This window comes from Chaetodon trifascialis, chromosome 5 (genome assembly GCF_039877785.1).
Source record: "Chaetodon trifascialis isolate fChaTrf1 chromosome 5, fChaTrf1.hap1, whole genome shotgun sequence".
Lineage (NCBI taxonomy): Eukaryota > Metazoa > Chordata > Actinopteri > Chaetodontiformes > Chaetodontidae > Chaetodon > Chaetodon trifascialis.
The window spans coordinates 11,652,297-11,796,475 of NC_092060.1; the positions used below are offsets into that span (position 1 = coordinate 11,652,297).

The 144,179-nt window shown below is 42.0% G+C and overlaps 1 protein-coding gene across 1 annotated transcript; it reads right to left on the bottom strand.

Moving 5' to 3' along the window:
* Nucleotides 1-14,161: 14,161 nt before the first annotated feature.
* Nucleotides 14,162-83,649, bottom strand: gria1a (glutamate receptor, ionotropic, AMPA 1a). The gene is given in 19 exon segments (XM_070963476.1): nt 14,162-18,119; nt 18,121-18,188; nt 18,191-18,227; nt 18,229-18,282; nt 20,271-20,405; nt 26,312-26,426; nt 30,273-30,520; nt 31,081-31,279; nt 47,709-48,154; nt 48,349-48,555; nt 52,712-52,822; nt 53,623-53,727; nt 54,717-54,884; nt 55,426-55,584; nt 58,397-58,450; nt 63,275-63,459; nt 67,386-67,625; nt 83,052-83,186; nt 83,339-83,649. Coding segments are annotated over 19 exon segments (2,904 nt in total). The 5' UTR covers nt 83,427-83,649; the 3' UTR covers nt 14,162-17,969.
* Between the last annotated feature and the right edge of the window lie 60,530 nt (nt 83,650-144,179).

The window sequence follows — 144,179 nt, forward strand, 5'->3', positions numbered from 1 at the left end:
GGAAATAGGTAGTTGAAGAAAGGGGAGCCGGTGCAGATGAAGTGCAGAGAAGGGATTCAGGGAGGAAAACGAGATAAGAGGACAGAGTGATGCAGGGGCCAGTTCAATTTGACAAATGTGCACATTTCAGTAAATACAGTGATATCAGTCTATTTCATCTCATCACCAAGTGGTCATGATTTTCCCAGCGGCAAGTCATCATAGCGTGCTCACAGGAGAGCGTGCCTCACCTCGGGTGAGTTTGGGATTTAAGTTTGTCGCGAAGCAAAGGTGTGTCTGGAAGATAAGGCCAAGACTGAATAGAAACAGCAGAAGCCAAAGCTGTGGATGGGATCATATTTACCGTTCAGCCTGCGGGTCTTACCATTACAGTAAGTCCTGTAACAAAGGAACAGTGTACGGCAACAGGGAGGAGTGAAGAGTCAGATGTGATGTGGATGAAAGAAAGAAAGAAAGAAAGAAAGAAAGAAAGAAAGAAAGAAAGAAAGAAAGAAAGAAAGAAAGAAAGAAAGAAAGACTGTATGGACGCCATCAGCACCATGACTTACTGCTTTGCACAGGGACTCTCAGATGTTGATGTTTGGTTGTCATGGAGGCGATGATATGCTCACTGGGCATTTCTTAATTAGATCACTGCAGACATCCTGTATACTAGGGGACAATATTCAAAGTTGTGCATGAAAATATATGAATGTCTGTCTCGATTCTATGAGGGTGCGTTTCAGGGCATGTGAGTGTGTGTGCAGCCTGAGCCTCCATGAGGCTGCTGTACAAACACCTGATGTTCATTGAAACAAACGGTTCTCCCCTTTCATAAACAGGCACTTAGGGATCACAATGAGACTCATTTATAAAAATTCTGACTTTAAAAGGCTGCAAATGCTCCAGTGTGACGCCAAAGCTACTTTATTTAATTCATGAGTTCATGTTAACTTTTTAAGACTCCACATAAAAATAAAAAAATGTGGTCATCCAGGATAGATGAGACACAATCCATCCTAATGCTGAGTGACAGCGGCCTGGATCACCATGACGCACGGTCACATCTGTCTCAGTTTGAGCTGTTCGGTCCCACTCAAAACACAGCCAGCCCCCAGTGAGAGGGCTCGATATGCTTCATTAGACCAGCACGTGCCGGCAGGTGACCGCAGTGCACTCAGTGTGAATATTCATTTGAGGAAGTTTATCTTTTTTTTTTAAATATTAAGAGTTTTATCATGTGGTGGAGGGAACTTTAGGGCGCTATTTAAGGAAGAGCTTTAATAATACATGCTTTCCAACATCTGAGGAATATCTGTCTTTTATAGTCCCCCACAAAGAGAAGTGGAACTGCAGCAAAGCTACTTCTCACTGGGATGAGACAGAAAGAGGAAGCGCTCTGTCCGCCTTTCTTTGTGTGACTTTCAGTGAGCGTCTGTGTGGTTGTCAGCATGGTGTGTGCGTGTTTGCCAATTTGTGTCTGAATATTCATATGCCACTGTGTGTTTGCTATCTGATTTGCATGAGGGAACACTTATAGAGACATATGACAGCACTCGTAAGGGCTTAAAAGCACAAAACAAAGATGCAAAATGGCTCTAAAATGAGTGAAAAAAAGTCAAGAGGAGACATTCAAGCACGATGCAGTCATGTATATCATTAGTGTATAGGAGTGGGAGTATGCACTCTGGCACACACACTCACATACCAAAGCATGTGCTGGAGCTTTGTGAGTTTGGTGCGCGTCTCCCGTGAGGGATTTGCAGAAGATAGCAGTGAACACAGCGCAGGATTTCTGTCGTCACTGAACACATGGGGAGAGGAGTCTGCCTAGACAGCAGCATTGACAGATTGCATGAATAATTTAGGAACAAAGTGAGAGGCCTCATAGACCTCTGAATCACTACCAATGACAGCTGCCTGCTCTGACTTTGGCTCCACTCTCATCTTTTTTAATGCATATTATTTCCATAAATTCCTCTCCTTACATCTTCAAGCTGTGTCCGGACGCACAGAGCATAGTGCTGAATCTCTGACATACAAGCCGGGGCTGTGGCTCCGCTGAGGGACCAGGTGAAATGACTTTTAGAAAATAACAGAAGCAACAGCACTGCTGAAGGTTTCACTCGTAGCCTTACTTGAGGCAATTAGAGTCAAAGTGTGCTCACCTCTTTGGTTAAATTTATTTATTGGGCAGACATGTAGAGGAGCTCGACTGGAGATTAATATCTTTCCAAAGCTACTGTGGATGATAAATGGGACATTACGAAATGATTTCTAAGAGATTCACACTTAGATCATCGGCTTTCTGTAAAGGGTAGCAGACAGTTGTTATTGATTAGCAGTTTTCTGTCAGATATAATTGGGGGGTGGTGATTAGTGGACTTGTTGATTTCAGACGGAGGAGAGGGCTGGAGGAGAGAAGGAACAAAATGGAAGTGAAAGCTGGTGGAAAATGCTTAAAAACTGGTTGGTGCATTGCAGAGGTCCAGCAGCAGCCCAAAACAAGCTACACATCAGCGGTTTGTTGAATCTTTTAAAACAGCAGCCATCTCCACTCCAGATGTTTTACTAATTTACCATCTCGGCGCTCCCCATCACTGTCACCAATGGCGAGAAAAAAAGCTTGGTACTGTCGTTAAGCAGAATCATTATTCACATTTGCATAATCATCACAACCCGGGAACAATAGCTTTGTTTGTCATGTCATGTTTTTTTTGTTTTTTTTTTGGCCGGCAGAAGAACTTCACAGTGTGATGCAACTGAGCAGAACTTTCTCTGCGCCTCATTCTTCTGTCTTTATTACAATGCTGCATGTAGCTGCACCAGTAATGCAAATGTTTATATTTCTGGACTTTGGTCTGACTGGCTGAGCGTCCAGGGAGATATCATTAGCTGAGCTATTCTCCGATTGATTAAAAGGGCTGCAGACTAAATATTTATTGGAAACTGTTATGAGAGTAAATTTCGATCTGTTAGAGATCCATAGTGCCAGTAAGTTTGCTTTATTGCCCAGTCCTCGAACACACACACATAACATAAACTCAAATGTTGAAGTTGTTAGGCGGGTGACAAACTGGCCCACTTCACTGCACCATGTCTGAATTTAAACCAAGCTGCAGGGGTTGATATATTCACTTGAGCTCATGATTAAAGAGGGTTTAAAACCCTGTCTGGAATGTGTGTTTGTGTGTGTGTGTGTGTGTGTGTGTGTGTGTGTGTGTGTGTGTGTGTGTGTGTGTGTCTGTGCGTGTGTGTGTCACAGCAAGAGAGGGTGCAATATGGTAGTCTAAAGGGATTGCAGGCTGCAGCATCAATGCCTGCCAGGGTTCGGCTTGATGTTAACTTTGGACAACTTGCCCCAAGAGCAGTGACTTCAGAAGTCACTTCTCCAAGGCAACCAAAAACAATCAAGGTACGTACAGCCTAAATCCCACTCGGCACTCTCTAATCCCTGTAGCCTTTATTAAAGAGTGACCTTTTCAACGTGGATTTAAAAAAATCACCAAATCCAATGATTTTTAAATGGCTTTTTTGCACTAGAAGTGATTAGAACCAGCATTCCTGTTCCCTGTGTCACGTACAGAGGGACCAGCAGACAAACCTACTGTAATCTGTATTTGCACTCCCTCCCCCGCCCTCTTTCAAAGAGGAAGTTGAAGGTTTATTAGAGTTGGTGGCCTGTGATTGTGTTTTAATGAGAGAAAGACTGCAGAGGGGAGATAAGGCACCCAGTTCGGGCTGAGAGGTCCTTGGTGGGATTAGAATAATCATCAAAAAAACGCCATGTCTTTAAAAAAGACACAATGGAACAGAAGCACTCCTGTCATCTTCCACTCCTCCGTCCATTCATCCCTCCATCTCTCCATCCCTCCACCCCGACACCAGTTGGCCAATTGACATTCCAGTGTGATGGTCGGCTGCTTGCAGTGGAATGTGACATTTCCTCTCATCACTCTCTGTACAGAACCAAATGTGCGCTTTTACAGATTAGAGAGGGACAGTGAGAAAACGTGAAGATGGGGGTAGTGTGGAGAGAAGATGAGATGGATGTGTGAGAGTGACGGGGCACAGACGGAGAGGGAGGGCGATGGAGGGCGATAAAAAAGCATTCACGTACCACATTAATGCAAACCCATGATAATGAGGCATTCAGATACAAGCGACATCATTAGCCATCATGATTTCAGTATTCCTGTCCTCCTGTGTTTCCTATTTAATGTCAGCAATCAACTGCTGGCTTTGAGTTGCATTATGGAAATCAGCAGTGTGAGCGGGGTAAATATCACTGTGCTTTTCATTTAGCTTTCCTATAAAAGTCACATGTTAATGCGACATTAAGACTCGTGATATAACGCCTTTTTTGATGAAGCATTGTTTATATACTTGGCTGCATACTTTTTGTGTACCTGTAGGATTAAAATATATATAACTTGGTGAAAGACTTTTGCAGGTAAACAGAAGTGGAGGGCAACAAACTTGAATGAAGTAGCTTTCTTTGGCCACTAGGGGCAGCAAAAACAAGCCATAAAGGCAACACTGACACTTTCTCACCATATAACATCCAGCGCATCCAGCAGCTGTGGAGCAATGTTAGCATCCATGTGAAGTTGTGTTTCTGGCCACCCGATGAACAGAAGTCCAACATTGACTGTCCTTCAACTCAGTTTTTCTCTCCTACATCTCCTGCATGCAGCTCTTTAATTGCTAAATGCTCCACAATATTCACCAGCTATAGCTGCTAACTTTGTCCTTCTGCCATTTGATGTTGGACAGGTAGTGTAGTTGGTTTGTCAGAACTTTCTCCAGTTGAAACTAGCTTGATGAGAGCGATCAGAGAAAACTGCAGGCAGTAAAACCTGCAGTGAGCTGCTCTGCAGAAAAAAGTAATAATTCTCTATGGGTTTGATCGAATTCTTTCCCATCCATGTCATCATTTGACTCAATGTGAACAAAATATTGATTATAGGAGCTTTAATGCAAGTACATCTTGAGGCTAATTCTATCACAAACATTTCAAATTACCCCAATATCTTAGAAGAGAATGAAATAAAAATGAAATCAATTTATGGGCTGTATTGCTGCAGATTGTAGCGTGCCTAAAAATGTGATCTGTACTGAGAATTTCACATCATTCCTTCCATTTTTTAATCATCTCTGAGAATGAGCGTGGGCTGAGTCGTCCTCAAAAGAGGCAGACTGAATGTCTGCATAGCAACTTCTCACGATTCTCAGATTTGAATGCGGAACCTGCAGGGCCCCATACATTTTAAATGATGACTTATTTCTTAGATTGAATTAAGGGTGGAGACAAAGAGAGGAAAATAACAATAATGTTTTGGCTGGACTGGAGGTGAATTTGTATCTGTGGACACCCTACTGGCCACTGACACTGATAAACAATCCCCAAAATAAGATAGACCTGTGCTGGAGATCTTCCAAAAACCCTCTTGACTGCTGTAATTCAAGGGTTTGAGTGGGATGACTTTGGCGTGTGTGAATATTATTATGTGGTTACCTTGTGAGGGAGTGACAGTTCAAGAGGTGTCTGAGAGCTTCTACTGTTATGCAGCGACATCTCCATCACTGTGAAAGTGTCCTTTTCCCTGTCTGATCCCACTTTGCATCCACACAGAGAATTATTAGGACTTGACATTAATATAGCTGCATGTTAGCTTAGCTTCAGTCATTAAGATCTGGATTTCAAGGCTTCAGTTATCAGCAGGTTGTGATTTCACAGAGGAAAGGTGCGTGAATCAAACAGTGTGTGTTCGGCAGCTCAGAACAGAACACAAAGATACCGTGGAGGCTGCGGGACTTTCGCTCCAATTATCAAACAGAGGGAACCTGGTTGTGATAAGGTGGCAAAACCCTGCAGGTGAGCGCACATGTGAGCTCTGTTCAACTGGATCTCTCCCTTATTTACTGCTCTTTAAATGCTGTTTAAATCACACCAGCTTATCTGAAAGGCTTTACCAGCACTGGTGTGTGTGTATACACTGTGTCACTGTGTGTGACAGAGAGAGAGAGAGAGAGAGAGAGAGAGAGAGAGAGAGAGAGAGAGAGAGAGAGGATAGAAAGAGAGAGAGGGGGAGTTGGTTTGCGGCCTCTCTCTACAGGGAGAGGGGATTATGTTTCTCTGCTGTCATGTTTCCTGACATTCAGAATGTTATTAAACTTCAATAGGCTGAGCTCAGGGTTCACTGATTACTCTTACTGGGGCTGAATCCATTATGCAGGGTTTACTTCTCACCGTGTGTTTCCTGAAATCACACCTGCACGCTTTAAACACTGATGCATGTACACCTGCACATGTACTCATATATGCATAAAATGCATATATGCATGCTCTTTTCAGGTGCTCAGACACAGAGCATGAATTCAGACCTGAGTGCGCCATTACTGCAGCAATGCATTTTAGGTCATGTGACTGTCTTGGCAAATTTGATTTGTGTGCCTACTAAATGCATTGGACCTGTGGGAAGGAGAAGGATGGAACTTAAAGTTTGGAATATTTCTGCAGTGATGCGAGTGTCTTTCAAGTGAACTCTGACACCGGGAATGAGAACAGAAAAACTGTCTGCTGAAACTGAAGAGACTGCCCACTCACAGCTCCCAGCTAATACACCACCATGCGCTGACTGGTGGGATGAAAAATGTCTCCTATTGCCAAAAAACAGCTCCTTTTCAAAGAATGGAAATGACAATTGAAGCACTGCTTTGCAGTTAAGAGGTATGAGAAGGGAATTTTGACCTATTGAGTGAAACATTGCATTGAAATGGAGGGTATTTCCTGCTCCTAGGATTTTAACCCTCCACCACAGTGATTGGCTGGGAGTCTACCTGGGCTGTGCAGAGTGGCTCCCTAACTTTGATCACTGTGGAAAGTAGCCCTGCTCCATAATCCCCTCATCTGTCATTCTGTCTGAGCCGATGTGAGCTGCCATACATCTCCCCCTCACTCTCTCCTCTGTTCTTTCTGTCTCTAGCGCCTGTTTACTACCTCCATCCATCTTCCCCTCAAGGCAGTCGTCTGCCTCCGTCCACTGGGATGGACAGATGGAAAACAGAGGAAGAGAAGAAGGGTTCAGGGCGCCAGCTTTCCCTTAACTTCAGGAGGTCTGGCAGCAGAGCAACTTTTCTGTTCCCACAACAATGAGGAAGCATATATCTCAAACAGGGACAGTTAATCTTGAGAGCATCGGACTAACAGGCTCTGTCTCATGATTGACTGTCCTGTTTGGTCGATCCCTGGGTGACCCTCAACACCACAGAGATGTGGAAGCTCCAATAAAGCTCCAGCGTGATAATAACTCATCATACCCTCATACGTTTTCATTTACAGAGCAATATAACTGCATTACCAGTTATAAATCAACAGCTAATGGGATAAGTGAAGCTTCAAATTGTGAGCCGTGATGTGTGTACTGACCACTGAAGTGCTGCAGCCGTATTTAAGACGTCCTGCCTCAGGCCAGAGTATATGCGTCTGTCCGCCTGTACTGTACTTTCCTTGTTTTATTGGCTCTTGAGCGCAGCAAAATGAATTTTAGACAAAACGATATCAACTGGGTTAAAGTTCTGGCTTTTACCTTTAATTGAGACCGTTTGCATGTGCATCAGATGAACAATGTGAGAACTTTTGCCCTTTCTTTGCACAGTCTAAGAAATTAGAAAATAATTAAAGAAGTTAACAGAATTTAAAGTCGCTAGGTGGAAGATTTAAAATTTTACAACTTGAGGCCACAGTGGAAACATAAGAAAGTGTTAAGGGGCTGTATAGCCTATGTAATAGGACCCAGAGATGCAGACCCAAATACAGAGGTTGTGTGAAAACAAAACAAATTTATTAATAAAAAGGGAAACAGAAAACACGCTCAACGAGCGGACAATACCAAACAAAAGACGCACTCAAAAGGAGTGGAAAACAAAAGGAGCACCGACGAAGCGGGTATGACACAAGGCACGCGTGGAAGTGGCAGGCAGGCACTGAAACAAAGGAAAACACAGCTCACTTAGAGACTGGAGAAAATGTGGACAACAAACAAACGTAATTCTGATTTAGAGAGAGAGACTAAAGACATGTACTTACGAACCATACTACCAACAAAGACAAGGAGCTCAATGGAATAATCCGGCGACGAGGAGCTGGAAGTCCACGTCTTAAATACTCTCCCTGATGAGGGAGAGTGACTGCAGGTGAGTAGCAGTGGGAGGAGCTGGCAGCAGGTGAGGGGCTGCCCAGCCACGGATCCAGGGGTAGACAGACAGACACACACACAGGGATAAGGGAGAGGAGACACACAGGGAGAGACAAGAAGCCAGGATCGTAACAGAAAGACTCTGTGGCCAGCGCATTCCTTGAACACGCTCATGTTTTGGGGGAACAGTGAACTGAATGGATCTGTTTGCAAACAATATGTTTTACTGCAACCAGCATGATGAATGCTGAAGGCATGACCTGCCTGCCTCTGCCTCTCATTGGCTTGCCCCGATATTCTTATCATCATTGTGACCAATGTCACTCCTCATGGCTAAACCGAACCAATCCAACCAACAAAGGCAACTAATATTATTCAATCAGAGTATGGTGGGTCATGGCTGTGGCATCTTGGGAATTGCTTTTTTTTTTTGATTCTAACAGAAAAACAGCCTCTCAATTTAAGCAAATTGCGCCCACCAGGTCTGAAAACACAAGTGCAAATGTGTGCAAGAAATTTGAAATGACAGACTGAGTTGTAATATCCGACCAGTCTTTGGGAATATCTGTGAGTGAATGATGATCACAAAAAATCATCTACGAAAGGTAAAACTATGAGCTGGCAGCCACAAAGTTCCTCCACCCAAGTCAGACTCAGAGGAGATCTGCAGCCTTTGCAGCTGATTTGTGGGACTGTGAACTTGGTTCAGAAATCCAAATTGTTAACTATGAATGTGAGTAAGTGATTTTGCTTTAGAAATATTCAAAATGCTGTTTTGACATGAGGCCTAAGAGAAACACGTGCTCAGTTAGACTGAAGTCAGGGGAGTGACTTGGCCAATCAATGAATTCTTTGGCCAGTGGTCACAGAATTAAGATGCTTAATTTCCTTTCTTTCCAAATATTTTTTGACCATGCCATATGTGTGTGTGTGTGTGTGTGTGTGTGTGTGTGTGTGTGTGTGTGTGTGTGTGTGTGTGTGTGTGTGTGTGTGTGTGTGGTTAAAAAGACATGCATCTGTCTATGTCAGTATATGTGTTTGGAAATCAAGCAAGCGCTAAGACTGTCCTGAGGCACTTTCTGTGTATTGTCAGTGTGTTATGGACTCTGCAAATCTCATCCTGTGGTGAGTGCCAGTCACTCCTACCGAGAGAGCCGGCCTGAGGGCTGGATGGATGAGTGACAAGAGGTGCTACATACTATTGAACGGGGCTTGTGTCTTGCAACATCTCTGTGGGCGGAGAGTGTGTGCTGAGGCTTATGTGCACCCGTGTCCGTGTCTGTGTGTATGGCTTCGTTCATATGTGAGCGGAAGAAAACTCCTACGTAGAAATGTGTGCAGCCACTGCCTGCAGCTGCTTGTGGGTGTATGAAACACGGAGGAACAAGGGGCAGGCATAAGACAGGACAGAAAGAGAGACAGGTGAATTACAAGTGACTTCTAAGATAAAAATAATGAGAAAGAGTCAACATCCATGAGGATATGTCTGACTCTGGCCTACAGGCTGAGGTGGTTTACTCAAGGTGTTCCAAAGAGGAGCAAGCATTACCTCCCTGATGGCTGCGAGACTTTACTCCGTCCCTCCAATACGAGCTGGCAGCAGCATCTTCACTGCTATCGATTTCCTTTCCTCCTCTATTTGGAAAAACATGGCTCACATGCCAGGAGGAGACACTGCAACAAAGTTAGACTACCTCTCTTCATAACAGCATTATTGAAATGCAAAGGAAAACAAGAAGAGAGTTTGAGATCAGACCTAATTTAGAGAACAAAATGCCCACAGCGAAAATCAATAGCAAACACCACCATGACACGCACAAACAGTACTTTCAACTCAGGTAAAACCAACCAAAGTTATGACCAGAATATTCTCTCAAGCACTAGAACCTGGGCTCAAACACACATTACTACCATGTACAGGACTACAGGTAACAAAACAACATCAAATCACCCTCAGCTTAATCACACCCCCGGTATCCACTGTGCCCCCTGCATCCTAAAACCCAACATTTACAAATGTTTTGCTGATCTTGTTTTCTCATAAATATCATTAAATCATGAATCAGTATCATGAGTATGCCACCTCTGCAGTGCAGATTTTGGGCTACTGCTGTAATTGACCACTCACAGAATCCATCCCCCACACAGCAATTGGTCCAATTCAAGCTTAGCAAGTGAGTGATAGTCCATCAACAAAGAGTTTGGAGGTTGGTGTCTTTTTTTAGGCTTGACAAAACCAAAAATACAAAAGCAACAGCGTAAAAATATTAACATCTGGCTTGCTTGTCCAAGTATGTAAGCAGCCAAACGGTTATATTAGAATGAAAAAGACTCTTTTTCTTTATCAAACTTATAATACAGGCCTATGCATTGAAATACACGTACGATGCTGTTTCTTCTTTTCTGTGTCTTCTACATGAGTGATCAACAGGTGAGGATGTTGACTTTTTTCCTGGAAACTTTTAGCTTTAGCCTCACTCTTTTAAAATCATTTCATGTTTGTATGTAGCCATGAAGTTCATATTTATGTGGGGATCTGCAGTTTCCCCTCCTTTTTCCCATTGTGTCTTTGTGTTTCCCTCTGTCTCCTGTCTCTTGTCTGTCGTGTGTGTGTCTGTGTGTCTGCAGGCTCTGGCCGACAGGTTGGGCTCAGCCTCCTCCTCTCTGAGCACAGCTGCTCTCAATCAGACAATTATCTAGCTAGCTAGAAATATAAAGCCTGTCTTTTTCTATGGCTACATTTACACTTAGGAAAAACGCATATGTTTTCATGCGGTTTAGCCTTTCGTTCACATGCAAATTGATTTTTTTTTCACGGAAAACGATCATTTTTAAAAACTCCGGCCAAAGTAGAGATTTCTGAAAACGCCAGTTATTTGTCAGTGTGTAAACAGGGTTAAATGGCGTTTTAGGTTCCGAAACGTCACAACACGCGACTGAAAATACTTAATGTCATGTGAGCGACCTATATTTACACTCGCGCCCATTGGTTTGGCATAGTTATGATGGCGCTCGACAGCGTATTTATCCAGGTTCATGTAAACACCAACATTTTTGAAAAACGATGTTGTGTGCACGATGTTATTTTTGAAAATGGAGGGACCAAAAAATCTGTTTTCCAAAATACCCTGCTACATGTAAACGTAGCCTATACCTGTCTGAAATTAAGAACCATCTGCCTTGAGAATTACTAAGAATTTTGAGGGTTAATATCATTATAAACTGCACTATGTGGACGGCTTGACGTGTTGTAGCAACAGTAATGAGCTTAGAAAACTTTTTTTTTTTTTAGAAGACATGGCCTGTCTATAACAGATCCAGGCTAAAATGTCTACTCCACCTGTGTTTGTCTCAGTGTCTTCTGCCCTGTTGCTAATTAGCTGTCCCTGTTGGAGAATCTGTCAGCATGTTTCATGTCAGTATGCGTGCGTCCACTCATGTAGGTGTGATGCTGCTGCTCATCAACAGTTCTTGAATGAGAGTCAGAGAGCATGTGAGAAATCTGCACCTGGACATCATTAACCAGCATTCACTCTCAATGACTGTCCAGGCTGGAGCCAGATCCTCCCCTGTTCATTGCTTTCTCTCCATCTCTTTGTTTTCATGCTTTCTATTTTTTTCATCAACATGTCTTCGTCTCTCTTGCATCATATTTCTGCACCCTCAATATTTCGCTGTTGAAGATTTTTTTTATTGTAGTCCTGACGACATTACACTTTCAAAGGACATCGTAATTTTGGGATGTGATTTACTGGTCCTGAAAGATCCAGGACAGGTGACGCAGCCAGATTTAATTTTAGATAAAGACTGATTACTTGAGCTCTTAAAACCCGGGGACATGATTTCATTCTCCCAAGATAAAATTCATCAGGTGTGAGCTCAGAGCGCCAGTGTGTGGCGATTCCTGAAGTCCAGCAGGCCGTCCTGGTCTCAGTGCAGCGCTGTGTGTCTGATGTCGCATAAATGAGAGATGCTGGAAATCCCATTTAAGTGGATGAGAAATCTCTTCAAACACCTTGTTTCAAAGTCATAAACAAGAATCTTGAGAATTGGGTGAGAAGTGGCAAACACAAACAGAAATATGCTGTTGGAACACCTAGCTTGGAAAAGAGAAGGAGAGAGGGTGACAGAGAGGGAGAGAAGAAAGATGTTAATTATACAGTAGGCCTTTGGCTGTCAGAGTGAGAAAGAGTGGAGCCTCTCTGGTAGTTGATGTCACTAATCATGGGGTGTGACACAGCATGACACCCTGCTATCTCTATGCAACACACAGGCGCACACACACAAATGTACACAATGAGCAATGCAGCGCACAATAACACATTCTATATTTGCATCCTCATAATAATAATAATTCTTCAGGGCTGAACAATAAAATGAGAAACGACTGTTGCATGAAATGTTTCCTCCAGTTAATGGAGGTTATTTCTTTGTTTCACCCCTTATGCACACAGATGAAATTCCCAAAACTGAATATATGTAATACAGACAAGAAAATAAATAACCAACTAAACAAACAAACAAATGAATCATCAAGCAGAGTGCGTGCGCACAGGTAGGATTTGTCTACCGCCGCCAGCAGCTTCATTGACACGTCACAGTCAGTTTGTGTTTGGAGTAATAAAAGTCGAGGGAATCGATATAGAAAAAAAGAATTTCCACAACAAACAGGCTGATGATTGGATCAACTTCGCAGAGGTGCGGTTTTGATGAAACTCAAAATGGATGTCGATACAGCTGGATGAAACCGACAAGGATGTATTCCTTGGGCTTGTCTTCATCAGTGTTCTAAAATGTGCACAAAAGCACACCAGGGACTTCTGATTCTGAAGTACAATCCTGAGCACAAAACACGCAGAGCTACGGCTCAATTCCAGCCTCTGCGTCAATGGAGTGGAGCTAGTTCAGGCAACTCGAAGGGGCCTGCTGCTCTCACACGGCACACTCTTTTCACCCTTTGGATCGCTGCAGTGTGCTGAAGCCGTCAGTGCTCTGCTCACTCTTTTGCCGTGTGCTGCTGTGAGACACCACCTTACCTGAAAGCTACAGGTATGCTAATACTTGCTACTACTGCTGCTGCAGTGGTGGGGGCTTGTTATCATCATCACTCCCTGCTCCCTGCTGTGCTGAGCTTGCTGTTCCCTGTGGGGAGCGGTGAGGAAGAGTGTCCGCCAAACAGCACCGCTGTATATTCTACATCTACATAATGATCGAATGCAAATGAGTTGCTTGAATGAATTAAATAAATGCATTGAGAATATTGTGTTGGACAGAAATATAAAGGCATGACAGACATTCAAGTCAAAAACGGTGAAGATGGGTTAAACATTGCAGGGGAAGAAGCAGGAAGTCCTCCTGCAGCAGGCGAGCTGGTGGACACAGCAGAATTTAGCTGTTTGTTGGTGGTGGAGACTAAAACAGAGCTTAAAGAAGAATGAATATGAGACTTAAATTCATCAGGTGTCAAGAAAAAGATTTGAATTTAGACTAATGTGGACATTAAATAGATTGTTTTTTGTCTCAAAATGTGAATTTCTATGAGGTCTATGGTTAATGTCAAAACATCATCAGAAATAATACATCTGTTTTTTCTTAGGTTATCTCAACTGTGCAGGTCCATTTACTGTGTTTACACATGCAGATGATGTGCACATGCAGGTGCAGGGAGTGCATGTGAAAGTGATCCTTCATTAGTTGCAGTCTGTACTCCCTAATCTATATGACCCTGATGAGGACCACTGAATCGACGCACGTTGCTTCTTTTTAATTGCCTTGCAGCTCATGTTACAGAGGCTTTTTCTTCCTCTTTTATTCCACGCAAGACAGACTGCCTGAGATTATTTTTTGGATCACTGCACTCCTTTGTGACCCAGGCAGCACTTTATTCCTCTCTGCATGTAATATCTAAAGTCACGTCCCATTCGCCCAAGGCACCGAGTGAGATATACGACTCCCATGGAAATAAAACTGAGCAAATATACGTAGTTTATTCCTTTATTCGGTTACAAAAGCATGATGACTTCCTTCCAGGACACTTTGGTTAGAAAAAAAAGTTTATTTCTCAAAAGTCTGATTCCTAATGGTCGTATTCTTTTACATTTTTTTAAACTTTGAACCCTTTCATCATTTTAATTTGAAAACTCAGCGACACCCTTTCCATACTTTAAAAAACAACAATAATGATGTCTCTGGTGAACAAACTCTGGTGATTAGATTCCAGTAGTAAAATACTGTGAAAAAAGGAAGCGACAAAGAAATATTCAAATGGTGTTAAATTCCAAGCACTTAAAAAACACCAACAGGAAATCCGTTTTGAAACTCCAACAAAATTCAATGAAATTAACTCAAAATAGGCTTTAAACATTAGCGTCTACGGATTATTCAACATCAGTGTATGTGTGTGTGTGTGTGTGTGTGTGTGAGAGTATTTTTACACTCTTCAACACTTTACCGGCACCCCAACTCTCCTTTATGATACAAACATCGAGTGTCTTTTTTTTTTTTTTTTTACAAATCTGTTATGGCATATAAAACATCTTTGCGAAGGTAAAGCCTCCACTGAAGAGTGCTGTGCTGTGTCCTAATTAATACAACATCAGCAAAAGAAGACGCATAGATGAGGGAAGAAAGGAAAAGTATTCACGCGGCAGGTAACTAATTCAGGTACACTGAGAGGCATGATTGGGAGAACAAACTTTCACTGGGGAAGAGAAAAAAGCCTTTTATATACATAGTAGGTGGAGATATGTATGATTTCAGTAAACTCTGACTGCCCGTTGTTCTCGCTTGTATGACGATGTAGAGAGAGAGAGAGAGAGAGAGAGGTCATACATTAGATTTGGTTCTGTACGTTTTAAAGCAGAAACTCAGAGGAGAAGAAAAATAATCCACAACCAGATGTGGAAGCAGCGCTGCCTTTGTACAGACGCTCGGCCTCTGCTGCGAAGTGAGAGGTCAGCGAGAGTGTGCGGTACATAATCTAAAGCCGACCTCTGGCATCTGACAGCAGTGAGAATCCCGTTTTAAGCAACAACCTTCCAGTCACCTCAAAGCCAAATCACACCTTCGGACACTGTAGGGCTCTTCGGTATCAACCGTGTGCTGATGCTCGGTGCATTTCAGAACTGTAATTTCCCATTTTGAAGCACCCGCTGGTCCCTCAAGCTGCTTAGACTCAACCTGAGGGTTTCCTATATGTTTTTGAATTACGTCTGATTATCCGGGTAGCTGAAATAGTTGCACTCTGCAGGGGAATAGTTGTGTAGGCGGAGAGAGGTAAAGTGATAGATAGGTATGAGGAAGAGATGTTTGCGTTGGCACAGAATGTACCGTTCCATCGCTTCTGGCTGTGATACATTGTGAAGAACTGTTCTTATTTTCTTTCTTTCTTTGACAATTTTCACCTGAAACACTGCTGTGTTTAAAAGCTGATGTATTCCTTATTGTCAACAAATCCCATGAAAAGACCAAAGCCAACAATCAGCTGATCTACTAAAACAGGTGTCGCCTGTGTAGTCAAACCTGATATACTGTCACTTCTTTTTGAGCTGAGCACGGTGGCTCATTTTGAATAAATCCCACAGTCTGCCGTGCACAAGCAAACTAAATGTGTATTCATCCACTGCTGAAAATAGTTCCCAAGAAATGCAGTATCTCCTCCTGTTTGAGTAACATTTTATAAAATCTACAGTGCCCAGTGGTTTTAGTACAATACTGTGTGAAACTATTGAAAATGAAACTATTATTCATGAGCTGCTTTAAATATGTACGTGTTCAGTAGGATTGAAGGGGATGGGGCAGAGAGTCACAAACAGAAAGCCCCTCAAAAGATTCCATCGAGAGTTAAACACTCAAAAACTCATTTAGCAGGACTGCATGGGCGTGGTTTGATCAGATTTGACTGATGGTGTACAGCATCTGTAAACAACCTGACATCTGTGATCGCAGTTTGAGTCAAATGTGCTCGGTGGAAATTATCATCTTTTTCCAACCGTGTCTCGCCCACAACAGAGAAGTGAGAAGAGCACAGGCGAGACTAGAAATACTGAAATATTTCATGTGAAATAAGGAAAAGTGTCTGAACTTCGGCAGAAACTTGTGTGTTCATGTAACACCTTGCTGCTCATTCCAAGAAGTGAACTGAGAAAAAAAGGTTTTCGGGGCCTTTGGGAGGTGACACATTGATTTCATGTTGACTTGTTGACAATAAGAAAATGAATCATGGTGCCAGTCTTAGTCTTCTTCTGTCCTTTAAATTGTCCTTTGATTCTAAGCCACGGCATTAGAAACACCGCTATCGACAAAACCAGCCAAGAAATGCAAAGTACATGACCCACGGTCGTTTTGTGTTAACTGTACTGCAGTGTGTTCAGGTGGATTCTTACTTCAAGGTCTTTACTGCAAAACCCTTTGTCATCTCTGCCCTCTACTGTCCAGGGCCTGCCACTCTGATTTCTGTTTACATGACATGATCTGAAAGGGAAAGCTCTGCAGCACAGCAGTGCTGTGGCCTCTGTAACCTCGACCTCCAATAAACACAGATAATAGTGACTGTGAATCTGTCAGTCACGTCAACTGTTCCAATCCCACCTCCTTCATGAGCTATCTAGCGACAGCGAGAGGAGGCCAACTTTTATAGGCCATGCGTGATCTGCAGGGGATATACCGACTCTCAATAAATTGAGAGCAAATAGCTGCACTGCCCATTTCATTAAAACTGATTACAGCTGAAAATACATCACAGGAGTCAGTGAATTATGCAGCTCTAACAATAGTCTGAGGGATATTTTCTCCACATTATAACTGATTTGTCAATCTTTGCTCTTTAACATGTGCTGCGAATAGACTCCTTAGTATATCAATGGATATGCTATGAATGTCACAACAGTAGAATACAGTGTAAGGTCACTCAGTACTGTACATAATGTGTGTGTATGTGTGTCTCTCTGTGTGTGTGTGTGTGTGTGTGTTTTCTGTTCTATAACCTTTCCTACGCAGGTCAAAGTGAGCATCTCTGAATCTGCCCTCTGTCTGTTTTTATGATCAGTAAATACTAAAACTCTCCATATCTGTTGGCCAAACAAATGACCCAGTAGCAACAAGTCTATGCATGTGTGTGCGTGTATTTGTTAGAATGGTCATATGGCACAAAGACAAGGCATGATGTGTTAAATGAGGTGTAGCAGCAATGCATGTTTGCCTGGTCGACCGCTGATGTAAACAGCATTCACCGTCAAGTCGCGCATAAATCAAATCGAATTACTTTTGATGAAGCTCTTCACGCTATTCCAACAATGTAAACCATATACTGTATCATAAAAACTGGCTATGCTACACAGAGCACTCTGTCCTTCCAAAATGACGTGTAAATGTGGGAGTGAAAGAGAGCGGGAACGTCCCAAAACAATATCGAATCATCGTAGCAGTTACAAGTGTCTGTCCTCCTCTGCCACATCTGTGCAAAGACTCCTTCTGTCAGCCATCAGAAAGCATCTAGGTAGTACAAGGTCAGCAGTGGAGGTGAAGATATTGCACACGCAGACTAACGTCAACAGCTCCATTGAAATGGCACAGCGCAGGCGTCACACTGAGGAATAAAGTTCTTTTTTTTTTCTCCACATAAATGAACACTGTAAAAAATTCAAAAACACGCCCCGCTGACAGCTTCTTTATTGCAGCACGTTTCCCTTCGTTTTTTCTCTTTTTCCAACATCCATTTATTAAAAAAAAGTTGCGAGTCTCTGTCCGTAGTTTGTAAGGAGCGTTTTGAGAGTGCATTTTGGCAGTAAGTTAAGTTTTCAAGTTGGGCGTGTTGACAGCCAGGAGAATAGATGGGTCAAACCGGACAGCCATGATTCTTGAGGTCATTAGAGTCTTGTGCTCCTCTTCTGCCCCACCCTGCCTATTCCTCGCCGCCAGCACAGTCACGTGACGATCACATGCCGGAGGCACCCAGTCCCATGCTGGCGGTGTGGCTCATGCAGGGCAGCGTCTGAACGGTCTTGGGGAAGTCGTGGGTGAGGATTCGACCGTTCTCTCCGCCGCTCCCGTTGCCACTCATCCTGGTCAGGGTGGAGCAGCGCATGGCGTCGTTGATGGATTGCTGTTAGGAGCAAACAAACAGAATGCAGTTAGTCTTCACAGCAGATTTCAGTCTGACACACAGGCATGTATTCTATCCTCATCAGAACAGAGAAAGCTTATGCAACAGTTAGAACTAGCAGCGCACACAATTATGTATTCTTAAAGGTCTTTAAGCTATAGAGGAATAAAGGTAAGCCTGCAGAATGTTATGCAACTTCTCTGGTCTTCATTACATGAATATATGCACATAAGCAGCCGTCTGTGTCACTATGTGAATGTGGTGCTGGCACGCCAAGAAATCCAGGAGCAGAATTAGCTGTTAGGAGTCCTAGAGTGCTGGTTTTCATCCTCTTTATCTGGGCCTGAGTGATATTCGCGGGTGGTAAACCGTGGTGCTGGCCAGCGTGCATCAGTGTCCTAATTTGTAGCAGGAGGAGCAGAGCGAAGTGTGGGCAGTAAGACGGGAGCTGAGGCTTCACTCATTGGTTTAATAGCTCCATTCTCCAGTCTAGCGCAATAAAAGCCACTGGGCTCGAAAGCCGACCTAATGATGTGTGATGCATGTGTGTGTGAGTGCGCGTGTGTGTTTGTGCCTCTTTGGTGTCTGTCTGCATCCCCAATTCTATAGCTGATTAAATTGGGCAAAGCAAGCGCGCTCTGGAGCGACCGGTGAATGCTGCATGGGGATTGGAGATTTACACCGGCCTCTAATTGGAACGCTGTTGTTGTTTCTTTCAAGCCAAACAGCATAAAGGCGCCGCTGAACTAATAGGCTCCTTGCCAATCTCATCAGCATACTGATCAGGTGCCTCTTCGTGGGCTGATTAAAACATAAGAGATTCATGTAGAAGATCACCCCTTGTCTTGGCCCTGCCTTACTTTTTTCCGCTGTTTAAATGAAGGGTATACCAGCGAGGGGCTTTGATGTTGGAGGAAAAAAATCGAAGGTTGTTTGTTGTAAATTGATCAGCGAAGCAGATGAGTAACATCTGAGAATCCTCGCATCTCCCAGTGAAGTATTAGAAGCAACAAGCCCTTTAAGATTTCTCCACATACAACAACTTGAGTTAGACTGTAGCAGTGATGGAAGACATGTGAGCCGCACCAAGCCTGCCTCATGGTATACATATAAAGGATGTTCACCACAATGGGCCCTGCATTTGCGAGACAGTCAGCAAACAGAGAAGAAGGAGCAGGGGAGAGATTTGCTCAGAGCGACAGAAGTAGATAGATGTACCACTGTGATTCAAATTGCCTTAATACCTGCGCTCCAAAGTGAAATTTCTTCATCTGTGTGTGAACAGATTATTGAAATGAGTGCATTAATGGGACTGAAGTGGAAGACTGAAAGGAACATTTTTGTAAGCTGAAATAACAAAGCTACTGAGTTATTCATCATTAAACGTATCTGATATTAGGTACATGTTGATGTCAATATGTAGTCAATATAACAGAGTGTAAGAAGGTAACTTTAAAGACAAACAAATGGGAAATGCTATATGTTAGAAACCCTGCAATGCTAACTCAGGGAAAATTGCTATTTCTTGTGCTGCCAAATCTGCTACTGTACTAAAAATGTAAACTTTAGAACATGAAGAAACAGGCATAAGGACAATTTTAAAATCAAGTGATTCGACAACACTGCAGGAGATAAGTGACGTAAAGACTGAGCGGCAGAGGTAGAGAGAGGTACAGGAGAGCGTTTGCACTGCGGTGGAAGCCGTGAGAGGCCCTACTGTGATCACGGTTAGATGGGCGGGGGGTGAGGAGGCGGATGTCATCAGCAGCATCATCATCATCATCATCATCATCATCATCATCATCATTATGGCTTGATCACAGCGTTTCCTACCCCGTGGCTGTGCTCTGCCCTTATATCTTAACAGTGTTGTTGGCGTACAGGCCGTAGCTCTGCAGCTCTGTGTAGGGGGCGCTAGCACCACTGTCTAAGGCTGAGCAGTGAAAGGCCTGAGCGGCTGAGGCGGCAGCGGCTCGCGCTGTGGACACCTTCATTCGGCGCGACTCAGTCCTGGACTTGTAGCAGAACTCCACCAGTGCCACCAGCATGGCCAGGCCCAGGCCACCAATCAGGATGTAGAAGACTCCCGCCACATTGCTCAGACTCAGAGCGCTTGTCTTGTCCTGGGGGGGGGGAGGGGAGTGGGAGGGAGGAAGCGGGGCAGAGCCAAGGAGTGAGGAGCAATAGTGGCAACAAAACAAAATTCTAGAGCTTTACATCTATATGACCAAATACTAAAGACAGACACACTGATTCACACACACATATGTAAAGACAAACATCAGTTTACAAACAGGAAGTGAAAGGACTCAAGTACATTACAACAAAATCACACACACACACACACACACACACACACACACACACACACACACACACACACACACACACACAAACTCATACACACTTAAAGTGTACAGATGAATCTGACTAAAGAGACAACGTACAGTCATGTCATGTACATGAATAATACCAGACAAGAAGACCGTACACACACATATAACACACACACACACACACACACACACACACACACACACACACACACACACACACACAAACACCAAACATTAACAACAAAAGCATATTTTAGAGGCCTGCCTCACAAAGAAGGATTTCATAAGTTAGCTGGATAACTTTTGATAATAGGGACAATATACTGCATTCATGTTAAAATGACAGAGTTAATCTGGTACAACCCTGATTGCAAAGGACTGCAATGCTGTGTAAAACAAGCATAAAAGGGAATGAGATAATTTGTTAACCCTAACTGACATTTACTCATTTGAAAACAGTCCAAAGACAAAATATTTAATGCTTTATCTCATCGACCTCGCTGATTTTTGTAAATATCTGCTTATTCTGAATTTGACGGAGTAACACGTCGGGACAGGAGCAACAAAAGACTCCAGAAACACCTGTTTGGAACATTCCACAGGTAAACAGGCTCGATGGTATCAGGTGATGGTGTCATGGTTGGGTGTTAAAGGGGCATCCTGGAAAGGCTCAGCTGTTCACAAGCGAGGATGGAGTGAGGTTTATTACTTTGTGATCACATGACTGTATAAAGGATGTTACTACAGTGTCACAGGAACAGTTCAGAAAACTTAGTTTGTAAATGATTGCATTCTGTCTTTATATACATTTTACACAGTGTCCCAACGTTTTTAGAATTGGGGTTATACAATGACTCAAGTAGGACTCAGAGGCCGCATAAAGGTACATTTGGTGAGGGTTAGAGAACTGTGTTCTCTGTCACAGGGTTCAGTAAATACATGATGTCACAGCCTGATACCCGCTGCAGGGCTGGTGATAGGTCAAAATAACAGCCACCATCGGATCGCTCACGCAACTTTTGACACATTTTACAATATGTATTGAAAACAATTATGTCATAAATGATTCGTAGTACAACTGGTCTTCCTATCTGGCTATAAACCACAACATTTCACAAAACAGAGTACAGTGGGTGGTTGGAAAGACCATTAATAACATCTACTGTTGCATATTAATTGCACTGAAATTCTCTCAGCGCCTGGTTAAATGTAGACTGTTGGACTCGTATTCCATCACTACGGGAACAGAGAACACGAGGCCACTCCATGATGACACTGTCATCTAAATAAGATGTATATTCTGACTGCGCCCTAATGACGAGCGGTGATCAGGCGTTTTAATTTAAAAAAGGGAGAAATGTCTGCATGCTGAAAATTAGCTCCCAGTGATTTATTCAAGCTGCATTTCGGTCACAGGCCTTTATCAAGCCTTTTTTAATTTAACAAATCATACTCCTGCAGTGCTCCTCTCTACATCAACAGAAGCCACATTAATGAAACATTTGAATGTTCAGTTTTTTCCTATATTTATTCATCCTGTAATGTTCTCTGTATAATGGAGGCAGACAAACATGGGCTGCTTTGCATATGAAAATGTCAGCCATATTATCGAGGACAATTCTATAACACTAATAGTGTGTATGCTGCTATTTTGTAACTCTTAACAACAACTTGTATATTTATTTGTTCATAGCTTCTTATATTCTAGTTGTGTGTCTTTACCTTCACTTCTGCTTACATTGTGTTGGTGTCAAGTCAAATTTCCCAGCAGGGATTAACAGTTTAATCTTTCTCATATTAAATCTTAAACTCTAATGGAAATGGCTGTTTGTTTGACACTCCAACTCTTGCATGTGCACGTGCTCATAGCTGTGTTGAAGTTAGTTGGTGACCAGCTGTCTGAGATCTGTTATCCAGCATCACCACTGTTAAATTAAACAAGCAAATCCAGATACTAATTCAAGGAAAGTGTGACTGTATTTGAATTCGCTTTGTGAGACAGGCCCCAGACATTGAAAACCGACACTGATCTAGAACTTGTGACTTATTTATGTAATTCAAAACATTTACACAATGCCTACATTAACCTTTTAAATACTCATACACATCGTTGCTATCTCAAAATTACATTTTGTGAGGGAAGGGGTACAGGTAAAGTGCATTAACACCCCACAACACATGCATTCATGCAGCAACAGCACAAAGTCACAAAGTCTTTAGTTTAACATGGCCCCATATTGTGGGTCATTATTCTCTATCACAGTGGCACCTACTTACAGTACAATTATGCCTAAATGGCTCTCATGGAACAATGTGTTTGAACGAGCATGTTACTTCATGTAAATCTATTTGGGGAATACCTAGGAGACATAAATGCCACATTGAAAGCTATGGTTCTGTTACGATGGTTTACACTTTATTAGGCGTCATTTGGATTTGAGTTTACAGTTAACTCAGTATATAAGCCCCAATGGGATTCAGACTTTTGTTTGTTTTCATCACTTAAATAAATATTTTTAACCTAAAGGGCAAATTTGCATTTGAATACTTTTAGTCTGTATTTCATCTAGATGTACCTATCACTAAGTAGCATTACATAATGTAAATAAGGTGTTTATACCAGGGCACGTGTGCCACGGGGGACTGATGCAGGTTGCAGGTTTCTGCTCTAAACATGGACGGCGTCAGGTGATTTCAAAGACCAGCTCCGGCTGAATTTATGTGTATCCCCTGCAGCTGTATTCACAAAACTTCCCAAAGTCAATGATAGTGGCCAATTTTTTAAAAAAATGTTTCAGAATAAATGTGTGTATGTGTCAAAACTTTCTCCATAAAAATACAATTAAAGCCACCCAAAGAGAAAAGCTACTAATGAAGTGTCTTCGCCCTTCACAAAGCTAATAACTGTTCAGAGTAATTAGCTGGAGTTGTTTTAGGTAGCTGGGGAGTTTTTACAGCAGATGAGAGAATTGCTGCAAATATAAACTATTATGTACTCAGGTTGTAAGTGTCGCTCCATACATTAAAAAAAAATCTTATTTGCTTCTGGCTGAGCATGGACTGCATCCCTAATCTGAAGCTAAAGCCAGCGCCCAGTTAGCTTATGGTAGACTGGACAAAAAGAGGTAAACAGCTAACAGTTAACACAATATAACTTGCTTGTTCAATAAGTAAAAAAATCTCTTGACCACATTCGGCTTTTTTGTAACTTTTGTTTTGTTTTTGTACCCATTAAATACATTAAATAGCATACAGATAAGATAGATTTATGTGACTATACTGCAAAGATGTTCTTGAGTGACCTATGAATGTAAAATGTATGATTTTTCAGTTTAGTTGAGAGCTCTCAACTAAAGCTGTTCGACTGGTGTTTCTCACTCGACAGTGAGAAAGTAGAGTCAGGATTTTTGTAAGGGCCAGAATGCAAAGGTTATGACTCGTCAAAGGGTTCAGCAAAGTCTGGCAGTCTAATGTCATCGTCTGTCTCCCTCATCTCCGTCTGTGTCCCTTTTTCCTACTCTTTCTCTCTTGGGAGGCTGTGGCATTCTAACAAATTGCTTTCAGATTCATATTCAATCTCGAGTACAAATTCAAGGTTATCATCACACTTGATCTGTGTGTATGCGTCTGTGTGTGTTTGAGGGTTTGGACAATCTGTTTTAAGAGGATTTATATCACCTAGATGATAACTGCAGTCACTATATGTATGGCAAACCATTGTAGCAATCCTAAGTAATCCACCACACAATATTTATGTACACACTGGTAATGAACATTAAATCTCTGACAACACAAGCTCATTATTGGGAACAAATAGACACCAGAGTACCACCAGAGTACTGGCCCAAATATAAGACAATGTTTCTTCTGGAAATTGTCTCACTTTTTTATTTTTATTTTATCTTCACAGCAGCAGATTGAATTGCTATGACCTGTGCTTGTTGCTACATTAAGCTACAGTGGCTTGTTTTATTGTTGCTGGGCAAGCTATTTTCTCACTACCCCTCAGTATGCATCTGGTAGCACAGGTCAAGTCTCCAGTAAACCCAGTTTAAAGCCAGACTACGTAACTTTTGAAAGAAACAAAACACACTTTTGTCCAAATGCCAACCAAAAGTTGGATTCGTAAGAAATAAAAAGCTTTTTTTTTTTTTTTTTTTTTCCAATTCAATGCACTGAGGGATTCCTGCTACAGCCTAACTTGGTCTGGTATGACCAGCAGCTTTTGGTGGCTAATGTTAGCTTCCGTTAGCAAAGCCCAGATGGATATTACTGTACGACCTTCCTCTATTTGTGTTACTGTTCAACAAAAGTTACATAGGCTCACTTTAACCTGCAGAAGTTTTCTGTTGTCATGTTAATGTTACGGCAGAAATGGATCGGTGGAGCCATCTTTGAACATGCCTAGAAAAACAGTAAAAATTTCCAAAGAAATTTAACAATTTCAAAAATTCTTGCTGATTAAAGCTGAAGCCTGAGTGATTTAATCAAACTATTTGCTTTCTAGACTGATACATTGACTTTCACTAATTTTCAATGAATGAATTTACCCCTAGCTGGAGTTTATTGTATTTTTCATAAATAACTGAATTTTTTTGGATGATTTTGTCTTTTAATAATTTACTGCATGCAACAATACGTTTAGTTTAGTTTAGTTTCTCTTTAAAAGTGCAGGGTTGTCTTATGTTCGGGCCAATACAGCAGTACTGCTAGAGCCACATGGGGAGTATTGCTCATTGAAATAGAGGCTGAGGGCTGGACTTGGGGCTGGTCTAGGATCAGGGCAGGGTTGTGCTGGGAGGTGCTGTGAGGTGACAGGTTTGGTTTGGAGACTAACCTTTCTTCCGGAGTCCTTGCTGCCACACTCCCCTTTATCGTACCACCATTTGTTTTTCAGTTTGTCTAAGACGGCTTGCTCATTGAGCTTCAACACCGCTAGGTTTACTGGGATTCTTCCAACCATAAGGAAATAACATAAATAACATATTATACCATGTTATTTTATGTTATCCATTCAGAGACACAGAGCAGCAAATACATACACACGTTAATGCTTGGGCTTGCTTACAGGTCAAAAATAAAAAGAAATTAAAAAATCACACACACACCACACACACACGCACACAAATATATAGCATAAACATTGTTAGACACATCAGAGTCAAAGTGATATGCATTAATACTCCATCTAGCTCGGTTGGCTTGCTCCCTAGGGCAGTAGATGTGTATTACTATATCACTTTGGGTAACCGGCACACTGCTTACCCTCACTTATGCAACACGGATGTCTTGATTGTATCTTTTGTCAAAAGTAAATGGGCAAAGTCAACAAATAAAACTGAAGAAATTCCAAAGGCACAAAGTGGTTGCATGTGACCTTAAAAAACCTCTGAGCACTAGGGGCCCAGCTGGTTTAATCACTGCGCATTAATCAATTTTAAATCATCTTTACTTTTGTAAGCAGGGGAGATGATACAAATTTACCCCTCTGCAGTTTTCAAATTCACCTACCGCTCGTCAAATATGCACCCCTCCTTGGCACTTTTCCTTTGCCCTTCGCCATACCACAGAGAGATTAAGCGTTGCTCGAGTGGTAGTGCAGCGTGGGCCTGCCGGTTACCCCCCTCCCCACACACCCCACCCACTCCCAGTGGTGGTGGGTTACCCGCAGGGTTTATCAAACTGGCTCTGACCTTGGAGTCCCCGCCCCCGCTGCCGCACTCTCCCTTGTCGTACCACCACTTGTTTTTCAATTTGTCCAAGAGGCCCTGCTCGTTCAGTTTTAACACTGCCAGGTTTACTGGGTTTCTTGAAAATAATATAAAACGATAACCATTAGGAGAGACTCTATGGGACAGATATAAAGAGATTGGTCGTATGGTGGTGGTGATGACAACATTGACTTACGATTAGAAACTCCCGCATCTCACTATTGGTATGAAGCGGGAGTGCTGGCTTTAGATGCACATGTTAGTTGTAGAACTGTAATGGGCTGAAATGCTGAGTGCCCATACAGTAGCAGAGTCAGGTTTTACCAAGCAGGGGCCTCAGAAGCAGACAGAGCAGACACTATAAATGGAGATGCCTTGGATGCGGAAGTCTGTCTATAGATGGTCATTTCCTTTCAGTGGCACCAGCAGACAGATTTTTGTGGTACCTAACATATCAGTATTCAACCCATAACGGCATCCTGGTGAATAGACGCCTGTGTTGATTAATTTTCAACTCCCAGCAGAGGCAAATGCAGACAGAGGTGTTCAATGTTTTAACTTCAGTCTCACTTCAGGTTTATTTCTTAGACAGGCTGAAAGGAAACCATGTGAGCAATGAATCTATATGAGCCACCTCACCCAAAGCATCTACCCAAGGGTTGCTCCTTCTCTCTCTGGTGAGTGTGTGTGTGTATTTCCTATAGCTGACTGGTCATGGACAAAGACTCTCTCATCCACAAATCACAGAAAGGCAGAAACTGCAATCAGAATTTGCATAAAAGAAGTCAAGATTACAGCCTTTGCCAGATTGTCTTTTCCCTCAAATCAGTGTCAGTTCTTCTGTGCTGCAACAATTTAGTTTGGCATTATTCTGTCTTTCTCACCAGCAGAGGAGGAGAGTCTTTCTCCACAACCTTAAGTGAACAACACAGCTGTAGGGAACACAGGTATCCTCAGCGCTGGTAAAACCTCGGGATTCTTTCTTAGCCCAGTGGATTCAGGCAGAAAGAAAGAAGACAAAGTATGTGGACATGGATGATCCGGAGACCTGCAGGTGATTGGTTAGTTTGGTCAGTTGGTTGGAGGCGAGCAGATGTCAGGGAGGCTACTGTACTGTATGTGAGGTGGGATGGGGTAAATAGTCAGGCATGGGGGTGGCTGGACATCGTACATGTAACAAATGAAGCAGGAAGAACAGAATATATTCAGAACATCACAGCACAAAGTGTAGTTTGAAGACAGGCAGTCGGTCCATCCTGTAAAATGAAAAGTTAGTCATTTTTGTATTATTTTTCAAAGTGCTTTCAATTAGGCCTGCACTGCAATATATGTTAGGAAAACACTGGTATCGACCGTGATACTGAGCAGATCTGGAGTCGCGCTAAAATATTTTCTATTCTGCTCTGTTCATTTGCTGCAAAGAGCTCATTTTCAGGTTCATACTTGTCTACTACGAAATGTTTACATGCTTTAATGTTCAAAAAACACATTTTTCTCATAGTATCCATTACTGCAGCACTCAACTCTCTGGTCAGCACTCACAGGCCTGATCAGGCACCGTGTTTCTGCATCAGCGCTGCAGGTGTTTTTGCAACTTGCAACGGCTGTGTTTGGGTCATGGCTGAGGTCAGTGATTGTATAGTTGTGACATCACAAGTCCTGACGGCTCAAGTGTGTTCCTAAATGGATTGAATGCTTTGATACTTTCATTGTCTGCATTGTACACATCACCAGTAATCTTATACTAAGAAATGTACCTGGTACATGTTTTAGAAAAGATAAATAATGTAAACCATGTTCATAGTCATAGTTTAGCATGCCAGCCAGCCGACATGCTTATTGGCAATAAACACAAAGTACAACTAGGGCTGATGGGAGAGTCATTAATTTTGTAGGTATCTGATCATAAACTTAAGTGTGGGACAAAAGGGATTTCTGACCCAATGACAGCACCGTAGGAAAAATCAGAGGATGACCAAAGTCACCATAAATCATCCTGAGTGTAACATGAATGTCTGTACAAAATGTAGTGCCAATCCATGTAGCATGAAGGTGTTGAGATATTTCATAAGATAAGTGACAGCTTGACCTGCTGGAAGATCAGGGAATGATCATTGTAATAACATAATCTCATAAAACTGTAATATAATTCAGTATAAAAAGGGATGTTGGTGTATGAACGTTGACAGTATAGTGAAGAGGTTGTGTTTTACAGTTACAGCCTCATGTTAACTTCTATAAGAATGACTCCAATGATTTCCATGCAGCAAAGAAATATTTAAAATCTCAAAAAAGAGAGCAGATCTGTACTTGGTATCAGCAGATACTCTGAGTTTAGGTAATAAGTTTCAAATATAAAGAGAAAAAGTTGAGTCAGTGCAAGACTAATATTCAGTACTCTGTGCAAATTGATGCATTAACTTGCACTGCAGGTATGACTGAATTCAGCTCTCTGAATTAATTGGGCATTCACTCATGCCTGATTCCAGGCGAGTAGCACAATTAGTCAACTTCTGCTTCAGCCATAAAATTATTTGAATCATTCAAAAATCCATCCTTTAATACATGTCCTGTCATGAATGTTCATTAGTGAACCTCAGCATCAGACATGTGTGAATGGCAGTCTGAGAATAACATACATCACTCTGCTAATAACACAGAGAGAGGGACAATGGGGCCATCCTCAGCAGTTCATCACTGCATCCCGCTGCTACGTTGTACGTTTCGACGAATCTGACTTTATGACTTGGGAGCAGATTCATTTCACCACTTGTCAATAATACAGAACTTATGAAATGCAATTTGAAAGAAATTTAAATGGAGCCTCTGAGAAAGACATAAACATGCATTTCTAGTGTGTTCTGACCTTTGGCTGTCAACCAAGGTGGAACCCTGAATGAGTCCTCAGCGAGTTTGAATAAAATCTCCCCATATGGCTCCTTCAGTTCAAATGAATGAGGCCTATTAGAGATAGATTAAAAGCTTCAGATGCCACCAGCCCCTGTGCTCTCTCTCTCTGTAGTTGCAAGAGTAATATGAATAGGAAGTTGTTTAAGGTGTCAGTGTAACGTGAAAAGACAGCTGCTGCTCTTGGGCGTCAATGGCAGAAAAGTACATCCAGTATGAATAATCATTTATTAAGTCAATTATCACATTGAATGTGGCACAGATCATTTCAACTCTGCTGACTTCACATTTGAGGTGTGAGCCCTGGCGTAAGTGGAAAAGTAGCCATTTGGGTTTGGTCCTTTAAGCTGTAATCCTGCTTCAAGGACCCTGTTGGTTTGTGGGAGGCACACTTATGTTTTGTATGCGTGTTTCTGTGTGTTTGAGCAGATGCTTCAGTTTGAAAGCAGAGCGCATGAGGCCGGCCACCACAAATGCTTCTGACGCAGGTTCAGAATGTAATTTAACAGCAACAGGAACACGTGTTGCTTAAGGAAGATGAAAAAAAAAAAATTCATAGAGCTACTTTACACTTCTGCTAGTGCTCACAAGTCAGCTATGAATAGGCTAGCTGCATACATACATATGCAGACACAAAGGGGGCCTTGATTGGTGAAGATGGGCATGATGAAGTCATAAATGTCTTTGTGACATTGTGCAAACTATGAACAAAAAAAGGAAAAACTTTAATGAAGTACTGTAAAAGTAATGCCATGCATATCATGTCTGATGGGAATGCATTCAAACTATGCTGAACACAACATCACGACATGTTTTATTTCAATTAGAGATGCATAAATGAATCAAAATGCATGAAATTTCACAAAAATCAGAAACTGATCAATTCAAGCTCATGTACGTGCTCATACATGAGTGAATGGTGCAAGAACTGAACTCAATGGACAAATGAGCAGGTGAAAGATGATGCACGTGCACGAGCTCCAATAAAAGCACATGGAGGCTTTTATCCAGCCACGCTGCAGTGGCAGGGGTTTACCTGAGAGGGGAGCCCTTTGGTGTGGCGATGCCATAACCTTTAGAGTCCAGGTTTCCTCCCACCTTCATAGTGTCGCACGGCTTCCTCTGCTCTATGTACTCGTTCATTGTGGACTCCAGTAGGTAGGCATACTTGCCCTTGGACTTCCTGACTCTCATTACGCCCTCGTCTGTGGTCTTGACAAACACTGACGGGTCAGCCGCCTTCATGTAGGACCACATCTTCTCAAACACAGCGATCTTAGACCTCTGACAGCCAGTATTGATAAACAGAGAGAGAAAGAGACACCGTCAGTGTGAATTCTATCTATCTATCTATCTATCTATCTATCTATCTATCTATCTATCTATCTATCTATCTATCTATCTATCTATCTATCTATCTATCTATCTATCTATCAGGCCAGTGAAAGGCTAAAGTGAAGAGATCCATTTTTATCTTTCTTTTAAAAATGTTCAGCGGCAGTGCATTCAAAGGTGTTGGGGCGTAATTGACAAAGGCTGCATGGCAGATTTTCTTTCAGCTGTTGCTGAAAACCAATAAACCAACAGCAGATGACGGTGAGTGCAGCACCATCTAGGTTGGGTTTCTTTCGCATGGGTTTTGTGTTATTTTCATCGACATCAGCCTCAGTGTAAGTTACTGATACTGTACCCCAACACTTCAGAGTCCTGCTGCTTCACATTAAAAGCACCCAACTCAAACACAGGGATTTTATTGTGAAGCAGTTGCAGGTAATGCAACGTATTTGTCACAGAGGTTAGCGTGTACGGTGATCTAACAAAGTTTTAAAGCAAAGGTTTCTCACCCGGAAGAATTCTTTGGTGGAGCCGGCATCCAGTGTTCCATAGGCGATCTCTGTCTGCTTGGCCAAATCCTCCGCACTCTCTATAGGAGACACCATCCTCTCCACTGTCAGGAAGGCAGCCAAGTTGGCAGTGTAGGAAGAGATGATGATGAGGGTGAAGAACCACCAGACACCTCCAACGATGCGGCCAGACAGAGAGCTAAAAAACAAGGCAGAACATTTGGTTGGTCAAAAGACACAGCGTGTTTTGATGTCCATGTATGTTTTCATTCCATCATGGTTGACTCCATGTTTTATTTTTACAAACAGAATCAATTAGATGTGAGAGTAGTGACTTGGAAAAAAAATAGCATCATCCTTTTTCCTCCTGGCCAATTTTTGCCCACAATCAACAACAGCAATCTAAAAACCTTGTGATGTTCACACCATCTGAATGACCTACATTGCATCACACTCCCTCTGCAGTCACACACTTCGTTTCAACATGCTTGCAGAGCTTAGTCCAATGTGCCAAGGAAAGATAACCAGTTCCACAAAGGCCCACTCAGCTTCCTGCATGCCAAATTAATCTCACTTAAAGAAAGTTGCCAATATGTTTCAAGGAACCACGCACATTAATTGTTGGGGATTAATAGGCAGAGGAGAACACTTAGCCACTGCTCTAATTGCACTTTCAAAAAAAACAAAAAACAAAAGCTGGATGATTTGTGAACAAAATCCCTGGAGTCAAATCCCTGTCTTTCCTCTCTCTCTCTCTCTCTCTCTCTCTCTCTCTCTGCGCCTCTCTTCACCTCAAGAGAAGCCAGCTTGAACAGCAACAGCAGAAATCATGTTGCGTTACATATCGGGTCCCCGACAAGCGCGGAGGCACGGAGCGGCGGGGCTTACGCAATGAAAATGACACAAATCTGAAACAAAAAAGGCTTTCATGATTCACCTTTGTGCCGTCAAGCCAAATGGAGCGTGAACATGAAGGCAAGATTAAGTATGAAAAAAAAAAAAGGGGGAGAAGCTAAAACATAATCATTTAAGATGCTTTTCAGATGACGGGTGGATGATGAAAGAGCAGCCGGGGAGCGAGTGGAGAGCAAACACAGAATGGATGCCGAGCCTTTGAAAATCAGTTTGGAGAATGCAGAGCTGTCTGCAGGGTGTGTGTGTGTGTGTGTGTGTGTGTGTGTGTGTGTGTGTGTGTGTGTGTGTGTGTGCATTTTGACTTGTTCACTGATCACTGTTCAAAAGGGGCGTGGGTAAGGTTAAGCTTTTTCTGTGCAGCCAGAAAAGCAACATGCTCCTCTAAATACCTTGGTGCATATTTTCTACTGCAGCACATAATTCACAAGCAAACGGTTGATTCTCCTGCGTCAAAACTCTTCCATTTTAGTTCTGTGAGATTCCAGTCATGAGGCACCGCCATCACCTCCCAGCACCCAAACAAATTATGGTCAAGAGCTCTTCAAACTGTGAACAAGAACAGTGTGTTTAGAAATGTAAAGAGATAAACTGCAGATGTACATGAAGTAACATCAGATTAATTTCATATAAAAAGAGCGAGTCAAATCAATCTCAGTGCCAAATAGATAAAGAGAGGAGAGAAAATACGAGGTCAAGGGTTGAACCAAATGGGTGCACATCAGCCAATGAGGAACTGAAATGTCAAAGGTTGGATCACATGTATGGATGTTTTATTAAGCCTGCTTAAAAGATCAAAAGTCTAATAATATTGTCAAACTAGTTAGTATTAGTATTTGTCTACAATTCTACATCTAATAACCAAAAAAAACAAAAACAAAAAAACAACTAACTGCAACTAACAATTATCTGACAGTTATGTTCTCAGTAATAGCTTCTCTTGCATGTCTTCAGATTTGTTTTGCCCGAACGAAAGTCTAAATCCCCCAAATCCACACTTCACTATCATACATGACAAAGACTGCCTGTGAGTGCTTGTCATCTTTTCAGAGGCAGATCAAATCTGATTTTCACCTGCGGGAGGTTTCAGGACGGAAGCGTTGTAAATGAAATGAGTACAAGTGATCGACAGTGAGCCAGGTCTGATTCTTTCACAGTTATCATCACCTTTCTGAGTGCAAGAAGCTGGAATCGTTACCTCTGTCACAACTACAATACCAAACATTACTGTTTAAATTGTGTCGAAATTACTTGGGTGATGACAGACAAAGTAGACTGAAACAACAGCGCAAGTGAGAGAGGGTGAAAGACAGAGTGAGAGGGAGAAATGGCAGAGATGTAAAGTAAACTGGATAGTACCACCAGAGGCTGACAAACTCCTTAGCTTTGACTGCTGCTGGCCTCCAGAGATGGCAGTAAACAGCTGTCTAATCCTTCTCCTTCATTCGCCCTTTTTTTTCTTTCCCTCCCTCTCTCTTTTCTGCCTCTTCTTTCTTTTTCCCTTCCCCTTCCATCCAGCCTTCGTCTCCGCTGTGCTCCCTGCCCGTCTCCTCGTGTGCTGGGGGCAGGGGGCTGACAGTGGCTTGTTTCGGGCCAAGACAACAATGGCCTATACCTTGGCACTGACACTGACACATTCAAGTATGCACACACACACACACACACACACACACACACACACACACACACACACACACACACACACACACACACACACACACACACACACACACACACACACACACACGTACTTTTCCTTCCCGAGGACAATGTGTGCGAGTGTGTGAGTTTGTCTAGAGAAGAACCCGGTCACCATTCGCTGTGTGTGTGTGTGTGTGTGTGTGTGTGTGTGTGTGTGTGAGAGAGAGAGATGTTTGTACGGGTGTGTGGGTGTGTGTTGGTTCTCCTACAGCAGTCCTCCTCCCTAGATGAGCAGAGCGACTGGCAAACACAGACCTGTTTGTCTCTGTTTGTTTCCTTTTGAACTCGCTTCCTTTGAGCCTCCTTTCCGCTCCTCATACATTATTGCACAGCAGCCAACCTCGGTGCCTCGGTAAAACATTAACTAAGCTGTCTTATTACAGTAAGGAAAATCGTCCAAGTAGCAGTGCAATTTCATCGTCTTGTTAAGGCAATGATTAATCAATTATTCACTCTGCCTCTTTCAATGCATTACGAAGGAAAGGAATAGTAATGTTAGAGCATCTGTTGTTTAATGAATTATGAAAAAGAAGTTTATAGTTGTGGATTGGGCTTGATGGCATTTTGTCAAATTTGAATTCAGGAGCAAATCTGCTTATCAAATGTGAGCGCTTTCAAATTGCTCACTGAATCCATTTAGGTTCATTTTGTTAGAAATAACTACATATTTAAGATGTGGAACTCAAACAGTGACAATCTGAGAAATATTGAACATCGGTCTTTGGTAATAGGAAAGAGAGATGGAAACCTCAGTCCTTAAGCCTGCATTCATTTACCTTTTGGACATTTAGTGGCAGAGAAACAAGCTGTACTGACGAATCGTCACGTCATGAAGCTGATATGGTGCAAGAGTTAGCAAAAAACTACTTACTCAAACATCAAGCAAATAGGAAGGAATGGAGCCAGCCTGAATGGAAGTCTCACTCCCCGTCCATCTGTGTTTTATCCTCGTGCTCCTTCCTGAGGGAAAAATCTGGCTCTTTAGCTGCTAAATGCTCCACTATGTTCACCGGCTAATCGCTGATGCTGTCTGTCAGCTGTTTGGTGCAGGGCAGGAAGCGCACGGTGGGTTGTTGTTTTGCTGAAAACTTCAGGTTACTTGTGTGACCCCGGTTCTCTGTGTAACATGAGTGAGATGAGGGGGCGTATCCAACAGTGACTCATCCAAACGAGTGCTATGAAAGAAAACAGCCACTGCTGAGAAAAGAAAGACTGAACCCAATCGCTAAAGAGTCAACCCCGGCAAAAAGTGCATCACGTTGTACGCTGTATGTACAGTAGTTTACAACCATTATAAGTAGCGCATGCTTGTGTGCTCACACATAACAGAGGCCGACACTCCGTCAGGTGTGTCTGTTTGGCGGGTAGTTATGATGGACAGGAAGATGAATTGGACCATCTCTCTCTCTCTAATCTCTCTCAGATCCACACCTTCATCTGTTGCTATATGATCTCCACCCACAGCTCCCTGAGAATCTGCTGTAGCACTAAACTCTCATTAGAATTCCCCTGGCTGGCCTCGTCTATTCGATATGGTAATTAGCAATGACTAATGACTTTAGCAAGTGTAAAAAATGAGCCAGTAATGGCCACATTACAATGGATTAGGAATTACAGAGGTTTAAATGAGAAAGAAAATGGTCTCTAATTATGGTGTGATTCTAAGACAAATCAGGGATGGAAAAGGAGTTTTCTGCTACACTGCTTTTTTTGCCTCTTAAAAATGGGCGAGACAGCTGTACGTTCTTTATGACTGGGCAAAGCCACTCCCAACACGTCTGGAAGAACAAGACTTGTTTCGTGCAAGTCAGTACAAAAGACAACATGAGAGTGGCAGAGGCTGGCAAAGCGGAGCCTGCAAGCAAGAAGGCATGAGTAGAAGCAGGAAGACCTCCAGATACAGCAGACAAAGAGGCACACACACGCACACACACCTATAAACTTGGTGTAATAACAGAGTCGTACGTGTTAGTGAGTATGTGCTGACTAATTGGCCACTGCAATGGTGAACTGCAGGAAACATCCTGAGCGCACTACATCTGAAAATTATCACAAAACTATGAAACTATGAAAAGAAAAAAAAAAACCCATATTCTGTATTGCTGGCCGCATTAGTTACTTCTCCAAAAGTATTTTTCTAAAATATAATAACAACCGAGTCAAAGACTGCTGCTCCATTCATTATGCCTGGTAGGACACACCATACACAGCTCTGTAGTGGTTGTGTGTGTACACAGTGTCTGTACTCTTTATAAGAGTATCCATAGGACAGAAAACAGGCTAGGATGATTGAGGCGGACCCTTTGAATGATCTAATTTAATGTTTTACTGCTGCTTCAGCATGTTTGAATGAAATTACAGCAGAAATCTTTCATTATTTATTCTCTTCTCATGTGTATCAACAAAACCTTAATTACGGTACTCGTATTTTTCCCATACATCTCAGCTGCGTTCCACCGGTTTAACAGCTTATATCACTGGGCTTCTGTTAATTACTGTTTCCTCAGCTATGCCTTAGCTAAATGTTACGAGTTGATAAAAGTTTTATTAAGCTCTCGATTCCCTACAGCCTCCTCAGCGAAAAACAAGGCTGTTTCAAACATGCATAATAATGTGGCCATGTCAGGATAATTAACCAGGATAAAGTATTCATAAACGTGATTACCTTTTTATGTAATTCAGCTGCCATATAGGTCAGTGTGGTTCCTGAAACCACACGCAAAAGGGCACTTTTGGTCCTCCGCTGTGGCTCCGAAAAACTGAACTAAGCTCGGAGCAGACGCACCAAATTGGTTTGATATGCAACACACAAAGCTTTTAGTGCACACCTGGCCACAGAAAACAACACTTTTTGACACTGCACTTATCTGGCGCTTAGAGTGTGTTTGTTGCTTTCCACCACTTCATTTTGTCTCTCTCTGACTCGATATTACTAAATGAGGCTCTGGGGGATGAGAATGTGTTATGGCCAATATTGTTGCAAAGCGGTGGGTTTACTTCTGATTCTGTTTGCTTGTGCTTTTGTTTTGATAGGCTCACAATTGTTAGATTGTATATTTCCAGAGCGCTTTCATCTTCAAGGCCAAAATAACATGCAAGCTTAACGCAGGGAGCAAGAAATAATGATTTATTAAAGCATCTCTCTCTTCCCCTCTCTCTCCCACTAAAGGTCAGTATTAACATGCCATTGAATTGAAAAGAGAACATTATGATAATGTTGTTACCAGCCTGCAGCAACCACACTCATTCAAGTACGCTATGGAAAATTTGACAAAAAGCATTGTGATTCAAAATGCTGTGAAATTGTTTAATGCATGTTTGCTTCATTAAGCGGCTGCTTTGCAACATATGGCTCGTTTGAGTGATGCTGCATGAAAACACAATAATTTAGCACCCTGTTGTTCCGGGATGGATGTGTTTGAGACGTGGCCGTAGTCATTGTGTACGGCTATGCACGAGTTTGGGTGAATGGTATCACGGGTGCTGTCTTTGCCTCATGTAACCTAAGATAAGTCAGTGCTGGCGAGCTGTGAGAGCGCTCGCTACGCGCCCACACACGTACGCACAGGCTCTTAGTCACTCCAGCTCGAAAACAGGAATCCAATCACGGATACATCACAGCTGTTGTCTAAAAAATCGATACCATCAGCACACATGCAAACGCAGTTAAAGTGCGTTAATTCTGGCTGTATGATAACACAAAAAGATGACATGCATGTGCACTCACATGCAGTTTCACAGACCACAGACACTTGTGATGTGAAGCTGCATTTCTCTGATAGAAAAATCTGTGTCTCTTTACGGTTGCCATGGTAGCACACTGCACTCCAAACAGTACAGCTGAGAGAGACTTTAGTCATCTCACTCCTCCTCCTCTCCCTCTTTCTATCTTTCTCTCTATAAGGGCAACCACCCCTATAGTAGGATAGAATTGCCATTACAGAGTGAAAGCTCTCATTAAGGCTTCTTTTAGCATCCTGGCTAGCAAAGGCGAGCCTGAGTGATAAGCCTCTAAGCATCAATTCAATTTTTCACACCGCACATTGTTCCAGTCAAACTATTGGCAATGTTTACTTTGGTCCAGGTAGATTTCCCATGTGGCCTCCAGCCTGGTGTATAATTCATAGTTGCTGGAGAGACATTCACATACTGTCACAGCTTGATTACAGTAAAACCCCTCTCTGCTGCTGGAGACATATGTGTGCCTCTGTGTGACTGTGTTTTATATGCAGATTTGACAGAGCATACACCTCTGAGAGGATGGTGTCTTTGCCTGTGTACAAAGTGTGATACCCCAGTGAGATCCTCTAGGGGTGTGTGTGTCACATTAGCTTCTGCAAGTGAGCGTGCATGTATGATCAAAAGTTGCTTCCATGCAATTTCCAGATAAATAAAACATAAGCACTGCTGTGAACTAAACTGAACCGTCTCTTTATGAATAAATTATTCTTTCCTACTAAGTCTTCCCCAACTGCTTTGACAGTAACTCACTAACACCACAATTATGTAACTCAGTGGTGTGTAAAACAATTTAATTTCTTGTTGTTAATGATAATAACGACAACAATAATGCAAAGAGACACATAATTGATCCCTTTGCAAGATCAATATCTCCCTTGATCACAAACACACTTGGCTCGTCCCTAAGGGCTTGATTAGTAACAGAACAACCACTTACATTAAATCATACAACATACCAGACAGCATCCCACTTATGATTTCATTAGGTTTTCAATGCAGGGCTTGGCTGCACTACAGACGCGGGTATGGGAGCATTTTCCAGAGATATGTAAAGAACAGTGTGCTGTGCAAAATGTGGGTAAAAGAGAGAGAGGAGAAACATCTCCCATGCAATAAGGTGAGCATCTTAAAATAAACACAAGCACACATCCGACACCAACAAGAGAAATCTGAAGAAATAAAATTAATCAAAATAGTACCAGCTATGGCAGTGCCAATTTAAGTCTGACCAGACATGCATGATTTTGCATATTTTAGATACATATCGAGTACGCTTGACTGTAACAAGTCAATGTTTTTTTTAGATTTGATACTCTTCAGACTGCCACCGGTTTCTATTCCCACTGAGTACACCATGAATATCAAGTTGAAGAGAATCGAAAACTTGGCTGAGGTAGATACTCTCCAACAGTGAACATTTTGTTGTCTTTCTTTATTTCCATTATCACCCAGGGCTAATGCAGCTGCAAACAGGGACCGTTTTGCAAGCTCTACATGGTGTTCAAGGACACTCAGGCATCTAAAATATCACAGTTTTTGAAACAGAATGTTCAGAACAGTATTACTACAAGCCAATATTGTAACTTTGACAAAAATGGTGAAATATCAGTATAAAAATGAAATTTATAAAAATATAATGGTCACAAATACTTTAGCAACACACTGATATGGTCCTTTAAGTTCTCTTAAACAATTTCATACTGTATCTTTGTCTGCTAATTGACCTTTTACTAATGATGATGTGCCTAGCAATGCTGTACTAACATTGGCTGGAGTTACTGGAGTCTAAACTTCCCTAATTCCAATAAAAAGGTTGACAGAGCAACTAACATTAGCCGAAATTCTGATAAATCACATTTGAGAAATATTGCATGGTGGATGGTCTAGTTCACAGGTGTCAAACTCATTCCACAAAGGGCCGAGTGGCTGAAGGTTTTCTTTCCAACCAAGCAGCAGCACACCAGACTTGACTCAATTCATTAGCTGATCTCAGTCTTCAGAAAGCTGATTGGTCAGACTGTGTGCTCTTGATTGGTTGGAGGAAAAACCTGCAGCCACATCGCCCTTTGTGGAATGAGTTTGACATGCCTGGTATGAACAGGGCCTTATTTATTATCTTTTAACATAACCTGTAACCCCAGACCAAAACCTTTTAAGTTAATGCTTTAGTTAAGACATACAAACATTTGGAGAACATGCAGGGATCCAACAAACCACTTCAAAAATGTGGAAAAATCCAAAGCGTGACAGGCTTGCATTTTCCCCTCTCCTGTTTAGAGCTTCAGAGAGGAAAACAAGCATCACTTTATGACGAAAAAACTCAGTTTGAGAAATACTGACCCTCCCCGGGTTACCATAATACACCACACACTCCATCCATTATTGAATGATTCTGACCGCCAGGCTGAGAAATTGCTGTTGTGGCAGGCAGAGTGTGAGTGGCAGAACTGATTTATTTCAGGCTACAATCATGTAACAGGAGCAACACAAGCACTGCGGAGAGGAGACAACTCCATGGGGCCATCGGACACACACACATACACACACATACACACCTAAGCACACCTACACACAGACATCAGACACAGACATAAAAATCTCAAGACATTCACTGGAGGAACATCACGAACCCACACCTCTTTACTCAGGCAATATTGAAATTGAGAGACAAGTTCAAATCCACAAGGTCAAGATTGATACAGGTGCTGCTCAATGTTTATGCCGCTGCTTCTCCTGGACTTTCACGATTTCTACCTTCAGCTATCAGACAGGAGCTGGTTTTCTGATTTGCTCCCCTTTGCAGGTCGGCCAATTAATTGGGCCGATACCTGGCATTTCGAAACAATCTGTATCGGCCTACACCTGAGCTCCCAAGTCAGAGACAATTTTTATTTTCAAATTTTCTGTGTTCAAGTGAATAATACGTTACTGTTAAGTCTTTTTTATTTATGTAAGTTAGATGCTGTAAGATAAATGCTATTGTTAAGTGCACTAAAGCTTAAATTTTTCTTTCATGTTTTTTTCTGCAGAGTGCAGATGTACTCAGACAAACAGAGGCAACATTAATTTGTTGTATTTTATCAGATGCAAAAACACGACAGCATGATATCGGCATTATATATCACACCCTGCTCTCTAATTATTTAAACAATATAATGGCATTGATCATTGATAAAACTGTATTGGTTGACCGCTGGCAAGGAAGCTGAATTCCTCACTTGTGTAGAGAACATTAAAACCTGGATTTCACTGCCTCTCGCCCTGCAGCTGCCCCACAGCAGAAGTATTCCACTGGTGCTTGCACTTGCAATGGTCCCATTAGTTTTGCTAACTATACATGATGCTGTCATGTCTAAAGTGTAGACCGCACAGTGTAAAATTCATGGAAATGAAATGATTGCTTCCTGTTGCCAGTAGGTGATGCTATGACTATGACTCATGAATGTCACATAAGTGTGATCAGGAGTGGAGTCTTTGGTTTTACATCATGCATTTGCAATGGCCAAATCAACAGACGTTGCTGTATATGAAGTGTAACCCAGACAGCGTCTATTCATGTCAAGTTTGCTGCATATTAGACAATGTACAACCTGCTGTTTTATGGGGAAAGCATGCAAATTTTCATCGTCACTATGGAGATTGCATGAAAACTTTAGTTGGGGGTAGAGTATGGCACCAACAGAAGTTTTTGTAGGTTTGGGCATGTTACATGTGCCTCACAATTTTTGTACATCCAGGTGAAATGTGCCATGAGGGCTACTGTGTTGAAAGTTTGCAGGGGGTGTTATTGAGCCATATTGCCACATCCAATCCCAAAACCAACATCAGATAAAAAAAATTACCACTTCTGACGTGCTGAAATTCAGCAGTTTTAGAGCAGCCTTTGCCCATCAAAAAGGGCTTCCTGTTTCACAGCGAAACATGCAAATTATCCGCCAGGGCAATGGAGTTCCATGACAATTCAAGCTCCAAAATTTAGCATCACATATGTCTTAATGTTACACCAACCCAACTTGAAGCTAATCTGTTCTAATCCTCTAGAAGGAGTTACAAGAAAGTTGCATAAAAAAACACAAAATGCATAAAATTCAAAATTGCTGACGTCCGGTAGGGAGGAGTTAATGAAAGCCAATGTGAAATACAGTATGCCTGAAATGATGAGAGCAATTTTTGTACCAAATTTGGTGAATTTCAGAGACAGTTCTTTATCTAAAGCCTGCCACACACGAGGGGGCGCTACAGAGCTCGCTAAAAATGCATGAACCCAGTCGCTGTATGTTGTTGCAATGTTCCAGTGTATGCTCTAATTTTCCTAACAACTGAAATAACTGAAAAACTACGAGCAAAAAAGGCTACCAGCAGGTAACTCTAGGGGAACGTTGTTAAAATTACCCCTGAATGAAATCTTCCTGGAATATTATTGGAACCTTTAGTGTTAGCTGGGAATGCAAGAAATTCAAAATGGCTGACTTCCTGTTGGGAAAACTCTTTTAAAAGAAAGTGAATAGACAGACAGTGAATGACAGCAACGATCCCACCAAATCTCATGAACATCAAAGCACAAACCTCGCTGTGTTTGTGGAGCTGAGGAGCCTGCTGGCCACATTGGAGCCCAATCACTGCACAACTTTTTTGCCAGCTATGAAGTGTGCTCCAATTTTTATGACTTTCGAGCACCCCAAAGCCTTGCAAAATTGCATTGAAAAAGTAGCTGCAGAAAAGTAATAATCTCTACAAATACAATAGGTTCTTTGCACCACCTCTGAGCACCAAGTCCCTCGTTAATTGGGACAAAAACATCTTTAAATATTGCACAAGCTCTTCAAATCCAAGCTCAAGGCTTTAAAATCTGTCTGGATGTGATCAGCATTTTTGATTCTGATCCCAGAAGCTGCACGCAGTGACTACTGTACAACATACCAAAGCCAAACAAAAGCACATATTGTTATCAGTGTGAAAAAGGATAAAATCACACTCCCACAGTGTGCGTTTTTGTGTGTGCAGCTGTTTGGTACAGATAGGTGTGCCAGGTGAAACAGGAAGCATGAGAAGCCATGGGATGAGAGGGGACATGTCACGCAGGATAAATTCTTTATCAAACAAAACCACCAGAAGATGCAGAGGAAAGGACGGAGTACAGAGCAGATGAGAAAAGAGGACGACTGAAAGGAGGTGAGTTGAGACGAAGTCAATGGATGGATGGATGGATGGATGGATGGATGGATGGATGGATGGATGGATGGATGGATGGATGGATGGATGGACGGACGGAGAAGTCTGGGGATGGGGGAGGATCACTCTGAGAGTCCACCTGTCTGCAGAGATAAACACAGGGAGGGCCCAACAGCACGAATTGGGGGCTTATGGGAGGGCCTGACTGACAGTGGTGACATTTAGAAAGAGCACAGTAAACAAGGTTTCACAGAGAATAAATAGCAGGGGGAGCAGGGTGGCTAATACACACACGCACACGCACACGCACGCATGCACGCACGCACACACACACAGACTGTACACATTAATGCATCACATCAACATATGAATACATGCCTACTATACATACAGACATACACACACTATACGAACACATGCACCTATGCACACCCACGCACACACAGAGCTGCCTGTAAACCTTGACGCAGAGATACTGTTAGGCAGCAGACAGAAAATGGCAATAAGTGTTTGCTTTTAATAGAATCAGTCTATAACACATACAGGCAGACAGGGAAATTAAACACGCCTACTGATTAATCCAGGACAGAGCGGATCGTCAGCGCTGCTCCTTGGCTTTTTGTGTCTGATTAAATGAAGAGGCATAAAGAGTGCTTTGAGCTGCCTACCGCTGCGCTGAACGCACCTCCAGAACATTCTGTTCTCACCTGTTAGCTATAAAGGCACAGCGATGATGGGTTTACAAGCAGCTGCTTGAAAAATGTGAATGAAAAACTAAGAATATATGAAATAATCACTTGACTGATGTGTGTAAAATATATAAATGAATCAAGAATTAGTGAAATAGTTTCAGAAATGCTAAAAACCAAACTCATTATTGGAAAATGTTATTTTATCATTCTGATTTTAAGAATAATAATAAGTTTTATTGGGGTTTAATTTTGTTCCAATACAGACTTTTTGAATTCATAAATTTAGAAGTCTGCTCTTTTTTGTGCAGATGTTTTATCTGAGAAACACAGAAACCTTTTATTTGGCTTAAAGATTGCACCCGCTTCTCAGCTAGATACATTTTGGGGCTCCATAGAAAAGTAATATTTCACCAAATGCTAAACTTACATACACTTTTGAAGTATTTGTAGTGAAAATTAACACCACACTTTATGTTACATATTAGAGGGAAATGTTGGACGTTTCACTCGACAACATTTATTTGAAAGCTGTTCATATGATGGCCGACAAGGACAAACGCACTGCAAGAGCAAGAAACAAATACAACAGAAATGTACTGAAAAAACAAAACAAAACAAACAAACAAACAAAAAAAAAAAAACGCAGAAAGCTAAAACCAATACATTAAAAGCAACCATGCTGCAAATACAGAAAAGATACAACATGGAAAACACACAAACTTCTTGCTTTTAATGTTGTGTTCGTTTTGGATTTTCATGCTCAGGAATCTGTATCATTTCTGAAGCTGCAGCACATTTCTACCAATGAAAATGTTTTGGGCTTTTGCAATGCTTTTGCCTTTGTCAGCCACCATGTGTTATGGAGTATTTTCATGTATTTCAGTTTTTCATAGTATCCTACTTTATAAACACTCACCTGTGACAACTTATGTTGATTTGACTATATTTCCTTGATGGTGCTTAATATTCATTTTCTGAAAACTGTTGTGATATTACAACTAAATGATAGCATGACACTAAATTCTAAAAAGGTGTAATTACACACTTGGAAATTGGTTAAGAGAAAGAGGATAAACACAAGCTGTAAATGTGCTTAGGCCAAAAAAAATCTGAAGAAATGAGCCCACGCTCACATGCATTCAAGAACAAGAATGTTCTCACAAAAGCCTTTCTGGACAAAAAACAAATAAAACAAAAAAAACCCCAAAACATTTGTTTAAATCCAAGTAGTCAAAATGAAATGTACGCTGCTTCTTAAGAAAGCCCAACAATACAATATGTGAGGTTACGAGGATTATTGCCTGCATCTGGCAAAACACAAGCAGCATTGTTACATCTTTTAAATCCAGCAGAGGAACTCAAAACGCTTTAGGAGATACATCAACATGCTCCTCCGTGTGTTAATACATGCTGTGCTAACTACAGCAACTAGGTCACCCAAATTTTCAAGGGGAAGATGTTTCCTTCAGGGCAGCATTCAGTGGGGTGAAACATTCACTGTGTTGGTTTTCAAGACACCAAGCAGAATCAACCATGCTGATCGCTACCCCGTGGACTGCTGCACACGCCGACCGACTTACGGTGGATTGTTAAGGCTGCCATACTGACCCCAAACAGCATTTCACCAGTGACACAAAAAGAGACACTGAGAGTCACCTTGAAGGGGCATTGCAAGATATTTAACTCAAGCCCTTGGAGGATATGAGCCCTTACAGCTGCCACCTTCACCGATGACACTAAGGAAATCAGCTGTTCTACCTGAAACCAATTTAAATGAGAACATACTGAAGCACCAATGCATGTCTGTGTGCACTTCAATGAACAAGTGCACTTTCAACAAGAAAATTGTTCTTGTTACCAGGCAAATAAAACTCTATTTTATTGCTACTATGTCACATTTTACGTACGTTTTATCTGTAGATAAATGGAACTTCAGGCCAGGAGACTTGTTACAGTTTTTACAACTGATGATGAAATAAAATATGTCTTACAACTGACTGCTTTGTATTCAAAGGTGATCTGAACAGAACTGCTGCAAGTACACAGACAATCTGTTTTGTCCTCTTAATCTGTCACTGAAAGGTCTTGCATCAGCAGAGGCTGCTTTACCCCAAGCAAAACAAATGCAAATACTGTGCAAATATGCTTGAACCCATGTGTGGTCAAGCCCACATGCGGAGACATACTCATAAATCCATACACACACGCACACAAAGATTCACCACAGGGAGTGAACAATATGCGGATTCATGGTGACATTCTCTCTGTCTCTGGAAGGCGTAAAAAGGAAATCAATAGTTATTGCAGATGTATTTGCTGGCTGTAAAAGAAGACCACTTGGGACAATGGGTTTCATCCTGCATGAAGCACAGTGGAGTCTCCAGGCAGAAAATGGTAAATGTCAGGTGAAGGCCCGTGGGAGTAAGGCTCCAGTACCTACATCATGTACTGCTGAGCGTCTACATGGAGCACGCTGGCTTGTAGGTGCAGAGATTTTCTCCCTTCTGATATTTGTATGAGGTAACAGCAAAATGAAAATACATTTTGTAAATGTCACAAGATGGAACCCAAGACAAAAATGGAATGTGGCGCATCGCAATAATTTCTTTAACCTTCAGCAACTCAATCAGGGAAGGCTGACTGAGCACTGCTGCTGTTTCTCGGTAACACCCCACGAAACAAATAATCGCATTCAGACCTGAGAGCTCCGCAGCACAACATGTCTCCTATTGTTGGTCTCTGATCGGCTTACTGTGGAGGACACTGGGGTTTGTTCGCCCAAATTACTGGAAAACATGTTTTCTACCCTACCTCTCGTGATATCTAAGGCTTTGAGGGAACCATGTCTGAGATATTCCAATGTACAACGGAGCTGAGTGACACTTGATTTGTGGAGCTGTCAGCACTGAAAAATTACATTAAAATATTCAACAGTCACATAACACAATGTCCTAAATACTCTGGATATGAAGTAATAGTTATGATCCTCGTGAAAAACACTTTAGAGTCTATTTGATTATCCTGAATAACCAGAGATTGTTTCTGGATTTTTTTATTATCACCTTTAATCGTGTGAGAACCAGAAACAAAATTTCTTTCCATTGTGCTGGGGTGGATGATATCTCAAAACCTGAGGGAATCAAAACCGAGATAAGTGAGAAAGGCTGTCTTGGTTTTTTTTTTTTTTTTTTTTTTTTTGAATTTTGAGTGAATCATCTTTTAAAGGGATAGCTTGACAACATTATCCCTAGATACTGTTTACTGCCTCTTTTAATCCATAAAAAAATGGAAAGCCCCCCACAACTTGCTGTTTTTATGCTTTGATTTTGAAACACATTAAACAGATAAGATATAATGGGTTCATTAATGAGCTTCAGAGGTGCTAGTGAGTGTTTTCTGTCTGTGTTCTCCAGCGTAATATTTACCACACAGTCATGACAGTGGTATCAATCTTCTCATCTAACTTCCAGCAAGTTGTTTAAATGGTATGTTGGGATGGTGACAAAAGCAACTTTTCAGTTTCTCATCCGAAGCTGCTCACAAATATTCCCTGAAGTGACAGCATCAGTCTCTCCATCCTCACAGTGTGGTGACTGCAGTATGGATGCATTATGCATACATGCACCACCACACTGCACCCATACATAATGGATACGTAGCTTAATGTTTAAAGAAACAAGGAGCTCTATGTCTGTCCGTGACCTAACCTGTATCTGCTGGTTCAGCTCTTACAGTGGTAGTACTGACATTATCTTCTCATCTCCTCCTGCTAGTCCCTCTGGAAAGCTCAGAAAGTCGACCTCAGTGTCTCTAATTTCAGACACTTAATGAGATTTTTAATTGGTGACCTTTTGAGAATGGTTTCATGCCACAGCTCATGAGAGCACTCGAGGGGAGACAACATGTACCACTCCATACTCACACCAGGATCCCTCATAACAGTCTGCCTAGGGTCCTGTATTTATCTTTACCCACAGGTTGATTGACATCGACAATGATCGACAGACTTATGGGACCGATTTGAAATTTTGAAACATTGGAAGAAACTACCAACAACACTTTTCTTTATAGTCTTTAGAGTTCATTGCACGTTTATACCACCACAGCAAGTATCTGGAGACGGGAGAATGAGAATGCAACACTCTGCAACATGACCACATCATAAACTCCCCCTGCTGCTCTTCATCAAACTTTTATCGTTGCTCTGTATGACAAGTGACTGGCAAAGAACAAAATCTCAATAAACAAAGCCCAACTGAGTTAAACAAGAAAGCAACGCAGCATGTTGAGGCGTTGGTGTGGCAGACAGAAATATATTGTATGTAGGTGGCGCTTAATGGCTCTTTGTGTACCAACAAACAAAAAGCAGAGGCTCAAAGCACTGTGGATGCCATGCTTCAGATTTCTTACCGTGGTGAGATGTCACAGCCCTGCTGCATGAAGGCGCCCAGTGAGAACCAAAGGGAGTTGAAGATGCCAAACTCATTGGTCTGCTCAGGACTCTGCTGGTTGGGGTTCTGCTGCGCCGGCATCTGACCCTGCTGCACCCCATTGGAGGCGGACGCTTGAGTGGGAGTCTGCGGCTCGCCTCCCTCCTCGTAGTCCTCAGCGTGCCACTCATATGGGCTGAATCTACTGACAAGGAACAGGACGACGCTGACGCCAATGTAGGCAAACACGATGCACATCCAGATCTCGTAAGCCAGCGGGTCCAGGAATGAAAACACGCCTGGTTTGGATTTGGTGGGTTTCTTGATCATAATGGAGATACCCAGGGACATGAAGGGCTTAGAGAAGTCGATCACTTCTTCACGGACCAGGGTGATGGTCAGAGGAGCCACAGCCACATCCGCTTTCTGAGGGACGCAGAGGCAGGCAGGCATGTAAATAAATGTTCACAGTGTTGTTGATCATTTATGCTCTACAACAAGTTCATTAATGGAGAAAAGTGCACATCAGCATACTAAGACAGCAGCATTAACAGTGTTCAAATTAGACTTTTAATAGTTAATGTCTGTTTATATATCCAACTTTAAATTTGCCCACTCACCCCATACACCAGCTCTCCCACCATGCCGTTCCACATCTTGGTTTCAGGGTCTCTGGCTCCATATTTGCCATCTGAAACAATCTTCAGTTTGTACTGGTAGCCCACGTGTTTGGCTATCTCTGCAGCCAGCTCGACGATGTAGCCCTCATACTTATCATTTCCCACAAGCTGCTCGTGGTTCTTCTTCAGCATCACATATGGAGACTCCTGTTAGGTGTAGGGCAACCATGAGTAAAAACTGTATTTTTTTTGCGATCATCATATTTCAGTTACGTCATGTGTCAGAAACAAGTTCATATCAGTTTATTAAGTAATTACAGTTTTTACTGCTTCGCAAGCAAAATGTATCACTGATATGCATCATTTCTTGACAAAAGCTGCTGTGAATGTAAGTATCATTACGTTTAGAGCAGGACAGTTTGTTAAGCTCATTAAGCCAAAGACAGCATTATGGCAGATAATAAAGCTTTAGCATGTAATTAAGTTTCATATTACTATTTAAATTTGGGAAGGGGTGTTATGGATGCCTTTTATGATTCCATGCAATTCATCACATATATTTTTACTCCGAGTTCATAGCTGAGGCCTTGGGAACAAAAAAAAAACAAAACAAAGAAAAAATACAATTGTTGCCATGAAAGGTTTTAAAGAAAAGATAATTACGTGAAATTACAAGGTATTATTTTGCCTTTGTTCCTTGAAGGTGTGGTGTGTAATTCGAACACAAAAGGTTCCTAAGTATGATCATTATGACAGCATTGTCACACTGAAAGGAGTACTGATAACATCATTAAAGCTGAGAAGACATCGGATTTGAGATGAAGAGGTATCCATGTGTGTGTGTGTGTGTGTGTGTGTGTGTGTGTGTGTGTGTCTGTCTGTCTATGTTCAGATGAGGAAGCAGACATTGCTGACCTCTGCTCCAGGGCCAGGCTGTTCTTCTCATTATATCATACAGACATTTGTACATCGCACATGATTCGGTGTCCTGAGAAATTACAACTGACATGACACCTGGGTTCCTGCTACACTTTCAGAAAAATGTTTTCACATAGAATTCCAGTCCACTCAGTCTGAATCGTCCACCAGCACTTGGAGGGCCTCAATTCCCACAAGTTGTTATGTGTGCCTGCTTTTAGCTAAGGCTGTGCTGAGCTGAGCAAATCCTGCCATCATATTTCAACAGGGTCTACAGATGGGGGGGTTGGGAGTTTCCTCTGTGTGTTACAGTTATCTGGGTTCCCCTGCTCTTTATGGTTGAGGTGAAGGTAATCATTGTTACACATGGAACCCCAAGGCCCACTGGTAGAGAGACGGCACCCCAGGGAAACAGCAGAGAGAGAGGTCTGGCGTGCAGCGCTTCGGCAGGGTTGCACTTGGAGTCACAGTCAAAAACGGATACACACACGTGCATACTCGCACGTGTGTGTATCCGTTGCCCTCACACACAGACACACTTGAACACAGACAGGGGCGTGCACACAGAGACATGGCATGGCATACAGAACGTCCTCCAGGACTCCGGTCTCATTGACCTCGAACAGTTCCACTGAGATCCGCTGTCACTCAGCCATGTTAAATATAATACAGACACACACAAACACACGGGCAGCGACACATTTCAGACACATATGCACGAACACAAACACACGTGTAAACACACAAAATAAAACAATGTGTGTGAATTAGTATGTTTGAGAAGTTTTACCATTTATTTTATTCCCATGAGACCAATTTAATGGACCTCAAGGAAATTTTGAAAATTACATAAAAAGCTCTACGTTTCTTGCTGAAAGCCTCTTAAAATATCTGTACTTACTTTAATAGTTGCACACAGCAGCTCGCATGGTAAAACTAAATCTTAAAATTCCAGTCATGGCCTGGTTTTAGTGTAAAGGCACAATGGTGAAGACAGCGAGCCCGAGCGCTTCATTAAACATGTTCTGCTTCACTCCTCCGGATCTCCCGTTAACCCAGGCCTGGTCTGTATGCACAGGTTGGGACAGCAGGGATTGTAGGAGAGCACAAAGTGATACCTTCATGTTGGCAAAACAGCACGCTCCCTCGAGCAACGAATCAGTGAGCACAGAAGTTATAAGGTGTAAAAACTCTACTTCTAGCCCACAGCCCAATAACTGTTCACACCTTATCTCTTCTCTTAGGTTCCAAGACAGAGAACCAATTTATCTTCCAAGAAAAGGGGACACTGATAGGAGATTATGTCAGAGAGAGTTATTTTAGGTCCACACTCTTGGGAGGCTGCAACCTTTGGGTTTAAATGAGGATTTTCACTTAAAAAAAAAAAAAAAAAAAAAAAATGTAATTAGATGCCAATAGACTACACGTTAAGTTTTCCATAGTGTACTCAAAGCTCACAACCTTTTTTGTCTAATGTGCCTCCACGTCCTGTGAAGTAGCCCTTTATCAGCACCCTTTATCGTTCTGTAAATGTGTTCATTTGAATTCACGTTGATTCATTTTAAACAAGATGTTTTTTGATTATTACATAAATAGCTATATCCTGTATATTGTTATTATATGAAAGCAGATATTGTTCCACACTGATATGCAGTTTCACACAATTGAACTGTCAGTGCTAAGATTAGTCTGCAAATGTACAGCTGCCATTCACCCCTTACTTTTTAGCTATTTCAAACATTTATCCACTACATTTGCCTAATAATATGCATGCATTAACACATTAATCCAAAGTGGTTACTCACATTATTAGCCCTATAAACACACAGGATAAAGGCAGAAGGAGCCTAAGTTAGTCAGTTTTATTGGGGGACATTTTTCTTAGCTCTCTGTTATCGAGTTAAATCAGGTACAAACAACAGCGTAAACTGCATAGCTACTTTATAATTAGCCAAATTGATTGTATGAGCTCTAATGGTGGGTTTTTTCTAGATTGAACCACTCACTATTGCTCCATTTCATCATCAATTTGTTTACACTTAAGCAATTCTTTCACTCAGGTGGATAATGCAGTTGCCATCAGAAATTCCTCATATCTTAATTACAACTGAGACTGAGGCTAATGTGAATGTGAATGGTTTTTCGCACTCGGGTGTTTGTATTTACAGTCTGCACGGCATGAAGGCAGCGTTACCTGATGATTCACATCGTTAATATCATATCATATTGGATATATTGTTTAGCGGTTTCTTGCTGTTGCTTCAAGGTCCCTGACTGAAAGCTTAAAGAGATTGCACAGATTGGAGAGTGCCAGTGCTTTTTTTATTATTCTACACTGTCTCTCAGCTCCATCCCCTTGACCCAAGCCTTTATCTTGTGAATGGTAAGTTTAAGAGAAGTACATGGTTGAGATCTTTTACCCCATTGCCCCTCAAAGTGGAGCTCAACAGCACACATTGCCCTGCTAGACCTGAGACCTCAGCTAGTTTATCTTTTTTTTTTAAACACATTTCACCTCTATATTGGATAGCTATATCAGTGACAAGTCCAACAAAATTACAGTGTGGCCGCAATTCCCTGAGGTAAAAGACATTCCCACTTGAAAAAATATACCATGAGTACAAAAGGAACCAGTGTTGGGCTCCAGGCATCTACAGACATCCCAGGATTCTCTGATATTAAATTTTCAACTAGATTCAGACGGCGAGAACATCCTGTACCTGCAAAGACAAACTACCATCTTTATTACCCTCAACTGTATGTCAGGCAGGTATTACCAGCCATGGTCCTTTCTTTTGAGAAAATGTCATGATAACCTAGCTGCCGTGTGAGCTGAACAGACTGAATCTTTGCTGCCATATTCTCCAATCTTCACAGAGTCCGGCAGCTGCGTCTGTTATGTAGGACAGGACACTCAATAACAACCTGGCCAAGTTGCGTTGAATACCCTGACGGTGACATCTGAGCCAAATAAAGAATATGGGAGGACAGAGAAAGGAAAGACACACTGACGCTTCACAGAAATTAGTGGTCTCCAGTGCTATTTTGGTTCCATATAACGCTTCAAGACTTTTGTTCATGTCACACTGCACATGAGGTTGTGCCGTCCTTGAGGTATCTTTTCTACATATGATGAATATGTACACTGGAAGGCTGCCATTCAGTGTCCTGAAGACAAAATCCTGCATTTGTATTGCACCAATACAGTGATTCTGATTCTGGGCAGGCACCAGTCAGACAGACAGAAGTTAGCAGAATAGAGTTGGGAAGTGAGGGACGGGAGGGAGATGGAATCACAGATGTCTGCTGAATTTTTTTTCTGGGGCCTGAACTTTTAGCAACTCTATCATAAAAGAAAATGAAAAATGTTACCCAACCTTTCTCTGTCTCTCCCATCTCACCAGGACCGCAAATCCCTCAACCTCTCTATTTTACACCGGCTTACCAAGATAGTGGTGACGATGTAAGTTCTGTTCTGCAGGCCGTAAGTCTCGTTGCTGCCTCTCATGAAGCTGGCGGTCGTGACGTACTTTTCATCTTCATTCCAGTAGCCAACCTAAGACGTGGAGGATATGTAAATGGTAAATGGACTGTATTTATATAGCACTTTTCTAGTCTGATGATCACTCGCTAAAAGCGTTTTTACAACACAAGTCTGCATTCACCCATTTGCACACACATTCATACGAGCATTCTACCACCTGAGCCACAACCGCCCATATATATACTACATACATGTCACAAATGGCTGCAGTACAGAGAAACAGCTGAGCGTGCATGTTCTGAGACATGTTTGGGGGTGACTGTAGAAAATATCATCGGATGTGATGAATGTTACCTGAAACAAGACTGTACTGTACATAAAATTCAGAATAAAGTACTTTTAAGCACTATTTGCTTTCAGTTTAACATTTGATAGGATGTTTTTCATTAATCAATCAAGATTTCTCTTCAGTGCCTTGTCTACCAGCACCAGTTTTTCTATTTATTTCTGTGTCAGACAGTTTCCTGTTATTTCATTCAGACTTGTATACCAACACAGTATGTCATAAAAATATTACATTGCTGTTCATTTCACATGCTAAGTTGAGACAACCAGAGATATTCAAGATTTCACACAAACACAATGAAACTTTTTATTAAACATCATCAGCTTATGTCATCGCTTGATAATCTGCAGTCAACGAATAACTTTTTTACTCCCAAATTGCCTGTTTAGAGCATTCTTCAATGTAACTCACAGGCGCAGACCTTTCACAGGGTTATTCCAATAATAAGCTGGCAAGCACAGTTTCTCAACAGGGTATTTGAGCAAGAATAAATATCTTAAATTGGTGCCTCAGGCTGTGGGCTTACCTTCTTGGGTCCAGAGGGCGCCAGTTCCATGACACTAACAGTGTAGTTGGTTCTGCGGCCCTTCTCATTGAATTGAATGTGACCAGTCAATCCATCTATACGGACCTGTAATGGAGTCACAGATATTGAATAAGTAGCTCACAGCCTTCCACTTGCCTGGCAGATGGATAAATAATGGCTGCTATGAGGCATGTCATTCACACAGTCCATTTTCTTCACGCCTGTGATGGCAGCACGCATTTGCATGTCTGGTTTACATGCGGTGCATGTTAAGCATAGGTTGCATGTGTTTGTATAGTGCTCATTTGTGAATGTCCACTGTGCCTGGGTTCCTACAGAAGTGAATGACAGACGGTGTGCGTGTATGTGTACAGTGTGTTTGTCTTGGCTGTGTGATAGAGTTAATTGAGCGAACACGGCTTCAATCTCCAGTCTATCCTCAGGCAGATGGCTAGATTGACTCTGAGCAGGCCTCTGCACAGCCACTCTGCAGACAGAGCCTCAGGCTGCACACACACACACAACACACACACAATTACATGTATGTCCTCACAAATACAGTACAGTGTATTTATTGTACCTCCATATGTATATATATGTAAATTCCAGCATAAATAAATAATGTATTTGACTCTGATATTTGATATATTGATTGTTTTGATTGGCTGTATTTCTGCAAATATAATTCTAAATATAAGACAGTAATTGTCCTTGTTCCTCGATATACACACATTTGCGGGTGTCTGTGTCTCCCTGTAAGTCTCACGGCCAGTCCAACATTTCTCTTTCCATTGCCAAATATTACATTTCTAGACTCAATTGCTGATGTCATATTCCATGATGATCACGGCTGAGTGCTATTGCCTGCAGGTTTTGTTTACTAGCCATGATGTCACATTTGATACTGGAGCGCTCTCCTACGACTTAATGTGAACTTTACACGACAGAATGAGACCTAATCTGTTCAGCCAGCCCCAAATCAGGAGCTGTTAGCCAATGTGCCATTCAAGCATTTGTGCAAGTCTGTGTGCGGGTCTATGGACGCGCAAGTGTGCGCACGCAGTAGCACATTGCTAAATATGCTGCACGCAGACCTGCTGCAAGGCTCTCTGGATGTCTATGCCCTGTCCCCAGGGAGCTGGTGGGTTGGCAAGACACTCTCCAGCGTTGCCCCTGCGAGAGATGTCTATCCTCTGTCTCCTTAAATTCTGGAAGGCGGTCGACATGACCTTCACCCCGTCATATGTTAGCGCGCCGGTGTACTGTAATGAGAGAGCAAACAATTCAAACAGAAGCAAACACAGTAATGAAAACTGAAAAAGGTCTTGACTGAGGGGAGCTATGAAAAACAAATTACACTCAATGACATAATGTCTAGCAACCAAATAATTTCTTGGCCCTGTAAAGCACACAAATGTTTGGATTTGAAATCAGTCTCTATCTCAGCTGGTTATGTTGTTGTTATGGCTAAAAATCAATAATCATTTAATGGTAGTAATCCTATTTAAATCACCAGTCTCAGGTAGGATCAAGGGGTATCTGTCCACCAAATTTAATACAAAAGCTTTCATAACTTTTTGCAATATGCTGCTGACAGTCACAAACAATCTAAATGACATGGGAAATAACATCCCTCTTGGTTGGTATCCATAACCTGAAACTCAGTTGTCACAACTTCACGGAAACCATGATTTAGTTCATGTTACTTTAAACATGACAGAGGAACTGTATGACCTCTTGTGTTAATGCTTATAGAGATGAAGGAAAAGAAGAAGGACAGATCAGACAGCAAAGCAGCAGTACTTTGAGTCCACTCTTGGGCATTTTGGAGTCTTTGTTGTCAAACTCCATCCACTGCTGGACGACACGGCTGACGCTGGGCTCAGAGTTGTTGACGAGCTGAAAGCCGGTGATGTTCGCCCCTCCTTTCCTCAGGTCTGTCAGGTCAATGTCCAGGAAACCCTGAGACAGGAAGTGGACAGGGACAGAGGTGAACTGAGACATACAGGTAGGAAAGGAGATATATGTACATAAGTGGAAATAAAATGAGGATTTAATTCATGTGCAACAGTGCGTGATTACATGGACTGCATGCAAAGCAGAGTCCTGAGAGGACTTCACAGACATTCCTTGCAGTGGACATTGTACCAGATTTGATCAACCGGAGATACAATCCCACTTGTTCGACTGCTCACACTACAAAACTGAAAATATCAATGATAATGACAGTGATTCAGAATAAGGTCATGAGCATGGGAGACGATCCCATTGAGGCCACACAAAGACCCTGTTGGCTTGAAAACTCATTTGTGACAGGCAGTTCAGTTGTATAGTGCAGCATCACAAGACAAATCTGAGGGATCAGTGGTTCCACATCTTTTTGGTCTTTGACCCCTTTAAACAAATCAGTGAATACTTGCAACCCCTTGTCACAGGTGACTCCTCAGAGTGGACTTCAGCTGTGAGCAGTGGTTCGTTACAGATGAATCGTATATACAACGGCATGTGCGTTTGGGTATCCTTGGTCAAAACCTGAGCTATTGTGAACAGCAAAGCGAGTAACAGATGACCTGATTTCCAAAGAGCATAAAGTTAAAGATGACATATTCCTTTAATATTTCATGCAAGCATATCTTTTTTTATTTCTGTCCTTTGCAGTTTCATAATAGCAAAAAAGGAAAGGCCCAGAAGCAAAAGTTCAGGCACCCTGCTTAGTAACACCCCCTTTGGCAAGTATCACAGCTTGTAAACACTTTTTAGCTACGAGTCTTTGAATTCTTGTTTTGGGGATTTTCACCCATTCTTCCCAGCAAAAAGCTTTCAGATCTGTGAGTTCTTTTTGCCAAAAATGCTTCTTTTTTTTAAGCAGACACAATTTTTTATTTCTTGTGAATTTACAGATCATTTACACATGATTCATATTAAAGAAAAAACACTTCTTTTTGGTTGAATTAGTGCTAAACGGCGACGAGTTTCAGGAAGTCACAAGCTGTGGTCTAGTTGGCATCTGGCATTAGAGGTTAAATCTGCAGAATGCACTACATTGTAGTGGCTGTTTTTAACTCTATCATCAAAAGTGAAAGGGTTAATAGCATAATGAAAATAACAAATCCTTCTTTTTCACTTAGAGAGGTTATCCCATTGAGCAGAATTCATCTCTGTCTTTCCTGAGGGGCAAGAATGGCGAGAAAGGAAAAAAAAGAAAACTCATTTCATGGCGGAAGCAGTCCAGAGCTAATCTCTGATAGACTGAGTCCTCATAGGCTACTGTTAACAATGGCAGGATCAAAACCTTATTGGCTACTGTGAACAATTCAAGGGATGCCTCAGGCAGAGTAGAATGGAGAAAGAAGCGATTTACTGTAATGGTATCTCCTACTTGTATTTTTTTTCCCAGAACTATTTTGTGCAGACGGCTTTTTTGTCAGAGAGGGAGAAAGGCAGACAGTACGAGAGGCAGATTCGGTCCCTCCGCAGGCTGCCTGTCAGCGTGGGGAGAAGAAGAGGCAGACAAGTGGGAATGGGTGGGAGTAGAGACAGAGCAGGAGACAGGGAGAGCAGATTTGTCTGTGATTTACGAGCAAACTTTTGAAAGGTGCCCTCTGGATTGTCTTCTGTTCGCCAGGCATCTGTCTGACAACGCACACCTTTTCTTTCGCCTCTGCTCTGATGTTTATTTCATGTCATGTGAAGCTCCGGCTCTCTCCTCTCTTGGCCATACGTTTCTCTCAAACTCTCGCTTGTTTACTCTCTCTGATCTTCATAAAGACAAATGGCCGTATTTCTCAGCTGAACAGGCCGAGTTGTGTCTTTTTTCTGCTCCATGTATGAGCTAATGCAGTGCAGTGAGCTGAGGAGGTTACTATAGAAACTAGCCGTGGACATGGAGGGGGGTATTTCCGACAGAAGTATTAAGTATTAACTCAAATTCTTTTTTCTTTCCTGTATCGCACCATGCTCTCTTTTTCACATTCACACACACAGCTGCAGATGTACACACAAGCAAGTAAATCAGGAACATTTCGGAAAAGGTGCAAGGACACAGAAAAAAAGCAAATTTTGGGTAAACCTTTTGATGGACCAATTATAAATTACTGTGGCCACTTTGCATATCAGCTGTTATTAATGTCCGAGCCTTATCATTTAAAATTAAATCTGGCAAACGGGCCAGACAAGGGAGATTGAGCCAATCTAAAAGTCTAGCAGTGAGAAATTGTTCAAGCCAGCAGCTGCATATTAATGCTGTTATTACTAGGGCTTCTGCTGATGTCAATTTTCTCTTCATTTGGTTGCATTTAGTGAGTCGAACAGTGCTGTAGGGGTCTACATACCGTTTGCGCTAAGAAAATGGCAGCAGACAAGGAGATCTAATGGATGTAAGCTTGACCTTTTTCGGTCTCTGTGAGTCTACATAGATCTCCTTTTCTGACTGTCACAGGTTTCCTGCTCGTGCTTTACTGTTAGTCTGCTACTGTGCTGCTCTGTGTCTGCGGGTTTGACAATTCAGAGAACAAATATATGATGCGGCTGAAGAGGAAAATGGGATGAGAGAACATAAAAGACATAAAACCAGGTAGTTTTAGGCAAAATTATTTCACACATGCAAGTCTATTAAACTGGCAATAAAGTCATGAAAGCCTAGAATCCTGCTAAAAGCCACATTTGACAGCAATACAAATTGAACAAGGTATGAAAGTATGTAGGAAAGTATGTGGAAACTTTTCAATGAAATCTAAAAAGATGAATATGCAATGATGTAATGACGAGGCCTTACCAGGTTAGCCAGAATGTAGTGGTAGCTCTTTGCATTCTTGCCTTGTTCAACAATCTGGAAGACAAGGTCAGAGGAGAGATATGTGTGTGCACACCTGAGAAAGAGAAAGGGTTTGACAGTGTCTCAGCAGTATGCCTGGTACAGAATACACTACTTGACCTTGTGCAGAACAGACAGAATCAGAAAAAGGGGACTGAACACTGAACATTCAATATAACACAATGTGACCATCTTCACCAAGATCAGCTTTAATGTCTGAGTAGAAAAACAACATATAAACAGATAACCTACTCTATATACCCTTTCCTTTCCTGCCCTGCATCCCCAGTGATGAATGGCATTACTGTGACATTATGTACTGCAGGGCTGGCTAGACACCCACTCCCATGAAAACAACCACATACTGTCTACTACACACAAGCCCACCACTGATACTATTCATATGTTAAAGAGCAGCAGCGAAATTGATGAATTCACTTAAAAATGCAAGAAAATACAGTTATTATTACAAAATCAAAACAGACTTTTATCCATCATGAATATTGCATTCAGCCATCTATTTGCACATACATTACTATATACTGTACTATACTTGCTTCCCTCCTCCTCCCCTGTCCTCTGTTTGCAAAGAGTCTGTTCAGGCCCTAAGCATGCCGTCACACATTTTACACTCCTCTTCCACTTGGTGAGCTTTTTCCCTCGTATATACTTCGGACAGTGTACTCATTTGTTCATGTGTTATATGTGTGTGTGTGTGTGTGTGTGTGTGTGTGTGTGTGTGTGTGTCTCGAGACGCTGTAGGTCATGACAGAAGGTGGCATTTGTTATTAATGGTGACCCCAGCACAAGGCGGGCCCTGCAGCCGAGCCGTGGGCAAGGAAAAACTAGAGGGAAGGAGGAGAGACGCACACTGGCGCTGACACCAATATACCCGACATGGGGGATAACACAAATTACTGCCACAGTGGGCCATCAAATGGAAATGTTTTGGATGTGAGTAGCTTTTAATTATACATGCATATCTGAAGAGTCATTCAGAGTTCAGCCCCAAGAGAACAGGTCACTTTTTGCGTCTCCGTTGGAAAACACACCGTTGTTGAGGTAGCTCGTCTGTCACGATGAATGTGCTCTGAGGAAACCGCGTCGACACTCAGCTTATATGAGAAGTCACCCTCAGCATACTGTCACTGACATTATCCTACAAAAATCTGTGTATTGTATCAGATGAATGAGATGAGCACAGGAGCGAGTTTAAAGGGCAAAAGAGGCGTGTGTGTGTGTGTGTGTGTGTGTGTGTGTGTGTGTGTGTGTGTGTGTGTGTGTGTGTGTGTGTGTGTGTGTGTGTGTTTGTTTGCCATTGTTTGGGTGCACAGGCAGGGAGCAGATGTGGGTGATTGATGGTGGCCGTCTGCATGGAGAACTTCTCACGCTCAGCTCCTGTAAACTGGTGAGAACTGATGCAATAACCTTAAGTGAAGACAAAGGGCCATCAATAACATTCACACAGAGCAGCCATGGCCTACACATACAGATGGGGACTGTGCGTGTGTGTGTGTGTGTGTGTGTGTGTGTGTGTGTGTGTGTGTGTGTTTTCTTATAAACAGCATCCTGGAAAAGAAAAAAATCTGACAGCAAACTAATAAATCACACAAATGACATCAGGAAGGAAAACAATAGAAATGTGTGGATATTTCTGGAGATAAAACTGCTTGAAGTATTAAACTGGCTCCAGGTGTGTATATGTGTGTCATTAACTGACCACCCCCCTTAGATACGGTTGCACATATGCAGCTTACATGGCAGACATGCTGACTCGTCATAGCAGGGAAAGCACAGAAATAAATGTTGTTAATGATGGCCGAGCTCTATGAAGTGTCCCTGCGAACCAGTGAGCAGCAGGACGCTAAGACTGGCTCACCTAAATGGAATTCACTCAGGTTTAATGTTATTAGTAACACCTTTGCTTTTTCTGCTTAGACGTCCCAAAATACCTGCTGTGAAAAGGGTCTTTAATACCAGCGACAGCGACCAGTGACAAGTAGAGCATTCTCAGCAAGTCAAACAAATTTTGACACTGGCTTGGTGACTCGTGTCTCGCCATCTAACATTTCTTGTCAGTGCTCGTTGTGATTGTTATCTTGCCAGCCGCGATTGACATTGTGACAGTCCGCCCCGACTGATGTGGATTAGGGAGCAAAGTGAATTTATTCAACTACAGATGCAGCAGCCTCGAAATTCCCCTCCAAGCCAGAGGCCATCCAGCTCCCAGCCGGCTCCCAGCCAGCTGCCAGCCAGCTACCAGTCCCCCCCTCCTCTTGGGGGTGTGCCCAGAATCCACTATAAACACGCCTCTTCATTCAATTGCAGGGTGTCACCAGGAGATGGCGTGTCCCTCACAGGAACACATCTCAAGGGCAAAGATTTTTACTCCACTACATTCATCTGCTTTAGTAGGCTTATTTGTACTTAGGCAGTCACAGTTACTCAACTATTTTACGTTGATTATTTAAATCAACTTAGAAAAATATTCTCGCACAAAGTCTTTAAAAAGTCATAAATGTGTGTTTCCATCAGCCTGTTTTAATGCATATTTTCAATTTGCAAACAGGAAATTTCTAAGTTTTTCTCTTACAATATACTGTATGAATTTTTTTTGTGATTGTTGCGATCAAAAAAAAACAAACTCGTGTAAAAAAGTTGTATATAATCACTTCCTATATGATAATAACCATACTTCACATTACAGAACCAGTCGAAAATATTCAGTTCCCATCTTAAAAAAAACAAAAACAGTTTTAACTTGAGAATGAGAAGCATCAGCTCAAAATTTCAAAATCATGTGGCGGAGATTTGGTGCAGTTGGTAGAGCGTCTGCCCCATGTATGAAGTTCTCTGCAGCGGCTACGGGTTCGATTCCGTCTTCAGCCCTTTGCTGCATATTGTCTTCTTCGAAAAAAAAAATAAAGTTACAAAATCATTCCTGAGTCATAAAAGTGAAGTAGCTTTACAAAACAGCCTGTGACTCCAAGAATAAACAGGCTCCATCTGTTTACATAGAGTTTGCTTTTGATAATTATCAACAAAAATGATGACCTAATTTTACTTTACATGCGCTGGAACAGAGACGGAGCTGCAGGAGCAGAGTGCGTCATCTGGAGATTCCAGTGCTCGCCTATGTTTTCCGCAACAGGTGCGCGGCTCTCGGCAAAAATAGACCAGGAAGCGGCCAGTAGACAGTCATATTAGTATTGGTTGAATATGCGCTAATTTTTGCGATTGCAAGATTTCCTGGTCGGACTGATAATATACATTTTGATGCATGAGGGAGGTGGGAAAGTTGACTTATCCATAAATGTAATTAAGTGTAATGGAAACATTTAGTGAAGTCTATAAAGTAGCCAGCGACATAATATTAATATCTGTGGCACAAATTGATTTTTAATTACTGGGGGTACGCGCTCCCCTCAGCCCTCCACCTATTTTACTGGCCATAGCGAGTCTGTGGGACAGTGGGGGCTGGGAGCCTGTTTGGCTGGCGACCAATCATTGAGTTAGAACAAAGGATACACTGTAATGCAAATAATGACTTTTCAGCCAACAACGCGGCCGGCTCGACACTACACATGCCTGACAGAGTGACAGACAGGAGAACATCATGACGCCCGTGGTGATGATGCGCGATGTGTCAGTGAAACTACAGGTTTACTCAGCTCTGAAATGTGCCGGGAGTTAATCGCTTCAAATGCACAAATGCAGTGAAGTTCACAAACCACCAACAGTTTTTAGAATAGGATGGACTGTCTATCAGTGGCCATTAGAGCAGCTCTAATAATGACTGCTCCTCCTGGTGGACTGATCGAGCGAGTGCAGGTAGTTTCCGCAAATGGAGCTTAGGGGCGTTACAAGTTGGCCCCGCATCGATGACGTCATCGCGGGGGATCTCATTACAGTCACGAACCCGCCTACTGCAGAGCAGGGACCGGTCACGGACCCGCCAGGGCCCCAGCATGAAATTAGGGGAATTTCGAGGCCGCTACATCTGTATGTTTTGACTGTGGAAGAGTCAGTAATGACAAATGTCTAATGTGGTGAGGTTTAATGATAATACCCTCTGTGTCCTACACATTCTGAGTTCATGGTTTGTTGTATTCTTCATCAGTAGTTTATAGTTGTAGATGGTAACTCATGAGGTATTTTTGTAAGTTTGGGCCCCGAGGCAACACCAAAAAAACAAAAAATTTTAATGATGACGGCTGACGTCAGAGCAGACGAACACTAAAGCCCCACATACGCCGCTTCAGTACACAGTAAAATCCAAAGCTTGACCTTCCATGCTTGGTTACGGTTGCTAAGCAATGATTGGATGACCTCTGTTTGGTGCAGTGAACAGTCAGGTGCAATGCCACATCCTTTTCCTTCCAGCAGCATAGAGGTGAGTAAGTGATGATCCTATCACAGAAGAACTTCCGACTCCGAATGCCAATGGCGCGTTATTTATCTCTGCTGTCCTTGATGCTCCAGGAGACAAAACATAGATCACCAATCAGCCCCCACTTTCCATCCAAATCCCCTCCTTTCTCTTTCCGCCTCTCTCCTTTGTTCATCTGACTAAAACATGCGCAACCTTGTTCTGAAGTGTGTGTTTTTAAAACATATTTTTCAGGAGAAGTCCTTTAAACTTAATATGCTGGCTAATTCCACAACGAGTTTGATATTAATGAAGGTAAATTCACTGATTAACTTGTAAAATTTGGAGCTAATGTGCAACAGACAGCGTGGTTGTTTTCTGTTGCGAGGTTGCAGTCTTAAAGCTGAAATTGCACTGAAAAATAATTACATAATCCATTATCACTGCAAAAACAGCAAAAAGCTCTTTACCTTTTTAAGGATGCCAGTGAGCCTCTCAGTCTCACAGTCGATGATAATCTGGCCCTCCTTCCTCTTGTCCAAATCCTGGAATACTTTCAAGAAAGAGGCCTCCGTCATGGTCTCCACGTTGACCGATGTCACCAGCCAGTTCCTCTCCGCCGCCGTGTCCAGAACCTTCTGCAGCACTGACAGGCCTGGGCAGAAGTGTGGAGAAAGGTAAAACTCAGGGTTTTTTGGGGGGAATTGCAGAAAGTAAGAGAAACTCTGGCATCTGAATGTGTGGACATTTCTACAGTTCTACAAAGAAGTTTAAGATGAATGAAGTGATGAACGATTAGTTGGTAGACCACTGCGAGCCACTCTTAAGTGTCTGTATTTTATCAGGCAACATGAGACAAATTGCGCACAGGTTAATCTTATACTGAGTGTAGTCTTATGAGCTGAAAGATAAACTGAAACAACGTGAGAACAAAACGGAAGCCGTGCAGCAAACCAAGCTGCTCTTCACAAGCGTATCCATCAGAATCTCCCCTGTATCTTCAGTGATAAAGCACAATGAGTGGGACAGTCCATTAAGCACACTGACACGTACAGGTGTGCTTTTCCAGCTCATACAGCGCCAGGCTAAATAATCACTACTTTCACGCTAACGAATAATCAGGCCGTGCATCATCGCGGATGACACACTCACAGCCAGCTTTACATCCTCCGAGCACCAATTACAGGTGGCGCTACTCAATTATGCTGTCACCGATATGCTGCTGAGACACTTGAGCATCATAGAGAAAGAAGGTAGAACAGCCAGTGAGCTAAAGGCTCATGCTAAGATAGGAAATAAAGGGCGATTAAAGAACACATTGATCTTGAGCTCTGATTTACAATCTGACTCACTGTTGTACTCATTTGCTGCTGGCCGTAGACCAATCAGATTCCTCTTGAGCTGGCAGCCACAGTTGTTCCACAGAGTAAATAAAGCAATTTCACCCGCAGCAGACTGGCAGCCATTACCCAAATGAATTATAGCAATTACAGAACTCAGAAATGTAAACTAATACATGATGTAGCTGCATTTGTTTTTCTTCCACTAAAGATGACAAACACTGTTAAAGCCACTGTGTGCCTACACATGATGCGTTTTCATGTTCATGCATTTCATGCATACTGAGCAAATGTACAAATGGCTTATCTACAAGAACAACACAGAGCCTGTCAAAAGAAGGATGAGAAATGCAGTGACAGCCTCTGACGGATGATCGCCTGGCCCTATTACAATGCACACCAGCTGCTCTCCAGGCAATTCATGCTGCCTATTTGACACCAGGTCATTAGGAAATAAAAAGATGGATGGTGTTTCACCTCCACATCTGACCACAATACAGTATATGTAAATAAATTAGACACAGAGAAAAATGGCAAGTTGGTGGAGGCATCACTGGAAAGGTAGATAGGGACGTATGGCGCCTTTCGTGGTGTCCATGTCCTTTCCATTCTCTGTTGATCATGAGTGAATAATTATAGTCCTTGGTGCTGACAGATTTAATAGAGGCTGTGAGACTGATGATAGGCATGGGAACACAGGAGGCAGTTAATCATGGCCGTGAATAAGGCCAGTGGTCCTGAGGAGAATGGACAACTGTCTGTGAATGGAGTCGAGTCCCGGTGTCAGCAGAGGTTTCAGCACCATGGACAGCAGCATGCAGCGCAATCTGGTCCAGCAGTCTGAAAGGACAATCCGTCTCACTCAGGCTGTGCAATTCTTTATATCTTTCTAAATAGCTCACTTCATCATGTGTTTGTATATTTATTTCTTAATTCTGTATTATGTACATTATGTTCCAGCATTTCAGCATACAGCTGGGCAGCAGTCAACAGGGGCTAAAATTAGTGCTTGAATCTCATTAACACTTAGTGTTGAGAACGTTCTGTCCTGTAATGTATTAGAGAGAGATCTGGAGTTTCCCTCAATGCTATCAGTGTGGCTGAACTATAACATTTCTTATCTTTTCAAATATGGCATCTGTTCTTCATTCCTTCCCTGCTTTCTTCCATTTTTTTTTTGTCTCACTCTGTTTACGTTGAATATCCTTTCGCTTTTTTAACTGTGTGGCTGATGCACCGCTATAAATCAGAGCCGGCCTGACAGGGAGGCTCGTGAGACTGGCCAAGGTAAAAATGGTCTTCCAAAGGCATCCTGGAAGAGAGTAACATCATAATGGAATCTGGCTGTCATAAGCACCCTTGTGGCCAGGGGCAATGCATGGAGACCTGGGCACCAGGCAATTGAGAGGAGAGAAAATGACACTTTTGGGAAACCATTTCCTGAATATTGTTTATGATGGGTTTAATGGGCTATCAAATTTGTTTTCCCTTTCTTGGTTTTAGAAATTAAAAATGAGAGGCACCTTTTACTGGCAGATGCCACGCGGCAAGACAGCAAGACAGATGTTAATAGAAATAATATAGAAGTTCTGAGATGTTAAGAAAGTGACAATGCATATGGTATATTTGTATGTTCTTCAGATAATGGAATAAGACACTTTTGAAAAAACAAAATTAAATATAAATATAAACCAAATACAAATATAATACAATGCAGACACACACACGCACACACACACACACACGTTTCCAACATTTTTGGGGACATTACATAGACTTACATTAATTTCCTGAAGACTTACCCTAACATTAACCCAAGTCTTCACCCAAAAATTTATTGATTGACGTGATGGGAAATTGCATTTTGTCCCCATAAGGAAGGCGTGTCACCACAATGTGACTAAGGAAACAGACTGATGTTCCCACAACATGAGTAATATATGGCCACACATAGAGACACACACACACACACACACACACACACACACGCACACACACACACACACACACACACACACACACACACACACCAGACAAATCTGTATGATTTATTTTTACAGCCTTAAAATAACCCTGTAGGAAAGTTGTATCCGGGCAACAGAGGACTCCTGATACACATTCCACTGGTTCTTTCCCACCCCTCAATCACACAGGGCTGACCCTGCGCGCACACACACATGTGCACACACACACTCAAAAGTCTGAGTCGCTAATGAAGGGATCAAAGAGGAAAAAAAAATCTGTGTGACGTGCGGCGCTGCGGCCATCACGCATCAACTGGGCTGTAGACTGCTGTGAAATCTCCCCTGTCACTACTCAATAGTGAGCTTTGCAGAGTGACATGATGGCATCTGTCTTTTAAAGCTGACTTAAGCCTGTTTGTGTCTCTCATGCAAGTCACAAACATGAGCAGATAAGAGTTGCAGTCAGCTTTCATGCTGCATGCCTGCAAAAGTTTCATGTGCAAAGAGGGCACACATGAATTAAGTGTGCATGCTTTTGGGAAAAAAACACACACACACAAACCATACCCTTCATGGTCATGCTCCAAAACCCACCACACCTGGGACAGATGGCAAGGCATTATGGGAATGGTATACTTGACTAGCTACAGAGGAGAGGAAGAGAGGGAAGCAGGAGGCTGACAGGTACGCTGCTTTCCTTCTGCCTTCTCCTGCAGGACTCTTATTAAAATGTTTAAATTGAATGCCACATCAACCCCCCCCCCCCCTTTGTTGGCATGCCACAGCTAAAAGACAGTTGCAACACGGGTTACTGCTGAGGACGACTCAATGAACAGCTTAATCTTTTGTTCTATTGTGTGATTTATCTGCTAGTCAGTGCAGGTCAATGTTTCTTTTCTGTGTTCTCTGTCTGTGCAAAGACTGTGGTCTAAAATAAATGCTCTGACTGCTCATTGCTGCACAATGGCTAAGATTGACCCTGTTGCTGTCGCCATGGCAATGTGAAGACGGCTAATGGTGTTTGGTGTAACGACTGGTTCTGCCTCTAAGCGTCATCATGTGCATGTAGTGCAGAGGAACTGCTGTTTCCTGTAAAGAAATTTGAAACTTTCAATGTCTGTATTCAAAGGTGAATAAGGCTGACAATGCCTCAAAGATATCTTTTTATGAAGAATAATCAATTGCTCCTGTGGCATGTGTTTACCAAACACTAAAAAAGATGATGTCAAATATACAGTGTGATGTGAAATTAAATAAAAGGTGAGTAAGTTTACTACCTGAGTCAGAACTGTACATGTAGACAAACTTGGTCCATCCATAGTGGTCGATCACTCCCACCAGAGCGTCCTGGAGCTCAGGCCTCAGCTGGATGACGAACTGGTTGGCCGTCTCTATGGGGAAGGACGGGGTGACGAAGCAGACGTGCAGTGCTCCACAGAAGGACATGAGCATGTTGACTGTCTTCCGGTCATACAGGCCAATGATGGCATACACGCCCTTGGAGAACTGGGAGCAAACTGCCAGACAAAAGGGAATACAGGGAGAGGGCACATGGAGACAGTTAGTCTCTGGGCTAATTGGAGGATAATGGAATATTTCTGTTCAACTGAGGAAAAACTCCCGTTCAACTGAAAGTAAAATACGAGGAATAAAATGTAATATAACAACTGTTGGTTTTTAAGCACTGGAAAACATAAGCTTCATACAATAACTGCAAAAAACAGTTCACTTTGCACAATGTAATAACATTTCCTCTACACTCTAAACAGGATTGTAATGATCTACTTACTACTAAATAAGTAGTAGTAATAAGTAGTCTATTAAAGATGTGTTGAATTAAAGCTAAAACGATTAGTCAAATAATCCGTCAATTCCAGCCCCTCCAATGTGAAGATCTGCTGCCTTTACCCACCTTGCATTATATTAAATTGAATATTTAGCTATTTATTCATATTAAGCTATTAGAGGACAAGCCCCCGGGGCTTATGATGTTCAATTTCAATATGTTTGATGAAATAGTGAAATTAATGAATCTGGATTAATGAATCTGGAAAATAATCATCAGATGAATTGATCATGGAAAAAGTCACAAACTGCAGCCCCATACTGAATTAAATTGAACTGAGCTGAGCGAAATTGAATTCTAGATAGTGTTCAAGTTTTCATTATGCTTTCATTTCTACTGTTGTCTATCACCTAAGCACCCAAATGTATAAAGAGAAGCTGTCTCTGATGAAAGCAACATTAATCACAGTTTGTTAACCCTTTCATCGCACGGCGCTTTTGAATTTTCACTTAAAAACAGCTCAAATAGCCTTTGTCCATTCTGCTACTCTGTGGCATGTTTATGCAGAGCTGGTCAGTTTGTCCATCTGTGTACATCCAGTCTGTGTCTGAGGAGGAGGTGAAGGCAGATTAGGAGTAAAGAGGTTAATCAATGCATCCCCGGGGTTCCATTGACATTTTACTGGCAGCAGGAGGCGGTTTCCATCTCTCATTTGCTTTCTCCCTCAGTCTCCCCATTCTTCCATTGTCTGTCCATCACTCTGACTTCCTTCACACCCTCTAATATCTTAAAATAGCTCATTTATGTCTACGGTCTTCTCTTTGGAAGGCGTACCCTCTCCGCACTTTCAACATAGCATGCTATCTTTGCACTCGCAAGTCTGGCCTGGGCTATTTTCTGCTGTGGCAATGGGTGGGCCTTACTTATCTCAGTATTTACCAAACAGATTGAAGCCGCTGCCTGTCCCCGCGCGAGGGCCAACTCGCTGCTAGGAGCTGAGGGAAAGACAGAGAGAGGATGGCCCGCACCCAAAACGCCTAACCTGTCACAGACCTGCACCCTCCGGGCAGGCACGTGTGTGTGTTTGCGTGTGTGTGACGGAGATAGAGGGAGAGTGTGAAAGGGAGAGAGAGAGAGAGAGAGAGAGAGAGAGAGAGAGAGAGAGAGAGAGAGAGAAATTCAGCGGTATCACACAAAAATACATGTGCACACACATGAATGCACACACACATATGCAGCCTCTAGTGCTCCAAAAGCCTGGTGACTCACCCTACTTAAAGCAAGCCCTGAAATAGACATTTTGAGCCTCGCCACACTGACTCAGTAACAGAACTATCTTTCCTTCATGGTCTGCACACGCTCTTGCTATTAAATCGACACTCTCTCAGCTATTGCTTTCCTTTCGCACACATTATATTTCCCGTTACAATTTTCTAGGACCAATTTCGGCATCGGCCTCCCTGTTCTGCCTGGATAAAAGGTAATGAGAGCTTGTTTGACTTTTTGTGCAGTGTCCCATTACTCTGCCCTGCAGCAGGTTACCATGTTTCACTGAATATGAGTCATTTCTCATACCTACAGTATGTCTGTCTGACAAATGCAGCCATGTGGCACGGACCTCCTGCTCCGAGCTGGCAAAGAGAACCATGTGCTCGTCTAGTTCGACACGAGCATGACACAGAACATTAGTGCAACTCAGCGGTCTCAGGTCTCGTTTGGATAGCAGTATGGAGGAGCGGCATACTGAGTGTGTTTGTGTGTGTGTGCGGCTTGTTAGCGCTGCTCCACATGTGTAACGACATTTGAGGTAGGGTTGAGAGACCTAAAGTGATCTTGAAGACCCAGCAACACCTGTCCACCCTGGCACTCCGTGTCTCCTCGCCACAGTTACAGCTGCCATGGTGGCAGGACTGAGGTTGCCTGGGCAACGGTCTGCTTCTCTGGCAGGGATTACAGTAGCTCAGAGCTGCGAAAGGACTTTTGGAAGACGAAGTGGGAATTGTGAGTGTTTGGACATTTTGTCATAATTAGGTTTCCCCTCAAGGAATTAGCAAATTTGTAAAACTGACTTGGCTCCGCAAAATCCTTGGACAATTTCTGAAATAATTGACAATTTGCAGCACATTTCCACTGCGCTGCATTTTATTTACACTCAAAACAAACCATAATCATTTCCAAACACAATTCTTCACTGTATGCATACAGATGATGCACGAACGCTCACTGTCTCTTCGCTTTATATTTTCACCCTTTTGAAACTTTTCCTATGAATGAACAACAAGTTGATTTGCATTTGGTGTGGCCGGAATTTTGGGCTACGGGAAAAGAGGAAAACTCAAATCCTAAAGGGACTGATACTCGCACAACAGGAGGAGCTGTCAGAAACAACTCATGCAGCTACTGTCTTCCCTGTTCTCTGTTTCCTGTGCCTTGCAGCTGTTCCTCTGCTTAGCATGAGCCAAATATCAAATGACAGATGTGTCTGTGCCGGCTGCACAAAGAGGGCGTGTTTTTGACAGTTGCTCCTGCATCTGAAGTTGTGGATGATGGGAGGGCTGCTCGGGGTTGGTGGGCAATGCTGTATGCTTCATACTACCCATGAATGTTTGGAGCCCAGTACAAACCCATACAGTGCTAATGGAACATCACTGGTTCACACTCAAAAATAAAGCCTGAGTTTGACTTGATGGATATATTCATAATGAAGTTGTAGAGAATAACACACCAGCAGCCCTACAGTTGTAATAATGATGGATTTTAAAAGATTAGTTTTCAGTCTGCACCTTATTTGACAGGAGTTATGAACCAAAATGAACAGAATCCATAAAATATAGACCGTGTTTTTCACTTGTGCACAGGGAAGAATATTCTGATATTAAAATGAGACCATTTGACTGGCCAGTATGTAAATACAGGTCAATTTTTGCTAGATATATTGGCCAACTGCATCAGTCAAGGTGCCCTTGTGCATGGTACCTGCCTCTCAGCTGCTCCACTGGAGCTGCTCACTAACCCGTGTATAGGCCTGTGGTACAGAGCAGCTCCTTCGTGAGGGCGTGTGTGATTCTTTTTTCAATTGCTCTGCATTGCTTTATATGTTAAAAAAAAAAAGTAAATAAAATAAAATAAAATAAAATAAAATAAAATAAAATAAAATAAAATAAAATAAAATAAAATAAAATACAGCTGAACTGATTTGTACCGGAGAGTCAAAAAACATTTTTTTAATGCACTTTTGGGAAAGCCAAACCCTAACCAGATTTCCAAGAATCAATCTAAGGACAGTATTTTGGGAGTTTTGGCTCAGTAAACCCATGTAGCCCGGACTCATGTAGTCTGGACTGGGTTTGGCTTTCCCAAAAATGCATTTAAAAAATGTGATAGGGATGTTATATACATTAAATGCCTCCACAAACACACACGCAGAAGGAACACCGGGTTTCTACTATTTTCCTCCCCTGGGACTTGCATGCCATTATCTTGTGCAACATTAAGGTCAGCAGTACAGAGGGAGTTTCACAACAGCAGGAAGCTGGGTTCAGCTGCAGGGAGTGTACTGATTGGAGGGTTCTTGTTCAGCCATCCATAAAGGTCCTTTTTTAATAGAGCCAAACTACTGAGGAATGACATGTCAGGTGACGCAAATCATTTACTGTTATCTCTCTACTGTCAGCTTTCTAATAAAGGCATAACATGTTCCTTCAAAGTAATTATATATAAGTGATATATTTTATATGAAAGCAAGTTTAAATTTTGGCTGGCATACAGTTTCTTTACTGAGCTGGCTCATATTCACAGGGTATGCTATAGTAGTTTTCCCCATATGGACTTTAAGGTATCCTTTTGAAAGATGAGAGGGATGACAAGAGCAGGAAGGTTCCTGTCACATCAGGCAGTAACATACACCACCTCCACAAGGGTGAGGGGTCACTCAATCAACCACAGAGCCCTTTGAGGGGAGATAAACACATCTGACACCAGACACTGGAAGACGCACACAATCATCCTCCACTCAGCCACCCATGGCTAATAACTGTCAGATGATGTGTGTAATAAAAAACAGAGAGCATGTTGTGGTCCCTCTGGTCCCATCCATCTTCCAGAGAGCTAATCAGCTCCGTTAATGAGAGGCAGAGGAAAAGAAGTCTGATTCAAACACGGGCACATTCAGAACTTTCTATGGGTGGGCACACTCCAAGCAGCCCCCTCAATACCCCATCTCAATAAAAAAAAATGTCTCACTGGTTTTGACAAGACAGCATCTTGCAGACAGCTTGTGCTTGTGAACAATCCCTCAGGTGATGGGTGGGGGTGGCCTACTCTGTGAGCCCTCCAACACAGCATGACTCACACAGTGCAATCAATCCCCTACCATTCAGAGGACAGGGACCCAGGGGACCGAAACGCAGCACAACGTGGATCTGCATGAATGTCTCCAGACATGACTGAGTAGGAGGGTTTTACTGTGAGAACAGTTTTCTCTGTGATCTCCTGCAAATGACTTGAAATCTATCCTGGAGGAGATTATTCATTCAGTGATAATGCATCAAAGTAGTGCAAGAGATAATTTCATCCAAGCTTACTGTGTAATACTGAGTCAAGATACGCAAAACAGGTTTTAGAGGTTTTTAGGTGGAGGTTGGCTTTGCCTCACTGCCTTTCTGCCTCACTAGAGTACCCACATGCCCCATGGAGTGTTGCACTGAGCTTTAGCTCCTCAAGCTTAAGGGAGATTTACTACCTGTGCAAGAGCAATAAAACTGTGTTTATGTCAGTGCTGTTACTGGTGTGTGTGTGGCAAAAAAGAGAGACAATAATAGAGAAAAGGGAGAAAAAGAAAGACAGGGAGTTGATGTAAAAAGTTGAGGTTTAAGGCAGAAAGAAGAAAATAGCGAAAGAAGCCAGACAGGAAGATTCTATTCTCTCGAGCTTCCACCGCCAGGGACAGCAGTGATCAGAGCAGCTGACCAGCCAAACAGATCTTAGATTAATGTCGGGGAGCGCTGGATACTCTTGAGAGATTACATTAGTTGAAACAGGGGTAATTGAAGGTTAATAAGGATGAGCCAAAAAGCAAGTGTGTCTTGAAAATGTAGGTGAGGGCGGACAGAAGGCAAAGCTGGTTGCTGGAGAGGAGAAGAAACAGAAGCATTAGTGTTTGTGAGAGGAGATGATGGGAGACTGCTGCGAACAAAGAGAACAGATGCCAGCCTAGCAGTGGGAAACACAGGGACCACACGGCGAAATCTAGATTTCTCCTATTTTCTCAAAGTAATAAAACAATGGCACTGCATCGCCTCATTAAATGGGTAATCGAGGGTGTGAGAGCACTCCCCTCAGCTCCGAACATACCTCCCCCTTCCTGTGCCTCACCCTCTAACCCTTTCACGCCAGGCCATTGTCTCTCCTCCTCGCTGTTTCTCGCCACATTTCCAATCTGGTTTGCTGTGGAGCCCCGCCGCCTGCTGAATAAATGCTTACCTGGGCAGCGGGTCAGAAACCCAACCCAGACCCACTCCTGTCAGGGGGTATGGAAACTCCAATTATCTCCTTAACAATCATCCCTTCGCAATTATCTCCCCATCTGCGTATCAGTGTCGACAGGTGCAGAGGGACAGTCCTGCTCACACACTTTCATTTCCCTTCCAGAAGTGATGGAGGTGGATATGTGGAGCAAGAAGAGGCGAGCACACAACCTGCATGCTAATTCATTAGGAAGTGTTGTATAAATAAGCAATTGTCTTTGACAAATTCCAGCTGAGCCACTGGGAAAGGAAAGGAAGTGTTCATTATAGACCTGCGCAGAACCTTTATTTTCGACCAACTAGAGGTGTAAGTAACGATTACTGTTACTGCAGATAATCTGTTGATTATTTGTGTGATTCATCAGTCGATTCAAAAATCTATCCAGTGTAATGCAGTACTGAAAAATGACCAATAATTCTGGATCCCCCAAGGTGACATCTTCAAAGAAAAGCAACAATTTCTTCATTTGAGAGGCTAAAATTTGGCACCACTACTTGAATATTGATTAAATATTGATTGATTAAATGAATAATTGATTATGGATGGCATACAACCCCCAATTCCAAAAATACAATATAAAACCCTGATTGCAAAAAAGCTGGGACACCGTGTAAAACATAAATAAAAACAGAATGCAGTCATTTCCAAACAAACTGCATTTACTGACAACAGTTTTCCTGAGTCCTTGTTGTAATTTCCTTTATAAAATAGCCTCACTCCATCCTTTGCTAAACCCCTTCCCCCAAAAATCAAACACCCAGTCATAGTTTAGGAAACATAACCAGCCCTGTCAACCTTTGTATTTCTGTCTGTGTTGAAGTGAAATGGGGCCTGTAAAAAGAGCAGTATCTAAATCATTTGGAGGGCGTTCTCTTTTTTTTAGCTTTTCAAAACCAAAAACCCAAAGCATAAGAAATTAAACAGAATGTTTATTTGCTATAATGTAAACTGACAATGTTAGCATGCACGGCTAACTGACTATCCATCCATCCATTATCTATACCGCCTATCCCTTTCGGGGTTGCGGGGGGCTGGAGCCTATCCCAGCTACAATGGGCAAGAGGCGGGGTACACCCTGAACCGGTCGCCAGCCGATTGCAGGGCCACACGCAAAGACAGACAAACATTCACACTCGCATGTTTTTGGTCTGTGGGAGGAAGCCGGAGTGCCCGGAGAGAACCCACGCATGCACGGGAAGAACATGCAAACTTCACACAGAAAGGCCCCGTCTGACCCGGGGATCGAACCGGCAACCTTCTTGCTGTGAGGCACCCGCACTACCTGCTGCGCCACCGTGCAGCCCGCTAACTGACTAACTACCTAATAACATAATGTAGGGTTACTTCCAAAGCCAAGAAGCACACCACCTGTGACTGCGTCATGACAGTCGGCAACATCAGCAACATCACCAGACAGTAAATGGAACCCAGCTATTTCACACATTCGCATCCGTCTCAAGTCAAAGACCCTTTGATTCAAAAATTTGAATTCAATATATACAATATATTGTCTTTATGTCCACCCATAATTATTAATCTATTTGTGTGTTTTTGTTTACTTCTTCAACTTTCAGCAACTGTTGCAGGTCTGGTGTCATGGCAAGGCAGTTACTTAGTACTGCGAGCATCTGCGCGGCAGTGCAGATGACAGCAGTAGTTTTGTGCTGTCAATGTAAGAGCAGTTACGCTATGTCACACTGTTAATACGCTTGTAGGCTTTGTTCCTCATTAAAGTACACAGAAGCTCCTGAGATGTGCTGCATGACAAAAGAGGGCTTCTGTCTTTGCTGCAAAACCATGACAGCTGCCATCATCCGGCGCTCGTCCCTCCACCCCGCAGCACAAATCCTGGTCCTCATCCCCTAACACATTGTTTTCTAATTGCCAGCCCCACACGTCTCAGCTCAGACCTCCATGTCCCAGCTGCCATTACCTCCAGAGACGACAGATTTGTTTTAAATACTTGAGCTTGCATGAATGCAGAGAAGGATTCGGAGCAGGCTTAGAGAGACAATGAGGAGAACAAATAGAAACAGAGTGGACATCACCATTAGTGATGTGTGTGTGTTTGTATGGTGGATGAGAAGCGGGTGTGTGATAAAGGCTGGTTTCTTGTCGACGCAGGATTCTCAAACCTCAAGGCGCTGGATGGCTGTTGGGATTACTTTTATGTGGCAAGCGCTTCTCAGAAAATGGTCAGAAAGTGATGAGATTAAATGACAGGTTGCTTATTTCCTCCTTCCTAACCTCTCTTCCTTCACCCCTGCCCTATGTGCATATCCCGTCTTCCTTTTTTTTTTTTTTTTTTTTTTTGGAAAGCAACACAGGCACACACAACACACAGAAACAATATCTATCCCCCTTCTGCTCCTCACTCTATCACTCCGCTGCTTGGGGAGCAGTTTTGGCTGATCTACATTGATTGCTATGGGCCATTCTCTATCCCTGGCGCTCTGGAGCAAAAAAAATCCAAGCCTTCTCATTCATCAAACCAGCACCTGCCAGACTACAGCCCAAGAGAACAAACGTCAGTTTCTTTTCTTGTTTTTTTTTTTTTTTTTCTCCACCATTCTCTTTGTTTTCTCCTCAACAAATAACTGTCATGTCCCAAAGAGTCAGGAGGGAGCGGTGATCTGTTTTTCGTCCGCCTTTTTCAATAACACACTGAACGCTCGGTAATCCGTCTGAACATGCATGCACTGTGGAAGTCAGTCACCACAGCTGTACCTCAATGACTGACACAGTCGCTACACAATAAAATACAAAACCCCAGAGCCTCACTGACACCAGCCAATGGGTCTGGGATTGTAGCTTAACATCCACCCCCACCCTCTTCTTCTTAACACAAACTGTATCCTGCCTCAGCTGGGATGTACAGAATGGTGGTGTAAAGGGGGCCTATATAAGAAATACAGAAATAAAGGTCTCTGAGAGACATGTTACATTTTTAGCTTCTCCAGGCAGATTGTATATAGAGCTGAGTATTTTTAAGCAGTGCTTAACAGATTCAGTTGAATTGCTTTTTTTTCTCTACACGGTTATTATTACATATTTATGCTTATAACTCCATGGAGTGATAGCTTTGGATGTGTTGCATTGAATAATACATTAAATGCATCTGCTCGAGCTCTGCCTCTTGTTAGCTATTGTGCGTGTGTGCAAGTGTGTGACCACAGAAGTCTCACATGCCCGAACACTTTTCTATTTAGCAGTTGGAGCAAGAAACTGCTCTGATGAGGAAAACTCAAGACAGGTGAATGTAGCAGACGAGGGACACCAGAAAGCATAATGTGGGGACAGCTGTTTTTTTTTTTTTCATGCATGTTAAAGGATAGTTTGGTTTATTTGGGACTTCTTTAACAGTTTTGGCCATCTTTTTGGTTACGATAACATCTTTCTCAACTCACTGAAGCAATCGCTGAGATCTAGGACGACGCTACATTGCTAAAATCAAGCCAAGCAGAGAGAAAGCTGAATGTCCTGATGGTTCTTTTTGAGGAGGATCCATCCTACTGGTGTAGTTGTATACAGCATTACACTATCTAACTAAAAACTGCAGCATTGTTTTTTCTCACTATTTTCTGATTACATCACATCCTGTTTCTTTGAGTTGGGCAATTTGTCCTGTGGAAATAAAATTTACAGCCCTACACCATCCACTCTGATCAATAGCTTCATACATCAGACGCCATAAAAATATTGTTCTAACTATAATGTTGTTCATTATTGACAGTGCATATCACTGGCATCACTGATATTACAGCCTTTTTCCAACACTGCAGGACTTTGATTTACCACCAACATTCGTCCACCTCTGGACTTGACCTTTACCTGTACACGCTCGCTGTGACATAGACCTACATATATCCCATCAGCCAATGATAATTCATTTCTATCTTCTAGGTCTGCACAGAGGGAAACAACCCTCCCCCTCTCATCTCTGCCATATTGATCCACTGGGCAGGCCTCTGTACTCAGTTCATTGATCATGGCTGCCTCATAGATCCTCTTCTAGTCCTCTTTAACTGACCTTCAGAGACCAAGGGAAATAGTGCTGCCTATATTGCAGTGACAACCCAAATTGTCTTTCCCATGAACACTAATTAGTCTTGATGAAAGGTTTATTATCAGGATGGCTGAACTGGACACAAAATCAAATGCAAGTTAGTGACTTACAAACCTACATGTATGTCTAATTCAAGATTCCAGTTGGAAATGTCACATTTTGTTGCTAGGTGCAATATCCTCAAGACAGATTTTTAACCAAAAATAGCCAAAGCTTAGCCTAAATCTCACCACACACATGTAGGATATCAAAGAGAAAAGTAGATAATATAGGCGTGAGCCTGCAGGGGATTTGACATGAAGCTAGCGATTCAGTGACGTCCTTATTATAAACCAAGTCAATAGCAGATTATGGTAATGTGATATCTAACTGAGGGGAACTGTGACTAATATTCTCCATGTACACACAGCATCCCTGGCAGTTATTTTTAACCACTGGAAACATGTAAAATGAGTCAGTCAAGTAAGTGCTTTCACTGAAAATGTGAAAACAAAGTCACTTATAGAAAAAGAGCCATGATCCATAATAAAAAGTGCCAACAATACAGGTGTATCACTTTATGGTTTGGTTTGTGAAAGTAAGAAAGAAGACAGAGATGCAAATTAGCTCCATTGTCTCACATTATGCCGACAGTGTTGCCATTGTCATTACCATCCTGATGACTCCCCAGGCGGGAATCGCTTTGCCATCAACATTCAATGTTGCTTTTTTCTTCCCCTGCCTCTTTGTTTTCTCTTTCAACTTTGCCCTAGTCCACCCAACTGCCCGACCTCCCACGCCTCTCCTCCTGCTCTTTAGGCAGGTGCCAGCGAGTGTGTGTGTGAGCATGTGTGTTTTATGTGTGTGGGGTAAGATGGCTTGCTTGTGGAGGAAGTCGGCAGTCATAAGAGCCAGCTGACGAGTATCAACCTCATCCGGAGCTCCATTCATCCCCATGCACAAGGGTCCATTCACCCACTGCTTTTCACACTTTTATTCCCCAAGGGCCCCGGGCACGTTCCCACACTCGCACACACTTACAGAGGTGAACTGTCACTCACTCAAGACATCCTACACAGATGCCAGAAAGTGCACCCAGATGCATGCACAAACACACACACACTCCTCCACATAGGCATATTAAATTGAAATCCAGGAATAGGCTGCTTTTCTCATCTGACTCATTATAAACAGGCCCTGGAGCCCTTCTTTCTCCTTACAAACATGTCTCTATAGCCTCCACATCCAAATACTCTTTTAGACCGAGTGACACACAGCAGGAAGAGGTGTCATTTTCATTTTAGCCGTCTCCCTCTGCCGTGAATCTTTCTGACATGCTTGTACCACAGCCCACCATCATACCTATGAACTGCAGCGATATGCATGACATGAAGAAAAAGATGTCATATTTGATGGCACTGCGCAGAACACTGAGAGGGGAGACTGGATGGAGGGAAAATACATAGATATCCTGTCATGCTGACAGTGACTGGGTCTAGTTAGTTTCAGGCAGCTTACTGACAATCTTTCGAACCAGGATTTCTGATGTTAGTGGCTATGATCTTAGCATTTTTCTAATGGCATCTAAGCTATATGGTTCTCTCACTACACTACAAAGACATTATTATTGTCCCCCCTCCCACCCCCCCAAGTCCACCTCATCTGCTATAGGCCCAATGTTTGACTTGGGAAATGTTCAGCAGCAGCCTGACCCTCATATTCACATCACATTCCCTTCTGAGCATAGGACCATCTCATTAATGAGGGCATCTTGGGTGTGTTTACATTTCATTACACAGCTCTGCCTGGCTGCCTGGCCTACAGTTGGGGGACGGGGGGATGGTTGTTGTGTTGCCGGGTGATTGTCCATGTCTCCAAATATTTTCTGCAGCTCTTTTGAAAAATTACACACACTATAAACACAACTCTGGACAGGATAAAGAATTATACAAAATAACAGGAAAGTGTAAGGATATCTGTGCTATTCTAGAGTAAAGTGATAGTGTTCAACATTCGGCAGGAGCCAGCACTGAATGTCTATAAATCTGCATGAGTGTGGTTGCACATAATGCTTTATTCCAAATCCAATTCTAAGATTGTAACTGAATCTCATAAGAACTGCTACAACCACATTACATTTAACCTCTGGAGTAGATATGGAGAATTGCTTCATATTTGTTTATTTACTGTAAGCTGTATCTGCTTGATATACAGCTTTTCCTTACTGTTTTCTATAGAACCATGCACTACCTCACAAGTGGACAAGTGTGTGTTGACTGGTGTGAAAACAGTATTCAACAAATATCCTGGAAAACAATTTAATGCCTCATCCCTTAACAGACATTTGTGTCTATTCAAGATGCTCAACCAGAAAAGGTAAAGGTTACACAGTCAGTCCATTATACTTTATTTCAACTGGTTCTTCGAGCTGAGTATTGAGTATAGCCACAGTGAAGATGTTTTTCTAGTAATCAGTGTAATCAAGATGAGCCTGCAGGGGAGCCTACAGTCTGTCCAAGACACAATATTCATAGACGCAGTAACTTAAAAGACTATGAACTTGGAGAGGGACAATGAAGATGTTTGTCCTCCACCAGTTCAAGCACTCCCTGTCATAAAGCTACTGAATCAGGGAAGCCACACCGCTCCCGCAAGTTAGTGGTACTGTTCCCTTACAAGCCCCTTCGAACACAATTCTGCCACTTCAGAAGCTGTAAGACTCTGGTTTTATCGTTTAATTGCACCTTGAAGAGGTGGAGCAGTCCATGGAAGCCTGGTATATGTGGCACCATGTGGTGCAACACAATAACAAGAAGGGAAGTATTCAACTGCTAATTCAAGCATCGGGAAAGGAACCTCCCTGCATGCAGCGCTTCTTCAGTCCTTTTGTGTGGACAACTGTTTCTACAGTTTTGGTTCAGAGTGATCCTGGTGGTGAAGCCTTGCAATCTCCGGACAACTGGAGGCTTTGACTGGCAACAAATAACTCATCTGTCCTCAGACGCTTTCCTGCAGATGCCAGAAGTACCAGAAGTAACCACTGTATGAATCGTGGACAAGCCAGACTCTGATGAATCCACACCCGGCTTGCGCTGGCATTGTCCAACGGACATGTTATCTTACAAGCACGACCCCACTGATGTCACCATGATCATCATGCAGAGTATCTACAAGATTTCAGCAAGCCAGTATGACCCCTTAAGGTATACTGTCCCCTTAACCACCCAAGCTAAGGTCTTGATCCATTGCCTGTCATACAGGAAGAGAGCATGAGAGTAAGACCAAACATGTCAGAGAACAAGAGAGATGCTCGTCTTTGGCAGCCCATTAGTTGCTTACCCCATCAAAGAGAGTCCTGATGGAAGGATTGAGGTTGCAGCAAGCAGGGTTGCACCAAAACAGTAGCAGTTAATTCCATGGCTAGAAGGCACACATGGCTTGTTTGCCATTTTAGCTGGCACCTAATTAGCTCAGCTACTGTAGCCAGGACTCAGTCTTCCCATCCGCCAGGTTAAGCTGTGGCATGGCTCCACCACTGTCTTAACTCGGCTTCTGTCAGAGTCATGCTAAGATCAGGTGTTTGTTGGCACCCACTTGGCGGAAATCCATAAGCTGATGAATCATGAGGACTGGCAATGCATGGACGGACAGAACAACCCCACTTGAAACACCAAGTGGGTGGTCACATGGGCCTCACTTTCTCTAGCACCCAACAGGCAAGTGGTCAGGGGTGCCAATATCCTTCCCTGCTGCTGTTGAAGAGGAACTCAAGCAACCTACCTTCTGTAGTGTCACTTTACGATTCCAAGCTCCTCTTCACCTGATGTCAGCAGATACCAAACCAAAGATCCCCTTTAGGCGGCAAGCAGACTATACATTATATAGGCATAGTGCAGTCCTATAGTGTATGTATGAGTGTCATGTGACTGTGTGTCGCATGATGTAAGCTGTCATATTTCTTTAGTGAAAATTTTGTCAATTAATTTTCCACTGATCAGGTTTATCTAACCATTGTGTAGATACAGAGATTTACTTGTTATTCAGGTTTATTTACTGTAGGCTAATTATACTTTCTTTATAGCATTGCTTATCTATTCCTTTGCATCGAACCATACACTAATCAACAAGTGGGCTAGTGGAGTGTGTTGACAATATTCAATAAATATCTCAGAGAACAATTTAATGCCTCGTCCCTGATGAGTCGTCTGTGGCTTCAGCATAACAAACCAGAACATTTAAAGGGTACAGAGAGTCAGTCCCTAAGATCTGAGTCAGAATGCGATTATGCTCGTATTTTAGTGTATTTATAAAACTGTATAATTTTATTTTTCCCTTCCTTGCTTATTCCGTGAGGTATAACTGATATCAATGACTGCCTCTGAGCCAGTGAAAATGGAATAAAGACCAGTTTTTAAAATTCCAGACAGGTTTCAAACTGGAAATGCAACATTCAGTGTCTGAAAGAAGTAATCAAACGTCTGTCACTGAGGCAATGACACACACCCGAGAGAGACAGGAAGGCATAGTTGTCAAAGGGTATCACCTGGAAGTGTGTGACTTCACGACAGTGAATGTGAGTGAGCCACAGGCACATACAGAGGAGTCGAGGGTGTAATGAGAAAAACACATCAGAAAAGTCTCAAGGGCGACAAAATGTTGCCAGAATACAAAGGAGGGATAAATGCAGGGCTAACAAAGAAGAAACAAATTATACTGCCATTTCTTTTATACAGACTCAGACATGGAGTAATGGTTTGGCTGGCACAATGTCACACATTATCACCCACAGGAGAACGGTGTCCCCACTGCTCTGACCAAGGACTCAGAATAATGATTTTTAAACTTCCTTGTTGACCTCAACATCCCACTGCCAACATGTCCATTATTTTAAGTTCCAATGCCACAATTATTCACGTTAATGAATGAAAGACACTACCAGCTCTGTATGTTCAAATGCATAAAGATCAGATCAGAAAGCTCAGGCAGGTAATCTTAAAGTCCTGAAAGTTGAAGTATGCATTGTTCGTGCGTGCGTGTGCGCATGTCTTTGTACATGTTTTAGAGAGAGGGGGGTTAATAGTGTGTGTTCTGCCCGGAAACGATGATCGGATTGTGATCCGTGGCTAATTACACATGCGTATAGAGCCGTTTTTCCTCCTTCTCCGCGTCGCCAAGGAAGGACGCACAGAGATCAGTGGGAGCCGTTTTAAATATGCATATAGCTGTAAAACCGATGCTATATGAACTGAGTATTATATGTAGGGTCTCTGCTACCGCTGCAGAGCTTGATTTGAAATCCCCGAGGCTTCCCCGCAGCGCAAAATCAGGCTGCAATCATGCCGTGGAAAACAGAGAAAAGAAGTCTTTCGCGGTCCCACGCAACAGTTAAGACAACCGACCAGAGGCGAGTCTTTGCAGTAGGCCTGCGAGACATGCGATGATAGCCTGCGCACGTCTGACAGCCACGGAGTTCTTCGCTCTTTACGAAGTGGACAAACACATTGAGGGGATGGAAGAACGGTCTGAACAAAAACAATGTGGCAAATGTCAGCAAATGTAATCTGCTTCCAGCCACATAATACTTACAGGCATATGTCATGGAGAAGCTATTCCCCATCTTGACCATATCCACCTGCGGCACCAGTTTGGGGATGTCCTGGTGGTGAGACAGGGCGAAACGAAACACCTCATATTCGTGCGATTCGGTTGGGAACAATCCTCCTGTTGAGCGGCAAAGAATCAGGAGTTAATATTGGACACATTGGACAAGCGAGGTGGAAAAAAGACGCACATAGAAAAGAGACACGAAGCAAAGTTAAAACAGAGGTTTTAACGCTGAGACAAAAGGTCTGACGCGTGTGCGCCATTCTCACCTATATTGATGTTACTTGGAAAACTTGAGCTTGAACCCAAGCACATCCCCAGTAAACTGGTGTAGAGGATGGTGAAGCTTCGCTGCATATTTCCTTTTGCATTGGCGAAGGGAAAAAGAGCCGAAATCCAAACATAGGTTTGTCCGTGTGTGAAGTTAAATCCCCCGCTTCTCCTCCGCTCCCTGCCGCCTCCTGTTAGAGCAGCATTTACACCAACATCGAGACAACAGCGAGACAGTTATTGCAATGGCGAGAGGAGGCACCTTCCTCTCTCCTCTTTTCCCTCTCTCTGCTGATGCTCTGGTGTCCTTGGCTGCTGTTGTATGAGACACGGAGAATGACTTCAGCATTAGCCGCACTGCAAAAAATATGCCCGTCTTGAGAAGCTGTTGAGTCTCGATGTCGATTTATTTATTTTTCCCCTTAAAGCAGCTGATTTTTTTTATCCACAATACAAGGAGATGATTTCTCTTGTTTCTTGTTTGCAGGGAAAACTCCGATTCTTTCAAGAAATGCCTACAAATGAATTGTCACTGCAACAAGGTATGATAGAACAGATCGCTCACCTCAGAGGAAATAACACATCGGCAAATGACAAATATAAAAAAAAAAAAAAAAAAAAAAAAAAAAAGATGTGCTTTGCATAGAAAACAAGTGGTATTTTCTCAACTCACGGAATGATGTCTTCACCTCAACATAACAAAGAGAACAATTCACACTCAATAAGCTACTTGAGTAAATGGCTTGCGGGGTGAATATTTTTTGCAGTGTGCAGCCTAGTGAGCACCCACAGGTCCCTCAGGAGACGCACGGGATGTCATAGATGTCCATTCACTTCCCTGCACTGCAAAAAGTATCCTCGTTACTATCCACACCATGCATACAACATGCTTTTATTTTGGAGTAAACACTGATTGCATATTTCAAAACGACAGAATAGAGAGAAACGGGTCCCAAATCTTGTATATTCACCCAGATGTGATTCAATTATATGTACACAATTCAAACACGTTTAAAACCCACAGAGGAAGCTCTTTGTTAAGTGTAAAAAGGTCTTCTAATGGGATATGTTTAAAGTGCATCTTTATTTGATGTAGTTCCTCAAACAATGGAAATTTAAACAACTGACCAAACTCCATCTGGCGATGAAGATCTCTAAAGCCCCAGCACAGCTACTAAGTGGACCTTCTGGTGAAGCTGTTTTGTCATGGTTTCCAAAATCAAGAGAGAACTCTGAACCTCAATTTCATCTCCCATTGCAATTCACTACAAATGGTTTTCTGATTTAAATGTCCATGTCAAAAGGATGGCCTTAATGTGTTTTTTCTAGCAGGAAACGTGACTCTATCCAAATGGGCTTAAAGCTGTGGTGGCATCAAGAAGACTTGTAGGAACATATTACCAGTTCTACCAGAACCATATCTCATTGATTGACAGGTTAGTTTGCACCATTATAACTCTTGCAAAGCAGATGCAGTCAGTGGTAGACTAAATTTAATTTTCCTGTTTTTAAAATCTCCTCTTGGTTCCAAGTCCTACAGTTTTAACATAGTTGAGAAAACAGTTAGAGGTCTGAAGTCAGAATGGCTCATTCTTGTCTTTGCTTGGTCGGCCATACAGGATTAGAAAACAGAAACAATACATGAATGAAAATATCCGCACCAGGGATTATTGCTCTTTGTTTGCCACTTGGGAAACGTGTTTTTGATGCCACTGGGAGCAGCATGTCCGTTTGAAATGCAAGTAACATTTTCAGAGTTTTAGAAGTGTCAGACTGGGAAAGTACACACTGGAAAATGGGCTTAACATTGCCAGGATTTATGCTTTAAACTGGTTAGGTTTAAAATAAAATTTTTGAATTCTGAATGTGAAAGAGGGCTTTTGCTTTGCGCGCTCCCCCTCCTTCTCACACAGTGCACAACTGGCGCGTTGCTGATAAGCAGGGTTATGATTTAAACCATGTATTTACAGAGAGCTACAGCCAATTATTCCTGAAGAAAAGGTGCATGCCCCCATGCTTTTGTGCACAGGGCAAAATTAACCAACACTTGCGATATTCACGAGATTGATTGCAAACCACACTACGGTGCAACGCCCCGGTGCTTGTTTAGAAAATGAAGTGGTAAATCCTGCCTTTGACACAATTAGGATTAGGGATGAGCTCACTTATCGGACTAAGGCAGGGTACTTCATTTTTTAGTTAAAATCACTTTCCCCACTTATTGTTTCTTCCATACAATGAAATTTAGAAGATTAGAAGCTTATGCTGAATTAGATTTCCAGTGTTTCCAATTAGGCAGAAACATTTCTGATGAAAACTATGACTCTGGCCACAGCGCTTTACACACTCAAGCAATAGGAACGCAGGAAGTAAAAGGTTATCTAATTTATGAATGATGGATGTCTCATAAATACAGGGGGAACGGTCAATTTTCCTCGCCTTTGTTCAAAATGATGAGGGTTTAGCTCAAACATAAATGGCTGGGCAGGCTTTCATTACAAAAGTTCACTTTTTTCTCACATCTTTTGGCATTTTATTCTCTGTGTGCAAAAAGACATTGGATTAATGCACATTTCCCCCGTCCTGTTTCAGTGTTTATGTCAGTGTTTAGGTGTGCATTGTGTTGTGTGTTTGCCCGCAGTGCCACATGTGCCATGCAGTCCTTTTTAAACTCCTGATACAGGCAAACATATCTTAGAAAAGCGTTAGTAAAGATGGCTAAAATATTCTATGGTGCTAAGTAGAACTTATTGTAAAAATGTCATCACCATCAGACAGATATTTAACAGAAAGATGTGCCCATGTTCCTAAAGATGTCTTCATCATAGATCATAATGTGTCTGTCAGGGAGTTTTTAATAGAAGTCAATATGAAGAGCATAATGAGGCTAATCCGTCAAAATCTGCTGGTTCCACTCCAGTTTGACTGAAGAGGGGGGAAAAAAGAAAAGGAGAAAAAAGAAAAACTCCCCAGCGTGTTATTCCTGTAATTGAGCCACTGCACTTGTGCTGTCAAGTACTTGTGTACGTCATGCTGCTGGAGGCAAAACTAGAAAAAGTATGTTGCTGCAGAGGTGACAAAGGAACAATATATGTCAAACAGGCCGAGGAGTGGATGTAGAATAGCAAAATAATGTCAAGCTGCCATAGATAGCTCCTGGGACCGCAGACACCATTGACAATAGGAACATGCTAGCAGAGATGGTGTTGAAAATGGCTGACAAAATTTCATGTTAAAACAATTTATCCAAATGTGGTAGGACACATTAACTACTCCACTACTACTCCTAAGACCTCACTGATTTCATCATCCACAAGCGGCAGTTATTTACCACAACCAAGTTGTGATTAGCCAGCTCGACGTCACATCCACTCAGTCTCTTACCTGCAGCCATTGTCGTCTCATCTGCTCGCCTGCTCTGCCGGTAGCTTTCCACACTCAGCCACGCCCACCAGTCCACTCACCTGATCACACACCTGAAGCTCATTGCAATCAGTCCAAGCACCAAACAGGAAGCAAAGTAAGCAACTGGCTAGCTGTGACCACAGTCAAAGTTTAGCTCACTAAAGAGCTAAAAGGTCACTAAATACTGGACTTATATTTGTCAGGTGGACACAGACATGACTCCAAGTGAATGCTGCTTTGTGTCTGCTTGATGTGGAAGCTGCCAATTCTTTGCTAACACGTTAGCCACAGTAACCTTTCATTAGCAAGGAGCATGGCGGTGTATTCACCCGCCTCCTAGTGGCCAATCGAAGCCACAAAAGTGGGGTGAGTCATTCTGGAGAAAGATTGTTGATAATGCCTTCACTCCTTCCTCACATTGTGATTAGCATGCCAGATTTACCGTCTCCCGTCCCCCTTGTCCTGTGTATGAACGCCACCCGTTGCTGATTGGAATACTGTAGTGTCGTGTGGCTCAAGTTGTTTTTATTTTTAAGCGCACACACGGAACAGCTTGTGAGGAGGCATTTAGCAAATATCAACAATCTGTCTCCAGTATGACCCCCCCCCCCCCCCCCCCCATTCATTTTATAGGCTATAACAAAGAAAATCAGTGTAATTTCAGTTGTTCATATTCTTCAGGCAAATCAGCCAATCAATAAATGTATTATGTATTTCTTATTTTTCTTGGCTTCAAAGGAAAAAAGGCCCGACTCCAAAAGTCCAAAATTAAATTAGGTTTTAGATTATCCTTTTAAAGGATGTGACCTCTGTGTCTTCAGTAGTTACAACCACCAACAGTACGAACCACTAACCCAAACCCTGCTTAGCTGACACATTGTGAGTACTTTATCTGAAGTAAGAATGGCTTACAATATGTAGCTTACTGTACATGTTTCAGCTGACATATTCATCTTTGTAAGCACAACAAAACAGAACTGAGTTTGTTATTCTGGTGGGCTTGTCTGATCTCTAAGTAAAGAAAGCAAAAAGAATGAAATTTAAAGCGAGCACCTCCCAGATTTTTATTAGAAATTTCACCAATCCTGTGAGATTTTCCAGTCCATTTGCCTTTAAGCTGTACCAAAAAAGGCAGAATAGGTCAATTGAGCATGCTATTGTTTCCTTTCCTTTATTAACAAAGGAAAAGAGGCACAGCAAAACACAATTCATAAAGCGATAGTGAGAATTGTCCTCCCATCTCTCTCAGTGTGATCTCTCAGTTGTGGAACAGTGATCAGTCTTCATGTCATATGGAAGTCAGTAATGGATTCTGATGCTTTTGGCTTGTTACTCGCTTTATCTCCACACTTGATTACAGCACTTGTTGAGTGACTGACAGACAATGTGGAAGTACACAAGCCTTGGACAAATGCCTGGCATTAGCCCAGAATCGATAGGAAGCAGACCAGCCTGGACTCAGTGCATGCTTGATTTCTGCTCTGCACCTTAATTGGGATGAGTTATTGACATGTGGCTTAATTAGATGCCCCCATAATTGATTTAGCAGGTCTGCTCAGAGAGGCAGCGTGTCTTCTGGAAACAGGAAAGGATCAGGACTTTTGAAAATACTGTCAGTCTTACAAATGTGAGAGTTCACATGCCATGTGTTTTAGTCCTTGAAGGATACATTTGTTTTCACAAGCGCTTTGGAACATATCATAATGTTTTACATGACAGTTGTGTGAATTTACATGGTCACCATGTTGTTAATCATTTCACTCATTGAATGTCAAATTTCCACATGTGACATACATATATATTATTCTTTTACTGAAGAATAAGGGTGGTGATTATCCGTTTTCTTACTTTTAACAAATTCCACAGAAGGACCAAAACCATCAATGTCTCGGACCATTCCTCCGGGCTTTCTGACATACTTTCATTCAAAGAAAGTCCCCTGAAACAGCAGGGGATTCTTGAAAGGGTATATGCAGTTAATGAGAGTGACTAGTGCGTTTGATAGGGTCTGTTTTCAGCCACAGATTAGTGAGTTTTTCCAGCAGCAGGATTGCTGATTGATCAAATTGATGCCTAAAATGCATTTCTACACAACCATAACATAACTTTAGAAAAATAAAAGCAAACATTATGTTTACTATGGTTTATGAGTTATCTCCAACTTGATTTACATCCTCAAAAGAAAAAGGAAAAAGAACTGGAGAGACTGATTGCCTTTCCTTCTTGTTTGATACACCATCATGGATTGAGTGGAAATCAATCAATGCCTGCAGGTGGAGGAAAACATTCCAAAATGCACAGCAGCAGAGCTGTATTAGTCAGTGAACTGCACTATTAAAACACAGTGGCATCGTCCTTTAAGGCGCTCTACCTGAGGGCAGTTTTCACTAACCAAATTATGGAACGGCATTGCAGATGGTCACACTTAATATTTGAATCAATCAGCCTCATATACCCACAGAGGCTGTTTATGCACAGAGAGCACAATCAGTCAGATAATGGCAATGATCAAACAGGCATACGGCACAAAGAGGAAAACATTAAGTGGTGTGGGAAATAAACACACTCTCTTCGTGTCTATCCCTTTATTGTTATTCGGCTGTTCTTTGACTCTCTCTTTCTCTGGCTCTGTCTCTAGCTCCCTCGCTCTCATGTGCTACCTGCATAATTGCCTTTCCCCTCCACTGGCCGCGGGGGAAGTGGAGCTCTCCCAACGTTACCGTGGTAATACTGATTGATGGAGTCGATACTTGTGCGGTTCCAGAACATCGAGCATCGCCACACACAGACATGACAAATTTCAGGGAACAAATTATAATGGCCTGATTAATCCCCTTTGGGGAAATGGAAATATTGTGAATACCTATAAACTCATAGAGGACATAGAGCTGCACAGTAGGACAAGGCTCAGGGGACTTTTGCGTCCATTGTTTCGCTGCACAGAGACAAGCAAAGGATGCTGAAGAGGAAATTCATGATCTAGCTGGGGCTGCCTAACAATGCATGACAGGGAAGGAACTGATAAATCAGCTAAATTTCAAATGCAGATCTTTTGTGACATGATTGAGAATTCATCAGTATCCAAATCCTTAGAAATAACTACATATTCTCTGCCTGATTAGGAGGAACTCACCATGGTGGAATAGGCATGTGGTTGCCAGTAATTCAGTGTAAAGACGGAGATTATGTTAAAAGTATCTGTAACCTGTAATCTGTCGCTTTACAGCCTGATGATTTACTGTCATTATGGTTCACTGACATGGTGTTTATCATTGACTGTGCATTCAGAGAGCATGGATGAATGCATCAAGCTTTGAAAACCACTATACTTGGTGTCTTCTTCTGGGAAGCATGTGCAACACTTTGAAACAATATTGTAAGAAAACAAATCAATTATCTATAATCTAAATTTAGATAAGCAATAACTTTGTATCTACACATCATTGTCAAGCTGTTGTAGGCACATGTTAAATTAACATTCAGTCAATTGCATCAAATAATGACAGAAAAAGTCAGAGAGGCAGTAATGTTGTGTTAAAACACCTGTAAGGAGGAAGGGACCTGTAACTGAGCCTATGCATAATTAATAATTAAAGCATTGCAGTGATGAAACATTTATTTTACATTAACAGTGGGGGTAAAATATTCATGTAAAATTTACAAAACCAGGATGTAAAAATATTCCTGTAGTTCAAATGAAGTGAAATAAAAGTGCCAAAGCACTTTCACTAACATGCTACCAAACAGAAAAATATACACTTCCACAGAAAAACTGCACACTTCAAAGTGAGACATTATTAATACAGTAGTGTGTCTATATGTAGTTTTCAAGTCTAATATCTTCAACTGTATATATTTGTATAATATATAATCATATTGCATGAGCTTATTTGATTTTATGTCTTATATATGCTGTAAAATCTTTTTACTGCAAAGAAACTAAATAATTAGAGCTGTAAAAATAGCACATATTCCTGGAAAAAAGTAAAATACAAGTACATCAAAATGAGCACTTGAATAAATCTTTCACTTTTAACATTCTATCTCTGAGTACAAGTTTAAATTTTAGTTCCTTCTTTTTCTTGATCACCCCAACGTCTTACATACAGAGGCCTCAAAATTAAGACAGAGAAATAACACTAAGAAAGCTGCTTTAAGGAAAAAAGCATTTCCACAGCAAATATTCGGACTTGTCATAGTATGAAAAGCACAGGTAACAAAGGCTCTGCTCTATTCAAGTGTTCCAGTAAACCATGACAGAGCAGCAGTGAGCCGCCCTGAAACTGAGGCAGCTAACTAATATCTTTATTTACACCTGTGCCTTCCCTACTGGGACATGTTCAAAACTCTCCTGTGAAAAACACCAAATAGTAACTTCACTGAGCCTGCATGTCACAAACACATTGCCTATTATTGTGCTGAGAGACCTGGTGTGCTGACACCTACATCAGACTGTGTATGACAACGACTGCAAGTCCTGTGTGCAGCCGTTTTGAGCATCTGAATATATGATGGTCAAATTAATTATGACACGTTGTTTTAATTAGAATAAACAAATGAGACTGCTTGTTGTTTCTTAATTGCTTTACTGAAGAGGATAAACACGTCTTGTTATTTACATAAAACCTTTTAGTCCCTCCGCCATCTGCTATCGCAAGGAACATGCAATAAACAATTGGGGAAAATCATGTTGTAGGCTTAAGTACAGTTTAGATTTGTTTTTTACATGTTAACGGCAGGGATGCATTCAGGTGAATGAGCTTCATCAGTAAAGTGGAGCGGTATAAATTGATATGTTACCTAGCTGTCTCACTATCGACTCATTCTGAATATCAAGTCTGCCGTATCTGTATGAATGTTCTGCCTCTGCTAACAAGCATTTAGGATCAATCAAAACAAATTAACGTTCTGTGCGCCTAACAGGGTCAGCCCAAATGAGATCAGACACGCTTACAGGGACGGCCAAACGAAAATAAATGATTAACGGGACCTCGAGCTGTCACTCTTACTGGCCAGTGTTTGCAAGTGAACTGCTTTCATTAGAACTGTTTGAGTCTGAAAGTGGAGGTGGCTGCACTGTGATAATAGTTGTCTTGGCCATTTAGCCAGAGGCAGAAAAAAATACGGAATTTTGAAAATGTTGACATTACTATTTCAGACAGAGCACTCTAATTATTACACACAGCTTGTGTCCGTGGTGTGAGAGTGAAGAAGGAGAAGCGTGCACTCATGCCCTTCAATTCTTCATTAAAGAAATATAAGAAAAATTTGGATGCAAAGTAATTAATTTTCTAATCATGAAATCCCTCTGAAACCTTTGAGGCTGGTTTGAAAAACCACTCTCTGCCTTTTTATTCCTCTCTCTATTATACACACACACACACACACACACACACACACACGCACAGACACACACACAGGGTCCAATATCATGGCTCATGTGTTGCAGTATAGGTTGGAGGCGATGGAGCTGACAGCTCCTTCCATGAAAGCAACCATGCATCACATACATTTGCCCAGGGAAATCAGCACTGGTCCAATCAATTTGAATGTTTGTGCGTGTGTGTTTGTCAGCAGCGCAAAGCTTTAATGCTACAGCGGCACAGGGTGCTATGAGCTCATTAAATCAGCACATCTCATGATCTCAAACGTTGCCTGAGAGGTGCAAAGGTCAGTGAGAAGTCTCGGAGGAGAGACAAAAGAAGAGTGAGCTCTCTCAATAAAAACAGCAGAACTTGAGACATTTCAGCAGGTAGGGAATCTAAACTCTCTCGCACACTCAGCGCTCGAGCTCATTCACAACAAAAATTTCTAGCAAGCAGAGAAAACACTTCATCATTCCCTGAAACATGACCCAGTGAAACCATATGGAAAAATCACACTTGCTGGTCGCCTGTTAAACACTGGAGCTTCTCTTCCGCAGCGCAAAACCTCTCTGCTTTGATCACATGGCAGAACTGTTTACAGCAACACTCAAACAGCATTCCCCCCTCCAGGTGTCCTGTGGTTTGGTTGGAGTTATGATTCAGTCGTGAGCCTGATAGATAGCGGTCCGCTGTTGGGCTGCTTGAGCTGTGCAGAGCAACTGTGAGTAATACAGGTGAATACTGCTACTGGGTCAGCAAACAGGGTCTCACACACACATGAAACAAACACGCTGGGATGTCCACTTTCTTGTCACAACTAAGGAATACATGTTACTGTAGCGTGTTGTTACAGTTTAATTGCATTTCCTTTATTTTCTGTCTATCTTTAACTAAAGCCCAACACACTGCAATTGCAAGAAAATACATGAAAATAGACCAAAACAAAAAATAAAGAAAACATCTTCTCCAAAGTTCCGCTACTTGTACTTTGTTACCTTTCAACAAAGCCAGACTAGCTGTTTCCCCCGCTTCCCAGTCTTTATGCTATGCTAAGATAACCGCCTGCTGGCTCCAGCTTCATATTTAAAATTATAATCCTTAAGACCCGTAGCTACTGTTGCCAAGTGTGGTTTAATACTACAGTAAACACACCATGAGCAGTTGCTTCATCAGAAACACAATGGAGGAGCCACGAGTATGTCTATTTACAGTGCAGCTGAACAAACTGATATCTGTTTGATAAAGAAGCTAAAAACATGGCTGCTCCTTCTTGTTCTACTGTTCCATTGCAACAGATTAAAAATGATCCACTGATGGGAAAAAAATGCTGTATCCTGTGTTGACGCGATGTCTTGATATAGAGTTTCCTGCAACTGCTTCACAATAAATGCATCTGAATGCTTTCCATGTGAAGCAGCAGCAGAATGCTCACTTTGCATTTGCAGTAATTTATGCTGCATGCTTTCCTGTGAATCCCTCGTGAGTGTGAAGGCAATCTGAATCCAGCGCAGGAGCAGCGGACTCCACCACACAACCATATGGAGAGGCCATTGTTGAATGTAAATGCATTAAATGCCAATTCCTGATGCAGATGGTAAATAGTATCAAAGCTGGGGTCTGAGTTCATGAAAATCTTCGGCATTAAAGCTTAGATGGACAGATATTAGAGTGGTATTGATCTTTTTGTCTAATTCTTAACAAGAAAATGAATAAGCCCTAAAGATACTCTGTTAAAACAACACTTAATCTGCCAAATTTTTGATACCTAAATAATCATGGATTTACGGAGGTATCACTTTGCAATTCAGTCGTTACTGTTGTGATGTGGGAAAAAAATCAAGTAACCGAGCCTGAATATCTGTGGCTACTCACACCATGCTTTAAACTGCAGTAGAGACAATTGAGCTCTTCCGTGAGCTGATGACTCCAGAATATTGACTGATATACTGTGAAATGCTGAGGGGCCAGCTGTGGGACTTGTTTGGAACAAACAACGGACAAAATGTAGCTCAATCCTCATAAAGTCACAAGAAAAGGATCTGTGAAGGTTTGAGAAGGTCACAGCACATTCTGGCTGCTGAGAAATCAATTTCCTTTTGAGCTAAAACGTCCCTTGTGTTTTATTGACCCATTTCTTTTGAGTCGCCAACCCCATCCTCTGGTCACCCGAAGTGTCGTAGTGCCAAAAATGGAGTGCGGCAATGGACCGCTGTTTGAGGTGGAGCAGTGTGTAGCCTATACGTCTGTCCCTGTTCATGTATGTGAAGGAATTGCTTTCCCTTCTTTTGCTATTACAGTCAATGTACAATTTGCGTGTGTGCACATTCACAGAATGAGCTGCGTGCATGAATGTTCACCATGGGGATTTTTTTCTTTTGCATGCGGATGTCCGTGTGTGTGTGTGTGTGTGTGTGTGTGTGTGTGTGTGTGTGCGCGCATGTGAGAGAGAGAGAGAGAGTGTGTGTCTCAGAGTGCTGAATTTGTGCTTTGCTTTGAAGGACAGGGAAGGAGGGATGGGAAGCCAATCTGTTCCTCTGCAGATTAACTCTCTCATTCCAAGCCCTTCTCTTCTCCAAAACACCCAATATCTCCAGCGTCTGTCTTTCTCCTCCCTCATCACCCCCTCCAATTTCTCCCTTATTGCTTAGGCATACTTTCTGTCTCTCTGTCAATCAGGCTACCTGCATGGGCTCCTGTGTGTTTGTGTGGGAGAGCGAAGAATCTGTAGCTGTGGAGGCGGTGTAGAGATCCACCCCCATTTTAAGTGTGTATCCCTGGCTTCAAAAGCTCCTCTCTTCAGAAAGGGGCAGCATAAGAGAGACAGCGAGGGGACAGACCGAAACAGAGGCCCCAGGCTGAGAGAAGATGGAGCCCTCCACTGTGTTTGTTCCTCCGCAAGAAAAGGCGACCACTTTTCACTTCAATCACTGAGTGGAAGTGAATGGGAGAGGAGAACATTGTTTCCTGTCCAATCAGCTGGGCATCCAGCCGCTTCCTGTCTATTCTATGAGCGTGCAGCAAGGGGCTAAGAGAGAGTGTTTACAGGGAGGCAGAGACAGAGGGAGAATAAGGGCATGTGAAGGAATGAACAACACACCTTCATGACCCCTGGGGACTCATCGCGTGCCCCCCTAACCCGGGTAGAACAAGGAGAGAGGAAGGGAAAAATGATTAAAGAAAGAAAGAGAAGGGTGAAATATGAATAGAGCATCCTTGGGTGAAAGTGGTGGTGGATGAAGAGAAAGAAAACCCTGTGGGGCTCTGCTATCTCTCCCACACATTTCTCTGTTTTAAATTCTGTAATTGAATTCTGTGCTCAAAAGGGAAAGTGATAGAAAGACAGAGGGGGCTTGGACAGGTTGGGGAAGAGGTGTTGTAGATTGTGTAATATGCAGTGGGTGATGTGGGGCTGGACGAGTTGAGTTGAGAGGAGGTGTAGGGAAACAGCGAGGGTGCTAGCACTCTGTGTGCTTTCATTAGCACTCTAAATGCTAATGAATAAGTTCATAGCTTTGAAGATGCAGCTATGTTAAATATGCATGGGTTATCCAACACTGCATAGAGTGGGGAAAAAAGGGTGAAAGAGGAAGGGAGAGGAGCGATAGAGATGGAAGGGTGGCAAGGGAGGTGGAGGAAAGAAAAGAAGGAAAAGGAGAGAAGAGATCAGGAAATCCTGTCTCCTCTGCTGTCCTCTCCCTGCCCCTTTTCTCTCCTCTCCTCCTCTTTCCATTGCTTTCATCCCCTTTCCACTCCTCTCATCCCATCTCCACTCCTCTCCTTCCACTTCCTCTCTTCTCTTTCCCCATCCTCTCCTCCCCGCTAATGGATCATAATATCTTTGTCAAGGGCCATATGAAAACCCAAAACATCCTCGTCGAAGTACTTTAAGAAAACTGATGAAATGAGAATCACCGCCTTAATTGTTGCAAATAAGAGTTAGCGTGACTTTTCATTGCGCTCTCGTCGGCTCTCCTCCCCTCAGGGACAGATGCAGAGTCAGTCATTAGTGTTAAGTCAAAAGACATTAAGCCAAGCTGCTTGTGGTGCAGTAATGACCCAGCAGTTTGAAGCGATGACAACAGCAACAAGGGACAAATCTCAGTGGAGAGTGGCTTCATTTTCTTTCTCCTTGCAGGAAGGAAAAGCGTAGTGTTTGGTTTGGGGAAGCACTATACAAATACAGTACGTCACACACTCTCGAGTACAGACACACTCGGATAAGGTCTGAAAAACAATAGACTATACGTACCATTAACATGCATGTCTGAGGCCTCTAATTTTGTGTTTCACTCTGATGTTTGAACCCTGCAACGCAAACTGAATAAATACATGTATAATGCAAGTTAATTGACCGTTATAGTGTGCTGGTCATTAACAGGTTAATGGCTTTCCATTAATAGCTCTGCAAAGGTGATTGGAAGATGGAGGGGCTTCTTCAATTTGATTTCCAATTAATATGTATGAGTAGACCTGTATGAGAGAGATGATGTGAAGACACATTAGCGGAGGTGACAAAGCTATCTGATGACTTGGCTTAAAGAGGAAGTGACCACACTATTAATGGTCTCACCATTGAAACAGCAGAGCATGGACAAAGGCAAGTTTATCTGAATAGCACCTGTCAAAGACAAGAGAATTCAAAGTGCTTTACATAAGACATTAAGACATAAAAGAAACATAAGGCAATATACAAATACATACACAAATAGGATCTGAAAATTAGTAAAATGACCTAATGGTAGCAGAAGATCAGAAATGTATTTTAGCCATAAACCATTAAGTGCTTCATAAACCAACAGTAGTATTTCATAGTCAGTCCTTTGACAAACAGGGAGGTAGTAAAGATTTGAGAGCTGGATGGATGGGATCCACATTTCTGATCTTAGTGAGTCTTCCTGGTCTGGCAGCAGAGTTTTGAATCAGCTGCAGCTATCTGATCGGCTTTTTTATAAAGACCTGTTAAGACAAGGCTACAGCAGTCGAGCCTACTGAAGATAAATGGATGGACAAGTTTATCTAAATCCTACTGAGACAAGTCCTTAAATTCTAATATTCTTAAGGTGACACTGGGAGGACTTTGTAATTGTCTTTATATGGGTATTGTAATTTAGGTGTCAGTCCATGACTGTTAGTTTGGGGTCTTTAATATTAGTAACAAACTAACTCAAACTAACGTTTGTTATTCTTTGTGTAACTGGAGAAAACGCTGCGACACCCAGTACACCATAAGGGTTCAGTGCACTTCATCAGTGCTTGCATGCAAGAAATCTGTGTCACCTGCATAATTATAGTAAAATATTTTGTTGTTTTCCATTATCTGAGCTACTGGGAGCATGTAGATGTTGAACGGAGGAGGCCCAAGAATGGAGCTTTGAGGAACTACACTATGTCATTTTTATGTGCAATAACTGATCCACACAAAGATGTCCCTGTCTTTCAAACAGAATTCAAACCAGCTCTGTCTATTCTTGTGTTTTAGGGAAGGAGGAACAGGAAGAGTAGGGCAAGAAAGGATGGAAGAGAAGGAGGGATTGTGTCTAAAAGCAGGCATGCTCATATGGTTTCAGGACATATGGTACACAAAGCTGGATAGGTGACTGCTGAAATATGCTGATGGAAAGCATGAGAGCCACAGAATCCAGGGAAGTTGGATAAAAGGTTTAAAAGTTGAGCAGAATTTGCATACGTAGGCAGTGGGAGCAAAATAAGACCCTACATTTCAGCATAAATCCCATGGAATGTGTAGTTTTGCTGAGGGAATACTTTGATGTCAAAAATGCAGCGCTTACTGTAACATACTCTATGTAAATGATAACAACACTGGAACATCTACTTTTTTAGCCATGTGTTGATATGGATGTTAATGACCAGCTATTTGTCTGCTCAGAGTTGACAGCATTAAAGCACATTACTCCTCCATCTGTACTGCGGTTCTCTGTGTTATGAATTATGCGTTTAAATGGGTCCCCTCCTTTAGAAGAGCTCTGGGCAGGGTCTGTGGAGAGGCATCTAATGGCAGCTAAATGAATTCATGCCCAGATAAGGCGTAGGCTGCAAACACAGCAAAGCAACAACAGCTGTCAGAGATAGAGAGGGAGGCAGAGAGAGAGAGGGAGAGAGAGAGAGATTGGGGGGTGGCAACAGAAGAAGAGAGAGCAAAAAGGAACCAGAGCTGGATAGAAGTACAAAGATGTAAAAACAAATGGAGTGTGTGAGCAGAAAATGAGAAAAAATCTGAGCTGTGCCATCTAGCCTCTCAACAAGTGAGGAGGTGTGTGGGAGAGAGCAGAACAGGGAGTGACATTAGTTGTGAAGAAATCTATTGATTGCCACAGCAGGCATTATTCTCTAAGTCAAGAGACTAAAGCAAATAAAGGAGGGGGATGTGATGAATGGCATTTGATGTGATTTTGAATTTCTCCTCCTGGGGGCCATTAGTTTGTATTGGTTGGTGTTCACATGTGGTGGTTAATTTTCAGTTTTACAGGAGAACATCATACATCTTTCCACATGTTCCACATGCATTTACCAGTGGCCTTTAACACCGTGGCACCAACGGCACCACAGCCATTGTCATTGTCAGTTAAGTGTAATAGAAAGAAGGACGAGAGCAACACACAAATAAAGATGAAATCCATTCATTTCTTCCTGGAAAGATGTGTACTTCGCTAAACTGCAGCTGACGTGCAGTCATGCTTTAGCCCAGGGCAAGCAGAGATACGCCGGAGGGGAGAGAAAGGGAGGTAGAACATATACCAACAAATGAGTAGGGGTGGTGGCAGCTCAGCGATGAAAGGGAGGGGAGGGAAGCATTTATGTATGATGGATGAGAGGTGGAGAGGGTTGCAGACTGTCAGATGTTCCCTTTATCTCTCTTATGCGTTTTTGATACGCAGAGTGAGGGAAGGTCGGATGGAGGAGGGCGGGAGGGATTGAGGAGCGAAGATGGAAGGCGGTGATGGAATAAGGGGAGGGGGCACAATGAGGGAAAGGAGGGGGAGATTCTATCACATGTGTTACCTGGCAGAATGTTGCCAGCACCTCTGCTCATCTTTAATGAGGCCACAAGGAACATTATGCAGATGAGTCTTAATGGATCGTTGACTAGCCCCAAAGCAGGGTCACCGACTATAACGTCTCCCTCTTCCTCCTCTTCGTCTCCCCGTCTACCCGCCCTCTTTCTCTGTCCTCGTCATTGTCCAATTTGTCTGTGTCCTTTTCTCCCCCTTCTTCCTTTTAATTTTATCCATAATGCCTTTGCTTGCTTCCTAATATCCTCTAAACTCATCCGTGTGTTTGCGTCACAGGCCCATCCTCAGCACCCCATCCTCCTTTTCAGAAAGCGAGGCTGTGTCATCGATCTCCACTTCAGACAATGTGGCTGATCAGAAGATGAATAGGGCCCTCATGATGTAAAGATGTAATTCATTGCAGAAAGTGTGCTTTAAACTAGCATCTAGCATGGAGAGGATGGGAGAGACAAGGGAAACACAAGCAATGAAAAGAAGGAAACGAAGAAGGGGAGTTGTGGAGAGGATTCGGCATCTCTCAGATGGAATTTCGAGGGCCATTCCTGAACGATGGCTCATCAAGCTTCATTCTGCGCGTCATATCTAATTGCTTTTAGATCTGTTCCTATGGAAACTGCAGTTCTCTTCTAAGCTGCTGAGGGGGGATGTTTCATCACCTTTTCTCTTGGGGGTTGGTGCCACTGCTACATGCATGGTGTGGATAAACACTACACGACAGAGGGATAAGCTCATTGGGCCTCACAGGACAGGCATCACATACCAGGAGATGATATGAGAACAGAGAGCGGGATAAAGGCATCATGTGGAAATATTTTGTTGTCACATGAGACAACATCAAATTTAAAAAACACTAGCACAAACATACTGCAAGCATATATATGATATGAGCACACACAAGAAACAATTGCAAGCCCTACTGATTGACTGAAATAATCATCTGCTGGCACACAGCACAATAACATATATTGGTTATATCTTTAAGCCACAAAGTAACATTGCCGCTGCAATAAAACTGCTTGCCTCATTGCATGTTATGTGATAATAGTCATGAGGTGCTATTTTAGTGCATTTGTTGGGGCAGATGATGTAGATTGTTGTCACCTCTCTAAGCCCATTCTTTTATGTGTTTCTTTCATTCTCTTACCACAAGCATTTGTGGTTATGCAGCCACCCCCTGAAGTGATGGATGACTGTTTACTGGTAATTTGGACATGATTGATGAAAAAAAAAAAAACATGCTTCCTTTTAGGGGAAGAAAACATAAAGAAGCATTTATGCTCCACATTTTGCTTTACTTCACAATGCCTCAGAGTTTTGTTTCTTGCTTTGCTGCAAGAATGTCAAATACTTCTTCTGCTTATTTCCATAAGCTGTATACAGAACGCTCTTACCCTCGTTCGTCTTCAGAAGTGACAAATTCATAGTGAGTAATGCGGTTTAATTGCGATATTCCCCCCGAAGCCCTGAAGCTTTTTTTCATTTTATTTTTCAAATGTATATGCCTAGTGGGGTGTAAAACTTCAGGGTGGTAGGCAAATTGCAGTAATATACAGCATTGGAGAGTCATTACCAAATGTATTCGGTTCATTTTCGATACAATAGCACAATATTTTGTTAAAGGTATGTAATGGGCATAGCTTTTCTGTTTGTCTCACTCTCTAAGATTTCCAACAAGGGCTTATGGCCATCTAATAGGTTATGGTCGAAAGAGAGGTGAAGAAGATCCTGCATGGGTTTTTCGAGTAAACAGTGATTGTATCTGTATCCTGCTTCTGCAGCTCCACTGGCTTAAGATTCCCACCCTATGAATTATGCATGACTCTCTAAATCATTTGTTGGTTAACAGAGAGTAATGAGGCTGATACTTAGCTGTATTATGAATTTCTTAATGGGAATCATGTCACTGTTTTTTTGCTGCCTTAGTACTTTGAGTTGTGTCAACCACCAAGTGCCAGTCAAATGCAAGAACTTTCAGTAATAGCAGTGCCTGAAGGCAAATCAGTTGACTGTTCCGTCCTCGTGCAGATAAGCCACCCGAATCTGAACAGTGCATGTTGTTACTTGAAAAAGAAAAGCCATAGGGGCTTCCTCTCTCCCCCATAGTGTTACCTTCCTCTACTGACAGCCCTATGTGCATGCCTTCAAGGCCAGCATCACAGAAGCAGAAGGTAATCTCTCATTCTTGAGCCCTCCCTCCTGTTGGCCACTCTAGACTGAGAGGGTCATTGGTCGCTGTACAACAGCACTTCATTTACAGTATTTTCATTGCCCCTTGTGCTAAACTAAGCCACTGGGACTGATTATAATGGAGGAAATATGAGGACTTTCTTGACTCATCTCCCCATAGTCGACTGATCGCCTGCCTCCTGGTATTCTGTTTTCAGGAATTCCTAGTTTCCACGCTGACGCAATGTTTCTCTGGAAGAAAAGATGATGATTAAGTTATTAATTAACTTGAATAAGAGCACAGCAGCATTATTCTACTCATTTTCTTGCATCCAAGAAAACAGAAGATGGGGATACTTCGGTTTGACCCACAGGACGGATGCCTTTCACAAAGATTCCACCACTGGCTGACTGCTTTACAGAGATACACTTGAAAAAAAACTTTCATTATGTATCAGTGGAACGCAGGCACAGCAGGTTTCTTCATCTTGAGGAGTGAAGCAATTTTCTATCTGGCTACTCCCTGGTGATTTCACCAAAGTGCATGGACACAGTGCTCAAGCCAAACCAAGTAAGGTAATACCTGTCTACCTCCACCTAGGTGCCCTCTTTATCATGGCTTGGTTAAAAGAACGAGCCAAGTTCAATAAACTTACAGGCTGAGGATTTGGGTACAACTCAGTAACTTCTCTGACTGTCATTCGCCCTTGCAAACTGATGTTGGAAGCTCATCCTGTGGTGCTGCTTGATATTTTGTAGATTAGCAACACTGGCTACTTGGGGGAATCGGCAATCTTGGTGGCAGCAAAATCTCCCCGATGGAAGTGCATCTTTGCGGCCCACGTCAAAAGAACATCCCCTGACATTGTGGATTGAATTTGTACAGATAAGTGTAGCTGGATCCTTTCAGCTCAAAGCAGAATAGCCATTTTCAACTGTTGTTCCCTGTGCTACTCCAGCGCTGGGCGTAGACATTTTTCAACATTTGTCATGACCAAAAGCATTGATCTACGCCTTTTCCTCCTCTTGATCTAATCCCCAAATCCCTGGAGATAGTCTGACAGGAGAAAGTGTCATCCTGGTAACAACTAGCAGTCCTGTGTGCCATTGTTCACAGCAGCACTATAAGGTACATCGCAAAGATTCAGCAGCTTAGTGTTGTCACAGAGCAATGGTGCAGTACCCAGACTTCAAACAGTTTTTCAAGTTTTGGATCATGAAGAGTAAAGCTTTTTTTACTTGAAGAGGTACAACCTCTTCAAGGTAAATGGGTGATGCCCACAGTTTGAAGGACAAACTGGTTGGGATTCCAGAAGTGGTGCAAGGAGAGACAAGTGGTTCCAGTAGACTACTCCGTTGGTTCTGTATTCTTGTTCTTGCAGTTTTTCCTCGGGAAAGGTCAGTTGTGCACTCTGTTTATTCTGATCAATGACTGTGGTGTGGTTGTTTTCAAAAGACTGATACTGCCCTCTAAATGTGTTTCACTTGGGGAAATTAAAATGTGTGCATTCCTCAGAGGCAGTTATTTTTTATGTACTCTCATCCAGCATACAAGAATGTAGTTTTTGTTGGGGGTAAAAGAACCTCTTTTAAAGATACAGGTTTATTTACTGAACAATGTTTCCCAACACGGAGATGTTCTTTCTTTCTTTCTTTCTTTCTTTCTTTCTTTCTTTCTTTCTTTCTTTCTTTCTTTCTTTCTTTCTTTCTTTCTTTGTCTTCCTTCCTCTCTTTGCTTCCTTTCTATGTGTGTCAACCGTCGGCAGTCAGCTGTTTAGATAAGCTGATGTATAAATTCCTCCCAGCCCTCATCATGGCTGGTTGCCTTATCAAGGTCAAGAGAGTGCTTTGCAACACTTACAGCATTTTATCGGCATATTATCCGAGTGCAGAGGAAGACAAGGAAACAAGCCTGTGGGCTAGAATTCCCTGGTGAAGCTTATTAAGCCCTTTACTGTTTTTGATGACAGGCCATGAGTAAATTTAATGTTCCTTGAACTGAAGCTCCACACAGACCTGAGGATCATTAGAGTCTAATCTTTAGCCCCTAATCCCCATTCTAGAGCAGACTGGCCTTGCTAGCTAACCTTGTAGCTTTGCCTGCTCCCAAGCAAATCCTCAACCTTGACTTGGCTTCATCTGTTTTTACAAGAGCCTATCCCATGGCTTAGCCTTGGCCTGGGCTTAAAACATCAAAAGCAACATTCTTCCTTTCTCCATCTTGGAGTGAAAAAACTCTTCAAATGCATACAAACACACAACGCCAGTGTGAAACTCAAATCGTTTGACTTACCAGGTGTACTTACCCCATCCCCGTCCATGTGGTTAAGCTGAGCATGAAACAGTTAATGGCACAAAACCATGGCTGTAATTGCTGGCTTTACAGAGCCAATCAACACGGTGGTTAATGTAATGGAAATTAAAAGCAAAATTGTTTCTTTGATGTCTGTCTTCTAAGCCTGACAACAGGGAGTGAAGGTTAAAGCCCAGTGAGTGCAGTCTTTTAACAAGAGGCTCTTTAAAAATCAAGTGCAACATGGAAAATATAACACCAAACAGGACAAAAAGGATAAATGCCTCATTACTTTTTAAAAAACAGCACAACAGCATAAGAAATACAGTATTTTGTTCAGTTGGAGGTCTGAGTCTGGGGTGATTTTAAAAACATAATGCTTTTACTGTGTCACATGATTATATTATTTCTATGTTATATGCATCAATAAAATGATCATCATTATCATCATCACTGCTGTCGTCATTCTAATTAATACTCTCAGAGCTACATGCTTAATAACTACTACTTAATGACTCTACTGTATATCCCTAGCTTTCAATTAGTAGCCTGAGGCTGTGTCATCTGCATCAGCAGCAACCCTGAATCCTAGCATGGCCTAGGTGTGGTGAGTCTACAGAGGATCTGTAAAGTGTCAGGGTTAAGTCAGTCCAAATTGCTTGCCATGGGTCACTGGCCATGAGGATTGGGAGCATGACTGACAGTTACACAACACGATGACAAAAATTAAAGGAAAGACTGTGCTTAATAGATCCGGGTGAAGGGAGCTGTAAGGCTCGTTACCCACCGGAAAACAGAGATTGTTTGATGGGATGACTGTTTCAGCTTTAATGTTGACATCTGGGATTGGTGTCAGAGAAAAGGCGATGTTGTTACTGATATCAAAAAGGTTTAGCTTCTTGAAAGTGGCTTGGGGTTGTACACCTTTAACACTTTCAGCTCGTTAGACTCACCTTTAAGTTGATGGTGTCAGAATGACTAAAAAGGAGGCACACATGACTCGAGGCCAGAATGTACAGTGAAACTAAAGCTGGATGGACCATTTTCACAGCAGACATTTAGACATTTGTACTTGTCAAACACAGGTGGAGTAGCTTTTCTGCTGTGAGATGTGAGAATCTGATTCATTTGGGATTGATAAAAAACAGGCATGCACTGATGCTAGCAGAACTATCAAGGTTGAGGCCAGCAAGATTTGGAGACGGACTTTTGTAACTGCTGTATTGGCTTTGCTTTATTGTTTTATTATGACATTGGGGATGGACTCTTTAAATGTAATGTAAAAGAACATTTAAAGAGTCCTCGGTTTAAATGTTGGTCTGCCTTCACACTTCCATTTTAGATGCAGATTCAATTTATCTGTCCTTTAACAGCTGACTTTTGGTCTTTGCCAATCTGACATGGTTTCAGTGTTTTATATGGTGAACACTCCTTTTTCATGGGCTTATATTAACTGAGATGTCAATGTGAATGTCATGTGAATGTAATTTTACAGTAAATTATTCACATTATCAAGAGTATACTTTATCTGCTTGAGATCAGGTAAAATCCCTAAACACATGCCTAACGCCTACAATCTCAGATTCCCTTTTCTTCTTCTTTAGTTATGCTATTTCTGCAGGTGCACAAACTGTACACAGTCCTCCCACCTGGGACCTGTCATATTTATCCCCCAGTAAATATACATGTCATGTATTTTCTCAATGTCATGTCAAAACAACTCTCAATTATCTTTAATTTTAATGGCAATAAAAAATGACATTTGCACAAGTGGCTTGGAAGCTTGACTCTTTACCTGTATCGTATCCTTTGGGTGAGCGCTCAGTGCTTCAGTACAATGATTCATTTTGACTTGAAATCAAATTCCGCAATCCGCTTATTCCAGCTACAGTATTTTTGCTGCGTTAATATGAGGCAATAGTGCTGAAGGTGCATGCATCAATTAACGTGGTGAGGACAGGTTCCAAGAGATGCTGGTAAGTTCACAGGTTCAGCCAAACGGCGCTTATCTCCAGCTGGCAGCTGGACGTTGCTGAAATAACTCAATTTAATACCCATGGCTGTTGCGTGATAATGGCCGCACTCCTGTCATGCTGGGACACTTCTCACCTCTTTAACCCTGCAGCTCCACTACTCGTCTGCAAGCTGCTGGCATTTAGTGGTAGGAGGTAAAATTCACATTTTCTGTCCTCACCTGCCATCATCCGGCCCCTCATCAATCTTATCAGTCATAACATTTCCAGTGCTTTCCTCTTCATTCTCATCCTGGTTTGCATTAACAGAATAAGAATGAATTATTTCCATTTGAAGGCCAAAGTTATTAGGCGGGTGTACTGCATTGTGCACTGCCGTGTCTCACTCCCACGAGTCAAAGTCATGCTGGCGCTCAAACCAAAGGAGGTCTGGAGAAGCTTTCATTAAGTGACCACAAGCAACCTCTGAGGAAGAAAGACAGCTTGGTGACTAATAGCCAGTCTACGTCTGTCATACAGTATTTGGACAGTCGACAAAATTTCAATTCTGTCCCTCTCAGACATGAGGGCTCACCCACAGTAAAACAGAGAACTATGAAAAGCTACATGCTGCCAGTCTGCCAGCTTTTTGTGGCGGGGCCTTAGGGGCCACAATGAAGTCTGGTATTGAGGGCAGCGGACCCAACAGGATGAATTCTGATTTTGGTGATTCCCTGACCTTTTGTCCAACAAAATCGTCTCGCCCAAAAGTTGTCATTGACAAACACTTCTATGTGTTTCTTCCATGTCTGTTTCTTGCTCTCTGTCATCTAAGAATAGCAAATCTATGAAGCCTGATAGTGCAGCATTGAGTCTTATTTGAAATACCTTTAACTGTAGCTTGAATCGAATTTACAAATCAACTGTCTTCCATTTTTATTTCTAGTGAAAAAGCACATTTAGCAAGAGTTCAGGGACTAGTCAACCGGATAACAAATGTCCCGCATTATGGCCTAATAGGAAACCATAACAGTGACATGATCCTTTTCTTTTCTCTCTGATTAACATTGTTCTTTCTGCTTTAGGCGTTTTATTATTGAACATATAGAGCTAGTAACATATCAGTGAGATAATGCATTTGACTTGCAACCATTCCTCAAGCTGAGCATGAATCAATGATCTAATGCACCAGTCAAAACCACCCATGATGCATCCTTTCCTTTTTATCTCGAGGGTAGCTCTGAATGTACACTACATTTGTTGTCTCATTTATCATGTACGGACCATGGAGCAATGTTCAAGTGAACAGCTGACTGTGGTAGAGATGTCATCAGAATGAATCTCTGCTCATCACTGAAGAAACTAAACTAAGAAATACAATATAAATATGAATTCAGAGGAATGCTGAATTTAATGCTCTCTGTGTGACCCAAAGAAACATTATTTACCTCTCTTGTTCAGTGACTAGAAACAATGTGATATTAATTGGGTGTTCTGGGTGGACATCTTCCTCTATTTTCCCTCCCTCCAGCACTTTGTATGTTTCGCTGACCCCCCTACACACACACGCAACCTAATTTCATGCTTGTATCACTTTTGGGAACATTACATAGACTTACATTAATTTACTGGGGACTTACCATAACTACTACTTGCCCACCTCTAACTCGAACCTTAACCCTAGTCTTCACCCAAAAAGGTAATGATTTATGATCTGGGGACTTGCACTTTGTCCCAATAAAGAAGGTGAGTTCCCACAGTGTGAGTAATACACACACACACACACACACACACACACACACACACACACACACACACACACACACACACACACACACACACACACACACACACACACACACACACAGGGCTGATAATTAGTGTGGCTGGTGATCCAGTTCAGTGACTATGAGGAAACATCATGTGCTGCTGCCTTGTTCTTGTGCTAAACATAAACCAATGTGCTCTCTAGTACCGATTGTGGGAGGACTGATTCTCTTAAGTAACTCGGTCTTGTCAAGCTGTCCTGTGGAAGTAAATCAATACAGGAGCTGTTCAGTTTAGTCACTTAGATGCCTTTGTCTGATACTTACAATTAATCAACTCAGCACAGGAACCAATCATTCATAATTACACCATATAGTTTGACCAAATCCTGTTACCTCCAATGCCTAAAACAGTTATGTCACTAGTTTGGTCCAAAACAGTGCAAATTCGCACACACAAAGCAGCAGCAGTAGTTAGATCACTAGAGACATAAGCAGCATTTTAAACTGCAGAAATGGCAGCAGCCAACAGCCACTAGCACTCACAAAGGTCACAGCATCTTGGGCTCAAAGTTCAACAAATGTAAACTGTGGGCATAAATCACCATATGATAAAACACCACATACCGGTTAAAAATAACAGAGAAATCCATGGAAAAATTACTTTTACAGTTAATATGTGAAGATAACTTAACTATAAACCTGAATGGCATGTTCAGCACAAAACCAGATTCTTGTTTAGTACATGAGCAAGAGCCTAATGCTGGCTAATTAGCAAAAAACAAACAAACAAACAAACAACGTAGAGCTGAGGCTGATGGGGACGCCGTTAGTTAAATAGTATGTAGTTTTAAATTAAATTTTTGACCTGATGATGGCACAAGAGGAAAGATCACCAAAGTCATTACAGTTCACCTTGTGGGGAGCACAAATGTGTGTACTAAATTTTATGGCAATTCAACCCACAGTTTTGACTTATTTCTCTAAGAGCCACAAATGTGAACCTTGTGGTGCTGCTAGAGGAAAAGTGAGGGCACCACAACATTCATTGTCTGGAAATCATCTTTTCATCCCATAGAATTTCACAACAGTCCATTGAACAGTTATTGAGATATGCGCGGGTGCAACACCAAGTTAATAGAGTCCCGTGGAGATATGGCTGCTTTCAGGTTATGTATGAGCTACTTCTTGTACGGACAGGTTACTTTCTGTTCAAACAAAACCACCACTAGGAGGTGCTAAAACACTGCTATAAGAACCCAAATACATGGGGCAGGGCAATTGCCCTTGTGCTCAGCATTTGTATGATGGCCTTACAGTCTTCCACCTTGTTAAACCCTGGCTAACCTGCATACAACCCAGCCTGAGGAAACATAATGGTGATGGATGTTGGGTGGCTTGTAGTAGCTCTGATTGGAGAGAGGGGCTTCACTCAACAGTCAGTCCAACAGACCCCATGACCTGAACGGGCCATCTGAAAGTTATCCTACCTAAAAGCCTCCATTAGATGTCTATGAAGCATGGCGGCAGCCAGGAAGGCAAAGCTATGCCTAACGCAATTTCATGCACGACAGTGGTCTCTGCAGCTACTAGCTGCCACATGCGAAAAAGGCAAGAGAAAGACAGGAGCAGCAACAGAGCGGAGACAGACTGAGGGACGGGAAGCCTGAGCATACAAAGATGTTTTACCATGCCAGATCAAATTATTGAACTCCATTTGCAGTATTATCATTGCAGATTAACATTTTTATGAGTGTGTGAAATTACCCATGAACGTCTATTGCCCCTCAATACAATGAGGCACACAAGACCCATTCTGTGAAAAGAGAAGCTGAGAATAAAGAGGCAGCTTTTCCACATCATCCGGATTTGAAGAGAGAGGTCTCATGAGTCAGTTGCAGGTGAAGGCAGTAAAAACTTTTGTGGCCTTTTAAAAGACACTGGTCACAACACTTAACCATCAGTCTTACATTAAGGTCACCTCTAGACATTTATAATAAGCTCCAAAAGTTGCTAGCCACACCACAAAAGCTGACTCTGAGTTTTACATCTTAACAGTGCCAATAAATCCAGTGTAACTCCATGTCCCTCCGCTGTGTCCTTTTGCTGGGTGTAAAACTACAAGAGTCGATGAACTTACATAAAACTGCTTAGACCAGCATTCCTGATAATGAATGAAGAGTTTTTCATAAAACTCTGCTTTTTACTGATGTCTTTATTTCCACAGCCTTCAATCCTTGGAGAGCATTGCCTGAACCACATGTACAAATGCATTCGCTGTGTCTCTGCCAGTGTGTTGCTGTGTAAAATTGCCAAACTTATCTTGATCACTGTTCCAGAGCCCAGCTTTACAAGAGATGAGAGGATCGCGAGCCAGAATGGAGTTTGGTAAGGGTTTTTGTCATAAAGGCATATGTGGGGCGATGTAAAATGTAAAATGCTCTTCCATAATCGTGTTGCTGATTTTTAATTTTTGGGGGGAAAATATTACACCCTATTTTGGGGGAGCTTTGGGGTCCCTGATCATACGTCAATCATAAAATTTGAGCCCCCTCAACAGATATTGGTTTGTTGCTTCAAGGCAACAATGTGCAAGGGTAATAAAACACCAAGGTTTTCAAAAATAAGTTATATTAGTTGAACAAGGAAAATACACGGTATCCATGTTTTTAAAGTTTTTATTTGATCAAACCACTCACTCACACAAATAAAACATTCAAATGAACAAGCAACTTATTACAAACACATTGCAAACAGTTACACTGGCATTCATACACATGCACATGCACGCATGCACACACACACATTGGCCGTTTCTCAATATGTGTTCTTCTCTGTACTTGTGTTCTTGTGTACTTGAGAAACGTCATCAGTCTGAGTCCAAGTACTGTTCCAATTCAAAAGTCCGCATCTCGACTAGTACACTCAAATACCCGGATGTGTTCTTGCCCCTCCCACTTTATCGAGGATGCATCGGATGGTGACTTGTGTGGACTTGGGGCAACCACGTATCCCCGAATGCATTTCGTAGCAACAATGGCGGAGGAGAGGACTCACAACTATAAGTTACAAGTTTTGAAATACTGCTGTTTTAGTAGTACGGAATGTGGTTTTAAGATTATTTTATGTGAGAAAGTGGATAGTGCATAGTTTAAAATTTGCTCCAAAGTTTTCGGAGATGTGTCGTCCTGCTAACGTCATCAAGTACACTGCTGTCCCAATTGCAGAATGACGGTCCGTATTGGTATATTATTGGCGTATTGGCGTACTTGGTATTGAGAAACGGGCATTGACTTTACTGACTGACCTCTAACTGACCCCTAAGCCCTTAAGTATCTCACACACCTGATTCGGGGATGTTTATTCAGTGTGAAACTTCAGGAAGCAGTTGCGGTCGGGGGTGAAGCAGAGGTGGACATTGCATTTGCAGCACATGGCTTTTGGTGTACCGTTGCACCGTGGCACCCTGCATCGTCCCTTGTCCCCAGTCATGATGAGCCAGTGGGCTGTTTGGTCCAGGCGGACACCTGGGACTGGAATGGGAGCTGTGGGTCCTCTCCTCCTCGTATGCGCCAGCAATGGACAGGCTGTGATGACCTCTCTTCTTGCCCAGGCTCTTCCCACCTTTGCAGAGGCCCCTCTGCTATGTATGACTTGAAGGTATAGAGCTTCATTTTGTCTTCCCCATGCCAGTGCCTTCACAGTCTCTTCTTCTCAGTCAGTCTCTTCTTCTCAGTTTTCTCCATCTTGGGAGGTGAGACACTTCGGCCACCTCTTCATTTTCATCTCCTTTCACTGACCCCTGAGCTACCAAGTGTCCTTCAAACCCGATTCAGGGATCCATTCCTCCTGGTCCACTTTCTCACTGTCCTCTCAAGTTCACTGTCCTCACTGCCAGTGGGAATGGCTCTAACCTCACATTCCTGCTGCTTCCTTCCATAAAATGTCTTAATATCCATGTCCTGTATCAGTATCAGTATCAGTAGATTGTAAAGGAAAAACATTGACTATGATCATTTAACACATCTCCATACACACACATGCTAATGCATTATATTGCCTGAACAAAATTGGGCTAACTGCACAATGTTGCTTGACTTCCTGAAAAGACTGCTCCACCCCCCCATTGGACAGAGACGTGTCTGGTAGTATTATTTGAAAAAAAAAAAAAAAAAAAAAAAAAAAATCTTTTAAAGGGCCAGTGTGGGATCTAAAAATGTGGTTTGTCGCCTGAGGGCAACGGTATGCAGTAGAGGGTTAAAGGCATATGTGGGGCGATAGACTGTAAAATGTTCTTCCATAATCGTGTTGCTACATTAAGAAGAAGGATAAAAGTGTATCCTTCTCCCACACAAGAGACCCTACACACACACACACACACACACAGAAATATCTGCCAACCATCTTAGGCTTGTAAACATAAACAACAAGGACAAATATATGCTTACTTGAATTTCCCATCACTTTGCCAGAGATTTAAGCCAAGTGTGGAGATACAAGGATCGCTTTGCTTCACGAAGCAACACTGACACACAGTACAGATACGTTTGTATCATGGAGATAGAATTCTCCCGTCTCCAAGTCTGCAGTTTGACTTGTTTGACTTTTTTTTCTTCTCAAATCACCAGTTTTAGTTTGATTTTTTCGAGTTTTGAATAGATGACTGTCATGATATGCATGCTGAAAAAGTCTCGGGTCGGTGTAATCATTCTTCTTGGCTGTGGAGCACTAACGTTGTGAAGCAGGTGCACTGCAAAAAATGGGGAACACAGTCCACAGTTCTTGCCTGTGCAAACATTTCAAAGTTCAACTGAAGCTAATGTTAGACTTGATTTTAGTAGTCAGGTAGATTTAAACTGTTGTTTTGTCATGATGTTGTTAGAATCTGTTTCCTCATTGAATTGTGCTTCCCCATACCTCCACCTAAACCCAACCTTAGTGTTATTCTGTGATTCTTGAAATAACATCTTGAGATAACATCAGCTCAAATGACATATTGCATGTGAAACATAACCATAATCTAACCCCAACCATGGAGGCACACTGACACATTATTAGCAGGAGAAACAGACTTTGACACAAGGCTGGCAACAAACCTGGTACTGGAGGTAATTTTACATTAAAAAGACTGCAGCTTTGGAAGATTGGAAGACTGCTACAGCCTAATTTTAGCTAAGAATTAAATTAATTTTTAGCACAGAACAAGGCATACAGACCTTGTCTCCCCATTTCTCACAGTGGTCACATGACCATATGAGTGTTGCATTGACAGACTTCAAAAACTTTTCTTTGACTTTACCCAATTCATAAAGCTGGGCTGAATGGCAGGATCATTTTTGGGTCTAATGAAAAGAAAAGAAATCTTGCAAAAAAAAATGTAATTTAGCAAAAAAAAAATTACTTCATTAAAAAGAAAAGTAACCAACAAAGCATTGTCCAATAACAAAATCTCACGTTGTAAGATGCCTTCATGCCTGCGTGTTTTCTAGCCACGCTCCATGACTGCTGTCACATGTGATTTATGATTGTTTTTGCCTCAACACATCACTATTAATCAATGTCAGCACAATTACTGGCCATGGCTTTGCATTGCATGTGGCTTCTCCCACCTCAGGTCAAATCTATGTTCGGTATTCTTCACAGTTTAGAATTTAATTCATTTATACATGAACAACTCAGGTTATATGTTTCAAAAACAGCAGCATCTACCCCAAAAAAGTGATATATTTAATTTTGCATAGTGAGCCAGCAGCGTGTTGTGAAAGACTAGACGTTATCCTGTTGTTGCTCCTACTGTCAAGAAGAGGCAAGGCTCCTTTGTTAAATGCCTCAGTGTTGACAAGTATTATGACCGTGAGCAGAATTGAAAAGCCAAGTAGAGAGATTTCATTCAGCACACATTGATGACTCACAGCCTCGGTGAAGTGGCTTCTGATGCCACACACCCGAAACAGTTCAAAGCAGCAGCAAACATAAATACAACTCTGTCTCCATGTATTCATTATCTTCGAAGGACCTTGGCATGGTACTCGACGAAACAGCTGCCATCAGCTTTGCAAAAGGCTTTAGATAAGAAAAGACCTAGAGGGCAATAAGACACAGTGAACCTGGACATGGAATTAAGACTTGAAGACATTCCTGGTCGCATAGAAATAAGAATGCAAACAAAAGCCTGTAAACAAATATTTGCTCGAGATGTTGCTTATGAATTTAGAGCTGTAATTCTGATTCTCCCTCTCTTTGATCTGTAGATCACTATTTGATTTGGAGAAGGCAGCTGGATCGTTGGACACAGAACACACACACACACACACACACACACACACACACACACACACACACACACACACACACACACACACACACACACACACACACACACACACACATACACACACACACACACACAGTGTGTGGCAGAGTCGGGCAAACAGTGTAGGAACATGAAGAGATGGATGAGCTGGCAGAGCAGGACTACTCTTGAGGTCAGGACTGTAGCTTACTCTTTCATTATCCACTGTTTTTGTATTTCTTTCCCTTGAAGTGACCCTTTTACAGTGTATTTTCTGAGTATTTTCTCCAGCACCAAGCACCTCGTGTAAACACATTTAACAAGGAGCATTGAACCAGTTAATGCATGGATATGATCAACATGATATATTGCACCGAGCCAGCCATACTAATAAGGTCATTCATTAAGCCATATAATGCATTAATTAATAAATTCTCTCATGACTTCACAGAATACATTTGCTCTAAATTAATTTAAACTGTGTTGTAAAGCACTGAAAGTAATTTCAAGAAAATCATTTGATACTCATTAAGATGCATATTTATTCAAGGTGCTACAAAAATAGATAGTGTGGTCAGCATGAGGGTTCTCTACTCGTAAGTACCACATACGCTTCAGTTAGCACACACAAAACCATGACCACAAGCACACAAACAGAAACACCACTCGGATAACAGGTGTGAGACTGCACTTAGCATATAGCTCAAAGCACCGCTGGGGCTACAATCAGCCTGCACAATGAAAATGTTGCGCATGGTCCAAATTCACTATATGAGTTTAGTGTGTTAGCATGCTAACATTTGCACCATACAAAGAGTTTAGTACTAGCACCACGAGCACTTTCTACAAGTTTTCTCTTTAGAAAAGTATCGTCTGCAACAGCCACATTTCATCCACACACAAACACACACACACACCCAAGCCATGGCACCATGTCTAAAGGATTCTCCACCAGATGCCAGCCCGTGCTAAGTCCTCCTTGCTAATGCATCACGTGCTCTCCTCGACACCACCGATGACAGCTTACTGGTTGGTTGGCTGACTGCTCAGCCCAAAGCCCCATGTTGGGATTGAACACGCCGGCATCAAAGCTGAGCGCCACATGAAGACATGCCCCTGCATCAATATAGCTTCCATTTGTGTACCTTCCTCCCCTCCTCCTAGAAAGAGACCGAGCTGGGGGGAGGAGGTCGGGGTTGAGGGAAACAGAGTGTGGGCTGACGGAGTGAGGATAAAGGTAGGATGGATAGATGCTGCTGCCAGGACCTGTCAGCAGTGACAAATGGATGTTGCAAAGATGAAGCAAGTAAGACATTAGAGAACAGTGATGTGGTGAATCACCGGTATGTGTGTGTGTGTGTGTGCGTGTGTGTGTGTGTGTGTGTGTGTGTGTGTGTGTGTGTGTGTGTGTGTGTGTGTGTGTGTGTGTGTGTGTGTTTTATATGTGCCTGTCTGTGTGCTTTAGTGACTGTGTGGGTGAATGAAAGAGAAAGTGTGTGCGTACGCGTATAGGTGTGTCCCAAGTTGCAAGGTGCCAACCCTGACAGCGGCCCTCCAAGATGGGAGAGTGCTGGGAAATTGATTTAGGTGGTGTCTGAGGGCGACAGAGATGGATCTGTGTGTCTGATTACAGGAGAAAAATAGCAAACACCATGAGATAGAAATGGCAGAACAAAGAATACCAGGAGAGAAGGGCAGTGAAAGGCAAGGACAGAGAGATAAAAATACATAGTTTTCCACATGGGAATGTAGATGATGAAATCAGAAAAACTGAAAAGCAATCAGTGTTGGGTACTGATGAATTACTTAGTAATGTGTACAGCTATGTGATAACTTTTTTGATAATGGGTAATGTATAATGTGGGTCCCTTATGTACAGTGTAGGTTTTGATTTATAGTTACAGGAAATGACTGCACAATATTAGATGGATGTATCATACATGATCAGGCCAGATTGCTTTTGTTATATTCCCCACAGTTTTCCTTTACTTTGTCACATAGATTGATGGTGGGTTAATTAGGACCCTACTGCAGCACAACCTCTGTTTATTTTCTTCAATTCACTTTGAGAGTGGGGATCGTAGTGAACAGAAGGTTTGTGGTGAATATGCTACGTGTGTAAGAGAAAAAGAGTCTTTCTTCATCTTTGTTAATGTTGTCTCCACTATCAGCATCAAAGACTTGAAGGTAAAGCAGCCAGTCGCGGTTCTTGCAGTCTCTACATGGTAACGTTGTACTAATCGTACCTGCCGTAGGTACGGCCTAACCCTTCAATGCATATGTATAAATGAAGCTTAAGGGAGTTTGAAATTCAGTGGTAACTTTCCTGTAACTGATCCCCATTAAGTTCTGGTACTTTAACAATGGCAGTCGGCTTGTTCGGCCTCTTAGAAGAATTTTGATGAATTGTTAATAATGGTTTGTATCTGTGTGACAAGCTGGCCAGGTAAATGTTAGCTCGGACGCAGCTAGCCTCTGTCAAAAGATGACAAATGTGACTTCGGGTAAATCCAAAGTTTTTGTATTTCTATGTTATTTACAACCCTGATTCCAAAAAGTTGGTATACTGTGTAAAATATAAAGACAAACCGAATGTAATGATCTGAAAATCCTACTTTGACCTATATTCAGTTGAAAAAGTACAAAGACACGATAAACACTCATTCTGAATTTGATGCCAGCTTTCCCAAACAAGTTGGGACAGGGGCAACAAAAGCCAGAGAAATGAGGCAAGGCCAAATACCAACACTGAATCTCCATGACCTTTGATCCCTCAGGCAGTATTGCATTAAAAACCGCCATGACTGTATAAAGGGTATGACTACATGGATTCAAGAACACTTTAGAAGACCACTGTCAATCAACACAGTTCGTCATTGCATCTACAAATCCAAGTCCCTACCATGCAAAGTGAAAGTCATACATCAACAACATCCAGAAATGCTGCTGACTTTTCCAGGCTCATCTGACTTTTCTGGGCTCATCTGAGATGGACTGAATCAAAGAGGAAAAGTGTCCTGTGGTCTAGAGAGTCCACATTTCAAATAGTTTTTTGGAAATGATGTGGTATCCTCCTGACTAAGGAGAAAAAAAGACCATCCTGATTGTTACCAGAGTCAGTGTTACAAAGTTCAAAAGCCAACGTCTATGGTGGTACGGAGGTGTGTCAGTGCCCAGAGCAAAACTACCTTTCACACCTGGCACCATTGAAGTTGAAAGGCGCACACAGGTTTTGGAGCAACACATGCTGCCATCCAGACGATGTCTTTTTCAGCAATGTCCCTCCTTATTTCAACAGGACAAGGTCAAGCCACATTCTGCACGCTCACTGTGTGGTTAAAAGAAAAAGGTAACATGGGTGCACATGTCCACCTAACAAGTTTTTTAGAACCTGTTAAATTTGAGAAGTCTGTGTACAAATATCATGTATTAATGTCTGTATATCCAGTATTTGAACATCTGTGCACTGTGATCTATGGAAATGTTAATGTGAAGAGTTTTGAGTGGGTTGCTGTACTTTTATGGGGTGAAATGCTCAAATAACGACATTGTCTAAGCTAGCTAGCCAGCCAGCCTGTGTACTAAAATAGCTTGATGTTCTTTTGTAGTGTGCGGTGTGTGGGTTGCCAGCAGCGAGCCAGCTCTATGACTTTCCAGTACATATTCTGGTCCTATTGAGATAATAAACAGTGGCTTGAAGAAAGAAACAAGCAACCCGCTCATCATAGCAAACACAAAGCAGAGGTGGGGGGTTGCCTGAACCAGCCAGTTACACTGAAGTGTAGCTGAGCATGGCTACAATAGATTGCTAATACTAGCAAACCTGAACTCAACATTTTACTTGGATAGTGTGTGAACCCCTCAGCTTCTCTGTGATGACAGGACTTTGGGATGAGGAGTCACTGGGACTAATTTAGCATCAAGGGAGCTGTTGATGGTCAGTGAATATTTACAAAATGTTAAACTACCATCTGTTTTTACACTTATTATGTGTAGAATGAGTGACTTTGGTGGGAACGCCTTTGGCAAAGCTCTGTTAAGTAATACAGTGACTTTTTGAATGAGTAACAGATTGCATTTTTCAAGTAATTTGACACTGAAAATATGATCAAACAACGAAACCGTGTGACGTCATACGTGCGCAAGACATGTTTTCATTTGTCTTTCCTTCCCAAGTTTTTCTCAGTTTGAAACTTCAGAGATTATTTAACAAAAGCTCATTTCCTGGGTAGCATCTTATCTGGCGAGCCAGAGTGTCAGCAGATGCTCCGTGCTTCTCCCCACACATATAAACATATGGCTCTATCCAGAGAAGTGCACTTGTATGAATATTAATACAATTCCACCATGGAATAAGCCTCCTCACTGGAGGCCTGTTTAACTTGAGTGAATACTGATGGCATGCATTAACATGATTTATCCCATAACTTGGGGTGCTAAGGGAGTGAAATGAAAGATGCCCCCATCTTAATGTTATCACACTGTTGCCTCTTGACAGGCAATTTCAGCCATCTGATTCTGCTTTTATTGTGATGTCCTGTTGTTTAGTCAACATTTTTAGTCTTCCCCTCTTCTCATTTCTATCTTCCTCTCTATAGCCTAATACTTTAAATATAGATGTGACTAATTATCTAATTATCTGTTATTAAGCATTACTTAAAATAAATTATGTCTACATCTGGATTGATTTCTGTCATCATATCTCTCTTTCATATGCTTCATAACTATCTCCTCTCTCACATTTCCCTTTGCCTCAACATGCTTTTTGAACACACACTAACCTGTGTAAGATTTACATCCAAGGTTACCTTTCTGTTCAAATACATAAAACTCAAGACTTTCAGGTATTTTGCATCATTGAGCAATGTGACTTCTGCTCCCCGCTCCTGCTGAATACAGTGGCCAAAATAAAATATGTGAACATTCATCTATGTAAGATTTACTCCCAGACAAGCAACCAGTGACTAATAAAACACCAACTTATGTTGCTGACTCGAGACAGCCCTCTGTGACTTTTTTCCCTTTTTTGGGAGGGGGGCGGGGGGCGTTGTCACTTTGCCACACTTATCATGTTGATAAGCATGAGCCTGGCCAAGGCTGTGTCTCTTTCCATTCCCAGCCCCAGGCAACCCATCTGGGGACACTTCTGTTGGCCCCGGGGTCTGTTTGGATCGGCCAGGGCTCCTCCAGCACACAGATACAAGCGCAGTGTTGGCTGGGGTAAACACATCACATGTCCGCAAACTGTCCGCACCACATGTTCCTTCCACATGCACATACCAATATGAACCCAAAGCAGTAGTACATGCTACTGTAGAATTTCATCCAAATAAAGGTCCATTTTGAGACAAGCAATATAGCAATTTAAGCATGTAGCATTACTGACTAGACACCTGAGGTTTGTCAGGTAAACGTTTTGCTGGTAAACGAGCTTTGGCATGCTACTACTTCCAACATATAATGTAGGGAAGTCTAGAAACGGGGATGAGACTTGAGACTGAGCCATGATTTGTTTTCAGTACAGAAAGACTCCTCATGGCTATGACCTTTATTGACCTTTAAATCTATTTGCAGTAAGAGATCAAAGCTGCAGGCTGATCTGTGCAAGGCCAGCTGTTTAATACCAGTAGCACATCCGCACTTTGACAAAGTCACATTCACCTCCTGAGACGAGCCAAGGATGTAGACAACACAAGTTATCAAGTAAACTCAGCTGGGGCAACATAGGAAGAAGGTCTGCCTGATAATTATATGTAAAGCTTGTGGTAATGGGCTCCATATCACTAATAATACAGATCTGAAAGCTACGAGAAGTCTCATTTACCACAGAATGTTGCAACCATGAATGTGGCCTTCAAACGCTAGTTCATATTAAGAACCCTAAGCATCAGCAACATGTGAAAAGGCCTATATGTAGCAGCAGAGGTCAAAGCTTCCCTGAGTACACAAACGCCGTGATCCAAAAAATAAAGCACAAAATCGTTAATCCAAGCTAAAGACTGGAGAGATGATACAAGGATCATCGTTGCTCAAGGCCTATATTTTTTTATGAAAATGAAAATGAAGAATGAGCAGCATGTTTGCGCCTGTTCCAAATTTAAGTAGTCTGAGATTCAAAGAGGACATCTGATTATATTCAAGAACCCACGGTTAGAACATAAGAGGTCAGCTAAACTGGAAAGAGGAATAAAAAAACAATCAAGAGTGAGAGGCAACAAGGACAACTTTCTTTCAAATGTTTGCATTGAGACACATAAAACCGAATACAGAAATGTTGGGCTTTCGCTTGTTGATGCCCACAGAAAGTGCAGAGAAAACTGAGGTGAGAGGGCCGGTAACAGACAGAGTGAGTGGGTTCGGTGACGTAGCTGAGCTATAAATACAGTGTTCCAAAGGCCATATTGACATTTAGGTGCTGATTTATCTGAGAGTCTGGCTCTGGTTTATGAGGTCTTCACCACTGTTCACAGGCAGATGGGATGTTATCAAACCCCCTCCTCTTCTTGCATTGTGAGTAAGTACAATGTAATGGGCATAAATTGTTTCATTTTTGGCTCCCACAATGAACCACTCAGGGAGGGGGGGTGATACTATAACAGTGTGATAACCCCATGGGTCATAGTTGGAGTGGACAGACATGGAGAGCTCCATCCATAGATTCTGGCTCAATTTGGGGTAATTTTGATAACTTTGATGAAAGTTTTTTACTGACTTCTGCTCCATAACAATGGCGGCTGACATTCACAGGCATTTTAGTATTTAGAGAAAAACATGACTTCTCAGAGATAAAGTTGAAATAATTAAAATCATAGGGAATGAAATAAGATTATGTTTTGTTTTTATTTTCTCCATTTTTAGACCAATGTGTGTCTATGCTGAGGAACATTGAAGATATCATTAATAAAGAAAAATGTTGAAATCTGAATTTAGAAAACTGTATCTAACGGGCAAGCAGAGTCACAGAAAAGGTCACCGAGTTCTGTACTGAGAGATCTTGGTGAACAAACTGTACTGTATGCAGGGATAAAACATATTCCTAGTTATCTGTTATATTATGGAAGCTCATTGGGCGAGATGAAGCGACTACAGACCATACGGCTGTGGGAAAGAAGTCTCAGAGGGGATTTCAACAATGGCTGCAGTTTCGCCGCAATTTTGACATCTTGAGTTCCTCAGTTGCGTGCTGCGGTTGATAAGGCAAACCATAGTCGTTGTCAGCAATACTCAGGCATTACCAAGGTCACAGAGTTCTTTACTCAGAGAAGTTTGTATCCACTGCCTCCAGCCACAACTGCCGTGGTTCACACAGTGTTGACTCTCTCTCTTCCCTCTCTCTCTGGCTTGTCTTCATTATGCTGCCAAGAAGCATATGGCTATGTGCTGACATAGTAATTCTATACATTTCCACCCCAGCTTTTATTTTCACGCTCACCTTTTATTCTCTGTTGACTTGCATGAAATACACCATGAAGAGTATCCTTTTCACAAGAGAGTGTAAAAAACATTTACACAATGTGGAAATTCTTCAGATACGTGCCTTTGGGAAGGGTTGCTAATGAAGAGAAAGCAAATAGTAATTCTGAATTTTCCGTATAGATAGTTGTTTTCTGTTCTTGCAACCTTCTAAGAAAGCAAATGCAACAAAATTCACATTATCGAGGTTAACAGTGATAATAAGATGCACATAGAAAATGGGATGACTCATTTTTGTGTTTAAAGCTGCATGTGGAAAATCTGCAGATAATATCATTTTGCTCATTTGTTTTTTAAATGCAGTCGACACTTGACGCCCATTCATACAGCGTTCTCTGAGGAGACTTTTTGGAAGGAATAAAAAAAATGTGCATGTTGTGGTGTATGTTGACATCAATGCTTGGAATAAGTAAAGACTTTGCTGCAGCTGATCCATCCAGAAGGTGGTGAATTATTCACTGTTTTGTTGGCAGGAGGCCTGGGTGGGGATGAAAGGCCTGGCTTCCACCCCGGGAGGGCTGAGAGATGGGAGGGAAACAGCTCGCAGTGCCTGCCTCCCACCACTCCAAGCACCGAGCTAGCTTAGCATAGTTAGTGGTCTAACGGCAGTTTGTTCATTAACGGTCCCTTGCTGGGTGACAACATCCAGTCAGTGTCAATTAGACAGTAGCAGTTGAACAGGTGGGAGTGTGACTGCTGGGAGGAGAAGAATCATTAGGATGAGCGATGAATGCCAGGAAGCACAGCAGCAAGCAGCTGAGGTTAGCGGCTAATGTGATGAGCAGAGGCCACTGGCAAAGGTACTGTTATAGCATTTTGACTACAAATAGTCACTACAGTAACACTGACAGCACTTCAGGTAAAAGTGGTATTGAGATTCATCGTGATACAATTTCAAACAACAACGCTATCCCATCCTCTCAGGATAGTGGAAGTAAGAAGATGGTTCCACATATTTTTTCCCGATGTAAATTCTCATTTTAAATTCCTTTTTATATCCTCATAGCTGCCCAACATAGAAAGACCAAAGTCTCACAGGATGAAACGATAGTTGCTGTAGTAAATTCATACAAGTGCAGATTGTGTTTTCAGTTTTCTGAATAGAGCCATACTTGGCTTCCCCTCTTCATTAGCTGCACATATAACAGAATTTTAAGCTCAGTGTCTGGATGGATTTGACCAAAATGCACACTGGGACTTGTAGCTAACTTTTCACTCTTCTATCGTTCACTTTTTTTCAAAGTATCTGATATTTTCTGATGCATTTTTCATGAACATCCCAGCCATGGTAATACTCAAACTGCTGGTGACGTAACATCGTCTTTGCAGAAACTGAATGGGGTGATTAACATCCATATGCTGATGACAAGAGATGTGTGGCAGTATGTTAACTTCAAGTCATACTGAAGATACATGTAAGCATGTATTTCCCTTATCTCATCTTTGTATCTGTTTGGGAGGTGCATCCAACAGGTTTTTATACCCTCACCCTTGCACACAGTCCCTTCACTTATGTGTGACTTCAACGTGTCACAAGTGCGAATATGTAAAAGGGAAGGCTCCTTTCACTCTGAAATAATGTAGCTGCCGTACAAGGTGTGAATTGATTTTTAAATTATTCTGACTAAGCGGCTTTTGTATTTTCGCTCTTTATTTTTCCGCTCATTTCGTCAAGTTGATATTCCACGCAAAAGCTTTTGAGTCTTACCCCCTCGTGTGCTTTAAAAGCGGCAGAGCTTGTTGTTTTCTGTTCGACAGAGAACAGCAGTGATGTTGTTAGCTTGAATTCGGTCAGTTATAATGGATTCCAAACATGACAAGTTTTCACAGCAGGGAGAGAAAAGTAATAAAACATCCACAGAAATGACTCTGAGCCACTTCTGCAGCATAATCCACTTTTCCACTGCCGTATGCGCCATATGTTACAATCATAGCTTTGCCAAAATATGGCTAAATACACTGCTTCTGTGTCATTCTTTTGCAATCCTAGAGGCTCTGAAGTATTTTGGTGAAAATGTGACTCTTCGGAACATATTGAGCAAGCAGATGGACAGCAGAAAAGTGGATTATGCTGCAGAAGTAGTTTGAGAAGTTTCTGTGGAAGAAGTGACTGATTCCAAAAGAGGTAGGGCGCTGTGTGAAACAGAAATAAAAGTGCTAAAATTTGTGAATCATCATGACGTATACTCAACTGACAGTACAGTACAAAGGCAATACAGTTAATATTTACCTCATCAACTGTGATTTTTGATTTTCAACTAAAGACTGGGAAAGTTGTGGAATGCTCTAAAAACACCTGTTTGGAACAACACAGGTGAACACGTTCATTGGTGACAGGTGCTAGTATCATGATTGGCATGGAAGGGGCATCCTGGAAACGCTCAGTCATGACCCAATGAAAACAATTAGATTCTGTTTTTATGTATGTTTTTGAGTCCCAACTTTGCTGGAATTGGGGTGTGTTGTAGTACAAACCTCGTTTCTTCATTTTTTTCCTTACAGACTCAACTCATTTCATAGTCCATGAAGCATTTTCTGAACTTTTTTCTGAACTGAGGTGAGTGACTAGCATCCTCTCTTAGCGGGAGTCACAGCTGTTGCATGAACAAGAACATAAAATAGGAGAGAAAATCAGACTTAAGACACCTGCTTCTCCTTGAAAAAACAGGGTATTTTTCTGTGAAAATCTGTTAAAGAAAGCTGAAACGATAAGTAAAAAATCACCTTCAGTCAAGTCTCACTTTTTAATAACACACGCGAAGGTAAACACGTTCATCCCATAACACCTGCTTGTACTCTAAGCCTTAACTCACACAGAGAATCTAATCATCACCTGTCGAAACATGTAGTTCACCTCCTCTGGGTGAGAGACAACCTCCCTAAATAAGAAAGTCTCCATAATGAGATTTTTCTGATGGTTCTTTGGTGTTGAGACTGACCTTGTTCAGCACCTTACCCTCATTTAAACTATAAATCTATCTGCACGGTCAAAATGGAAGATTTTCAATTAAATATGTGATAGCTAAATTGGAATACTTATCTTGGTATTTTTCATTTTCCCCTTTGAGCTCAAATTCCATTATCTTTGTCTGAAAAAACTGCAAAGCATAAAGATTCCACCTCATGCGACAGCACTTAAATATTCTTTTTAGATAGGCGGACTGCTGCTAAGGTGAGGAAATTAAACGCTCAAAGCATCTCTCTGTAATCCTGAAAGTGTAGCGACAGTCAAATAAACTGCACCTCTCTGCCCTGACAGAGGCATTGTTTTTTACCATTGAACGAGAAAAACAGAATGAGTATGGCATTTTCTACGTCGTTAACAAGCCCGGCTACATGCTTATTGCCTTTGGCGAGAAATGTCCTTTGTTTCTACAGCAGGCTGTCCAAGGCCTACGTACTGTACATCAGCTCCTAATATAACCCTTAATTCAGAGCCAGAGGGGCGTAATGCTTCTGATGTTTGCATAAAGACCAACATTTCAGTTACATAAAAGAGGACTGTTTCATACTAAGACTGTTATATAGTGGAATTTAAAATCATTTAAATTTAGGGTTAAATTAAGTTTAAATATGTCTTCAATCAGATTTTGTTACAGCTGTTTGTTGTTCTCCATTTTCCATCTCCCATCCTTCTTGTCCCTGCATTGTGCCTGCAGTCAACATACAGTCAAGAGAATATGTTTTACATTTATTCATTATCTGTTTTCATTATTTAACGGTGTATACGAGATTATTAACACCAGTGGACCTCTTCCAGGACGATCCTTCAATTCTTTTTTTTTTCATCTCCACCTCTTCTCCTGGTGCCAGCTGCCCTACACAGCATGTAAATCTCACCAGTAAATATTTCATCAGGGTCGTGCAGAGTTTCCCCCCTCTACTGTGAGGTTAATAGAATTCGGAGAGTGTCTTTGCCATCAGGATCAGTCTAATTAAATCAGGAGAGGGATTCTCGCGATATGTACACCAGCACTTGCCCGCTTACCCCGTACCATACTTTTCAAAGATACTGGAGGGGCCACAGTGATAATGGATGGGAGAGAGGATGCGAAAATAGATTTAGGGCTGTCGTGTCCCTGGGCACATCATTACCTCGAATGTTGGATTTAAGTAATCATTTTGACAAAACTGTCCATGTTCTTTCAATGTTTCTGAAGCTATCAGACATCTGCAATGAGGTCTGGATGCAGCGGATGATCCACTCATCACTCTCATTGAGGCATTGAGGCAGAACATTGATTTGTATGTGACAGTGATTTATGCAGTGCGATAAAACACACTCAGTTTTAAGGCTGAATTTGGCTTTGTCTTTGAATTTCAGGAAACATTACAGTATGTGGCTCCAAAGAAAGACTAGCATTACACAAACAAATAGATGTGGACTGTTTTCCCTGAAAACACAAACTAGTGAAAGAAGGGGAGGTCAGAAAAGGGGGATGATATTGTGGATATATGCTAAAGATAGGGTAGTTTGACTTTTTTGGGAGAGCCATGGGGGGTATTTTCTGCATATTCATACGTTAATCAGCCTTCCCTTGTGAGACTTAGTACAATATAGCCAATATAGCCAACAATATTACATTAGTGTGATGAGTTCTGACTGTGTTTTTTCAGTCCAAAGGCATTTTGAACACACTTTAGAATCAGGCCTTTCATAGTTAAAGAGGAACTCCACCAATTTTACACATTACAGTGTGTCGACAGGTGACATGTGTGAAAAAAGGTGTAGAAAGCCTTTTGTGGCTCTAGAAAGCACTATGTGAAATCTGATCAATATCCTCAAGGCACTGTCAGTTTTGACTGAGGACTGCAAGCGTCAGCCACTACTGGTACAACCCACATGAGCAAACTGGCTGCAGTTGAGCTGCACTGAGGTTAGCGCAGGGCTAATGCACGGAATAAAAAACTCTCAATAGTGCAACATCAGATTGGTGGCGTTCTTGTTTTACCAAAAAGGCCAAGACACTTACTGCTTCCTTTATATCCATTTCACTGAGCTCATTAAACCATTTTGCCTTATGCATAAAACAAGAGCTTGTTGGAAGAACTTAGTAGCTCTTGTTTCAAACACGTGGCTGGAACATTTGGTAAATGTGACACAAGACTTCAAATCCTAAATTATTTTATGCTTTTCCTCCTTCAGTTATTTATTGGGGAAGGAGGAGCTCAATACTGTTAGATTATTCTAAGGTAATAGTGTCAAGATGAGGCTCCAAACGTAGGGGAGGGTCTTACATTTTTATGCAGTCCCTTGGGTAAACAAGAGACAAAAGGGCTTTAAGTTTGATGAGAGGAATAACTGAATCCCCCCAAAAACTATCAAGGGGTTGGTCATCCATTATCAAGGCTGCTATAGATTAGAAAAATGAGTAGAGTAAAAGATTCTAGAGGGAATAATCAAGCTGTTTTATTTTAGCAGGAATAATCCAAGAGAGACAGTTTTAATTTCCAAATGCCCCACAGCAGTGACCCAAAATTAATTGTTCCTTTTGCTACTGAGGGAGACCCCTTGAGACGGACAGTGGACCGTAGAAAAGAAAAAACCCAGGGTAATTACACAAGTGCAGAGCACTTCGCTATGGAGTGGGAATCTCAGTGGCCACAGATTATATGAATTTAATGGAAGAGAGAGCTGACCTGATGCTGAGCAGGAGAGAATTAGAGTGTTGACACACAGGACTGCTGAGGCAGAGAAGCCTCTCACAAATCAGGAGTGGCAGCAGCCCAGGCAAATTAGGTGTGTGTCTCACAAAGAAGCAGCATTCATGGCCAGGCGATGTATGTTGTGGAGGTGCTGGAATGTGTAGAAATTTGCCATTGTAAAAATGTAATAGAATTAAAGGCAGTGGGTCAGGGAAAGGGTCTGTGGACTCAATGTGTAGATGGAAAAAAAAAAGAAAAGAAAATAATGATGCTGTTAACAACTTTTCTTAAGGTGGATGGTCAGATAAACAATAATAAAGTTCAGTTTAATAACAAGGTTCAGATGAAGCTCAGTGTGTGAAAAACTGATTTTTTATGCAGCAGCATCTTTGGTAGATATCTACCAAACTAAAAAATTTGCCCACTTGAGGAACTTTTTGGAGAACCCAAGAGCCATTTTAGGTCTAAAGGTCTAAATTTACACCCTTGTAACCACAAGCAGAAACAACCATGAAACACTCAGCAGAACATTGCTAATTTGGAAACAGGCACTCTATTTAGTTCCCACTTCTGCATGTCTCTTCTGCATCATTTCAATATATCTATTCAAACATCGTACCTGAATAAGTAACAAAAAGCAACGCATGACTCTTGTTGTTTTTTCTGTGTGTGAAATTCGCATCTAAAATGATGCTGTTGATTTTCAATGTGGTGTAGGATTAGTGTGCCTAATCTTCACATTTCTACAGATTGATGAACATAGATGTGCATGAGGGACTTTAAGGTTCTGAGTTTAGTCCCTGAGTCTCTGCACAATTTGAAATTATTTGCTTAAAATAGGGCCAAATGTTCATTTTAGAGGGTCATAAAATGCCAACAGCTCAGGAACTGTTGTTACCATTGGAAGATCAAATCTTTTTTCAAAACATCTGGCTTCTGAACACCGAGTGGAGAGAGCCATGCAGAACTACGTGAAAAGGGACTATACCGAAGTACTTTATCAGTAAACATGCAGTAAGAGGTGAAAGTATGTGCACGTCAACAGTCCTCAATGCATTCAACATATGCTGTTGTTGCAATACACCGTAATAACTGAGCTATTCAGTGCCAATGCTGGAAGTAGCAACTGTGTCCTTTTAGTAACAAAATATAACAAAGTGGAAAAATAACAAAGTGGAAAACACGGGTGTGGAGGTGGATGGCCAAGACACCATCAAAAACCATGCAGGACTTTCATGCGGGAGACCAGAGTCACCTTAAACCATGACCATTGTCTTTCCCTACCTCCCCAGTCTTTTATTTTCCTAACTGGACCCATACCCTTTCCTTCACCCTTGGTTATTTGTGGCAATCACATACTTCCCCTAACCTTAGCCAAACCATAGTTATCACACACAGATAGAAGGATTTAAACATGTCTGCATTGTTAACTGCATGTTTGCTGTCCAATGAAACTCCATGCATTCTGCATGCTGCTGCAGTTCACTGTGATTCCTGAGCTTTTAGTCTCAGGCCACCAGAAAATCACATAAGATAAATAGTCACTGGTCGCCATGGACTAAACTAAACTGTTTGTCCTCACCTGTGAGGGGATAATTTACCATTTATCTTATATGATGCCTGGTTTGTCCACAAACTATCTGTAAAGGCAGAGATCACTTTCAATGAGGATAGATGGAGGCTATTTATGTCCAATGTGAGTATTTTTAAATGTAAATGCACAATGTCTTGAAGTCTTGATAAACAGTCCAAGTGAATCATCCTTCACATTGTGCTGCTTATCTGATCAGAGCTTGATCATTTCTCTTTTTGGGAGACAGAATTATTTGATTGGTAAGAACTTGATGCAGCATTCAGAAGAAGAAGATAACACACAAAGCAGCTCAGTAAAACGGCACATTTTGGAGAAGTAACAGTAATTCATATCTGATTAGCAATCAGGGAAGCTTTAGAGTGACAATGGCTGTATTTTTTTTTCATACACAGTGGTGTTGTTCATCCTCAGTATACTGGAAATGTCTCCTCTCCCTCGTATTGCTCTTGTAATGAAATTTGGAGTGAATCACTGGAATAACTGATCACCCCATTCCACATACACACAGACCCTACTTCATGTGATTTACTGTGCAAGTAGCTTCCACAGACGGCTACGGTGGAACCATCAAGCACTGACTGTGTGTTTGTGTGCGTGCTTGCACACATGTTTAGGCAGGCCATTTAGAGTTGGCCTGGGACTCTGCGAACTGCAAGTATCTCTCTTTTTTAGGTGCTTCCTTCAGGCTGAAATGCACAAGTGATTTGTTTAGCTACTATTTTTTTTCTTTCTTATCTCAAGATGATGCAATGTGCTGACCTATCTCCACATGAAGCCACACCTGGGAGCACCAAAACTGTTCCAAGAAGGCATTGGTGAATATTAAAAATCAGGGTGTGGTATGATGAGCAGTTTTGCTCTTGGTGACTTTTGGTGGCACAAAAAAGAAAAAAACATTTTCCCGCTGATGTGTAATCAGGTATGCTCACAAGAAATAAGACGTCACGTTCACTTAGTCTCCAGCGAGCTACAATCTTTGTTGAAGAGGAGAAGATGGTGCTACAAGCTCACCTATCATGCCTTAGCTTGAGGCTTTCAGAGACTTTCTGCTGTCTTTTAGAAAATCCTTAAAGAGTACATGAATCCCGAGCTGTCACTGCTGCTAAATCAAACACACCCAATTCAACCCGCTCTCCCTGAGGTGGTGTGATGTAAGGGAAAGGTCGAGCCTGTGCTAATAGCTTACAAATCTCTGTCGCAAAACTCTGAGTGAAATATAGCTGAGTAGTAGGTGGAGCAGAGATTTTCTCAATGAGCTCTTCTTATTTTATCAAGTCATTGGACAGTGTAGTAAAAAATACAGTGGACATCGCCCGTTACAACGATAATCCTCAAATAATAACTTAGTAGTAGTGACACATCATTAATCCAATCAGAGCTCATTACTAACCATATCTCCATTTGCATCTGCATTATACCAATTAGGGGAACAATGTGATTCTGCCATGTCCCCACAAATGAATTAAGATCATCTGATTACACGGAAGCGTGTGGAAACGTATATTGTCAGGGTTCCATTGAAATGAATGCCAAGCATTAGTAAAGCTGTACCAGCTGTGGAAGCCTTATCTTGCAGTCACTGTGGGGGAGATGGTGCTTCACCATGGTACAATCTAATAATGATACTACAACAAGAAAAGGGAGCTACCATCCATCTAAAACCATGACAACTGGGTCATCTTAGTTGTATGTTATTGTTAAACAATTCATTTAACCGACTGTACTTACTGTTAAAGTGCTTTTTTCATGTAATTGACATTTTCTGAATGCATTCAGTGGTTGAACATGGCGTCCATGCTTGATTAGATGTTTGGGTTGCACCTTTACCAAGTAAACAGTGCAATTAAAGTCTATTCACAATAGAGTCTGAGCACAAGTTCTGACATGATTAACACATTCATATCTTCATTAATTATTGTTAAAATCAACAGCATGAACCCAGTAGTTTTACACCTTGCTGGCTGGCATGTTTTCAAGGCTTTGCAATGCTGTAGTAATGGATGCTGATGTAAACATTTAGGCATAGGTGCAGGTCTGAGAAATTGTCTTTGTATATGTTGTTTAATGCCTCACCTTTCTCTGTATATGTTGTTTGTTCTTTATTTTAGATTTTTTTAACTCCTTCAGTTTTTTATGTATTTTTTCCCTACACAAGTACATAGAGTGCAGAATGTTTTGACTGGAGTCAAATTCCTTGCATGTGCACATACTGTATATTGGATTCTGATCTGCACACGGCTCACATTCAGATTCTACTTCCTAGTATTAATAATATAACCGAGAAATCTTAATGTGCATTTTGTAAATGTGAGATGACCATGTCATCATGTACGTCACATGTCATATCATACAACAATCTTTAAAACCTCTTTAAATTCATGGTAATATCATTATGGACCTGTTTGTAGTTTAATACCACTTTGCAGTGATCATCACATAATTACTGACTAAAAGAGACACAGTGTGTGACGGTTTTACAGGACTTATTTTGTAGATGTTGACCACACATGTATAAGAAGAGAAAATAGTAGAATGAATAGGATTTTTTGTTGTTGTTGTTGTTCATATTCAATAGTATTTATCTTCCATACATTTCAAATACTTCGTTTTCACTTGAAGTACGTTTTTATCTCAATATTTCGATCTCTAAAATGTAATTAAATTAACAGTGCACTTTTACTAATTTTGTACTTTTCCTGTCAGTGTTTGCTATGCACAGATGGGTGCTTCTCCCACTTTTAAATGTCCTTCTGTTTTTAATCTTTCATCAATCTTCAAAAATCTATTTATTTCAGAGTCCAACTCTGGGTTGCACTGTGGAATCTGGCTGCTCGCAACATTTCCAGCAAGACAAATGGGAAGTGAAAGCTAAAACCAAAAGTTCTCATTCATTTCGTCGTGTCTTAGCTCATTAACATCAAGTTGAAAACTTCCTCTGTGGCTGCAGCTCAAATTAACCTGATAGGATAATGTGAGTCAGGGAGCCGTCACAGAGCCCTCAAGGAGGAGGGTTGAAGAGGAGTGAGGAGGGTATCAGGTGGGTATGAGCCCAGTGGAAGCAGCAACGAGTGTGTAGTGGCCGCTGACCTTCATTAACATGTCTCAGCGAGCTATGTCGAGCAGTGCGCTTTGCGATAGCGCCTGTTTGCTCACGCAGGAAGGGAAGACGGTGATGAATTTCATCAAGGCAAGGAGATAAGACTGTTATTAGAGCCGTTCGAGAATCAAAAATGGGAAAATAGAGATAGAGCAAGAGAGGAGTCAAGAAGATTACACGCCAAAACAAGAAATCACACGGGTGTGCTGGGAGCAGGTAGTAAACAGGTTGGTGATACACAAAAAAAACAATGTTTTCATGGTATCATGTATACAAATGAGAAGCTCATCAAAAATGAACAGCTCTAATTCTCTGTGCTGTCAAACATGGGAGCGATAAAAGGAGAGGCACGTGTGTGACTGTGTGTCAGTCTGAGTCTGTGTACTCTGACCCTGGAGACTCCCCCGAAGCAATGAGGTGTGGGTACAAATCAAACTTCATTACAGCCACAAGCAGTGAGGACTACAGTGGGCCGAGCAGGCGATAGCATAGAAGAGAGTAGAACTAAACCACAGAGAGCACGCGGTTGAGTCTATCCCAGCATCACTGTACTGTTATTATAATAGTGGAAGGTAATTTTAGGGTTTGGTGATGACTGCAGGATAAACCACTTGGTAGCTGGTGGCTTTTTATTGTAATTGCATGTTTGTTGCGAGTTTTCCGAATTAGAATCCAAATTGGCATCAGTATTTTTACAATTCGTATCAGAATGGGCTTATTTGCTTCGAAGATTCCTGTATCTGAATAGGAGAATCTTGACAAAACTAAAAGTCTGCAGCCATCTGAGCTGCTCTGTGAGGCCGTCTGATGGTGCTTTGAGCTAAATGCTAATTACAGCATGGCCACATGCTCACAGTGACAATGCTACCAAGCTGATGATTAGCAGGTATAATGTTTACCATGTTCACCATGTTAGTTTAGAGTGTTGGCATGCCAACAGGACCGACATTGCGATCCCTGGGCTCCCTGGAAGTGAGAGTCTGTTTGGGGAAAGCCAAAAGGAAATTGCGTCCTCTTAATGTGTTTCACCTCTGATGAATCCCAAGCAGTCGATAGAAATTTTGTGTTTTTACTCCTGAAACGGTCATGCCACTGTCATTCTGCTTTATTATTTGGTGTACGCACAGTACCTGCTTCAGTGCAGGAGATGTTTAATTTTGTTACAATCTAAGATAATGGCTGAACTCAGACAATGGAGGATTTGAATAGTAAAAGGAATTTATTGTCATAAAAATGAATAATGTTCACAGGGAGATGATCCTAGTTGATCCAGACGAAGAACAGACAGGTAGGTGCAGTGAAAATAGATGAGGAAAATAGTTTTAGTCCCTCATAAAACAGACAGGGAAAACTCTGAGGCTGTAGTAAAGCACAAGGATAAGCAAAGAGGCTGAGACTTGTTACCAGGACAGTGAGAACAACAACCTCGCAAAGACTGGTGAGGCGATCTGGGTTTTTATTCTGTGGCTGATGAGTGTGGATTGGCTGCAGCTGTGGTGGCTGAATGGCACTGGCAGCAGGTGTAGGTGAACCAAGATTGTAGGGAACCGCTCAGTCCAGACACACACACACACACACACACACACACACACACACACACACACACACACACACACACACACACACACAAAGAGAGACTGACATGACACAGTGGGATAGGGGAAACACAGCAAACACAAGGAAAGGAAGGAGGATTCCTGAAAAATTTAAATTTTTATGATTTGTTTTATATGTGCAGCTTTACCACATGCATGAACTACATGCAAGATTAGCAGCGAACCACTGGACTCAATAACAGCAGCATCGGCGATGTCCTCCATATGTTACGGGTACTGCGTGAAAGCTTTCATTTGGGTTTACCACTTGCTGTTGTCTTTGCAGTTAATGGAGCCATGAAATCCAAATTCAGGCAAATAAATGGGTGTCTCAGTGAAGTTGAATATATATACATATCCTGTCTATGAAGCAAAAATGCTCAGTACCAACAAAAAAAAAAAACACTACCAAAACATGTATTAAAATAAGGGCAATAAGCTACTGGGAAAATAACCACAAAAAAAAAAGAGAATAATTTTGGTTCATATTTCAAGACAGAAGATGGAATTAGTTGAACTGCATCTTAGTGGCTGACATGCATTAGGTCACATGTGCAAGTACGAAAGAAATGGGATGTGTTTGTAATTGAAAAGCATTTGGAGCCACCCTTGGAAGTCATTTGAGTAACTGTATCAATACCCTTTTTTGGTGCACTGGGTCTGTTCACATCTGGATTTAGATACATGTAAATTAGATCTGATAATTATCCAATCATCAACAATCACTTATTCATACCAGGTGTAAATGTGGTATTGTATAATCCTTTTATGGTGAAATGTTTTATTCCTGTTTGTTGCACCCACTTTCCCCAACCTGCAGCTGACCCCAGTATAAATCCACTGAAAATATGTGACATCAATTCATCCATATTTGGCCAGTTATCTAAGGGAATGACACTAAATAAGTTGTGCTGACGATGGTCCCCTGTCGAAATGATGGCTTTTTGGACACATTTTTCCACATTTTGTCACCTCCTGCACATCATAAATTGATTCATTTTGCATGTGAAGAGCCTCTTCTACTCATTTTGTGGGCATTTTTTGGAAAAATGTCCAAGTGCAGCACCGAGAATAACTCTGCAAATGTCAGGGTGAGTGTGTGTCTGTGCATGTAGTGTATATATGCACTTTGGGCTCTAAACCTCATCTGTCTAAAGAGCCAAAGAGACATGTGTTGAGACTGTGCCAGTACTCCAGCCAACACGAGCTATCTGATGGAGCTTTTTCCACAGCCTTGGTTTGCCCTCAGCTTCTCTGCCAGCCGGCAGAACTCAGATCAGAGCCTTTGAGCAGAGAAACAAAGAGATGTCTTCCACCGATTACGGGTATAACAAATTTTCTTTTATCATTCCCAATTCTCCTATGACTAAGCTAGATTCCTTGGGGCATTCACTCTGACAAGGCAATCTTTTCTTTATTATTCACAGGAGCTAACTCTCTTGACTTTGAACAAGTTTCATGTGTAGCCTTTACTTTGTAATCCACACTGTGAATGGTGTGGCATTCTGACAAACAGCCACATTTGGAGAATAATGCACACTGGAGCGATACACTGAATTTCACCTCCTCACTACCACTGATGTGTCAAAGCAGCCAGCATACCATGCTAAGTATTTCTCCCCATTAAGAAATCATGAACCATCTGCCTGCTCAGCTGAAATTGTACATGATGTGAGGGATGCCGATCATGTTATGCTTAATTAATGAGGCATTGTGTGCTTGCCAGTGAGTGACACCGCCAGATAATAACATGCAAATGTTCCCCGTTTCTGCAAAATGAGAACTTCGGGACTGCTTGCATGGACTTGCTCTTATTTAAGATGTTCAGGTGCAGAGAAGAGATAGTGTTCAAAAAGCAGATAAGGTGTTATATAGAGACATTTCATGAAAATAACAGTTTGATTGATTTTACAGATAGAGGGTGACAGTGAATGACACAGCAATGCAGCGTCAAAACATCAAGCAGAAACCTGTTAGAGACTGCTGCTTCTCCTCCAGGAAACCAGACAAACTGTCCAGAATAGAAATTGGCGAGCATGATAAACTAGTCAATCAAAAGTATCACTTTCGATTAAGCCTAGTGATTTTAATACTAAAGGAAACCGCTGTTCATTTTGTAGGTCTGTCTACTGGTTATATAACCTTGTACTAGATGGTGCCGAGCCATTGTTCAGCCAGTCCATTATTACAATTCTTTACATATCTTTTTTTCCCCTACACATACTCCGGCACCAACACTAGCCAATCACAAGAACATCTCCTCCAAACATGTTTTTGCACTGTCAGGGTTTCTGAATAAGGGGTCGTCCGACCAATGTGCAGTCCCTGAGAAGATCTCGGATCTTCTGGTACCTAATCTGGTAAAACTCTTGGCTTGTTTACAACCAGTGTGTCTCAGTCTCAGCACTCTTGTTTGTTGCCCCATTGTACCTCATTTTGTTTCCATCCTGGTCAATAACAGGTCCAGTGGAGCAAAAAACAGTCTTGAGATGCTCATGCAGGTTGTAAACAAGCTGAGAATTTTGCTAGATTAGCCAACACTGTATACAGTGAGAAGGTAAAACTGAAACTTTCACTTTTCATATTGCTACAAAACTCTACACTCCCAGCCACACCAAGAACAGTGGGTCAATGTTAACGCAGAAAGTCAGGCTGTAAAACTGGCTGGATGTTTGTAATGAACAGTTTTGGTTGCAAGTTTACCCTTCACCTTTGCTTTTCTCCTCCATATAAGTCTGATTAGCCTGAGCATTTGTTTTCAAACTGTTTAATCGTCTCACTGCTTGTGTTTGTTGCCCCCCAGACTTATTTTGAGCAATCTCTCTGCATTTCGACATCTCAGCAATTATTGCGGTAAGTACAAAGTTTTGGTAACTTATAGAGACACATAGAACTGATAGAAAAACTAGACCCCAGGCTGTGAGACAAGAGTACAGCATGTGGTAATCTTTTTGAAGCTTAAAGAAGACGATAATGGAATAAATAGGCCAAAGAAATATACAGTGCTTTTCTCACTCAAAAGAGGCCTGTGATTATGAGACGAAGAGGCCACAGCCGTGCTTTGTGAGGCTGTACTTAGGAACAGTAATGCTTAAGCTAAATGCTAACAAATCTTAGTGTATGTTTGAGGCTAACATTTGCCAGAGCCACCAAAGTCTGTAGGATTATTTCTCTGTGGACGACAAATGCCTTTACATCTTAATCCGTCTTTAATCCATCCAATGGCTTCTGGGATATTTAAGTCGGGACCAAATGGGTCGATTGGCAGACAGACGAACATGATAATCACTACAGTACTCCTGCTTGGCTAAACATTTGCGTGTCCATAGTACCTGAATTGCACCTGTTGACACCAAGAGGTCAGTAGAACTGTAAATACATATAGAAACCCACCACCACCAAACTGCTTTCAGAAAAAACATTTTATTTACACTATATTAAAAAAAATCTGTATGGCAAGAGGCAGAAAATTCAGCAAAGTATAGGTAAGTTGTTTTGCATAGATGATATCAAGGAAAGTGGCAGAAACATTTTAATTCTCCTTCAAAAGAAACAAAGTTTTGATGGCAATTGTAGCAAACAAGTTCAAGGAAACAGCTTCTTTTCCCCTGTGCTCTCGATACAAACAGAAAACACACTGACAGACAATAACAGTTCCTCCCACATGCACACACACACATGCACAAGCACACACGTCAAGTTAATGTAGACTGCAATGAGCCCCTCAGAAAAGGAATAGTCAGCTCAGTGAGAAGCGATTAGAGCTCTCTTTGGTCGCCATGGTGTTACCGATGATTGATGTGATTAATAAAGCTGTTGTCATGGCGCCCTCTATGCTTCTGAATGCGGGCCAAAAGACATAGAGGGGGAGAGAAAGAGGAATAGGTAGAGATAGCGACTCTAAAGGCACTCATGTGTCTAACCGCTGTGATTTATCTTTCACAGCTCTGGGACAAACTGCACTCATCAGATTATTATTTTACACACCACATCGCCTCCTCCAACAGCATTAAGATGTCTTCACAGTGAGGCTGAGCTACAATGCTGCCACTGTTGACTTGGTGAAATCATATCAAGCCAATTTGGATTATCAATTTATCCATTAGATATTTGTTCAAGTAGTTAAAGTGCTTCAGACTTCCGGTGTGAGAATCAACCTTCTTCTTTTATTTCTGCATAATGTCTAAAAAGCCAGGGAGTTCAGAATAACCTCAGTTCAAGATTAAGTAATGCTTCACTTTGGTTTCCACTAATGCATGTCTGAGTGCAAGAAATGGGTTTGGTCAGGATTCCTGTTAAGGCATGCACTAATTATCAGTGAACACATGCAGTTCACTGCTTTTCTCTCTTGCCTTGTGCCCAGGTCCACTGAATCTCTGTTGTATAATTCAGTGGGACTGAAGAGTGGTACAAAAAGTGCTGCAAAAGAGGGCGAAAGTCTTGTCGTCACCTTCAGGCTAACCACCTCTGGCTTCTGGAGATGAATGCCGTCTCTGAAACTGTTTCAGCTGCCTCTCTGAATAAAATGAGACATGTTCCTTGAGCTCATTGTCTCTATTCTGATACAAATGAGCAGCGACTGCACTTGTTATCAGAAGTGAAAGCCTTTGTGATGATTCTCAGTCATTCGGGTTATGGTTTTGTTTGGCCCCTTGGGTGCTGTGCGACAAGGTGTTAATATAACTTTGCTGTAACCTTACGGAGTACAGCAAACGTGTTAGTAAGCACTTGCTTATTTTACACATTCAGAAACATTAGTATTAATTTAGAGTTGGTGTCCGGCCAAGTGGTGAATGTGAGTTCAATATCCACGCTACTTTTAGTTCTGTTTTGGTCTCCACTTGGGGGTAATATCTGGCTTTTTGGTTACTAAATGCTGGGTGCTCACGTTGCCTGCTTTTTATAAAGTGGCTTTCAACAAACTTTTTCATTGAAAACAGCTGCCTGCTGAAGCTGAAAATGATGCAGACGGGAGTGGAGAGAGCGAACCAAAACAGTAAAAAACAAAGATAATAAAACGCTAAGATGCACCACAGAGCTGAAGGGCTGCAGAGTGGGTGACAGTCTGACTCTAGTACTGCCGAGTGAGGTTATGCCCTGGCTGGATTTTTAGCAATTTGTGTCAAATGTCAATGTGATTTTTGAGGTTTTCTTACCTCTAGAAAAGATTAATCTTCTTATACCTCAACACTACTGTGCTTGAGATTATTGATTGGGAAACGACTGCCTCTGCGCTCTAATACCTGGAAGGCGTTTTGCTGCAATTATTGTACAATAGATTAAAGATACACTCCTCTAATCAAGAAAAAAGTCTGGAAGCAAATAGAAAGTCTTACTTCACTGAGCAGAGTGAAATGGAAGAGGTTTTCAATTTGCTTTGTATGTTCTTTGACATTTGCAAAACCAGGCACCTTTTATTTTTATAGGTATGTTTTAAACGGCTGAGAAGACCTAATAACTTCTTTCAAGCATCTCACTGTTGAACGGTGTAACACATGGGTTTGATCGATATGAGCTTGCCTTCATTTCTCAACAGCACAGAGTTGAGGGAGATAACGTCATTATGCTTCATAAATGGCGGCATGCAGTGTAATTAAGAAGGAAATTACCCAGAGGTCAGCTCACACCTGGTGGAGCTGAGTAGCTGAGATAACGGTGGGATTGTTTTAGCTTTGATCTCAGCTGTCTGTTCAACATGCTCCCTGTGTGATTTGTTTGAGACGATGTGGATGTCTCGTTCTAGTTTTGGTCCAGGCTGAAAGTTGCTTTTTGGATTCAGTGAACCAAGATAATTTCCCTGTAGTTTATCTGTCACTTTCTCATGGCTCATCAGTGATCGCTCTATACACAATTGCTAATTTTACTCACAGCAGAGAGACCTCTCTCTACCTTGATCCATTACACCATCTCTATTGAACATGTTCACTCCAGTTCATCAGGGTTTCTATTCTGTGTTTCGTAGCATAGAAATGGAGAACACCTTGTCTAATGCATGGATTAATTCATTTGAAGCCACACTGGAGATGACTGTGTGACTTGCAGGGCTGGGAAATGAACGGAGCTGTGCTGTTGTATTGTTATAGACGGTGGGTGGATATGATGCACCTTTCCCTCACCTCCAAACGGAGCACCGAGAGAAATGAAAAATATCCTCTACAATGTGCAATAACATGGGAAAACCCAACCCGACGTAGAAATAGTATCTCTGCACAGTGTGTTAAATCAAACCTACAGAAAAACACTGGATCCATTTGCTACATTATAAGCTTAAATTACATTAATGGTAGTCATTCTGCGAATACTCTCTGATATCAGATGCTTTCATTGTATTACCATGGCAGTGATAACTCGCTGTGGAGCTTGAGGAGGACAGATATATTGTAGCTTCTGCAGTTGTGACACAAACCTAATCAGACATAGCCATGGGGGAGGGATTGGGATGCCTGAGGTCCACCTGGCTTTGAATGTAGGCCACTGGGTGAGAAGGAGGGATATTCTCAGAGTGCTCCCCTACTCCCCATGCTAGGAAGTAGTCCTAACCGTTGGCCATTATTACAGGCGGTGTGATAGGCTCTGCTCCACTGCTCTGACATGTTAATATTACATGAAACTGTTAGGGATGACAGTGAGCCCGGGGCAAGAGGGAGGCATTCATTTTTTTTCCCCTCAGCAAGATTCACCTATTTCTTTTTGCCCCTCCATCCATCTCAGTAACTTTAAATAACTCATGGCCTAATTATCCAAATATGGGGAAGCACAGAGTAGCATAGAATTAATTTGATTTTGCGCTCATTGTTTCATATCCTGTGTTGTTGCAATACACAGATTCTTGCAGAGAGACAGCTGTGTGATACACTTGTGTGTACACAATGTATGTGTAAGTGTGTCCTGAAACAGCCCTTTGCATATTGAGCACCTGTGTTATTACAAATGGCAGAGATGTGAGATGCCGTCTGGTGATTTAGCCCACTCACCAACATCAGCATTTGGCCTACAGCAGTGACACAACTCATGGAGGCAATTAAGGCACTCCTGAGTCATAACTCAGTCAAATACTAACATACAAACATGATACACATGTTTATGGATTTGGTGTGACTTACACTTCATCGCTAATAAACATCCATAGATCCACTTAGGAATCATCGGAAAATGAATACTCCATGCAGCATTAGAACTTGCCTGAGAATTATCTTATTTTTACCTATCAAAGGTAGTGGAAACAGGAACCCCTGCATTTTTTCACTAGTACCAATTTGTCTCAATTTAGTCTGAGGAGAGGCCCAGAGTTTAAATCTCTGAAAACCCCGGGGTGAGCGCCTAAAATTCATATGACTTCAAACTCACTTATGATGAATTAATGTTGGCCCAACATTCATTAGAGTCTACAACATCCAACTGTTTCCTTAACAAGTGCCTTCCTGTGTTTTTTACGCTCTGTATCCTTTCCTTCTCACATTCAGCATTTCTTGCTTTCAAACCACCCCTCTCTCTCCTTGCCGTTCTATCTCCTGCATAATCTCCCCCATCTCCGCCACCTTCCTCCCTTTCCCCTCAGTTTCTCGATTCATCCCTCCAAGGACACATCCACCAGGTCATTATCTTCTTCCTGCTGGCATAAATTTGAAGCATATCTATGCCAACCGCTCACAAACACAAACGCCCAAATGCACTCACACTTGGCCGAGGGCAAGTGTTTGATGGAGTCAAGTGGAACTAAATTGATGGTCAATTCTCCCTCATAACTCATGCACATGTGCCTCTTTCATAAAAATGCAAATGCACACAGACGTGCATGCGTGTGCTCTCAAAATAATTCAAATATCTTCACCTGTCGCTGTCCGAGACAGGCCCACAAAGCGCGGTGACAGTTAGAGGGGCGAGCAGAAGGCGTCAGGGAGGTGGCTTATGACAGCGACACAAAAGCACTAGTGTTTAGCTGAAGGAGGTTGTATCATACATTAGGCTGCTGCTGCATCGGCCTGCCACTGAGCTGAGGTAACCATGGCAACAGGCTGCTGGGAGACAGTGGAGTGAGAGTCAGCAGGCTGGAGTCAGTGGGCCTTCAGCTTTTGAACACCAAGAGAGATTAGCTCAGAGCAAAACCCTAAACCTCACGCTACACACAGCTCTACGTCAGGTATTGATGTTGAAGGAAGTGGAAAGTAAGAGCAGTGGGGATACACACAGTTTTTTTTTTTTTTTTTGGCAAATATCCAGCCAAACAGTTGACATCAAAGCACTTGTGCAAGCTCATCGTCTTAAACTCAATGCTCATGGCGGTATGAAATGTAAGAATTATGCAGGAGCATCAAGCAGCTGAGAGCAGGGAGAGCACAGGAATGGAGATAAAACAGCCTGGCATGTGTCAGCAATCAGTGTAAATTTCATCATCTGTGAGCGCTGGATCAATCCCACAGATTAATTATATTGTTATCGTATCTGCAACACATTGCCACAATGTCTATTGCAGATTGCCATGGCAATAGAAAACAATAAGCTCACGGGAGATAAAGGAGGAGAGTGGTGCTTACATAACAAACCAAGGGCAAGACGTGAGGAGGCTCGATGAGCCAGGGAGAGAAAAGGCACAAGAGTGAGAGGGCTGGAGGAACAAGGAGAAATAAATCGATGAGAAGATATCCAGACAGGAGGCAGGAAAAAGAGAGGGAGATGAAGACGGATATCGGAAATGTACAGAAGTAAAAACAAGCCAGAGACAGATTGATATCTAATCCTTCGGAGAGCTTTTAGCCTAGTTTAAGAGGCCAGGGATAAAATATTATGAGATCCTTCAAACAGAAACACAAGGCTGCATGGACAGGATGTTGTGGTGGCAAATACTGGAGGAGAGATTATTTACTGAAGAACCGTGTCATGAAAAAAACATGAGGAATCATCAGAGGGGTTCTCTTTACTCTCCTCCTTAATCCACCTACTCAAGTAGGACATGACACTCTCTCTCCCCTCTCTTGCTGTCTCTCTCTCACTTTATGTAATTTGTGTATCCTCCAGGGAAGAAGCTCAGGCTATGCCCACACTAATGGTGCTAAATCTGAAAACACTGTTTACATGGACAAAGTTTTCCAGTTGCACTCTATATTTTAAGATCATTTTCTGAGAGTAGCCTTCCACACCAAAGCAGAAAAACAACAGAAACAGGGTTAAAGATCTTCTTCTTCCCCTTCCTGAAACTCAATTGCATTTGGCGAATAACAAAATGTTGCACCCCCATCGCCATCTGGTAACACTCTTCATTCTTGTGGTCCCACCTTTCAACAAGGTAGCATGGAAAGATTTTGTAATGCAGTGTGACACCTTACTCCTCATGTGCTTTTCTATGCTCACACTTCAAACGCTCACCATATTGAAGTTCATTTGATCTCTCACAGGTGGAGGGAATTCAAGGAGTCCTAGGACTATTTTGCTGGTGTAATAGATGTGACACAGCAGGGACGCATTTTTAGTCACGCTCTGTCAGTCCTCCACTTCGGTTCAGACTGAAATATCACAGCAACTACTGGATGGATTGCCATTAAATGTTGTAAAGACATTCATGACCCCCACAGTATGAGGTCTAATGACTTTGGTGATCCCCTGACTTTTCCTCGAGCGCCACCACAAGGTTGATATTGTATTGTATGTGTGGATTGCTATGAAATTTGGTGCACATATTAATGTCCCTCTCAGGATGACGTGTAAAAACATATGAGATCACCATTTCAAACGTTTTACTACTTTACTTATGCATCAACCTCAGCTGTGCATTGTGTTATGTGTTGATAAACAAATGCTAACATGCTAAAGTAGACATTAAACCTGCAAAACACAGCATGTTCTAATTATCAATGCGTGCATGCTAGCAGACTGTTATTGCATTTAGCTCAGAACAGGACAGCCTGAAATCAGACATGGCAATACATATCTTGAAGTGCTGTGTGGGTCTCAAACTGCTATTTGGATTGAGATTTACATTTATATCATATATCAACTGTCTACTGGTCATCATGTGTCATTACCTATAAGCTGTAATGTGCTTTATGCTACTTTTTGAAGATTGCCCTTGCAAAAAGGTTTATATTCTATATGAAGTGTCTAGAAGAGACTTCTGAGCTGCCTTGGGACATGATAAGTAACAGAAACACATGAACATTATCATGTATGTAGACACAGAAATACTATGCGTTGGCATGCATTCCTCTATGTCACTGTGAAATATGAATCCCATGAATGTATGAGAGAAAAGAAAAACCTCACCATTACTCCTTCTGCAGTAACAGTGATCTATCTATCATAGATCAAAATTCCCAGATCAATAATGAAAAGGTTTTTTTAATTATTTCACCATTCCACAAATTATTATTGAGCTCTATTTATGTCACATTAACTTTGTTGAACTTTCTGGTCTCAGCTGAGAGGGTCAGAACTATGGAACAACACCATGCTTAAAAATAAATGTGCTCTGGTCTAACTTGCACTATGTGGTATATAAATTGTTTGTGCTCCAACAGCTAATCTGCTGAAATCATGTGTGATAGATGATGGTGGTGTGGCATTTTACAAAAAAATAAATGGTTGCAGATAGCCGTGCAGTGTGCATACACCCAACAAATGAGACATAGCTTCAATTATAGCAAACATGAGGCTGCATGAAGACACACACCTGCACACATGCACACACACACAGAGGACCTTTGAGGATCCCTCCAATGGGGATGCCATTGCCAGAGGCCTTACCTACAGGCATGAGAACTAGAGTAAGGCAGCCTGAATCTATAGCCTGGAGCGATTTTCAGCATCCCAACACACTGATCATACTGATGCTACCTTGCACTTCCCAAGATGATAGAAGTGGGAAAATAATATTTACCACTCAAAAAAAATACTGGGCTATTCTATTGATCGAATCTTATTTTCAATTACTTTCAACGATTCTGAAAACATGATAATTAAGATAAAATGCTTATGTGCGTCATTCTGTTTCGCAATGTTTTGTCTTTGTTTTAATCCAGCACACAATTGTCCTTTATAGCGGTGCACTTTCGCCCCTCCCTGAAAGCCCGAACTCCCTCTCCGCCAGGCTGTGGTATGTTTACTTCAGCTCATGATGGTCAGATGAGCTGTCATTTGCAAAAACTTGGGCAAGCCAGCTGCCAGAAGAAGA